The following is a 143384-nucleotide window of genomic DNA, read 5'->3' on the forward strand; positions in this document are numbered from 1 at the left end:
AATTATTATATATTATCAAAATAAATTGAAGATGCGTGGCCCACATATCATAAGCTCCTTCATAATTAACAACTACATAAACATGTGCCTGTGATAGTTTAATACGACAATACATATTTCATCAAGGTTCTTATACGTCATGACATGGAGGACCCATATGTGTGTATATGCATATATTGTTTAGAAAGCCCGCTAGTTAAGAAGCCAACTATATACATAGTAGTCGTGCATGCATGCATGGAGCCTTGATACACGTTTAGTACGTTGTAGACCTGATTAAATTAATTCAACTAGCTTGTAAAGTATACGTATTCTTCATCACCTTTATGCATGATATAGTAGGAACCTCTTGCGTATAAACATGGATATAGAGAATATCCACATAGTTATTTTTGGACCAATAATTATTCATGACTAACTTCTACTCCATGGATCGATCCGGAGATTATTGAACGCACGAACTTAATTAGCACCATATAATTTTCAATAAGTCATAGCATATGCTTATTCGTTATATGGCTCCAAATATTAGGGCCATACATAAAAAATATTGCACGGGTCACTCCCTGCTGGCAGCCCGTGTTACTTGGCACAGGGAATATTATATACCAAAAATTTATCATACAAATGCCACCCGCCGAGTTGAGTCTATGCGCGAAGCAGCGGAGATTCGACTCGGGGAAATATAATTTCGACATATATACGTGACTTCGTGATCATAGCCTGGCTTCATTTTTGTCTCTGACGGCTTACGGTCTCAAAGGTATCTTGACACCACAAGTCGACAAATATTTAGAAAATATGGCGAAAAATCATGCCACATTTGACGATATAGCGAAGATCATACCATATCATGGATAAGTATTCTGATCCCATTGCAACTGAAAATGCTGGTGATAGTCAATGGAGTATCGAAAACTTGGCGAAATTTATCAAGGTGGATGCAACCGTTTAGCTATAACGGTGCTAGCCATCCCTCCTGAAGGGTTTCACAATTCCACAATCGTCGCACTGACTTGCTTCACTGCTCCCAAATAAATAGCATATATATCCGAAGCTCCATAGGTGTACTGCCAAAATATAATTTAGCCAAATAGCGTATAGGCCAATTTGTGGGTGAAGGGCCATCTTGGCACATAAGCCATGATGGGCGTCAATATAGACATGCCTTGAGTTCTTCTTGTATTCCAAAGAATGAGAACAATATATATTTTTTTTTAAAAAAAAAATGTCGGCTTTCCCATGAGTCACCAAGCTATGGAGCACCTTCCGGCGACGTCATCCAAGGGTGTATTTTGACATAAAAGGTCAACGACACAACTTTCACTTGAGGTTTAGTTTCCTCGTGATATACGTGTTGAGAGATTAGCACTTCATTAGGACCTCTTTAGGTCAGGGAAATTACCTCCGAGCCTCCCTTCAGTCATGTGCCTCACACCTTCTACCATTGTCCAGTAGGGAACATAGGATACAACTATATTTTTGGAATTGGTTTGGAGGGAAACTGGTTATGGTATTTCTTTTTTTTTGCCTTTACTTTTGCCGAGGACGATGAATAGCTACCCTCCTCCTTCGTTCACTTGACACCTTGATTTTTTTTATTATTGAGAGCTTCGAGACACTTGACTATGTCTCCTTTTTCTTTCTCTCCTTTTATTTTGCTTCTTGGATTTTGTCTTCAATGAATTCAGAGGGTAGCTCTTCAACTTTATGTAACTAATAATCCTCGCAGGCTTATTTTTTTGGCCCTTGTTATCACCTCTTAGGGTGGCATGTGGCTTCACACTTGATTCAGACTTTTGTCGAGTCAGGTAGCCCTTTCATGCTCTTTTCCCTATAGTCTCCCTAGAGGCTTGGTACTCCCTTTTAACTGGACGTAGGTGAAGGGTGTGGTGAACCCACGACTCTCAGAGTCAGCACGGATCGAAATTCATCTGCCCACTTTTATCCCCTATTGGTGCCAACCATGTGCTTGTGTTGAGGTCCCTTTACCTCGAATTAAGTTGATCGGGGCATTCCCTGCCCAGGGACACGCCTTGAATGACAGCCACCAGAGGACTGAGCTTGACGACATATATGGGAGAAAGCCTTTTGTTGTTGGACATGATGTCCATTCATTTTAAGACACATTTTCTATAACGAGAGAAAACATGTTTATATATATATATATATATTTTTTTTAAAAAAAAGAGAGGAAGGATCGCCCGACAATTAGTCACGCGAAATATTTTTTTAAATATCTGCCATTGATAGGCGGCATAGGACGGAGTCCCTGGTCATCTATCAGCTGATATGCACCACCATCATAAACCTGCTCAATGACAAATGGCCCTTCCCACTTCGGCTCGAATTTCCCTTTCGTCCTGTGTGTAACGACAATAGGGCGTCGAAGAACAAGAACAAGTTCACCTTTGCGGAAAACTCGCTGCTTCACCAATTTATCATAGGCCCTCACCATGTTCTGGCGATATAGCTCTAAATTCTGGAGTGCGTTGAGACGACCCTCCTCCAAAGCATCCAGCTCCTGATAGCGAAGCCGAATTTGCTCATCATTTGTAAGTTCATCTTGGACAGCCACCCGTAATGATGGGAGCTGCACTTCAAGTGGTAAGACTGCCTCACTTCCATAAACGAGGGAGTACGGCGTTGCTTGTGTTGGAGTACGAATAGTAACTCGGTATGCCCATAAGGCTTCAAAGAGACGATCATGCCAATCTCTTTTATACTTCGTCACAGTCTTTTTAAGTATTTTCCCAAGGGTCTTATTGAACGCCTCAGCAAGCCCATTAGCTTGAGGATAATATCCCGTGGAATAATTTCATGTAATATTATACTTCGCAATGAATCTTTGCATCTTAGTGGATGTGAATGCCTTAGCATTGTCGGATGTAATACTTTGTGGAACCCCAAAACGATATATGATATGTCGTTCTAGGAAGTTGATGACGTTGTCCGTCCTTACTTCTCGTAAAGGTATGGCCTCAGCCCACTTGGAAAAGTAGTCAGTTGCAGCAAGAATGTAGTGATGCCCTTTGGATGAGGGAGGCTCAATGGAGCCAATAACATCAATTCCCCACGCGTTGAACGGCCATGAGGGAACGGTAGGGTGAAGCGGAACCGGTGGTTGATGCTTGAAGTCGCCATGAATTTGACAGTTATGACAAGCCTTTGCAGTTCTAAGGCAATCAGCCATGATTTTTGGCCAGTAGTACCCAGCCAACCTGATCCTATGATACATCTTGGCACCCCCTTGATGGCCACCGCATACTCCATGATGCATCTCTTGTAATATTTGATCAGCTTCTTTTCTTGAGACACACCGCAGGAGTATTTCTTGACCAAATGATCGTCGGTACAAGATCCCGGCCTTATAGATATATGATGGTAGGCGTTGTTGTAGGCGGCGCCTTTCCACCGAATCATCTGGCCACGTGCCATGATTAAAATAATCAATGAATGGCTTACGCCAATCATCTTGCTCAACAATCATCGTCGTCACTTGATTGACTTCATATTCTTCAGGAACAAGTTCTAGGACAGCGGGGAGTAGCCATCTCTCTTCTATTTTTATTTCAGCGGGCTCGCCACCTGGGAGCACTAGCGCTGCTGCAAGTTTAGCCAATGCGTCAGCTGAGGCATTTTTGCCTCGTGGAATATGTGAAACTTGAATATTCTGAAATTTCTCCATGAGCTTACGTGCCGCCACATAGTATGGCACCAGCTCAGGTTTGCGTACCTCATAAATATCATTGATTTGGCGAACGACGAGCTGAGAGTCACCGTATGCTTGCAAATTCCGAATATCCATAGAAAGTGCAAGTAAAAGGCCGAAGATCAGGGCCTCATATTCAGCTTCATTATTTGAGCACTCTTCCTTAAGGAGGGAGAATGAGTGGTAGATGGTCTCGCCTTGCGGCGTCTTGAATACGAGTCCGGCCCCGGCTCTTTTGCTAAGCGTGCCGTCAGGATTTGTTTCGGTACGGGATGCACCATCAATATATAATTCCCACGGTGATTCAATACCGATGGAAAATACCTCTTCATCAGGTAAATCAATCACTAGTGGCGAATCGTCCGGCACAGGGTGGGTTGCAAGAAAATCAGCCAAAGCTTGCCCTTTAACTGCTTTTTGTGGGACATAAGTAATGTCAAATTCCATCATAAATACAGCCCATTTACCAAGACGTCCCATCAGGGCCGGTTGGCTTAGCACGTACCTTATGGGGTCTGCTCTTGCTATGAGCTGAATTTGGTGCGCCAACATGTAGTGTCGCAACTTCTTTAGTGCGAAGACGAGGGCCAAGCACAACTTCTCAATAGGTGAGTAGTTATGTTCGGCACCTACCATGGTGCGGCTCAAATAGTAACATGCTACCTCCTTTCCTTCATCATTATGCTGTTCGAGCAGCGCGCCCACCGAAGAGGGCTGCGTAGCAATATAAAGAATTAGTGGGCGTCCTCTCACAGGCGCCGCCAGGACAGGAGGGTTAAGGAAATACCTTTTAAGGCTGTCGAGCGCATTTTGGCATTGCTCGTCCCAATGGAATGGCACACCCTTTCTCATTAGTCTCGAGAACGGCTGAGTGCGTCCTGAGAGATTAGATATGAAGCGTCGAATATATGCTAGGTGACCCTGTAAAGATTTAAGGTCACTCAAATTTTGGGGAGGCGGCAAATCAAAAATAGCTTTAATTTTCTTTGGCTCAATTTCAATGCCTCGATGACGAACAATAAAGCCCAAGAACACACCTGATTGTACCGCAAAGGCACATTTAAGCGGGTTCATCTTTAGTTGATACTTCCGTAGCCTATTAAAGACAATACGTAGATCATCCTGATGCTTTTGGCGATCCTTTGTTTTCACGACCAGATCATCAATGTAACATTCAACCGTCTCATGGATGAGGCCATCAAGGACCACAGTCATAGCACGTTGATAAGTCGCGCCCGCATTTTTGAAGCCAAATTTCATGACAGTGTAGTAAAAATTCCCTTTGGGCGTTCGAAAAGCTGTATCGAATGCATCTTGTGGGTCCATCTTAATTTGGTTATAACCTGAAAAACCATCCATGAAGGACAAGGCGCCATAGCCGGTGGTAGCATGTACTACCATCTCTGTGATGGGAATTGGAAAATCATCCTTAGGACAAGCACGGTTCAGATCGCGATAATCGACGCAAATCCGAAGCTGACCATCCTTTTTCTTAACAGGAACAATGCTTGATAACCAACGAGGATATTGCGCCTCCTTTATAAAGCCCGCAGCAATTAATTTATCAACTTCAGCAACTATGTCATTTTGTAGCTTAGGACAAACTCGACGAGGTTGCTGCTTGACCGGCCGAAACCGAGGATCGATGGCCAGCTTATGAGTGGCGACGTGAGGGTCAAGCCCAGGCATCTCCTTATAGCTCCATGCAAAACAGTCACGGAACTCTGTTAAGAAAATTCGATAACTTTCGCGTTCCTCCATTGTGAGTGTCACGCTCACAAAAGTGGGACGTGGGTCATCCTCAGTTCCGAGGTTGATCTCGACTAGCTCATCAATAGTCAATTGGACACCGTCTTCGAGTTGTTGAGGAGCAGAAGCAGCATCAAGAACTTCATCTTGTTCCACGTTCATGTTTTTACGGATTCGATTTAGAAGGTATTGTTCGTCTCTCAACCCTTGATAAGCATTAGCAGCAGCTTGCAAGGATCGTGACTGGTGAAGTATAGGACACGGGTTACAATCCTCATTGTCAGAAGCTGCACCCTCCCTATCATTTGTATTTGCAACGACGGACGTCATATGACACATCGCTCGCCATGGATCATTATTGTTTTCACCCTCGCTTTCTCAGATGAGTCTGAATGAACATAACCCAAACCATATTTTGGTTGAGTCTGGTTCGTCTTCTTTTCAGCCATCTTAGAAATCTTCTCTATTTCGTCCCACCACTCTTCACATATGGCGGGTGGTGGTGGTAACCTACAATTTTGCCGAAGATGAATCCCAGACCTCTCGAGTAAGCGAACCATCCTTGGTTCAGCTCTGGTAGTAGTGGTGGGCTCTCCTGTCTCTAAACAGACTTTTGGAAATTTAATTACAAAATCACAAGGCAACGCTTGTGGTGCCTTGTAGAAGAGCATCAGAGATTTACAGCCTGCTTGTCTAGGAACTAGCCACACATCTAACGGTGTCGTCATCGACGTATACATTGAAGGAGGTTGTTTTATCCCAGCCTTCCTTTGATCCTCAATTTCTGCCACCCTTTTACGCACCATCCCTTCTTGAGGAACTGCAGTTCCTGCCTTTGTAATATCAGTACGTAGCATCAGGGGAGGTGGCATGTTGCTTTTTGACGTGAGAAGCTTAGGAACTCCTCGAGCGCCTATAGAATTAAGATGAGTCAAGTCATTGGATTTTAATGACTTTATCATTGAAGAATCTTTTGCTTCAGCCCCCAAAGTCACTTGGGGACGCACAGACCTTAAGAGTATAGGCGTAGCTGGCGCACCTGAGCTTGGCGTCGACGGAGTATTTTTAGTATTGAAGGACGGTGTAACCATGAGAGATTTTCCATGCCTTTTAACTTGTTCTCTCTTTTGAATTCTTCTTCCAGAATGTGGGGTGCTCAAGGCATCTACTTCAGAAGATGTATTCGAGCCAGGCGTAATAATGATGTCAGCAGCTGGCGCAACACGTCCTTGATGCTTACTCAGCTCCCCGCCTGAGAAATAATATTTTGCGTCGGCGTGATACGACTCATGAACGGTATATGGGGACTCATTGGCAGCAATGCGATGTTGCATTCCTTTATTATCTAGAAATTTTAAGCATTGGTGGAGTGTCGAGGGGACTACTTGGTACTTGTGTATCCATGGTCTACCCAAGAGCGCCGAGTATGATGTATTTGCTTCAATTACAAAGAACCGCACTTTGAAGCTAAAAGTGGACATTTGAATCTTCACAGTGATGGAACCTAGGGCTGAAGTGCCCTGATTATTAAACCCGCAGATCACCACCTCAGTCGGTTCAAGGTCATCCATTGTAAATCCAGCACGAGTGAGGCTTCGAATCGGCAAAATATTCACCGCGGAACCAGGATCAATGAGCACACGACGCAAATGAGCGGTGCCAATATTTCCTTCGATGTAAAGTGGTCGATTGTGATTATCATCCTCCACCAACTTATCTTCCTCTGAAAAGGTGATTTCGTTGACTTCACTTGCATTGCAAAGAAGTCGATGTTTAGCCATAGTAACTTCGTAAACTTCTGGAGCTTCAAGCGCTTTGATGAGGGCCTGGCGTAGCTCTGGAATTAGTAGCAATGCGTCATAGACGCTCAACAATGCTGGGATGCGCTTTAGGTGTGCGACAACATTGTAATCAATTTTGTGAGACTCTACCCCACTATTGGGTGGAATATCTTGTGCGTTTTCTTGAGTAGCTGCATCCTTTGTACGCGGAGCGTCTTCCTTGGCACCCTTTTTTGGCTGAGGCCTTTGGAGCTCTGGCAAGGCCTTTCCGCTTTGTAAATTCATGTTAACTTCTACTTCAGAACACTGGTGATACTTCGTCCATAAGCATTTGGCGCTCACGAGGTGTAAGCCCATCATCCGCTTCGGAACTAGTCGTATCATTATATTTAAGGACCACACTACATGTAGCCGTATCAGGCCGACGATGTAATATAGTATACTCCTTTTTACCTTGTGGCTCGCCATTTGGAGCTTCAGCTTGTTGCTCCCAATTATGAGGCATGAAATGTCCAAGCGTAGGCAACATTCGGCTTCGTCGGGGAAATGATTCATTTCCTTGCGCCTTAGGTACAAATCTAGGCGGCATACGACGACGACTTGGATCGTGCCACCTGTATGAGGGTACATCCATAGAATGCGAAATTATACGTCCCGAATCACATTGATGTATGCGTCTTGGCGTCAACTTGTGATGAGTAACAGTCTGCCAAGCATTGGGATCCCGCTCATCTATTTTTTGAGAGAGTTCCAAACTTTTTAATCGGTGCTCAACCTGAGCGAGTGGTACCCAGCTATCATCATTTGCCTCAGCAGCATTCGTCCTTGTGGTTATTATATTTACTGCATGAAAGTCAGGATTGACGGCATCTGGTAGGATTGCCAACCTCTTTTTATCGATGGCCCTTTGTAGCCACTCTTTGAAGGCGACACAATCTTCAATAACATGCCCGACATACCGATGGTATGGGCAATACAAAGGATTGTCGACCATTTTAACTTGATCCGGTCGCTTAGGATCAGGCAGAGTGAGGTACTCGTGCTCCATGACTTGTTGGAAGAAAACCTTCACCACGTCTCGACGAAAGATGTATTGCTTCCGAAGGAGCTCTTGAATAGATGGTCATGTCTTGGCGCCAGTATTATTTCGCATGCCCAATACAGGCACATTCCTTTGATGCTGTGAGGTTTCAACCCTTGCGGTGTTAGCTTTGGCTGGAGCCTTCTGTTTGCCGCCATTATTATTATTATTATTGCCCTTGAAGGTCGAGTTAAACCTCCTGACATTATCGGGAGTGCTAGCATTCTTGTAGAGTTCCATAATCTGAGGTGACTTTTCGAACTCCAATTTTGTCGCAGCCACCGCTGAGCTAAGAGCACTGAATGTTTTGGGCTCACGCCGTGAAACTTCCAGTGACCAGTGTTGTTGCATGCCATAGACACACATTTCAATTGCATCCTCGGGATCCATCTCACGTGCGAGGCGTACATAGCTGTTACGAAAACGGACTATGTAGTCATCAATTTTTTCGTCACGCCTCTGGCGAACTTGTGCTAACTCGATTATTGAAAAATCCTTCTTCATTGATACAAAGTGTGCCTTGAATAGCTCTTTCATGGTTTTCCAGTCAGGTATGGTGCCAACTGGCAAGCGACTATACCAATGAAAGGCTGCACCCGTTAATGAGCTAGAAAATTGTCGTAACAAGAGAGAAGGGATACGAGCAGTATCGCCACACATTGCCTCAAAATACGACAAATGTTCTCGTGCGTCTCCCGTTCCGTCAAATTGTCGAAACTTCGGTGGATTCCAGCCAGCTGGGAATTGCACCAAATCATGCCAAGCCTCGTAAGGCTTATCAAGCTCATAATCGGACGATTGCGGTGACTGATCAACATTCACTTGTCTCATCTTTTTATTTATTAGGTCCTCTATGATAGTATGAAAATTCTTCAATGTGTTCGGGGGAGGCGCAGCATTAGCTGTTGCACCCAGTGAGGTGAACTGTAATTGCGGCGGAGGCTTGGGTACCTCATTAGTCTTGGGCACATGACCCGCATCTTCCAGCTCTTCTATTTGTGGGTCAGCTGCGGCCTTCTGTGGAGTTCGAGGTACACCTTGCCCAGAACCTGTTAGGATCTCAACAAGTTGATCGAGTTTTAAGGACAAATTATTTATTTGTTGTTGCTGGTTACGCAGCTTCTCGTCAATCGACCCGTCATGAGCTCCCTGTGCACTTGTTCCCGGCCAAAGGTGTGGGGGCATTCCATATTGTGGATTTTCAGGAAGGGTTTTCTCTTTGTTCTTGGGGTCTGGCTGTTTAGCCTGACTTGTATCGTCCTTCCCATTGGGATCAACTAGATCATCTTGCTTTTGATTTTCGTCCGAGACCATATGAACCGGGACAGTGTTTTGACCTTCGTTTTCACTCTCCTCGTCTGATACTACAGAATGAGCAAGTTCAGAATAGCGAGGGGAGTTAGTGTGTTGTTCTAGAGAAATGCTGGAATCATCATCCAACTCTCCATCTTTGAAGGCTCCATCAACTGGACTCATAGTGCCTTCAATTTCTTGCATAGCGATTCCTTTCAATCGGGTTGAAGCACCCGGGCGCCGTGCTATCCGCTCTAAGGAGGCAGGATTTTGAGGGAGTTGTGATTGTAGGTCATTATAAGCACGTGGAGATAACCCACCCTCAGACTTAGAGCCACCAGAAGTAATCGGGCAGCATGGAGCCGATGACACACCCTCTTGTTCTTGATTACCAGGTCCCTTGGACCGGCGGCGTAATTTCGAAAGCGAACCATTAGAAAAGGTTGCTTTGGGGTTAGGTACGATCTCCTCATCCGAAGGATATGAGAAATCATGGGTAACTTGTGGAGGTACCCATATCAAATCATCTTCATGTTCAGCATGTGTGAACGTAGTGCCACACAAGGTCATCTGAATAGGAGAGGTAGAACCATGCTCCCTATCTTCAACTTGCATTCTTTTAGACTGCCCTCTTGATTGGTGAGCAGTCAACACCGCTTGCTCAATCTCCTTTATCAGAGACGATGGGTGCATATTTTCTTGTTGAATATCTTTATGGGAGTCTTCCATAGTGACATCATTTTGCGTTTTCTCCAAAGACCCTTTAGCGGAGGTTTGGAGCGAAGGGTTCTCTTCTTTGGCCACACTTGGCCTTTCATCCCCTTGTACTAGACGTGGTCTCGGCACGAGATTATCCACGAGATACTTGTATCTCTCATTTTGGAGTAGAGTAGGCGAAAGGCGAAGTGTGATCTTGTCGTAGAAGGGGTGAACTTGCCCTTCGGGGCGGACCCGAACATGCACGCTGCCAAGTACCAGATCTTGTAGCTCTTGGTACATGGCGCGTCGATTCCTCCTGCGGTTTTCGCGTTTGCGTTGATTAGCGGTAGGAGGCCGCGGAGCTTTAGGTGGAATTGCCGGAGTCGGCAAGAGTGACGAGTTCACTTGAGGGCCTGATGAAGACGCCACCTGAGTAGGTGCGACCTTCAAGTGCGGCTCATCCTGCGGCACTTGCCTTGGTCGTGTGGGTGGTGCGCTCGCAACATGTTCATGTTGTTGCTCTTTCGCATGATATTGGTCCCTTCTGAAATCTCTTGGTTGCCATTCTTGGCGTGCCCACGAATTCCAGCGAGGAAGCAATGGAGCCTGTCTTGAATGATGAAACGGGCGTGGAGGGAGATCCCTCCGTGGTGCTAGCGTCTTCCGCTCATCTTGGGGGCGATGGCTAGCGACATAGTACCTGCCACCCGCTTGTTGAGAAGACTCCGGAGTGTGACCATAACGACCAGGGCCTTGGTACTTAGACCTGCCACCAGTTCGCGTGAATGGCCTCGATTCTTGAGAGTTACGAACAGGAGAGATAGGCCTCCGATTACCCCCTGCATATGCACTTGGCTGGCGACCCTGGAGCTGCCTTTCCAACTCCTTCATCTGAGCTTGCAGCTGCTGAAATTGCTGCTGGAGCTGATCGGTTGGTGGTGCGTTTGCATAAGGCGCCGGTACTTCATTTGATAGTGCAGCAAATTTATTTTTTTCGGGGCTGGCATCAGCCGTGGTATGGTATGATGCAACCATCATAGGCGGGCGTAGAAGAATATTTTTAGTGCGAGCTGCAATTTCGCACTCAGGAAATTTGGCTACACGTTTTAATGTACGTGTCCAAAATTCATTCATAATAGCTTGCCTGACAAGCTTCTTTAATTCAGTTGGCCTATTGGCCTTTACAGATAGCACATAAGGCTCTCCCACAACGTCGAGGAACTCAGGGACTTGTTGCACTTGCTTAGGCGTCGTGCTTCTTACAACGTGTGCACTCAATTCGGCATGAAGCTTCTTGACGTGGCTCCGCTTCCTTCGATAGTTGCGGAGAGTATTCTTCTTGTTCCTAGAGCGCGCATTGCACATTGACCAGGACAAGGAATAAGAGGCGTCATTAAGTGCCTCGAGGACTTTGGCCTCTGAGATTGGACAACTCGGCTCCCGTGCATTCGAGAGTGCTTCGGGCTTCCCTAGCAGTTCACGAGCGTCGGCAACGGCAGTTTGTCTTGCCTTCTTGGCTTTAGCAGCCGCATGCTCGCGTGCTTTCTTCAACTCCACGGCTTGAGTCTGCACGAACTCTTGCGTGGGGTGGTAGTACTTTTTGTCTCCATGAGTGAAGACCGCCATGGGGGCGTGAGTGCCGAAGTGAATCAGACACGGAGCAGGAGAGAACTTCATCGCTTCCTCGATGGTGATGGCAGGGAAGGACTCACCTGCGAGAGGGAATCCTTCAATTAGTACACCGTGTAATAAAACTTGTATGGATGAACATATATTTTTTTTAAAGCTTCACGCATATATATATAAACACGATGTGCTCCTCTTCTAGTTTTTTTCTTAAAACGGCGTGGCTGCTTGGACCAGCAAGCCATGCTCAATATCTTCTCTCTCTTTTTTAACCAGGCATAGAGAGTGAACCAAGCACACAAACTAGGCACTGGATGCCCTTTCGTGTATACAAATATATGAGTCTGCATAAGCATGCAAGACGTTCTTTCAATGATGCGACAAAATTGTTGTTCTTCCTTCGTGTATAAGCCGGGAGGCATGTCTTTGAAGTAAGCATCGTTCAACCACGTACAGCAACCGCGAACGGGCAATCTTTTTTTTACAACCATTGAAGCGCAGCGAAGATGGGAGGAGAATCCAGTCCCACCGGGCGTGCCATTTTGTTTGGTCGAAAACCGGGCGAAGACATAGAAAAATAATGTAATGCAAGGGAGACACATGCACACATATTCGAGAACCACATATTTCATTAATTCTTTTTTGAATATACAAAATACATGATCAACGAAAAAATTGTCTTCTTCCATCTTCAGCGTCATGCTTAAGGAGAGGTCTGACTTGTAGAGAAAATTGCGTAGTTCGCCGATTCCCGGGGCCTGTTGGGCGCGTCCGGTTAATTACATCCGCAAGACGAGCTTACGGAAAACCTCCGATTAAGCTGCGCTTCATGGTCGTCAACTATCTTGGTCGCCGTCATAGCCATATGCGATATACGGCATAATAATTATGGGTGGCTTTATGTCGCCGAAACTCGGTCACGACATTGTCATCGCCACGTCGGAGTAATAAACAGAATATGTTAATAAAGGGGGTGACTTTCGCCTCGTCGGTGCCCAGTCATGTACGCCGGCCTTCACTAACACGGACATATGTGAGTTGCCTTTGCCTCGTCGGTGCCCAGCAACGATGTTGTCCGATCCCGTCAATTGGAACGTGTAGATGGACTAGTGACCTCGCCTCGTCGGCACTTGGCCAGAGTTCCGTCTAGCCTTGTCGGTACTAGACGCAAATAGTAAAAATCCGCCAAAAAAATCAATTAGCGGCAAAGTATTGCTTGAACGATGCTTTCTCATCACGAGATCAAATCGACAGCCTCCCGGTGTTACTTGCGCTAATTCGAGCGTTACACCATATTTGGGCGCAACAACTTTTATATGTAGGAATAAGACCAGGCAAGCGCCTCGTCGATTATTAAATCTCGACCCGCAATTAGGCAATCTTCGTCGTTGTAAGAATAATAGGGAGTAGGCCAAAATGACCTCTCCACCGCTGTAGGAATAATAGAGCTAGAAAAGAAAAAAATAGCTCAGAGTAGATACAACTTATGAGCAATTGTTCTTGTTCATCTGAACTTTGTTAGCGCATCGGATTATATGCCAACCATGGAACGTGAGGAACGACATCATGTAAATATGATGTTGCTGCAGTAAACAACAAATTGTTTGCTCGTTGCCAGTGTTACTTCAACGCAAACTTGCAAGAGCTGGAGCTCCTCGTCGGTGTTGCTTCAACGAAGACTCGCAAGAACAGGGCGTTAGCGTGAGCAAGGAAGTTTTTTATGTGTGGATGCTTGGAACGGAGAGCAGAGGCTCGACGGCGTATATGCGTCCATACGAAGATGTGCCACCTTCTCGACACAGCAACTCGAACGTGCGGCGTTACCGTCTCGTGCGTGTTGCCTTTTATCAACACGACGAGCGGGCGTTTCCATCTCATGTGTCCTCTTTTTTATCATCATGACGAGTGAAAATTTCCATCTCGCGCGCTGCCAACGAGCGGGGCGTTACCATCTCATGCGTCTTATCTCTTTTTATATATATGTAGCTTAACTTTGTCATCAACAACTTGATAGACGACCTCGCGCGGCGAGGGTTCTAACGTCGCCAAGCTGCCGGCCTTCTCACGATAGTAGATCAAAATAACAAACGACTTTCGCCGTACACTTTCCGCCACCGCCATAGAAATAATAGAGCAGGCCAAAACGACCCCTCCGCCGCCGTCGTAATAACAGAGTAAGCCAAAACGACTCCTCCACCGCCGTCGTGACGAGCTGAAATTTCTGTCTCGCGCGTCCCTTTTTATTGCTTGGTTTCATCATCAACAACTTGACAAACGGCCTCGCGCGGCGAGGGTTCTGATGTCATCAAGTTGCTGGCCTTCTCACGATAGTAGATCAATACCAAATAACTTTTGGCATAATATAATAGTCATGTGAATCTATCATCACATCTAGGTTGATTGCTCACCCAGAAACGTGACAACCGGCGTGGACGACATGATCAGAGCTCGAACTCGACGAAGATGACCTCCAAGCGTATCCGGCGAATACGCAGTGGCGTATATGCGTGCAGCGACGGCTTGGGTAGAGCAACGAATATGCAGCGGCGTGCAGCGACGGCTTGGGTGGAGCAAGGGCGTGGAATTGATGTATGTGCTATGCCTGTGCGTGATGTCTGCAACCGAGAGCAAGGCTTGGCAGCGTGTATGCGTCCAAAGGGTCCCGGCCCTCCCTGTTGGCTGCGGCTGATTTATATAGGGGGCCTGTAGGAGGCGTTGGCCTCCTGGCCAAGTAATCGTGTTTGTTTGGATTAGATAGATTCTAACCAACCGGCAACGACCGAATCGTATCCACACCGATTAGCTATCATATACACGTATATACACGTACGGAATCCATGCATCTCTAACCAACCGGTCGTGAGTGCCGGCTTATCGTGACCAGGCATATCAACATACGTGCATCTACACGTACGCGATCTGGACTATTGCTCATAAATTATTATATATTATCAAAATAAATTGAAGATGCGTGGCCCACATATCATAAGCTCCTTCATAATTAACAACTACATAAACATGTGCATGTGATAGTTTAATACGACAATACATATTTCATCAAGGTTCTTATACGTCATGACATGGAGGACCCATATGTGTGTATATGCATATATTGTTTAGAAAGCCCGCTAGTTAAGAAGCCAACTATATACATAGTAGTCGTGCATGCATGCATGGAGCCTTGATACACGTTTAGTACGTTGTAGACCTGATTAAATTAATTCAACTAGCTTGTAAAGTATACGTATTCCTCATCACCTTTATGCATGATATAGTAGGAACCTCTTGCGTATAAACATGGATATTGAGAATATCTACATAGTTATTTTTGGACCAATAATTATTCATGACTAACTTCTACTCCATGGATCGATCCGGAGATTATTGAACGCACGAACTTAATTAGCACCATATAATTTTCAATAAGTCATAGCATATGCTTATTCGTTATATGGCTCCAAATATTAGGGCCATACATAAAAAATATTGCACGGGTCACTCCCTGCTGGCAGCCCGTGTTACTTGGCACAGGGAATATTATATACCAAAAATTTATCATACAGGTCGATTCCTTTCACGTTGAGCCACTCCCAACCTCCGATAGTCGTCTACCCGCATCAGCTGCGCCCGCGTCGTCTACGCCACCAACCACGACGTCTTCAATGTCTACTGGTAACATGAGGTGTGCTGCTGTCTCCACCGCCTCCTCGCGCCGGCGTGAAGGAGTACCGCTAGGGATGAGCTCCAGCGAGGGATGACCGACGCGGAGGAGCACCGGCGGGGGGAGGAGGAGGAGCACCGGTGGGAGGCCAAGCACCAACACTGAAGAACAAAGTGAAACTGGGTGGTTACAAAAAGTGAGCATCGAGACTGGCTCTGATCTGGCTCTAGAAGAAACACCAACTCAGCTAGCTTGGGAGCCCAACCAAACACACCTGTGAGGCTCCAAGGCAGCAACGCCCCTCGATCACACAGGCGGCCCAGCCCAAGTGCCGAATTGCCCCGCTCTGATCTCTGACCGATCTATCCCTCCGGCCTTGCACCCCTGCGGCCCGCCTGTCCCAGCCCCGACGAACAGCGGCAAGCCCCGGCCCGCAGCGCCCACCTTCTCGGGGCACCGCACCGCAAGAATCTTCGCGTTCACCACGACGAGCGAGACTTTTACTCTCATACTTCCAACGACGGCAAGGAGATCATCTGATGCCGTCCACTTCACACTCCACCGCACAGTGACGTGCGTGGGCACCAACCCTTCACGATCTGCACTTTAGCAGCTTGGACACAGTCCATGCCACGCCAGGATTCCACAAAACACCACTCCAGTTGCAAGCATATCAAAGTCAGCAGAAGACCACTTCACAGTGCATGCGCAGCAGAATCAGGCACCATGTGCTTGCTGGTGCTGGCCCCCCAAGGCTCCAGTGACCAACCCACAGCAGTCAGCAGGCACCGCAACCAACAGCAGCAGCCACTGACTGACGATCAACGAACATGCATGTGAAGTTGGAAGCTTTTCACTTCCATACTAGTCCACTCCACAGACACTAAATAATAATAATAATTACACTATTACGCAGGTACATTTGTGACACCCTAGCCCTCTTAGACAAAAGTACAGAAGAAGAAGAAGAAGAAACACCTCCAACTCCGAGAGAACACGTTCAGGGACGCTACCCAGACGCCTCAACACTAGGCAGGCAGGCATTCATGTATGGTACGACAGACTCCAGCTAAGGTGCGGTATCGGGCGAAAACAACTCAACTCAAGGGACCATGGCGGCTCTCGCCCTACTATTGCTGCTATCCTACAACCTGTCTGATATACGCAAAAGATTGGGGTTTTCTTTCCCCACCATCCTTCAATTGGCCATATGCTCAATTAGCTTCCTCGTCCTTCTCTCAGACCTGATCTATGCCGACTTCTGGGGCTGCTGCTGCTGCTGCTGCTGCTGTCGCTGGCCTTGCTGCTGCTGTGTCTGGGGCACCTGCTGCTGTATTTGCAGTTGCTGGAGCTGGAGCATCTGGGAGTTCATCTGCTGCTGTAGCCCCTTCGGCATCCGTCCATGTCCATCAGTTATCTCCCCAGTTGCGAGTTTCAGACGCTGGACCTCGGCAGTTAACGCTTCATTCAGGGCTGCACGGAGCATTCACATGAATCAGATCAGATTACAAGAAGAAACATAAATGGATGCAGGTAGCGCAACAGACTAGCAAAACTAAATAATACAGCAGGCACTAATGCATCATCACTTATCAGTTCTACAGAGACAGAAACCTCGAATATTGATTTCAAAAGTAAGCATGCACCCAGCATTTTTAAAGCAACATATTTTGTAACTGAGCAAACATTGCAGCTTGACTCACTGAATCTGAAAACTTGGAAGAAAGAAAGAAATACCAAATGAAGGGTGAGCAAATCCTAAAAATATCACCAATTCGCAACATGACCATTAACTAGAGACAGTGGCACCAAACATGGCTGTAACACAACATTATAAACATATAGGATTCCTATGCAAAGTCTTTCTGCAAACATGCATGCAATTTCTAATGGTAGGCCTAGCAGTCGCTATTCGCTAAAATAGTACCATCATGAAAGAAGAATCAACTTGCCGTACACAGCAACCAACGTTTTATCATGCCAAATTAGAGTCACCCCTATGATTGGGAGAACAGTAGTACCTATGCCTATGCTTTATCAGTGTTTAACATGAGTCGGTAATGGTTACACTGCAAACTTGTAATACACCTTAAGTAATGAACTAAAATCAACCAATAGCATGGCATCATGACAATTCATTCACAAGTGTTATTTACTGATCCTGAAATCCTAACCTCAAGGCAGCATTTGCTGAAACCAATTTCGGTACACCAGAAATAATAATAAATAAGCACAAAAGATAGGGCATGTATGGTGCAGGGAGAGGGAAGAAAACAATAAGCATCCTTCCTGTAAGATTTCAGAAACAATAAATAGAAAAAGATCATTTGGCATTCAAACTTTGTCTAGCTATCAAATTATGTTAAGATAATTGCTAAACTAAATTTTGTTGATTAATAAGAAAGGAAAAGCAAAGTCTCTTACTAACAACTTAGCAAATGTTAGGATACATTTATGCAGGACTTGTCAAGATAAGCTATGGACACCAAAGCAAAACATGGCAGTATGGCACACATCTGGGCCTGTTTGGATGCCGCCTTGGTCTAGGGGCTCTCGCCCAGGCATGCGCATCTGACCCCAAGTGCTTGAAATCGAAAGCCCAGACGCAGGCAAGTTTCCCATGCCATGATCCAAACATGCCCACAGTGCACTAGGCTAAACTGGATATGGCTGATATACATAGACTATGTGATCATGATGATAAGCAAATTATACTTTTACCCTTTATTAAAGACACATAACATGTTTGGTTCAACCAAATAAGCATGCATATTAAAAAAAACTTAGATAAATTCCTTGAAGATGTTAAGAGTCATGACTCATGATGTGTAATCTCCACTCAAGCCTTCTGTAGGATATGATTGTGCTGTTTCCGATCATCCATCAAATGATCAAATTTGAAGTTACTGACCAATCTGGAACTAATAGCCCATTTCATGGTTCATATCAAAAGCCTATGACCAAAAGAAATTTAAGTATCCACCTAGTAATTGAAAATTATATGTCAGGGGCATTTCACTCAAGGCCATTTTCACATACTAGCATTAAGAGAACCAGTTTCACAGGTGTCATCATGAGTTTAGCTCTAAAATTGATGATCAACAAAATGAATTAACAAATCAGGGTTTTTTTTCATGTTAGATTGGCTGTAGTGTCCGCAAAAAAGGCTGTAGAACTTAGCATATGCATCCAGTTGTGATGTATAAAGTACATTGTTAAGGATGCAGCTTAAGTAATAGCAAAACTCAACCCAGCAGGCGATTATATCCCACACAGAAAATCTCCAAATGACTATACTCTAGACTAACATTAAGCTGAAGAATGAGATGCATCAACCACAAAAAATACTGCCACAACATTTACAACAGCAAGCAACCCATGCATAAGTAACTTCTGTGAGCAACTTGACAACTGGATTTTGGAAATCCAACCCAATGAGCAATGCAAGGTACATTAGTCATTTGCTAGCTTTTGAAGCAAGAAATTCTTGATTTTGTCCATTGCCACTAGAAAACTTGGGGCCAATGCAGACAAGTATCAAAACAAGCTTACCGTCTCTCAGCTGTGCTTGTTGCTCCATTGCTTGCAGCCTGATTTTCAACTCGTTGTTCTGAGTAGCCAGTCCAGCTGAGTCCCTCTGCAAACAAGAAGAGCAAGGTTAACTTAAAAACATCACAATCAGAGGTTGAATCAAAATCCCCAGCAGCTAAACAGAACAAACCTGCAGCATTGTCAACTGTGCTGAGAGTGTGGTAGCCTCTGTCTGCAGCACTTGCACCTTATGCTCAAGCTCCTGAATGTACCTCATCTTGCGCTCCTTTGACCTTGCTGCTGACTGCCGATTCGCCAGAATCCTGAAAAAAAATCCACAAGTCAGAATGCCTAATTTCAGGAAAAGAGAAAAATTTACCCAGCATATGAAGAAATGCACACCTCTTGACCCTCTTAGGATCCGTCAAAGCTATCTCAGCAAGTCGCTCATTCGCCATGATCTTCTTCTTCTCAGAATCAGTAAACTCCCCATTGGCAAACTCCATATCAAACAGAGCGACAGCACCACCTTCCATTGAGCCACTCCCACTCCTAGTGAGGCTGCCACCAGGAGACGGCAGCGGCAGCTTAGGAGACTCATCCCCTGCGGCGAAGTTGAGCTTGCCCATGAAGCTATCCATAGACAGGCTACGACAATGCCGGGACTTGCCCCCATCCTTCCTGTCGACCGACGTGGACTGGCTCTCCGCCTCGTTCTCGCTGCTCTCGGCCGCGCTCCCGGCGCGCGTGCCGCTGGCGCGGCTGTCGCGGTCTTCGTGGCGGTCCTCGGAGGAGTTGAGCGGGTCCAGCCCGTCCAGGTCCATGTACGAGTTGACGAGATCATAGAGCGCGGCGTCATCGCCGCCGCCGCCGTCCGATCTGCAGCCGTCGGCCGCAGTGGTGACCTCGCGCTTGACGGGAGCCGGCGGGGGCAGCGGCGGGCTGAGCTGCGCGAAGCCGAAGGGGATGTCGCTCTGCGAGCGGCGGTGGCCTGCCCTCCTGGGCGGCAAGCCGAGCGGCGGCGGCGGCGGCGGGTGCGGGTCGGAGGAGGTCGACGGCGGCGGGGAGGGCGGTATCGCGGGGGGCGCGGCGCCCAGATCGGCGTAGGGCGGCAGCGGCGGCGGCAGCGGGAGCGAGTCGAGCGAGAAGAAGAGCGGCTGGGAGAGCGAGCGCGCGTGGTGGGCGCCGGCGCCGCCTGGCGAAGGGATCTGGCCGTAGGGCGACGGGAGGCGCGCCGCCTGCGGGTGCGCCGGCGGCCGGAGCGACGGCGAGAGGCGGCGGTACCCGGACGCCGCGGCGGCTGCGGAGGAGGAGGCCAGGTCGAGCGGCGTCGGGGAGCGCGGCACTGGCGGCTGCCCCCCGAGCTGCTGCTGCTGCTGCGGCGAGAGGTGGTGGCGCGCGGCACCGGCGGGGTCGGCGGAGGCGCCCGGGTCGTCCATCCCGCCGCTACCCCCTCTTGAAGGCACGGAGCAGGAACTGCCGGAATGCTGGCGGCGAGCGCGAGGCGCCGGCCTGCAGCTGGAGGAGATGGCGAAGTGGATGGAGGCGCACACGGAGTCTCGCTCTCGCCCAGGCGAGGAGAGCGAGCAAGAGCAAAGCTATCACTAGAAACAAAACACACACAAAATAAAGAAAAAAAGAGGAAATGTTTTTTTTCTCGCGGAAGCAATTGAAAATTTCTGATTTGATTTTCTTTTTTCTGTGGGGCTTTATTTAATCGGCGGTGGGTTCGCGTGTGCATGTGGCCCGACGCGGGGTTACGTGACGCGTGATCCTATTGGAGGAAATGTCTAATCAGTCCCTCCTTTCCAGCGCTTAATTATTCTATTCCCTTTTCCGCGTTCGTCGTTTCACACGCCGCGGGGAGGAGGAGGAGGGTGTTTCGGATAATTTCGCGGTGGGGTTTGGTCGTTAATGATTGTTGGCGCCGCAATTAGTGGGTGCGTGTGCGTGGGGTTGCTTGTTGGTTCGGACCATCCCCGGTATGGTTACGCTCACTGGTGTGCGTGGACCGTGGACTACGCTTCCTCCCACGCTCCACATGGGGGGTCTTGACTTCACCGTGATTGGAGAATTGCGATTTTACAATCAGGCCTTGTTTAGTTCACCCTGAAAACCAAAAAGTTTTCAAGATTTCCCGTCACATCGAATTTTGTGGCACATGCATGAAATATTAAATATAGACGAAAACAAAAACTAATTACACAGTTTAGCTGGAAATCACGAGACGAATCTTTTGATCTTAGTTAGTCCATGATTAGATAATATTTGTCACAAACAAACGAAAGTGCTACAGTACCGAAAACTTTTCACTTTTCGGAACTAAACAATGCCTCAACCTCGTGGCCTGGTTTTCTGGCAGCAAATGGGATTTGTTTTTTAGGTTATCTTAAAAAAAATTCTTTTTGTTTCGTCGCATCGAATCTTTGACACATGTATAAAGCATTAAATATAGATAAAAAATAATTAATTGTACAATTTGCCTGTAATTTACAAGCGCGAATCTTTTAGACTAATAGTTTATAATTAGACACTAACTATTAAATAAAACAAAAATACTACAGTAGCCAAATTAAAAAAAATGACAAACTAAACAAGGTCTAAGTGGATACACTTGTCTGCAACACGATTCAAAGGTTTTCTATTTGCATGGGGAAATGATCGATTTCGTCAATAGCTTCAGGTATATTATATAAGTGTTCTTAAAGAGCTTTAGGAGAGAGCTAGATATGGACGGCAAGTTCAACATGAGAATCTGTGTTGACTCGGTCGGATGCGGTGAATTTGAGTTCACTGACTCACCCTGCTTGCACATGTTTCTCCTTGTATTCAAGGTGAAATTTAATACATTCTTTTATTATATATCTCTTCACTCGGTCTCTACTTCTATCTCTACCTCTACACTTAAGTTACTAATTATCTTTGTTTCTATGTCTATCTCTATCTCTACACCTATAAATCACCCTTTATTTACAATTAGAGTTCTCTATGTCTATCCCAAATTAACACCTCACCTCCAGATGACCTTTATTTCGGTCACCCAAAAATATGCACCTTGACATGCAAAATCTTAAAACACATACACATCCGATCATCTCTTAGTCATTCCCTCCCACGATTAGAGTTCGAAGCATACCTTTCGTGGTCGTGCGCCCTCCCTCGACCACCAACTCCCACGCTCTCAACTCGCGCCCACAGTTCAATCCCTCTACAAGTTGTCTTTTCTTCTAAAAAAATAAAACACCATATGTTCATGTGTGTGCCTGCCCCGATGTGGATCTCCGCCTCCCATTCGTTGACATCATATGCACATCGCTGTCGCCCCTGCTTTTCCTCCTCCCTTAAAACCTTCTCCTCTCTCTTACTGCCAAGAGCCCAAGAGGCGTGGCTCAGCTCCTCCTCAATGCACGCAGAATCCAAGGCGCATGACAGCGCACGAACGAGTACGAGGAGCAGGGGTCCTGTAGCTAGGCTTCCCCACCTGCTAGTTCTCACATCAGTGTTGATGAGGACATCGCCACGCTGGACACGCCTACACCATCGTCTTTTCAAAGTTGCAACTTATCTCCAACTCAACTACCATGTCACCCTCAGATTCGCAGACACGTTGTCAATGTTTCGATCATAACTTGTTCATGCGATATCGAAACGGATAGATCTTGGACTTGTTGGAAAGGGGGCGACACCGTCGTTTTGGATCTGGTCCCAGCTCTAGATCACCCGTGGATTAATCTGTGTGACCATGGCAAGGTATCAATCGGGGTTATGAAAACAATGTGTAATTAATCTACTATATTTAAATAGAAGATCCTCACTAGTAAATTCTTTCTCTATGATTTCATAAAGCCATATCATTTAGAGTGCAACTTATCTCCTTTTTTTATATTTCTCTTTTTATTTTCCTTTCGACAAGAAGGGAAGAGAAGGCCACGTACGAAAAGAATAATAGAGTTTTTCGCACATAACTAGTAATTATTTAGATAAAATATTTTTTAAAACTTTGAGCAATTGTATATAAAAATATTAATATGTATAATACATAATTAGTATTATTGGACAAACCATAGGATATATTTTCATAATATTTTTCTATTAATATAAGTATTGCTAATATTTTTAGTTAAATTTAAGAAAGTTTGACGTACTGTATCTCATAATATTGTTCTTTTTGGACGGATGGAATAGTATATACAGGTAGCATATAATCAAGCATCGCAGTGGTGTGGATCATTCTGGAAAGTTCAAATCGTGCAGCAGAGAATTAACCCAAGTGCAAGGAGAAAGCAGCCAGGTCCGGGCCAAGACTAAATGACTAATAAACCCCAAAACACGGCGGGGGCTTGACGACCGAGCAGACTCCCTAATTCGCAGGTAAGCAATACAATAAAGTTTTCACGATGTGCGCCAAAAGATTGGATATAGTATTACTGCTAGTATATATGAATAGCAGTATATGTTTTTTTTTTTACAAAATATCTCGACGTACGGCAGGTATTTATTAGTTTCTTGCAGGTTCTTGACGAAATTAAATTCGAGTGTCGCCGCGGCGCCACTCGTCGCCGTTCCACCCGTGCACCGGTACGGTGAGAGAGAGGAGGAGACGAGACCGAGGGACCGACAGCGAAAGGGCCCGGGCCCCGGACCCTGGACGGATTCCGGCCGGCGTCGGTGTCCATGCAACGTGGTCTGCGCCCCCGCTGGACGTGCGCGAGAGCGACGGCGCGCTCATCACGCCACCCTAATAATCAATAATTACTCTAAAATAATTACTAATTAAAACCAATCGGTTCGTTGCCTTGTCGACGTGGCCTTGGCTAGTGCGGTCGGGAGGTCTCGCTCTCGGCTCTCGTCGTCGACGGGGGAGGCGGCACGTCCAGCGCCGCGACAAACCACGCTTTCCGCGTCGCTGTCCCGCCCGGAGCGAGGAGAGGAGAAGGGTCTCTCGCGCCTCGACTTCGCCGCCACCGGACCGGCCCGACGGCTCACCTGATGTTTCGAGTTCGCCTTGCCCTCTCGCCACGCACTGCCCATATGCCCAAATTAAAGCAGGCCCACAATGCAAGAGTGACGGAACTGAAACCGCGTTTCTACATTTTTTCAGAGCTTCAGACTGTCCAAATTGAAATTTTCAGCTAATTACTGCTAAGGTTCAAAACTGAAAGAGGTAAACAGATAGTAGCTAGAAGAACTCTGCACCCAAATAAGGTACAACCCTGTCCACTTGTAGCCTTCTTTGGCATCTCCGTTAATGCTATTGGGATCTCCACGTCCTCTGTTTGGCTGTTGTTTGATACCATGTCCATGTAAAACATGCAGTGTAGGGTGTTCATCCAAGATGGTAATGGGCCAATGAGTTCATTATTAGATAGCACTAAGGGCATGAGCAATGTATATGGACAAGTCATCCATATAAATGGGTCCTGCACAAGTTATATCTCTAGCTATAGATTTACATTCACAATGTAAAACCATAAAAGTAATCTATATGGTGGGTATCGCACGCCGAATCAAAACACCACTTGTTCCTCCTCTGAGTCCGGTCTCCCATCTCAATCATTCCCCTCCCTCTCGCCACACATGGACATGGCACACCTGACCACCTCTGTCGTATTCCCATTCTTGTGGCAGAAATCGAGCCCATATCCACCGATGTTGGTGATGGGTTTGGATTACCATATGAATCCGTGTTCGGAGCAGTTTCAGATTTTAGGTTCGGGTCCGTGGAGATTTTCACCCGACCTTAATCCACACTTTTGACATCTCTAAAGGGTGAAGCGACAGACCCACCCACTCATGGTAGAATCTTATACCCGTATCCACACCCGCGGGTGAAAATTTATATACATGCTATACGCATTATGTGCGATATCAGTGGATACTTTTTTTAGATTGCACAAAACAACGCTGACGCTCACAATACATGCACATTTATCCTATGAACACACACCTAAATTCTATCTCTATGACCATCTTAAAAAAATAGACCTCGAGACGAGATTGACGAAAGCTCTGAAAGCAAAATGCATACTGGGGCATAGTTACGTACCTGCACCCGAGGATAGAATTGCCATGAAGCCACGAAAAAAAAAAAGAAATAGAGCATATAATTGCCATCCTTGGGCCCTTCCACTATCCGCACCCAGGCCCATTAGAATGCTTAGCCTGGCCAAAAGTAGGCCACTGGGGCCCGTGGAAATAATGGCTCACTGCATGCATGCCCCACACGGTCCAACTAACTTATCCCCTACTAGTCCAAGGTTTTGGCTCGGCTCCACATGTCAGCCAGCCAGACGCCCAGACCACATCCCCAGGAGTCCAGGACCCCTTGCCCGAGCTCCCTCCAATTCCCGCCATCTCCTCGCCGGCCGAGAACCCCCCACCACCGCGGCGACCATCCACCAAGGCGGCGCCGGCGCCGGCGCCACCGAAGCCGACGCACCGAGATTCAATGTCCGCTGCCGCATCCATCGCGCTGCGCCCGGCGCCGAAGTGGGGCGGCGCGCCGTCGCAGCGCCGGCTCGTGGAGGAGCACCTGGCCTCGCTCCCGCACGGCCTCCCACGCCTCCGCCACGTGCAGGAGCTCCACGCGCAGGTCCTCAGGCAGGGGCTCCACCGGGACCCGCGCGCCGCGTCCAAGCTCATCGCCTCCTACGCGCTCCTCCGCCGGGTCCCCGCCTGCCGCTGCGTCTTCTCCGCCGCCGCCGCGCCCCCGTTCGCCCCCAGCACCGCCTTGCTCGCCAACACGCTACTCCGCGCCTACGCGCTCAACTCCCTTCCCCACGCCGCGCTCGCCGTGTTCGTCGACATGCCGTTGCGGCAGCGGGACACGTTCACCTACTCCTTCCTCATCAAGGCGCTCGCCACTGCGGGTGTCACGCCCGTCCGCGCGGCGCACACGCACGTCTTCAAGCTCGGGTCCGTCGAGGATACCTTCGTTGGAAATGCGCTGATCGACGCCTACTCCAAGAACGACGGTCTCTCGGACGCGAAGAAGGTGTTCGACGAAATGACGACACGGGACGTCGTGTCCTGGAACACGGCCATGGCCGCAATGGTGCGGAAAGGGGAGGTGGACGCAGCAAGGAGCATGTTTGACGAGATGCCCGAGAAGGACACGGTGAGCTGGAACACAATGCTGGATGGCTATGCCAAAGCTGGGGAGGCAGAGGAGGCCTTCGAGCTGTTCCAGCGCATGCCGGGGAGGAATGTGGTGTCCTGGTCGACTGTGGTGTCAGCCTATTGTAAGAAGGGTGACATGGAGATGGCGCGGGTTATATTCGATAAGATGCCCGCCAAGAACTTGGTGACATGGACCATAATGGTCTCAGCATGTGCTCAGAAGGGGCTTGTGGGTGAAGCAGGCAGGTTGTTTACTGAGATGAAGGAGGCTGCCATTGAGCTTGACGTAGTTGCAGTTGTGAGTATCCTGGCTGCATGTGCTGAGTCTGGCTGCCTTGCCCTTGGGAAGAGGATTCACCGACATGTGCGCCAGAGGAAGCTGGGAAGATCAACCCTTGTATGCAATGCCCTGATGGACATGTTCTGCAAGTGTGGATGTGTTAACCGAGCCGACTACATCTTTGACACTGAGATAGTTGAAAAGGATTCAGTTTCTTGGAACATTATAATTGGAGGGTTTGCAATGCACGGGCATGGTGAAAAGGCGCTGAACCTCTTCACACAAATGAAGCAGCAAGGCTTTCACCCTGATGCTGTGACGCTCATCAATGTTCTCAGCGCTTGCACGCACATGGGGCTTGTGGAAGAAGGACGGAGGTTCTTTGCCAACATGGAGACAGACTACGGCATCAAGCCTGAGATAGAGCATTATGGTTGTATGGTCGATCTTCTTGGCCGTGGAGGGCTCATTAAGGAGGCTGTCGACATGATCAAAAGCATGCCTTGGGAGCCTAATGAGGTCATATGGGGGTCCTTGCTCAGTGCATGCCGACTGCACAAGAATGTGGAGTACGCAGAACTGGCAGCGAATGAGCTGAGCAACTTGCAGCCCTCAAATGCAGGGAACTACGCTGTCTTGTCGAACATCTATGCAGAGGCCGGGAAGTGGAGCGATATGGCGAAGGCAAGGGTGCAGATGAAAGGAACAGGGTCTCAGAAAACAGCTGGCTCAAGCTGGATAGAACTTGATGAGGCGTTCCATGAGTTCACAGTTGGGGACAGAAAGCACCCAGAGTCCGACCAGATATCTGATATGATTGATAGGCTGAGTTCGCATGTTAAGTGTGTTGGCTGTGTTCCGGTTGGCCATGAACTGCTTGTTCCGTGAGTGATATGGACATGTGTGTGATTATACAACAAAAAGAAATGGTGGAAATGCCCACGACAGATCTCAGAGACTGTCCTTTTTATGGCCTCCTCCAGCTTCTGAATTCTGATGTGATGCAACCATAAACAAAGCAGCAATCCATCATGTGATCAGTGAAACCGGCTGTGCTTGCTTATGGTAAGCCCCAATCCTAGTGGGATTAGTACACCTTAATCTGCAGAATTTCAGTTATATACTTAAATAAAAATATAAAGTCTTAAAATGAAAGAAGTGTCTATTACTGCTGCTGGTTTGAGGCAATATGCAACTCAGCATGGGGTGGGTTCTCATTATTTGGCTATTTGTTGCAGCAAGATTTTTATTTGTTCCTCAATTCTCTCTATAAAATGTTATTGTAATACTATGTCTGCTCAGTAACCTGTTACTGTTTGCCAACTGCTATTATCAGATTGTCTAGGAAGAAGATTTGGTCCGAGCCTTCTTGGTAGGGGAAACGATTGTTCCATGGTACTTATATGTCCTTAATCTTTTTCTTTCATTTTTAGGTTTTGCTTTATTAATTTGAACTTTGTATTATAACATGCAGAAACTTGTTAGGGATTTGTACGTGATGCTCGATGAAATATAAATTCTGAGGAAGCTTCTGTAGATTCGAAGATTCCAGAATCTTTTTATGAATTATCTGGGATATGAAGAATGCTGATTATAGTTTAAGGTTGTTTGCTTTTAAACCAAATGCTATGGTAAGCTAACTTCTTTCTTTCCCTAATTCATATAAATGTTGAGAGTAAACTGTCCATGCCAGCACTTTTGCCAGTAAACTTTTAGTTTATGCCAGTTCTTATTTAATGTTGTTTGGTGATGTAATCCTTTTTTTTTAATATCCAGTGATGCTATCACCCATGCTTTGCTTTGAGACTATTTATCAATGTTTTCTTTGTACTATCAACACTAATGAAAAAGATATGTTTACACTTCTATAGTGTCCAAAGTGTAGTCTAAGAGCGTATTTTATATGAAAGGATGTATTTTCATATAACAATGCATACAGTTTCAATGTTTCACACCCTTTCAACTAAAGTGTATCAATTGAGCCAACTTGTAAGTGTTTTCAGATCTAAAGGTTAATAGCTTGATCGAGTGGCGTAATGAGGGTACCGCATTTTAGGACTCAAATTTAGAGTAAAGAATGATTACTTGCCTCCGTCTGGATGAGTAGCTTGATCTCAATCTCAAGTTATTGTACATCAGATCAGTATGGTGTAGAAATCTTTCAAGTTTTTGGTACTTACATAATGTCCCACAAAGCTAATGCACCTAGTCTGAGTGATCACCAACCCAAAGTTTGATATCAGCTAGAGTGTCATGATCATGATGTCATCTATACAACTTTTTATGGTTCTCTCTTATCAGCAAGTTGCAGTTCTTATACTCATTTTCTACATTATACCATGCAGATGGAAAGCATGGATAAGGAATTGAGACCAAGGTTAGCAGAGCAGGTAAACAAACACTGTGCTGCAATTGCTATTCCTCAAGGCCTTTATTGCCTTTTGTTGCGTTTAACTGATGAATACTCCTCAATGCCCTTGCAAGGGAACAACTACGACCCTGAGTTGGTGCCTTGTCTTATGGACAACTCCTATTGCTATTTGTTTTAGCATCAGATAACATCCTCGTGGCCTCAGTTGTGATCAGATCAACAGTTAGATCATCTCTGAACCTTAGAAGATAGTCTTGTTATTACTGACAAAAGTGGTATCTTGTCATGAACCTGTCCGCAGCGCATCCTGGGAAGCCAGCTTTCGGGCCTTTCTCTCGACCCTGTAGTTGGAGGAAATTTCTACCTTGTCTGCAATGCCTGAGGGGAGGTCTTTCCCATGGGGTCGAGTTTTTAGTACTGACAAAAGACTTATCTTGCCACACATTCATTATTTGCTTTGCGTCATATAGTCCTGTAAATAAGGCAAAGAACCAAGACCTCGTTTTTGTTGGACATAATGCATTTACTTTGTGCTATATTTCACTGGTTCTGTAAATAAGGCAATGATGTACTCCTATCTAATAAAATCCTAAATAACAATGGTTCCACTTTCTCCGGCCCAGGGCCCAGGTGTATGTCTGCAACTAGAATTATGTCCTGCTAATGAGTCTGAAGTGGTGCTGGGCTGCTGATTAGTCCTGGGTATTGTAGTCTATGTTAGGATACTGGACTCTCACACAAAACAGAATTGCGATGATATCTGTGCTGTTGAAATTGCATATTATTAGAAATCAAGTAGATGGTATAAATGTTACTCCGTATTTCGGAATTATCTGAAAAAGTATGCCGAATGGTTGACTTGTACTTTGCCGCCATATGTAGCTGCTTGGAATGCATCTTGGTCTTGCTATGTTTTTATTTGGTGCATGATCTGAATTCTGGAAGGAAAAAGAAAAACAAGTGAGCCGCCATACATCCTTTGGTTCGTGAACTCTACGAGTGAACCTTGTGTTGGACTAACAGTAAAGGCCATAGTTTCTGATTTTTATAATAATAAAATAATGTTTAGTTCTTCAGCTATCATCAAATATACACACAACATAAGTTGAATTCTTTGAAGGACTACTCAAATTCAGCTTCTAAATAGTATTGGCGATTAATGCTTACTACTTCCTCCATCTGTAACAAACAATAGTTCACTTTAGTTTTGTTCTAATTCAAATTTCTCTTAATTTTTGATCAAGTTCATATAAAAATCCATCAGCATATATCTAGTCTAGAATATGAAATTAATTTCATTAGTGGTCTTGATAATACATTTCTTTGAACTTGTATATCTCTTTTTTTTTAAAAAAAAATCGTTAAAGTTAGAGAAGATCAACTTAGAACAAAGTTACAGTTTAGAGGCTTTTGATGAAAGCGGGCTGGTGTTCATGCGATAAACGCTAATACGATATTGGTGTTGCACGCATCGAGTTGATATATATATATATATATATATATATATATATATATATATATATATATATATACTAGGTTAATGCCCGTACGTTGTTACGGGTTTTAAAATCCACATACTCTATGTTTCTTCATTGTTATTTTATTTTTTCTGTCTATATTCTTTCTTTTTCATTTATTTTTCAGTTTTTGTTTTTCGATTTTATTTTATTTTCTGTCTTTTCTTTATTCTTTTCTTGCTTTAATTTTACCTTTTATTTTCTTTTTCTTTTGGTTTTATTTTTATTGTTCTTCCTTGCTTCTATTTGTTTTTATTTTTTCTTTTCAGATTTTCTATGTTTCTTCATTCTTATTTTATATTTTATTTTCTTTTAATCTTATTTTATCCTTATTTAAATTATTCATCAATTTTATTTGCTCTATGCACTTTTTATCATTTGTTAATTATGTTTGTTTTTATATTTTTTCTTATTATTTTTTTTATTTTCTATATATATGTGATATTTATGTAGTATATATTTAGTGTTCTATGTTGTGTTATGTCATATTTATGTAGTATATATGTGATGTTCTATGATGTTTCTTACGGTGTTCACTTAGTATACATGCAATCTATAGTAGATATGATGTTCTATAATATATTTAATGATGTTCTATGATGTATTTAGTGATTTAAATGTTCTATAAATATATTTACGATATTTGAAAAGTAACCCTTTGACATTATTTTAAATTTTTCACCATTTTGTGTTTTTATTTTTTTCTTATGCTTTTTACTCTACATTTTTTTATTATTTTTATCTATGTCATGTATTTATGTATTTTTATGTATATTGTAATATCAGTTTCATAAACTTAAAACCAAAATACTATTCTTCTAAATCGATAACATTTTTTTACAAAGACAGAACATTGTCTATTGAACCTAGAAATTGTTTCTATTTAATAAAAGAAAATATTTTATCTTTAAAAAATAAATATTCATTAATAAAATTTTATCTAAATATATCTATGTGTGATCTTGTTTTGAAGGATTTGTTATAAGAAATTTAATGGTGCAATCAGAATTTGATTTATATCTATAGTTTAGGAGTTATGACTTTTTTAATCCGCTAAAACAATTTTGCATGCATAGGTGAGTGGGGCCTAGGTTGATGGGATAGCGTGTCATCGCGCAGTTAAAAAGACCACCAAAGAGATGGAAGTTGTGGATGAGTCCTCTCCATAATTTTTAGTTGTAGAGATAAATATTTATTAATAAAATTTTATCTATATATATCCATGTGTGATCTTGTTTTGAAGGATTTGTTATGAGAAATTTAATGGTGCAATCGGAATTTAATTTATATCTTCGGTTTAAAAGTTTTGAGTTTTTTAAATTCGCTAAAACAATTTTGCATGTATGGGTGAGTGGGGTCTAGGTTGATGGGATAGCCTATTATGGCTAAAAGGGATGAGAGTTGTGACTTCACCATGAGTGTGGTAGATGGGTCCTTTCCATAATTTTTAGTTGTAGAGACTAGGTTAATGCCCGTACGTTGTTACGGGTTTTAAAATCCACATACTCTTTGTTTCTTCATTGTTATTTTATTTTTTCTGTCTATATTCTTCCTTTTTCATTTCTTTTCAGTTTTTATTTTTTGATTTTATTTTATTTCCTGTCCTTTCTTTATTCTTTTATTGTTTTAATTTTACCTTTTATTTTTTTCTTTTGGTTTTAGTTTTATTGTTCTTCCTTGCTTCTATTTGTTTTTCTTTTTTCTTTTTAGATTTTCTATGTTTCTTCATTCTTATTTTATATTTTAATTCCTTTTAGTTTTCTTTTTATCTTTATTTAAATTATTTATTTATTTTATTTTCTCTATGCACTTTTTATCATTTGTTAATCATGTTTGTTTTTATATTTTTCTTCTTAGTATTTATTTTTATTTTTATTTTCTATATACGTGGGCAACGTATCTAGTGCAAACTCATCTCCCGTGCAAACTGTGCAAACTCTAATCTGGACCGTAGGATGTTGATCCAAGGGGGCGCATGAGAGAGGTGGAAGGAGGGATTTGTAAAAGTGTGATTAAGAGCGGGCGGTTAAGTGCAAAATTACCCAATCTTTCCGTGCCCCTTGGATCAACATCCTATGGTCCAGATTAGAGTTTGCACAGGAGATGAGTTTGCACTAGATCCGTTCCCATATATGTGAGATGTTTATGTAGTACATATTTAGTGTTCTATGTTGTGTTATGTCATGTTTACGTAGTATACATGTGATATACTATGATGTTTCTTATGGTGTTCACTTAGTATACATGTAATCTATAATAGATGTGATGTTCTATAATATATTTAATGATGTTCTGTGATGTATTTAGTGATGTTAATGTTCTATAAATATATTTAAGATATTTGAAAAGTAACCCTTTGACATTATTTGAAATTTTTCTCCATTCTGTGTTTTTATTTTTTTTCTTATGCTTTTTACTCTAGATTTTATTATTATTTTTATCTATATTATGTATTTATGTATTTTTATGTATATTGTAATATCAGTTTCGTAAACCTAAAACCAAAATACTATTCTTCAAAATCCATAACATTTTTTACAAAGACAGAACATTGTCTGTTGAACCTAGAATATTGTCTCTACTTACTAAAAGAAAATATTTTATCTTTATAAGATAAATATTCATTAATAAAATTTTATCTAAATATATCCATGTATGATCTTGTTTTGAAGGATTTTTTATAAGAAATTTAATGGTGCAATCGGAATTTAATTTATATCTTTGGTTTATGAGTTATGACTTTTTTTTAATTCGCTAAAACAATTTTGCACACATAGGTGAGTGGGGCCTAGGTTGATGGGATAGCGTGTCATCGCGCAGTAAAAAAGACCACCAAATGGATGAGAGTTGTAGACGGGTCCTCTCCATAATTTTTAGTTGTAGAGATAAATATTCATTAATAGAATTTTATATAAATATATCCATGTGTGATCTTGTTTTAAAGGATTTATTATAAAAAATTTAATGGTGCAATCATAATTTAATTTCTATCTTCGGTTTAAGAGTTATGACTTTTTTAATTCACTAAAATAATTTTGCATGCATGGTTGAGTGGGGCTTGTGTTGATGGGATAGTCTATCATGACACAGTAAAATGGGAGTTGTGGCTTCACCATGGATGTGGTAGATGGGTCCTCTTCGTATCTTTTAGTTGTAGATATATATATATATATGCAACGACCAACGAGAAGAGTCAAGCTAGGTCAGGGTCGTCACGTGCTGAGATGGCGCCCACACGGGGTCGCCTGAAGGGTATCTACCCGGAGAGGAAGAAAGGCAGCAGCAAGTCGACGCCCAAGCAGAAATCGAAGAAAGGCAAATCGCAGCAGCAATGCCAAGCAGGCGACGCATCAGGTATACGTACTCCTAGTCTCCTATACCATGCGGCGTGTACGTCGTGCGTACATACAGCAGTATATATGTATCGTCGCATTGACATGTATATATACATATATATATATGTTCAGATTCCGGCGGCGGTTACACCGCTGAGGAGGAGGAGCTCCGGCAGTTCGACATGGACATGTCCTACGGCCCGTGCATCGGCGTCACGCGGCTCCGGCGGTGGGAGCGCGCCGCCGCGATGGGCCTGCGCCCGCCGCCGCACCTCCGCGACCTCATCCTGCGGCGGCCGCAGCATCACGGCGTCGTCGTCGGAGCCTCCTCGGTTCCACCACCACCCAAGAGCAAGAGCGACGGCGGCCGCAATGGCGACGGCGACAGCGTCGTCGCCACCCAGCTCGAGTGCCTGTGGGCAGGCAAGGTGTAGCTGGAGATGGAGATGGATCTAATCGGTCGACGTCGACCCAGACGGCCAGACCTCTTGATGCAATGCAAAACCCTTTTGGCCTTTTGGGATAAGATCGCTGGCTGTACGTACACGTACGACCCCATGGAATGCGACCGATCTTGGTTCACCTGCCGCTTAATTATTTCCGTTACGTTGTGTGTCACAAACTCACAATCCGGTCGGGTCCGGACGTACTCTAGATTGTGTCACCACCATTACCTCTCGTTTCAGTTACAACTTGCTCCTAGAAGCTATACGTAGTACTTTTGTACGTTTGTTTGGGAATGCGATGTGTGCAAAACCTACTTTTCGTTTTAGAGAAGTTCATTCTGGGCCATTGAATTATCTCGGCAGTCTTATTAATTTAGCCACACCAAAAAAAAGAAATTTTTAACCATTCAGAGTAGTATAAAAGCATACTTAGCCACCACACCAGGCTTTTGATGTTGTGGTTAGTTTTGATGTCGTCATTTTGTATTCACTTGCCCAGTTGGCATGCTAACTAGCTTAGATCGGATCATAACCAGCCTCCCATGCATATATCCTCGTTTGACTCAGCGTCTCCCTCTTCCAGATCCATTCTCCAGTCTAGAATTCAAGTTTTCATGTGTAGATTTTGTTTTCTTCTCTAGTTTAGAACAAATTGAAATCTTGATTGATGAAATCTAGGGTAATCACTGCAATATAATTTCTTTTGCATTGTATTCTTGTTATGGTCATTATGTTATGCACTTATGGTCTAAGATATTGCATACTTGTATTAAAAGTTTTTGTATGTGGAATGATGTAAAATCCTAGATCCGTCAATGTCCTCTCTGCTCCTCTCCTCCCATGTATCATGTGAACACATCCCGCTCGATTTATATTCTAAAGGAGAGGCGTGTCTTTGGCAGTATAATAGGTGTGCAGCACTGAGGCGCTTCTCGACAGTACATTGTCCTTATCTTCCTGGTACTTCTGAGTACTTTCACATTGGTATATCCTATTTTTATACTGTTTGATTTTTCTCAATAGATGGTCTATTTTTTTTTCAACCATTCTAAAATTTCTCGATGGCCGTATTTGCTACTCAATCCATCCCAAATTATAAGTCGTTTGACTTTTTTAATATCAAGTTTGACCATTCGTCTTATTCAAAGTTTTGTATAAAATATAACTTTTTTTTGTTGTGTATTGGTTTATTAATAAAAGTTCTTCAAAAATGATTTAAATTTGACTATATTTGTACAAAGTTTTTGAATAAGACGAGTGGTCAAACTTGAGATAAAAAAAAGTCAAACGACTTATAATTTGGAATGGAGGGAGTACATTCTTGAGAAGCTACACAAATGAAGGGAAAATGTGATAATGATAATCTGATCTACGTACCAACCTTTTGCGTTTTAAATCTTAGCTTAAATGGATGGTTGTAGGAAGAAGCACGGCTACAAAACACTGAAGAAAAACGTGACGTTCGTCTTCTAGTTTCAGATTGTTTAAACCTTATAAGCAACTTATAATAATATATATTAAACGAGCACTATATTCCACGGCATTTGCAATTCACTGCATATAAAGTATAAACAGTTTGTTGCTCCACTTTTGCAATTCTTTGCATATATATATCTAAACAGTTGCCGCCCTCGCAAAAAATGAATCCAGGACCAGGACACAGTATAATAACGCACACATGTATTGAACTTTTAACAGTGTGTTGACCTAGAAATTAGTGTGCGCTTTACTGCACAAAGCACGACGTCGTCAGAGAGAGATGATGTACCCGATGGTTAATTAAGCCCGTACGCACGCGAGCATATATGGCTCATTTTATCCTTCTAGAACTAGATTAGTACATGTATTTTTTGCTATGCTTGATATATATTTACATCAATTGGTTAGCTGCTCAAATCGACATCACATCGATTAGTTAGCTATTTGAGGACCTTATTGTGCCAGCGACAATGGTACTACCTTGATATAACTAATCGATATGTATCAGTTCGTACTCAACGTGCTAATGTGAGTAGTTTTGCAGGTTGATTACTGCCTTTGCGGTAAGGTTTTCTTTATCAGTTGAGTACAGAGAGAAAAGGATAACGCTTTTACATTCAAGCCACCGCGGTAAGGTTTTCTTTATCAACGCGCGAACAGAATGATATCGGGGCATGTACATTTGTGCCTCATAGCCATGATAGAATTTACTATCCCATAAGGCGATTGCCCATTGCCATGGTGAAACAAACAACATCGCTTAACCCAATCCATATCAAATTAACTACCTTACCTAATAACCCATAATTTTATTCTTTCGACTCAACCCAATCTAATCTGTCAATTAGCAGAACCCACGAACTTGCTCAACAAAAACCAAAATTTTGCCTACTATTACCCACGTTTAAAACGAACTAGTCGTACCCATCAAAAGCCAAACTCTGGACTTAAATCGCTCATTTACACTTTATTTAATTTTTATAAAAAAATATTTAAATTTATTGTTGGAGATGGTTCAATACAATAGGGAGCGAGCATCTCCAACAACTCCTCAAATCCACTTGGTATTCTTATTATTTTGACAAAAACACAAAAACACTTCTCCAACAACTTTGTAAATCCACTTGATATTGTCAATTGCGTAAACACCGTCCCCGCGCGCGTATCTATCCGCGCGCGGAGGAACTTGCTATCGCACGCGAAAGGGGAACGCGGACGCCACGAGGGAGGCGGTGTGCTAGGAGTTCTTCGCGCTGCCGGCGGAGGACAAGGCCGGGCTCTACTCCGAGGACACCGGGAAGGCGACGCGGATCTACTCCAGCACCATGTTCGACACGAGCACTGAGAAGTCTGGCGCGACTGCCTCCGCCTCGCCTGCTCCTTCCCCGATGTCGGCGACAGCCCCTGCCGCTGGCCTGACAAGCCGGCGAGGCTCCGGGAGGTCGTGGAGTGGTTCACGGTGCAGACGCGCGGTCTCGAGATGCAGATCCTCCGCCTCCTCTGTGAGGGCCTCGGCCTTCGCCCGGACTACCTCAACTGGGACATCAGCAGCGGCGATGTCATGCTCTGCGACGTCTCCGCCACCGCCGTCAAGGCGCTGGTCTTCGACGTGCCGTCGGGCAGCTCCAAGTGCCTGACCGAGGAACTCCGCCGCCGCGCGGTCAGCCACGCGTCGTACCGCGTGGTGGCGGAGTCCACTTCAGCGGCCGATCGGAGGATCTTGGTGCGCGTGACGGGTCCGCGCGGTGAGGAGCTCTACGTGGCGGAGGGCGGGGAATGCGGGGAGTTCAGGTTCGAGGCGGCGGAGGACGGTGAGCACACCGCCTGCTTTTGGTCACCCCGCTACGAGCGCGGCGCCGTTGTCTCCATCGACGTGCTGAGGCAAGAGGCGGGCGCGGCAGCTGGGCGAGCTGAGCATGCCGGCGGCGGCGTTGGACTTCCGCACGGTGGTCGGATGACAGGCGGGTCTCATCTGTCATCTTCTATTTTTACCAAGTGAGAATAACAACTTGTTGGAGAGAAGTCTTTTTTTTGACTTGCCAAATGAAATAGCAACTTGCTAAAACTCAAGATTTAGCAAGTGATTTTTTTCAAATTGTTGGAGATGCTCTAACTAATGTCAATTAGCACTGCCAGATCAACATATGGATCCCACCTCAGCTCTCGTCCAAATTCTAACAAAATTGACTAAAATTTATTTGCTACGATTCGATGTGACATGAAACTATTTTATGACTTTTTTTTGAAACTAACTATTTTATGGCAATTACAATCGAGCAAAGCCGTCCCGGCCTAACCCAAGCTCGCCAAATTTTGCCTTGTCCGTGGATCTTATTGACAGGGCTGAATAGATGTGTCTTTGCATAGGGAAATTTTGCTCGAACCAACCCCAAACATTTTTTTGATATTTCTATTAAAAAATAGCAGGTCCGTCAGACACTATTGGGCACAAATTTTAGACAATTAGGTCTTGTTCAGTTCACGAAAATTTTTAGTTTTTTGCTATTGTAGCACTTTCGTTTGTATGTGACAAATATTATCCAGTTACATAGTAACTAGGCTCAAAAGATTCATGCAATTAGTTTTTATTTTCGTCTATATTTAATGCTCCATACATGTGTATAAAGATTTGATGTGATGAAGAATCTTGAAAAATTTTGAAAACTAAACAATGCCTTAATTGGCTATTTTGTCGGTACGGTTCGTCCCAGTCGATGCTCAGGGTGTAGTGCTAGTTAACATAGCAAGATCGATATGTGGACCCCACATCAAAAGCTAGATCCTCAAACTAAGAGGGTGTTTAATTCTCCTTTTATCCTAAAAAGCTCTAGGTTTTGGTTCATCATTTTGCATAATGAAACTAAACACCATTCAATTTTTTTAGTAAAATTGTTGTCATTCTTCATTTTGGATTTTGTCCTGAAGACGAAAAAAAAGCCCAAAAGAGCCTCAAGACTCAAGAGACCATAATGACGACAACAAATTTTATATTTTAGATGGAACTAAACATACCATAAAATTTTTAGTATTTTGTATTTTATCATTTTAAAGTAGTTGGCATTTTACATTCCATAGGAAACTAAACAGTCCCTAAAAGTTTGCATTCACATATCAAAATTTTAACAAAATTGACTGTTTTTTTTAAATGATTCAAAGTGACATGAAGAAGCTATTGTACACCAATTTAACATGTAGAATTGTAGACCCTATATCAAAACTCAAAAGGTAAACCATCTAACTAAAAGCCCGTGTTGACATCTTAAAATTTTAGCGAAGTTGATTGAAATTTGTTGAAAATGAAGTGATATGAAGCTACCAGAGGTACTTATTTGCAAATGTACTCCCTCCGTCCCTGAAAGAATAGATTTCTAGCAAGTTTCAGACAGATTAGCATAGCTGCCAAATGACTAAGTTACCCTTAATTAATATGAGTTTCACCATTAAGATGCACAGGAATCACTGCTTTGGGCTACGAGCTGCTCACGTCATTTACTCATCCAGCCAACTGTCCACCACTAAATGAAGGAGAGAGAGAGACGAGGCGTGTGCGTCTTGGATGCCACGATGAATACGAGGCGAGCAGTGAGGACCATATATCCTAGAAATTGATTTATTTGGGGACAAATTTTTAGGCCAGAAATCTATTCTTTCAGGGACGGAGGGAGTATTATTTATTGGCTATAAATAGGCTAGTCCTACACTCCTACTACGAGTGCTATGCTACCACCTCAAGGAACAAGGCAAAGGGAAGCTCCGAAGCTGTCATTTCTGCAAAGCTCGCTACACGAAAAATCAGAAATGCAGCAGCAAGGTGCCATGAATGAGCTCGTCCCCCAGTCATCCTTCTGCTCCCCAGCCTCCCCAACGTCCTTCTTCTCCGCGGCGGCAGGCCACCACTCTGTCCTCGAGTTCATGTCCTGCGGGGTACCCGAGCAATGGCTACTCGGCGAAGAAGAAGCACTCGATAATAAGCACATGCATGATGGCTCTGAGTGGGTGGCCGGAGGCTCGCACGACTCGGCGGGCTCCGACCTGTCCAGCAACCCGCCGGTGGCTGCGGTCGTCATGTCCGACCGCACGGCGAGGAGTAGGCGGGGCAGGAAGCCCGGGCCCCGGTCCGACAACCCCGGAGTCAGCCACGTCGAGGCCGAGCGGCAGCGGCGGGAGAAGCTCAACCGCCGGTTCTGCGACCTCCGGGCCACGGTGCCGACGGTGTCCCGGATGGACAAGGCGTCCCTGCTCGCCGACGCCACCGCCTACATCGCCGAGCTGCGCGGTCGCGTGGAGCAGCTGGAGGCCGATGCCAAGCAGCAGGTCGCGGCGAGGAAGCTGGGCGGCGGCAACCCCGCCATGTGCCCGGCCTCGGGGGGCCTCGAGGAGAAGCTGGAGGTGCGGATGGTCGGGCGTCATGCGGCGGCGGTGCGCCTGACGACGGCCTCGACACGCCACGCCCCCGCGCTCCTCATGGGCGCGCTGCGGTCGCTGGACCTGCCCGTGCAGAACGCGTGCGTGAGCCGCGTGGGCGGCGCGGCGACGGTGCAGGACGCCGTCGTGGACGTGCCCGCCGCGCTCCAGGACGAAGGCTGCCTCCGTGCCGCGCTGCTCCACGTCCTGCAGCAGGACGAGAGCGCGTAGCAATGCAAGCTAATAAGCTCTGGATCGGACCTCGCGTTGGATATATTCATCAGCTCAATCAGTGGATCAACAATTAATCAACGTCCGTTTGTTGATCTACATCTTAACAATATACTATCTAGCTAGGTAAAATCAGATGCTTTAATCTGCTCATGATGCTGCTATTCTTGCGCAAAAATAATCGAATAATAACCGGCCTCAAAGATCAGAAGGCCGGTGGTGTCTTGGTGTGATGTGTAAGTGTAACTGTAACGTATCAGCAGACCTCAGTCTTTCAGGTGATTAAGGCACAAAAGTACAGTCGATAAATGATAGGGTCTGTCCTCTCAACAATCACATTCTTTAGTAGATCTTTCGGCCATGACCCAACGCCATACATCTGCTCATTCTTTACAGCTCCCCTACCTTCAAAATGTAGCGTTTCGCGTTCTAGACTAGCTGGCCACCGGCGTTTCCTGTAAATTGCAATTTCTTTCTATACTTAATACAATGATACACAATTCTCTTGCATGGAAAAAATATTTCTCTGCCACCCTCGCCACTACATCCACTTCATCCCGAGAGACCAAGGTTGAGAAGTGTCTTGATCTCAACCCGAGAGACCATGAATGATTGATAGATGTTTTAGGCTTTCCCGGTTTAGTTCATAATTGATATGTGCTTGATTATGCTAATGACTAACCAGATGTGTCAGTGTTGTGTTGCGTTGAGTGCGTTGTGCAACATATCTTTTGTGGCTTGAGAGTGTGCAGTTGTGTTAGGTGTGCCAAGACGCTCAAGCGTGATGGAGAAGGTCAAGTGCGGAATTCGTGCGCGATGGTCTAAGAGCAGTGAAGAGCAAACGAGAAGGCTTGGACAGAGGGACCATAGGCTAACGTACCATGTGCTGGTCAAATTGGGCACATGAAAAGCAACATTCCATGGGTGATGAAGACGGCATGGACCAAGGAGGAGGACGCTGGTGTGTCATGGCACTTGGAGGAGCCCGGACACACATCTACATCACTAGAGTACATGGATGATGAAGTTGACGCTGATGAGAGAGATGGCATCATCGGTCAAGTTAAGAAGGAAGGCGAAGTCTTCAGAACTTGAAGGAGGTCGGACACACATCAACATTGGTTACTCACACCTAACAAGATGTGCATGAGGGTCTGCTAGTTTGGTTCTCAAAATCTAGGATGTGGTGTGCATCGGATCGAGAAGGGTTTTAAAAGCTAGAGATTTTTGGATAGTTAGAGGTGGATTGAATAGCCTAATTAAAATTTTGTAAAGAGCAAAACACAAGGAAAATACTTTAATGTAGGTCACCAATATATAAACTAACTATAAGAGATAACAATGCTAACAAATAAACAACCAAAAAGGAGAAAAATATAATATTCAAGCTTGGCACCACAATATAGAGAATGGATTAAATCTAAAACTGGTTTTAATATTTTTCTGAGCCGAAACAAATATTCTATAACTTTTCTAAGATTAAATAAGATTTTATTTAGGATTTTTATTTGCATAATTTTTTTTAAAAAAAGTTTGATGGTGTTTTTGAAAAAAAATTGTATAACCTTTTCTAATAAAGATTATTTTAACCTTGTGAGCTATCAATACAGCCTGATATACTTTCCTTGTTGCTAACGTGATGCCACATAAGATTGTTGATATGGTGTCATACCGGACAAAACCACTATCAAAACAGTGCTGGGAACCGATTCAAATGGTTTCATAAGTTTGAGTAGTTAAAAGCACTAAAAAACTATTTACAGAGGATGTTGTTTTCCATTTCAAGAGGCTGGTAGCTCGTCCGTCTCTACGAAATGATCAGTGTTGATGGTTTATTTTTGGAGGTAGGCTGTCTCCTGATTTTTTTTTTTTGTAAGTAGTGAAAGACGGTTTTTTTCCCTATGTAAAGAGGCAAATCGGATTTTCGCAAAAGCTGAGAGAGACAAATGAATATTTTCCAAGCGGGCATCCTCTACCATGAACGGCCCATGTCGTTCCATGATGCCGGCCCACCAACGGGTTTCTCCACACGTTGCTGGACTGGGCCTGGATGGGGCATAAACGAACGCAGCATGGCGGATGATGTGCACACAGCACCTTTTTTTTTTGTCTGGTGGCCGTGCTTTTCGTTGCCGCCCTCTGCTCTACACCCACAATGAGTGATCGGATAGATATTGATGTGTCTCACTCTCCTTTTGTGGTTGTACAGAAGCTACAAGAATCATGGATTTATTTAGAGCTTGTTTGGTATAGTTTAACTTAACTAGTAAAGTTGTTTTTTTAAAAACAATTTTATGAGCAACTTTCTGTATAAAGCTCAGGTCAAACACTGGCATCACTGTTCTTTTTTTTCGTTTGGCCGATAAAATATGACGGAAAATACTATTGACTGATTTGTTAGAGAAAAATACTACTGAATGACTGACATATATTCTGGTATATTCGGCTAATAAGCTCAAGCGACCCTAGTTCATTTTTGTGTCGCCGCTCGCCACAGCTGAGGCTGCGTGCGGTTACGGCGGGAGCCAAACGTGCCCTTAGAGTGCGCTGGTTTTCGGCCGCTGTCCACCACGCTACTACTACAACCATGGTACGCCACAGGCTGCGGCAATATACTGTAAAAATTGTTGCTATTGAAGCTATTTAACAAACCAAATTGTAGTATAAAATATATCTCATATTTCAGTAAGACAAACAATCTAAAGTTTAACCAAAGTTATATCAAAAATATCAATATTTATGATCCTAATATGAGTATTATTAGATTAATTATGTTATATATTTTCATAATAAACCTGTGTACTTTTCTAGAAATAGCATGGATCTCAAAACAACTTGTCGTGGGTTCGTAACAACGGCGAACATCATGGTTGTTCATCAAAAGTCGATATGTGGGTCTCCATTTTTTGGGCACTTAAAACACGAAAGGGACACAACGATTTATCCGGTCTCGAGCTTCTAAGCCCTATGTCCAACAGTATGATGATCTTCGTATTAGGAATGCCCAATTGAAATGTTACAATGGTAGAGATCGAGATAAATTAGTTGGGGATCGCTCATTGCTCTCCTCGGGTTCGTCCGTCATCCTCCTTTGAAAGTGAGAAAGACTCTAACTGAGTTAGGGTTTTATCCCCTTTATAGGGAGCCATGTCTCCTTATATTCTATGGGGGGCACAATGTACAAAGTTGGTTTAGCTTTAGTCTATGGTCTATGGACCGGGTGCATGAGTCCTCTACTTACGACCTTGTTAGAGGTCATCTTGTCACATAGGGAGGATATGACAATGCCGCGAACTACCTCCTCACGTCGCTGCCACCGTTCTAACACTTGACTGTCAGGGAATGCCTGCTATGGCATGTCCTCCCCTAGGTGAGCCTTCTTGAGGCTTTCTTGGCCTGCAAGGAGACCACCATATCTGCTGATGGCTGGGCCCTAGAGCCATTCAGCCCTTGAGTTGGTGCAACCTCTCTTCTCCTGTTGTGTCAAACTAGTTGTGTGACCCTGCCGCTAGAGTGGCCAACATGGCCTCACGCCTATTTGTGTATATGTGTTAGGGGTGTCACGTTATCTGTGTAATCAGAAAAAAAAATTACAGGCCGATGCTGGTGGTGTTCAGATTTTGTCAAATCTATTCTAAGACTTACTCTGCATGCGCTAATAAGTGGCGTATTCAAGCCTTGTTTAGTTTCAAAATCTTTTTGGATTTGAGTACTGTAGCACTTTTGTTTGTTTTTGACAACTATTGTCTAACCATGGACTAACTAGGCTCAAAAGATTCGTATCGCAAATTACAGGTAAATTGTGCAATTAGTTATTTTTTTATCTATATTTAACACTCTATGCATTTGCCGTTAGATTCAATGTGACAGAGAATCTTGAAAAGGTTTTGGATTGTGGAGTGAAGGCTCATTTAGTTGGAATTCTTTTTTGCAAAATTGACACTGCAGCTCTTTCGTTTGTATTTAACAAATATTGTCCAATCATGACCTAACTAGGTTCAAAAGATTCGTCTCACAAATTACAGAAAAACTGTTCAAATAGTTATTTTTAATCTATATTTAAATATTTAATGCTCCATATATGTACCGTAAGATTCGATGTGACGAGGAATCTGAATTTTTTTGCAAAATTTGTAAGAAACTAAGGCCTTGTTAAGATCCAAAAAGTTTTTGGATTTTGATATTGTAGCACTTTCGTTTTTATTTGACAAACATTGTCCAACCATAGAGTAACTACGCTTAAAAGATTCGTCTCGTGATTTACAGACAAATTGTGCAATTAGTTTTTGTTTATATCTATATTTAATGCTTCATGCATGTACCGCAAGATTCGACGTGAGAGAAAATCTTAAAAAAATTTGGTTTTTGGGTGAACTAAACAAGACCTCGTTAAAAAAAACCATGTACAATAATTTTGAAAAAGACCGGTCCCCGGGGGTCGCAGTACGGCAGTACTCCACTCTGCGGCCGCTGCACGACTGCACCACGGTCGCAGACGGCTCTTTCCTGATCTGGCCGCTGCGGCTGCAGCTGCACCTCAGCTTGCCGAACAGGCCAGTCCTATTGGCTGCACGACTACCGATATTAATTGGGAGGAACTGCGGTGCCGGAATATCGGCCCATCAACTGACGAGTTTATTCAAAAGAAAAAAAACTGACGATACTGATGACCCATCCACTCCCACTCTGATTTGGGCAAACTCTTGGGCGAACGTGAACCTGTCTAGATTGGGCAAACACAAACGTGTTCACCTTTTGGTTAAGAGAAAAAAAACTTCTAAAAGTTTGGTAAAACAATTCCTATCTTAATATTTTAGAAAAAGAGAAAAAAAAATTTCAGCAGTTTGATAAAATAGCTCCTTAAAAATAGAAAGTTGTCAAATATCCTTCCTAACTCATAAAAATTTTCAAAGTCGAGAGAACTTCTTATCTCTTCTCTTTGGATCTATTTTCACACCATTTCTCATACAGTCTTCTAGTCCGACCGCCGCTGTATGTATCGGCCTCCATTGTCACCGTCCTATAGGTCAACGCTATCGCTCCATGCTTGCCTCCGCGGGTGTTATTAATCTTTGGTTCGAAAGCACGACATGCTGTCTTCACATGTACATAGTCTGCTATCTTTATATATGCTCATCGCTTGCATTAGCCGGAAGGCATGGATGCTAGGCATGCCTTGCTGGCCGTATAGAGCTAGTGCTCGCGTCAGTGCGGTGCCGATAAAAAATGCGCAATTTTCTTTTCATTTTTTTATGAACAACATAATAAACCAAAAAATCATTAAATGTGGGCTCTATTATAACTTTTAGAAAGTTATTATAGAAGAGTGTTGGAGAAGAACAAAAATTAAGGTTGCTATTTCTTTTGTTAACTTGCTAAATTGATTAGTTTAGCAAGTAAATTAATTATACCAAACTTCTAGAGATGCTCTAACATATTCCCTCATGGCTTTGAAGATTCTTAGACTAAAGTGTTCACTTTTTGGTTCAGCATGTGTTTGGACACTAGAGGAAAGTTTAGTCCGAGTCACATCAAATGTTTGAGTCTTAGTGAGATTCATTGGTTGTTTCCAAGACAACAACCACATGAGCCGTTTTGAGCTATAGGCCTGTTTAGATGTGAAATTTTTTTGAATTTCGCTACTGTAGTACTTTCGTTTGTTTGTGGTAAATATTGTCCAATAATAGAGTAACTAGGGTCAAAAGATTCGTCTCGTAATTTACAGGCAAACTGTATAATTAGTTTTTGTTTTCGTCTATATTTAGTGCTTCATACATGTGTCGTGAAAACTTTTTGAATTTTAGTAGGAACTAAACAAGGCCATAATCGAGATAAAGGGAAGTGACTATGATGCCAAACTTATCTTTCAATAAGGTCAGTCTCAGTGAGATTCATTGGTTGTTTCCAAGACTTCCAGCAAGTCATATAAAATGAAATAAAATAAAAATAAAACACCTACTCTTAATGGAAAGTTTTATTATAAACATTTAATTTTATGATTCATAGAGAGTTGGTAATGGTGCCAAAAAAAGTTTGATCCCCACAAAATTCACTTATCTGTCTTCTTAAAAAGGTTGCCACACTATCAAAAGCGCTTATGTGATAACTTATTAAATGTAAATAAAATTTTAATAAAACTCCCACAAAGATTAGCGTATGTTTTAATACCGAAATGTACTTTACATTACTAGACAAAAATGAAGTCAAGCTAATATTCGGAAACTTTACTTTCAACAACATCAATGGAGTACTACACATGCTGCCTAGTCATTGTCACCGTAAATGGGATGCTTTATCAAATAATCGACAGTACAGTATATATGATGAAATTGGAAGCATAACATCAATATCCCGGTCCCCGCCGATCACATCACTGCCCAAATTGGAATGACGATTCTTTACCGGTGGCAGCCACACAGCCACGATCGACCGCGCATCACATTTTATGGCCGATAAAGGCAATTGACTACGATGGCAATCTCTTCCTCATTCATCAGCGGAATCATGGATGAGCTTGCCTGCCGCAGCTTTTTCTCATCCATCCCTCAGTCCCCAGCCTTCTTCTCCGGCGCCGGCGGCCAACACCCGGTGCTTGAGTTCTCGTACTGCGACGTCCCCGAGCAATGGCTGGAGGATGACGACGGCGGCGGCGCAGAGAAGCTCTGGGACGGCACCACAGCGACAGTGTTAGGCACCGGGGCGGCGACGCCCTCGGCACCGGCAGCAGGCAACCACGACGATGTGTCTGACAAACTGCCGGCGGCACCTGCGCCGCCCAAGAGGCGGCGGGGCCGCAAGCCCGGGCCCAGGACCGTCGGCCCCGTCCTCAGCCACGTGGAGGCGGAGCGGCAGCGGCGGGACAGGCTCAACCGCCGGTTCTGCGACCTCCGGGCAGCCGTCCCCACGGTGTCCAAGATGGACAGGGCGTCCCTCCTCGCCGACGCCACGGCCTACATCGCTGAGCTGCGCGGCCGCGCGGAACGGGTCGAGATCGAGGCCAAGCAGCAGCAGGCCGTCACTGCGGTGGTGCCGCCAGAGGCCTTCAAGGAGAAGCTGGAGGTGCGGATGCTGGGGCAGCGCGAGGCGGCGGCGCTGCGCCTGACGACGACGGCAGGGACGACACCCCACGACGCCGCCGCGCGCCTCATGGTCGCGCTCTGCTCCCTGGACCTGCCGGTGCAGCACGCGTACGTGTGCCGCGTGGGCGGCACGACGACCGTGCAGGACGCCGTCGTGGACGTGCCCGTCGCGCTGCGGGACGACGGCGTCCTCCGAGCGGTGTTGCTCCGGAGCCTGCAAGGGAGCGGATGATTTGTACGTAGCCGGTGGCCGGGAGGCTTGGTGCACCATTTGCTCCCATGGATCAAAGTTAGCTGTGCTCCAAGCAGCCTCCAGGTTGAAGAAAGCTAGCTGTGCTTTTATTTGGTGGCCGGCTCCCGGCTGACCGGATTAATTATATAATATACTCATTCTCCGTCGACAAAACCTTTGCAACAATGATGTGTATTCAGGTGAACAGTAGATTCTATTGCTATCTAGTGATAGCATTAAAATGGACTGGCTCTCTGCATGGCGCTTATACCATACTCCGTTTTTTCCAAACAGTAAGATCAATTCAGTTTTTAAATATATTATTTTTACATATATTTAGATACAGTGTATGTCTAGATAATATACAGTGAAAATAATGTATTTAGAAAAAGCAAATGTTTTACAGTGCAAGGAGGTATCTCGTTAAACAATTTGTTAATTAGCCCTTAGCTTGTTTGATGAGAATGGATGTATGGAAATAAAAAGTCAAACATTTATATCACCGACTCAGTAAACTCTTACCATGCATGCATGATTAGTGAAATAAATTATTAGACTAAGATTATTCATATCTCAAGAATACTTTACCCTTTGCTTTGCAGTTACAAATGATATATTTTGTGAGGAAAAATATACTGTTAAAAGTTCTGATAATCTCGAGTAAATTAAAAAACACTTTGTGTGTATATATAGTCTATAATATGGCGTACAACAAAGCACCTATTGTATGAGTCATGTGTGCATGCTACCTAGTTAGTTATCAGTCACTTATCACTGGTGACAAAAATGAAGACGTTCAAAAACCAATAATTATAATTATAATATAATGATCCAATATGAGGTAAATGTGTGGTCATAAATAAAACGATGCAGGAATATATTTTTTTCTTTATGAAAAAAGCACCAATAAATTTGCTGGATCCTCCGCCTACTTTCTCCGTCCCAAAATAAGTGTCGTTTTCGCTTTCCGAGAACTAACTTTAATTAAAGATATAGTAAAAAAATATTATTATTTATAGTACATAATTAGTATTATTGGAAAGATCTTTAAGTCTAGTTTTTTAACAAATTTGTTTAGAGATATAAATATTGCATATATTTTCTACAAATTAAGTCAAACTTGTGGCACAAAAACCAAAAACGATACTTTTTTTTTTAAGACAGAGCGAGTAGCTCCTTTCACCAGTCCATCGTCGTGTCAACGCTGACAAGATTCAACGCAAGAGTTGCAACTTGGCCTCAGAGAGAGCATGCATGCAATAGTGGTTTTCCTTGGAGGCTGTGCATGTCTGAAAGAATGGGTTTCTTTAAAGAACAATGGGAGCACGTTTTAGCCCTGCTTCTGCTTCTGCTGCAAGTTTTTTCCCCTGTTTTCTTACTACTACTTTATTGCACTTCCTACATCTAAAAAAAGTGCAATTATCTCTTTTTGAAAAAAATTAAACAAGTTAAATTTTGATTAAATTTATTTGAAAAACTACTATATCATTTAGTAGACCAAATTAATATATTTAGATTAGTTATGAAATATATTTTTATAGTAAACCTATTTGAAGACATAAATATGGTATATTTCTAAAAACTCGATCAAACTTAGAAAAGTTGACTTGAGCCAAATCTACAGTTTGATTTTTTTCGAAGAAGTGTATATATATTTACTATCGGCAAACCTAAAGTTTGAAAAAAATTACTATGAGCATTTTGGTTTCAATAGCTCCCCTTCTCTCTTTCTCTCTCTCTGCTAACACACTGGCTTGTCCTGACCATGAGTCATTGTTCAGTTTGCAAAAATTTTTGGCTTCGGATAGTGTAGCACTTTCGTTTGTTTGTGACAAATATTGTCTAATCATAAACTAACTAGGGTCAAAAGATGCTTCTCGCGATTTACAGGTAAACTGTGTAATTAGTTTTTATTTTTATCCATATTTAATGCTTCATGCATGTGTCGTAAAATTCGATGTGACGGGAAATCTTTAAAATTTTTGGTAGTTTTTGGAACTAAACAAGGTTGTAATTGACGAGCAACCATTCTCATGGGCAAAAAAGTGTAGTAGGGTTTCACGAATCACGAGCCATAAGATTTCTGCAGGATGCAGCAGCATGTGACGACAAAGGGCTTGTTTAGATACAACAACTTTTTGAATTTCGGCATTATAGTATTTTTATTTGTATTTGATAATTATTATCCAACCATGCATAGACTAAGTTCAAAAGATTTGTCTCGTAAATTATAGACAAACTGTATAATTAGTTATTTTTATCTATAATTAATATTTCATACATGTGCCGCAAAATTCGATGTGATAAGAAATTTTGAAAAGTTTTTAGATTTTGAGTGAAACTAAACAATGCCAAAGAGGGCCTGCACCACCGGATATGCACAAGGGAAAGCAAGCTGACAAACGTATAGTATGCTTTATGGTCCTGCTGTGCGTGACAAGGACACGAAGAAAACAACAGCAAAGCAACCACAAAGCCACGAAGCTAACGTATCCGGCATACATATTCTATGGTACGTTGTTATGGCACGAAGCCACAAACGGCATACCAGTGGTATAATATACCACCTGTCCACCTGTGTGCTGCTGTGCAACGAACGGTACGTGTAGTATGGGACACACGTGTCGTTCACAAGACTATTCTTGTGATGGTGATCGAGCGAGTCTTCTTCTACATGTATATATATAGTTCGTGCAAAAAGGACGCAAGAACGAATGGAAGGCGTCATGTATATATATGCAACACAAACTAACACATTAATTTGAGCTGAGTTTAGCTCGCTGCGTAAGAGTTTTGTAACCTCTTGGATTGTAATAACCTAACCATATATTCTAGCTGCCCTCGTTCATGACTTCATGCTGTTGTAGTAGTATACATATATATGAGGAAAAACTCATATTCCATGTTGGTATGTCCTTTGGTTGGACCCTACAAGCGAAACACGTCACATGAGTACGTGCAAATCAGTTTTTTACATGGATGCATGACATCAATGTTATATCTTTTCTTTTCTCATACAAAGGTTAGTTATGGATAAGATAAGACATCATTCCTAAGTTAATTACTTTTGTCATCTTATGAATGTGCAATAATGCAGTCAGTCATCATAAGCCCTGTCCATGTTAGCTAGGCTGGGAGGTTGGCTTTGCTGTTATGGACTTATGGTCCTTCGCTCTTATACTTCTGTCATCTTAATTATGAACATGAATTAGAATTATTTATGTGTTGGTTGTGTTGCTATATATATATATATATATATATATATATATATATATATATATATATATATATATATATATATATATATATATATATATATATATATATCAGGTCGGTTAGATCAGTATACGAATTGATGTCCCATATTGTCTTTCTACATCACGACTGTTACCGACACATGCATTTTGATGTTCAAATTGATCCATTTTCGTTTTTCGGTGGATAATGTTTTCATTCCCGTCTTTGGCCTTCATTCCTGATTTTGTTTTCATTTTTGTAATAAAATATAAAAGTGAAAACATGAGAGAATTTATCCCGAGCCGTTCATTTTCATCCCTAGTACCGAAGCTTGACTTGTTGGCATATATGTGCAGTTTTTCGACCTTCGTCTCTCCAAACAGCCCTTGAAAAATGGAAATGGGTGATGTGGTAGAAACAGCGGGGCCTGGTAACTTTAGGACATCTGCTAGTACATGTGTACCAAATAAAAAGTAGAGTTGCACGGTATTGAGTAATTACCGGTGTCTTCTTCGCTCATCAATATATACAAAAAATATATAAGTGTATTTGTTGTATTAAAAGTCAATTTGATATCTTGTAATAACCAATACTTAATCTGATTATATATATGTTTTGTGCATACATGTTATATCAATAGATTTGTAATTCAAATTATCTAAGGCAATGTCGATGAGTTGCAATTATTTGACAATATGATGCAAAAAGATATTAAAAACCCAACTAAGCATACTCCTTAAGTTATTGTTGTGGGTTTACCAATTCTAGTCTAACCTGTTTGGAGTATCTTCGATCCAATGATCTAGCAGCTTATAACACTATTGGATACTGGGTCTTTGTCGAGTGCTAAATGTCGGGCACTCGGCAAAGTTCCTCCTTGCCGAGTGTCGTACTCGGCAAAGGAAGCTTTGCCGAGCGCGGCCATCTGTGCCGATTGCTGGGCACTCGGCAAAGCCCGACCCTCGGCAAAGGCGATCATAGGTGACGGGTGTCAGTCTTTGCCGAATGTCTCCTCTCTGGCATTTAACAAAGAATTTTTTTAAAATAATTTCATTGCTGAGTGCCCGACTCTGACACTTAGCAAAGATTTTTTTTCTTTTTTAAAAAAAATAATTTTTTTTGTCGAGTGCCTCCTCTCTAGCACTCGGGATATTTTTTTTTTTTAAATAATTTCTTCGCCAAGTTCCCCTCTCTCTCGTAATCGGCAAAGTCGGCAAAGATTTTTTTAAAAGAATAATTTCTTTGCCGAGTGTCCTAGTGAAACACTAGCTTTAAGTTTATAATTAATATATATAAAAAAGAAGCAACAACGAATACATTTAAATATATTTAGCTAGTAGCTAAATATATTTGTAATCACTAAATAGTGAAAGCAAGAGGCTACTATAGACTTGTAAAAGGTCGGACGAAAACAAGACGCTAGCTACCAGCCTTCCAGCCCCATTAAAATCGTCATGACGGGAAAATGGACTAATGTCCACCTATTGTTCATGGACCACACCAAGGAAACACAAAAGGCTCTGTCCATGGTCCCAAGCCACATAATCAAGGTCGCCAAGAGTGCGGACTTTTCTAAGATTTGCAAACCGGCTCGATCTCATGCTCCGTAGTACGGGATCCTTATTTATTCAAAAAAAGAAGTACTCGATCTGTGCCTACTTACTCTGTCCCACATTTAAATTTTGTCCTCAAATATAATATATTTTTGGAAACAAAACCTAATTTTCTATTGAATAAGGCCAGACTCAATGCATAGTTTCATGACACAGTTATCAAGACTATAAACTAGGTAACCGAGCTATATGAGTTTAATGGGGATGAAATTCCTCTCTCATCTGATGAAACTCCTTCATTTAAGTCAGTAATTTTGCTTATGTGGCACCCTATTTAATGTGCATGACACTCTCATAAAACATGCATTGAGACTGGCCTAAGTACTTTCGATTTATCAATTAATCACCATTAATTACATTGATAATAGCATTTAATTAAAAAATAAAACAAAGATATATGTGTCTTTTATGTTCTCTTTTAATTTTGTCTTAAAACTTGTGGAATACACACTATACGCAGAAGGAGTATCAGGGCACTCACAATGCAAGACTCTATCACAGAGTCCAAGACAATTAATTACATGTTACTTATGATATTTTGCTGATGTGGCAGCATATTTATTAAAGAAAGAGGTAGAAAAAATAAGACTCCAAGTCTTATTTAGACTCTAAGTCCACATTATTCAAGATAATAAATAACTTTAGACTCTATGATAGAGTCTACATTGTGAGTGCCCTCATACAAGAAGAACAAAGGGCCTTACCACAAACAGATGCACCATTTTTAGCAAATAGCCATAAACGGGAAGCCTGACCACACGACCTGCACAAAACACAGTGCAATGGATGAGCTCGTCTACCCCGCCTCATCATGCAGCTCTCCCTCCCCCACCTCCTTCTCCGCGGCCGGCCACTTTGAGGAGCTGGAGTTCGTGTCCTGGGATGTCCCGGAGGAATGGATGGAGGGCAACGATTGGTTCGACGAGCCCTTGGCGGATGGAGACGAGGGCTGCCGCTCGGCGGGCAACGGCGACCTGTCCGGATCCGGCGAACCGCCGGCGCCGGCGCCTGCGCCGAAGCGGCGTGGCCGGAAGCCTGGGCCCCGGACCAACGGCCCCACTATCAGCCACGTGGAGGCCGAGCGGCAGCGGCGGGACAAGCTCAACCGCCGCTTCTGCGAGCTCAGGGCAGCCGTGCCCACGGTGTCCAGGATGGACAGGGCGTCCCTCCTCGCGGCCGCCGCCGCCTACATCGGCGAGCTGCGCGACCGCGTCGAGCAGCTCGAGGCCGAGGCCAAGCAGGCAGCCTCCGCCGCTGTCACCACCGCGGCGGCGGCGGCGGCCACCCACCACCACCACTCGTTCGGTCTCCTCCAGGGGAAGCTGGGGCTGGAGGTGCGGATGCTCGCCGGGCTGGACGCGGCGGCGCTGCGCCTGACGACGACCACGGCGCGCCACGCGCCGGCGCACCTCATGCTCGCGCTCCGGTCGCTGGACCTGCAGGTGCAGCACGCGTGCGTGTGCAGGGTGAACGGCGTGGCCGTGCAGGATGCCGTCGTCGACGTGCCCGCCGGGCTGCGCGACGAGCGCGGCCTGCGCGCTGCGTTGCTCCACAAGCTGCAGCAGAGCGGCTAGCTAGCTATAGCCCTCGTCGCCGGCCGGCCGGAATAAACGCTTGAGCTGGATCACTCTCCGTCTCCGTCGATCGCCGCCAAATCAGGCTATATATATATATATATATCACTCCTCGTACGTGTTTCGTGACCGGCTTTGCTTGACATTCTCAGGCGTCAAATCAAGTTGTGGCTGCATGTTAATTATCTTCTTATTATTACTGCGTCTCCACTGATGTTACCGTCCGTGTATCTGCTTGCACATCTATAGTGCCACTTTCTTGTTTGTTGGCGCTGTTCTTATCTTCTTTTTTGAGGACATATGCTATGCATCTGCAGATTTGCTGATCGATCTGTACTGCATTGTGCGCACTGTGAATTGTTGTTTCAATTTCTCAGCATATATCCAAATATGTCAATCTATAACATATTTTGGCTACTGAAGCAAAATATGAATTCCCAAACATAAAAAAATGAATTCCCAGTGACGGCGCGCATACTTACGGTGCATATGAATTTTACAAGCTTGTTCATACTGATAGTGGCTTCAAATTTCAACAAAAAGTGTCACAAAACACTATAAAGAAAAACATTTGTACTAGATTCAATGGTTTACTAATTAATGACATGCATGCAAATGTGAATCAACATATATACTCCCAGCATTCCGAAAATATAGACACCTTCCTAAGTTAAACCATTTTACATTCGATTAAGTTTATAAAACTACTTTTAAGAACTTGATAGCAGTATAATAATTTTTGTTCTTATAAGCATTTCTAGAAAACTTAGTTATCGAGTTATTACAAAAACATATTTTTTGTATGAAAATGCAATTCAACTTCTGAAATTTTATTTTGTACAAATTTTCTGAAGACATTGAATAGCAACAAAAAGAACTTATGTCTACAAGCTGTTAATGATGTTCCCGAAGTTAGAAAGTTCTATCCAAAACTATGTGAGTAGCGAGAAACTCATATACTCCCTCCATACTCATAAAAAAAGTTATTTAGAACAACAACTAGGTCTCCAAAGTCTAGTTTTGACTTCTTGTTTTTATAAAAATATTTTTTTTTTAAACGGCAAGTGTCCGGCGCCTGTCTAGTCCAGGAAGAATGATATACGTGGTCCCTTTGTAAAGCCCAAATATCACCAATCACGCGAGCCAAACGAAAAGTTATTGGTGGGCCGGTGGTGACGCGCGCACTGGATTGGCGGATGGTGTGTGTACGGCAGGAGCGGCGACGGTTCTCCCAAATCCACTTCTATGGTCGTTTAATGTATTCATTCTGAGCGAATGATTCAACAGACGATCAAGTTTAACTCCCTCCCATGCATTGACATCAATGCTGATGTCCGGTTAAAAAAAAGCAAAATATTTATTTTAAAATGTTATAACTTTTGAATAGTGTATCTATTTTTTATTTTCATCTGCATCACTGTGTTCTATGTGACGAGACAAACAAAACTAGACCATAAGTTTTAAAGAATTTTATTTTATTAGTAATTTATGTGTATAATAAAATAACATATAATTTATAGGCTATAACTTATAAAAATAATTTATAACATATAACTTAGCATATTCTACTAATACGTTGTGATATTAATTTATACATTTAAGTTTTGAATATAATTTATATGCCTTTACATCTAAACCATTCATCAAGTTGTATAACTTATAAGTTTTAAATATAACTTATACGTCTAACTTTACATAAGTTGTGTTTCATAATTTTTTGTGTTTCTAGAATTTGGTTCATTCATTTGTATGTTAATGACTATTGTGTTTGCAGTTTTGGCACAAGTTAGTTAATTTATTCCTTTGAGTTTAATAACTTTTTATACATAAACAATGTTTTAACTCTTAAGATTTTAGTTTTTCGCATAAGTTATATTTTATAACTTTCATGACATAAGTTATATGATGTAAGTTAATATACATAAATGGTAACAGAAAAAATCTTCGAAACATGTGCAAAGTGGGGTCTAGTTTTTTTCGTCTGGTCGCGTCGCACACATCAGTGCAGACGAAATTAAAAAAGATACACCATTCAGAAGTTATAGTATTTTGAATAAATATTTCTCTTTTTCTATGATGTCAACCGTCCTTAAAAAGCGTGCATGAATGTGGAGGCGCTATGCGGAAGAAGCGTTGTGCATGCGCGGTTGGCTGATTTTCTGAAATTTTGCTAACTGGTTGCCAAAAAGAGAAAGTGGTGGGATTTTTTTTTCCAAATAAGGTATGTCTGAAAATTGATCGTTTGATTTGTTATGGGTGAACGTTCGTAATTTAATGAGGCTGGATTGTTCTGCTGCTCCAAGTAGGACACACCAATGGAGCAGCAGAGGAGTTAAAATCTTTTTAGGAGATCATATAATTCTCATTTATATAACAAAAATATTACAAACATGTCTGAAATATAGTATGTTTTCAGGTAACCATCTTCACCGTTGGCTCATGACCATGTAAGGCTGAGATTTAGCTAGAAGGAGGGAAAACATAGACGGATCCAGAAAAAAAAAATTCACCTATGGCGAACTCTATCTATCTATCCCTAATACTTAATTGCGAAAATTTCACTCCACCCAAACTTTCTGTCCGCTCCCCTCTTTCCGCCCGCAATCCGAGTCCGTCTGGAATTGGTCATGTAAAAGAGGAAAAAAAAAGAATCTACTATTAAGAATAAGGAAAGCCTGGAGCCCTGGAGCACGACGGATCCGGTTGCCGACTTGCCGCATGTCTGGAAGCTGCAGCCACCCGCCGCTTGCTGGGAAGTTGCAGCAGGGAAGCCGCAGGAAGCTGCAGCAGAGAACAACAAGGAAGCTGCACCCGGCACCCGCACGCCGGATCCAGTTGCGCATGACGCAAGCAACGAGCTCGACTTGCCGCCCGCCGCTTCCCACAGCCGCCCGTCATTGGCGGACCCAAGGGGGGGGGGGCTGGGGTGGCTGCAGCCCCCCTCTTGGACTCAAAAATCTTTTAACAAGTTTTTCTTTTTTTTCAAAAGATTCTATATATTTGGTATTTTTTATGCTTATTCTATGAATCTTTGCCTTTAAACATTTTTAATCAATATTGAATTATCAATCTTAGCTATATCTATTAGTGTACTGCATTGAGCAAAAAAAATTTAGCCTATGTTATTTAGCCCTCCTCTTGGTTCGTTTCCGGGTCCGCCACTGCCGCCCGTCCCGCGCTGCGGGCGCCCGTTGCTTGCTGAAGCCGCCCGCTGCGGTTGCGCACGACGCCGCGAACCGCCTGCAGCTTGCCAAAGCCACCTGCCGCCTGCTGCTTGCCGGATGCAGCTTGTCGCCTGCCGGGCCCTGTTGCTGCGTGTGTGTGTGCGTGCGGCGCCGTGTGATGTGTGTGTGCCTGGTGGGCCGGCTGGCCCACTAGGGTTTTGTGGCTGTGTATTCTTTTTTTAATTTCTTTTATATTTTTAAATATATCTCTAATATATAATTATAAAAATTTTAGTCTGTAAAACTTTTCTTCAGCTCCGCGTCCTTCCACAATCGGAGTCGGTCCAGAATCAGCCTCGTGGAAGAGGAAAAAAAAGAATAGAAGCTTTTTTAGGGTCCCATTGTAAAATCTTCTGTACATTTCAGAGCATATTGAGAATAAAAAGTTAGAGGCCTAGATGCAAAGTGTTTGTCCTATTAGTTTACTTTTTTTTATTCTTTAAATTGACTGAAAATAGACTTTAAATTTTATAAAAAGATATATACAACATTATCTCATCTCTGTCTATGGTTATTTGATGTTATTCTCCCGTTGCAACGCACGGGCATATTTGCTAGTATTACTAATTTGTGTAACGAAGCATGGGACTATAATGTAGTGTTATAAATATATGTATAGCCATTCATTAACAAAGTACTATATATGACAAATGATGATCTTATGGTAGAGCAAAGAATTTTCAATCACCAACAAATAGCAGAACCACGATCAATTGGTGAGTGTGGCACCTAGGAAGCAAATTGGTAAGATGGCAAAAACAAAATCATTCACCATCTTGTTAGGGGGCTTTCTTTTTTCACAATGTTGGTTCCAATTGTTGCTTCTCATCCGATCCTCTTTTTTCGACTATTTTCATCCTATCCACTTGATACGTTGTCATTTACTCCCTCCATCCTAGAAAAAAATCATTACGGGATATGTGTAGGCTAAATTTGTTCAACTTCAGCTAGGTTTGTACTCCCTCCATCCCAAATTGTAAGTCATTCCAAAAATCTTGGAGAGTCAAAGAATTTTCATGTTTGACCAAAATTATAGAGTGAAATACTAAGATTTGTAACGTAAAGTGAGTATACTATGAAAATATAATTAAGGAAGAATCTAATGATATTTAGTTGGTATCATAATAATTATTATTTTATCATATAAATTTGGTCAAACTTTGAAAAGTTTGACTCTCCAAGATTCTTAGAATGACTTACAATTTGGGATGGAGAGAGTAGAAAATATGTACAATATTATATCTTCAAATAAGTTTATTATGAAAGTATATTCAACAATTCTATCTAAAGATACTAATTACATAGTATAAATATTAATATTTGTTTATATATAATTGAGTCAAAGTTAAAAAAAAAAAGTTGATTTCTCACGAAGCAAGAACGACTTCTATTTTAGAGCAGAGGGATTACCTCAAGTAGGACTCGTCAGGCACCACGGTGGTGTTTTCAATCGCAATGAGGTATGGTGGTCGCCAGAACACGGTAGATTGCTAGATCCGCTCCTGAGGAAAAATCAAGGCAACACTTGTGTGTATGGCACTACTCTAGCTCTCATTCCATTAAGTCCTATCAAACAGTAGGTGCTTAAACAGCTCTAAATAAAAAAACTGAATAAATCATGTAAAAACATGATTTTTCTCGACTCCTGCTCCTAAACTTGATATAAACTACATAAAACGCTACATCGTGTTTGCCGAAAATTTTCTAAAGCAACTTTAACTCCACCAAAAAATCTACTCTATAGAAAAGCGTGAGTGTTTTTAGGAGAAGCCAACGTGCTGCCAAAGTACCAAAGTAGACCGCTGGTTGCCCATTGGAATGGATTTTCCTTTTGACAAGGAATACTGTGTGGAGCCACCCTCTCCGGACACAAATATTAAGAAAACAACCATGAGAAGGAGTTACAAAGGGAGTTAACTAGGAGCTAACAATCACAAACCTTGCAAGAAGAAGAAAAAACCTATTACGGACTATTCAACCATTGGGTAATAACATGCTAGAAATTGGGTTTGAAGCGATGTAACACCCTAAAATTTATTCCTTTTGAAATATAGATAAAATTATTTAATTTTGTATTTTTGTGCTCATGAAAATATAGGAAAAATAATATTTTTTATTAAATTAAAATTTATTATAAGGCATAGCAATATTATTATGCATACATGCTGGTGCATATGTTTTGAAGTGATGCTTGTTGCTCCTTTATGTGTTGATAGTAAGAAAAATATTTAAAATACGTTTAGTAGATCGATCTTCCTTATTTGGCACGTATTTATCTTTTATCTACAACCAAATTCCTTGTTTCTAAGCTCAAATTTTGATTAGGACCTTCCTAAAATATTTTCTTTGTCACTCAAAGCACTTCTTTTAGTTCCTGGTCCATCAACCAATCTCTATAAACTTCTCGGGAATTTTTCTGGCCTTTTCCGTGGAGCATAATCTAAATTTTAGATGCTCCAAATTATCTTATCATGAGCCCCAGATACTTTATTTGGGTTCTTCATGTTTCATATTGTTTCTGAGAATTTTTCCCAAATTTTCGGAGCTTTTGAAGTATTTTTCGTGGCTTAACTACTAATTCTGGACTTTTCTAGAATTATTTTATCTATGAAAATAATTAATCTCGAAAATAATAAATCCTTCATTTTACCCTAGGCCAACGTCATCATGATTCAAAGGCCAAATGTTTTCTTTACTAATGGGCTTAATAATTAGTTAGGCCTATTAGTAAAAATAAAGGTTGCAAATCAATTAGTACCATATCGCTAGTTGACGCGGAGGTGGGGAGTTTCTCTCCCTATATATATGTACTAACCCCTTGGTCAAATTACACCAAAACTACATAAAGAGAGTCTAGTTTAAAAATCTCTTAAAGTAGTAAATAATATTTTGTCTCTCTGCTTCATACTTCGTTGCCGAGACGTGCAGTACATCTTCCCCGGCCGCCCCCGCTGTGGTGGTCATCCTCTCTAAGCTCCAACCAAGCCAATGCAGTCCACCTTATTTCCGGCTCCTGTACGTGCCCAACACTCCTACGACGTCGACGTGGTGCACCAGCCCCTGCGATGCCGATGCTGCTGCCTGTCACCTTGCCGTTGTTTCTGTTGGTTGATGCCCACCTGGAGAGAAGCTTCTACTAGGAACGAGCGAAGCTTCAAGACGTGCTAGGGCAGGTCCTATCTTCTATGCCATGTTGCTTTCGGTTAATCAACCCTGTTATGTTAATTCCATATAGTTATGTCCTGCTGATCTATTAAATAACTCTTGATTACAATAATAGATGTTACAGTCGTACTCCTAGCGTCTATGCGTTTCATCCTTTTGACTCTTTTCGGTTTGTTCTTTTGTGTTGTATTTATGACCACATGATCTATAAGTTAGTAGAGATGTTTGCCATGCCATATGTTTATATATTTATCATAATTAAATATTAATTTAATTAAAGTATAGGAACTTCTTTTGCAATTTAAAACAAACATGGGTTTACACCGTGGCTTTTTATTAATAAATGCTATTAACAATAAACTTAAATATATTTCTAAGTTTGCTTAGTTTAAATACGTTGCATATGTGATAACTCAATTAGTTGCTTTCATATATGTTTTTTTCTTTTGCAAAAATAACGTTTAATTTGATTAAATTATATGACACAGTTTATAAATAAAATATGAGTAGTTTTAGGTTAGTTTTTGGATTAAATTATTTTTTTAACCTAACCTAAATAACTTTTTACATAGTTTTGCTCAATTAAAATAATAAATCAAGTATATATAGTCTTTTTAATATAATATAAAAGTCTCGGTAGTCGTTTCTTATTCATCGTAACTCCGATTAGTGTGCTTTTCGTGTCTGCATGATTGGGGCTGCGTATATTTGTTTTCAGACCTTTTTATTGATTGGTGTACTGTTCTAATTGTAGCCTTGTTTGCTTCGTGTATGTTTTCTTCGATTGTTTGTGTGATCGATGATCGAGTTTAGTCGGAGAGCAGTTTTTGGTGATCAAGATAAGAGCTTTGGCAACAAGTAAGACCAGCTGAAGCAAAAGGATAAGCAAGAGCAATTGGATTAAGGCAAGTATAGTATTTGGATTTTATTTCTGTGACCATGATCCTGTGACTAGATTAATGTTAAGTAATAAACGATAAAAATGACTTTTTAGCAACTTGATGATTTGTCTGTACGTGATCACCCGGGACAACAGTGCAACCATGAGGGCTATAATGGCTCTGGCTTTAGCTCAGTATGAAGACCTTTTCTAGCTTGTTAGAGGTTACCCGAAAGGGCGGAGGGGCTGAACCGTTTTGGGTATAGTGTGGCCTCTGTCTGTATGTGTATAGGCTGCGAGTCATTGTGCCATCGGAAGGGGGGCTCTATATCTGCGCGCAAAGGAAACCTTGCGGCCCTAACATGTTAGACGAACTTTTGAAAGGCTTCATAGTGATCCCTGCCGACCTTCCTTGGAAGTGGGTTAAGAGGCTGATCACCTCGGGCGAAAGGGTAAATCATGACTCATGGGTAAAGATGTGCAACCTCTGCAGAGGGTTAAAAACTAGTATACTAGCCGAGCTCACGGTCAGGAGCGGCCTTGGGGACATCTACATTAAGGGTGATGATTCTTGTGTGTTAAATATACTCATTGTTTATTGTTTAATGCTTTACATTACTTATGTCACATTGATCATGAGATTGTGGGAGCTATACAATCTAGTTGCTATACTTGTGGAGTTCGACATGGACTCACTCTTGCTATTTCCCCCAAACTTCAGGAGGAGTTTAGGCTTGTGATCAACCAGTCAGTTGGATCCTGTAGAGAGAAGTTAATACCCGGAGTTTGGAGTTGTCTATCCGTTGTTTGCTATCAAAGGTTATCTCTTTTATATTATGTACGTTATATAATTTTTGCATTGTCTTTTGATATTACCCCTTATTTGTAGCTATATGTGAGATTTGGCTTCTAAGACTCACATATGGTGCATATCTGGTTTTGTTCTTAAAATCGGGTATTACAAGCGAAAATGTAGAGGAAACTTTGTTATCGAAATGTAACCAGGTAGCAATCATGCGCGAAGAGTCACAGTTGATGTATGTACATGCCCCGTCATGGCATCATGCTTGGTTGTGTGAGCGGATTTCCGTGAGCATGTGTCTTTGAAACAGAGGTAATTTGTTGATGCAGTTTTTTCTCTTACAACTTATTTGGATGTCTATATCTCCACTTCAATCATTGATTACAGTGGATTTTAGATGATCGTAGGAGGTAATAGATGACGATCCACAGTCAGTTGGGAGTACCGCAGCAAAGGCCTTAAATTTCACCATAACCTACTTCATCAATGTATAGTAGTTACATAGTCATCCAAATAAAATATCACAAAAAAGTTATGTTGACTTTTCCTTGTACGATCAGCCCTCGCCTGATGAGTGGTGACTGGTGAGCCTAGGTAGCTCGAACCGTTACAAAGACAAGTCAAGACAAGAATCTATGGACAAGATTTTCTGTGGAGACAAGACACTGTACGTAGAGTTCTAGGACAGCCATGACATTTGTGCCGGAAGTTTGTAATAAAATAATTAGAGAGAGTAAGTAGTGCTTGTCTATTTTCCAGAAGAAGACAGGCGTGAACGGAGATTGATGGTTATGTTTATGTGTGTGACACGAGCATGAAGCTGCAAATAACGGAGCCACAAGCTCCATATGCCACTAGTCTTTTTTTCACTGGGTCGATTATTAGAGATATGCATCACGTGCTTGAAAGATGCTCTGATTGCGAACCTATTAAAGTACTAAAAGTACCGTTGATTACTCCACGGATCCATGCATGCACACAGTTGCGCAGATTAATAGCCTACTACCTGATCCTATAAAAAAGAACAATTAATACCTCGTTACAAAAACAAAAATATCAGTAGTACGATCTTCGATCCAAATCTAAACCATCTAGATAAATGATTAAATAAAGATAGAGATGCAAATAGATCGATTTAGTATAAAATTGGATTCGGATATCATTTTTAGTGTATTTTAATTTGCATTCAAATACAGACATAAATATTTTTGAATATGAATATAAAACAATATATAGTCTCGGATTCAGATCTACTCTGATATTTCCTCAATTCAACTCAAAATGCATATTGTATTGTGGAAGATAAATAAAAAAAAATGACAGAACGACTTAAAATTTGGAATAGGCAGCAGTCGTAGTAGGTCACGAACCTTGGATTGACAATCTTCTAAAGGTTGTCGATGATCAAATTCACAAGTCTAGCCCCAATTTGTTGGGTCAGCCAATCATGATGAAATTATACAAAAAAGAATTTCAATTTAACCGTGACATCATTATATATATTTTTGGATAACCCTGGTCTTTTATATTAAACCTACTGTATCAATAATATAACCAGTCAGACGTACGAGATGTTGAATGTTTGCTTCTAGACAAGGCCGGCCGTACGTGAAAATGAAGCACATACAGCAGCCGTCCTGCCCAATCAAAATCAGAAGCACGATTGAAAATGAAACACTCAAAAAAAATATTCTCTGCTTTTTTTGTGTGATCCATGGATTGGACCACACGCCCACGTAACGGGTGCCCTGCTGACTTTTCTAATCTGGCGCTCTCATTGTCTTTAATTCCGTACTGTACTGTACCTCCGAGCGAGACACTCCTATTGGCTTGATTCATGACACATTTTCATAATTATACAAAAAGAATTTCAATTTAACCCTGAAATTCTTAATGCATAGTTTCATGACACAGTTATCAAGAGTATAAACTACGTAACCGGTTTCATGATGATAAAACTCCTCTCTCGTCTAATGAAACTCCTTCATTTAATGACCCTATACCAAATCATCAATTTTGCTTATATGACACTCGATTTAATGTGCATGACACTCTCATGAAACATGAGTCATGACTAATAAAAGTAATATTTACTGATTTATTATAAAAAACGCTACTGAATGTTTGATAGATTCAGAAGAAAAACTCAAGCTAACAAGTTTGTCCTATAATACAATTAGTTTTTCCAATTCCCTATTCAATTTCCTAGGGCGAATTCATTAGATCTTCCATCCTCCTCCTTAGCCTATATACGAGGAAGTCTAAAACTACTACGATCCATCCGTGCTGAAGTTTGACCAATTTGTAGCCTATATTCTCTTTGTTTTATTTTAGTTTCTTTTTCTAACTAAGTCAAAGCTTTCTCACTTTGATGAGATTTCTAGAAATATAACATCAAATTAATTATACTAAATTGTCTATAACATAGGTTTTTTTATAATATATTTATTTAAACTCTGAAATGTTATATTTTTTTCTAAAAGCTTGGGCCTTGTTTAGTTCCGAAAAAATTTCGGATTTCGCTACTGTAGCACTTTCATTTTTATTTGACAAATATTATCCAATCATGAGCTAACTAGGATCAAAAGATTCGTCTCGTGATTTACAGACAAACTGTGTAATTAGTTTTTGTTTTCGTCTATATTTAATGCTTCATGCATGTGCCACAAGATTCGATGTGACGGGGAATCTTGAAAACTTTTTGGATTTCGGGTTGAACTAAACAAGGCCTTGGCTAAAGTTAGGGATGTCTTACCTACAGTAGTATAGAACCAAAATAAACTTATAACTTAGAATAGAACACATAAAAAGAGGTAATAAAAATTCTGAAAATACATTTTTATAATATACTCCCTCGGTCCCAAAATAAATACACTTATAACATTCAAATTTTATCCCCATAATAAAAGCACTTTTTACTTATGGACCACCTAAATCTACTAATTTCCCTATTTTCAAAGAGCAATGATTACACGTCGATGTACTTTTGATAGGGATATAAATGTAATTCCATACTAACAATAGAAGTGCACTCGTTTTCCGACAGACAAACCCCCTCCCCCCGGGCCAAATGGCTAGGGAGCATGTCTTCGGACCAGCCCAACAGCCCCCCACGGCCCAACTCACAGTTCCTCTGAACCAGCCTCCTTGATCCCGTCACTGTCAGAATTTGACTCTCTCTCTGTGTGAAATTAAATTGGGGCGGCACCGTTGTCGTACCGACAGTAGCAGTATACATCACATGTCGCAAATTCATTAAATCCTACGTAACCTATGTACGAGAAAGTCTAAACTACTCTATCCGGTTCTGGAATACAAGAGTTTCCTAAATCTGTCTAATTTATAGTAGTAGAAAATAGTATTATCTCTATTTGAAATTATAGCTTGTTTTGATTTTATCCTAAGTGAAATATCACTCTAATTTTAATCAAAACTATAGAAATTTTACCAATCTCTATGTCATTAAATTAATTTTATTAATCGCCGTAAAATATTTGTGGGTAGTGTATTTATTTGAACTTTGTATGGATGCTAACGTATTACTTTTTAAGAAAACTTGGTTAAAGTTAAAATAGTTTTATAGTTAGAATAAAATCGAAGTAAACTCAACACACAAAAGAGTTAAATCGTGACAATACATGTCCTAATATTTCTATTGGTGCTCATTTTTATGTTGTAAATGTTACTTTTTTTTACATTTTAGTCAAGTGACTTAGTAGGATAACATAAAATCGGTTATATTTGACATGACCGTAAACTTGATATCGACATACAGTCGATATCGTAAATAAAAGTTTAGTTTTGCATTAATCGCTTGGAGTTGGTACTGAAAATTTGCAACCTTTTCTCTCTGGCTTTTAGTCTTTTATAGGACCGTCACAATATAGAAATTATGATACAGAGTAGTTTCTATAGATATTAATTACAGCGCCACGTAGTCAATTTGCTGACGTGTGGCAAGTGATTTAATTAGGAGAGAGAACATCGAAGAAACCAAATCTAACTAAGACACTGATATCGATACTCATAACCATGTTGGGAGAGCAAACATGGTTTCTAGCACTACTTATGTACTACGTATGTTATACAAAATCTTGCATTGAAAGAATAGTTTATTAGTACGATATATCTTATGCTATAGAAAATGCTAAAAGTTTTTAGTATTATGAGTGTCCTTATATTGCTATTTTGCACCACACAATGAATGACATTATTGTTTGGCCCGCCGCCTCCCACACCTCTCCCTCGTCGACCTCCTTCTGATTCAGAGTCGGCCACTAGGGCCTCTTTGAAATAAAGGAATGAAAAACGGAGGAAAGGAACAAAAGTATAAGAAAAAGGTAAGAGTGATATGGTAAAACAGAGAAATAGAAAAACACATGAAATGATTGAAATAGCTGTTCGAAATATAGGAATACAAACTACGAGAATTAGAGTAGAACAAATGGTTATGGCCCATGGTCCATAGATTTTTTTTTTCTTTTGAGGAAACCGGAGGGGCCTTGGCCCCTACAAAGATTATATTAAAAAACACAGACTGAGTTCATAGATTCAATAGCTTGAAATTGTTATGATCAAAGTTATGAACGCCATTTTATGTGTACCATGTGGATCAAATTTAATTAAGTTGTCGCTGTTGCCAAAAAAATATAAAATAAGGAGAAATAAAATTTAATTAAGTTGTGGCCAAAAATATATATAATAAGGAGCGCACAGGGGCTTGTTTATTAAAATTTGCTCAAGCCTCCGTGCGTCTAGCTCCCGTACTGCTGTTCATCTTCCAATGCAATCGCCATTCTTTCTGGTGGCTTGGTTGGACGGCCGTAGCACCGCGCTGCCCCCCACAGCGATGTCGTTCGCCCGCGCGCAGCTAGCTGCGTTGTACAACCGCTAGCTGCAGGTGATGCCCATTCGTTCTAAGAAGGTGGTTTGCAGTTCCGCGAAGAGGGAAATTGGAGGAGCAAAGATTGGTTTTAGTGCGCTAAGCGCGAGCGCAAGCACCATAGGAATTTTTCCCTTGGCTCGGACCTCGTTTTTCCTTTCCTCTGTCTGTTTGGTTTGGAGGAATTATAAAGAAATTTCAAAGGAATGCATTTATATGGAAATTTTTCCAAGATTGCTGTTTAGAATGGAGGAAAGATATATCTCATTCCAAAGGAAGGATTCCTATCATGTACAAAACATAGGTAAAAAAGCATCCACCTAAACTTAAGGAAAATCTTATGGCTTGCTTGGTCACTCACTCACTATGGGCCTGCAGTTGTGACTCAAGGGAAATCTTAGAAACATGTGACTAAATCTATTCCTGCAATCCAAACAGCTCAAAGTATTTATTCCTGTGTTTTGGAATACCATAGTTTTTCACCTTTCACTCTATCATATTCCTACATTTTTTTCCTATTCCTCTATTTTGGATTCCTTGGTTCCAAAAAGGCCCTAAAAATACAAGCTTCGTCGTTGTTCCTCTACCTATTCCTTTGTTCCAAGCGCGCTCAGACAATTCCTTTCCTCTGAAATTCAATCCTTCACTTTTTCTGTGTTTTTCCTCCATTCCGAATGGGGCCTAAGCCCAGAGCTGGACTTTGTGTCCAACAAATGTCTTGTTTGTTTGATTGATAAATTATAGTAAAAAATATTATTCGTTGATTTGTTGAATGACAAATAGATTAGTCTACACGAATAGACCGATGGTTGGAGAGCGACAATTGCCTGGATAACGACGCCGGTGGGGTGACGAGGACTCGCGCTTGGCGGGCCAGGAGGACGACTAGTCCGGTTCATTTCGGCCTAGGCATTCGCTGGCTCTACACCATCGAAGAGGCAGGACCAGAGATACGATGAGCTATTATAGGAGAAGCCGAAGCCCTGCAAGCTAGGTCGTTGGTTGCTGTCTTATACGATGAGCTAGAACATTCAACCACATAGCTATAAAAATGATTGCCCTGTTCTTCGGACAATCAGCTCTGTAATTATTAACTCTGTATTGGAACTTTGTGCTTTTAATATGAATTTGGTTACTTGTCAAAAAATTTATAAAATTTTTTAGATTTCACATCATATTAAATCTTACGGCATATGCATACAACATTAAATATAGATAAAAAATAACTAATTATACAGTTTGTCTGTAATTTAGAAAACGAATCTTTTAAACCTGGTTAATCCATAATTAGATAATATTTATCAAATACAAATAAAAATACTACAATATCTATTTCGCAAAAAATATTAAAACTAAACAAGGCCTCACTGAAATGGATTAATCCGGCCGGCTCCGCGACGACAGGGCTGTCAAGGCATCGAAGAGTCATGGCGTGACTGGAATATGCATGCACCGTCATGGCATCATGCTTTGGTTGTGGCTGGTTGTGTGAGTGGATTTCTTAACGTGGAGCAGTCTGCTGGTGCAGTTTTTTGTTATATCCTTTTTGAGGGGAAAGTTCTTTTTTTTTTAAGAGGAAAACTTCTTTTGACTTTTCCTGTACGATCAGCTCTCGCCTGTGAGTGATGACGTACAGCCATAACATTTATGCTAAAACTTTTATGTTATCTTATATTTTTATAAAACAAAACTTTACTATCTATTTCTCTTAACATGCAAGTTATCTAATTAGACAATCTATTATCACATCTTACTATTTATTTCTCTTTACATATAAGTTATCTAACTAGACAATTCACTATCACACATAATTAAAATCTACTAGCTCATATAATTATAACATTCACGTCAGCAAGTTATATGTTCTCTGAACATACAAGTTATCCAACTAGACAATATGTATTTTTACATATTTATATTCTTTCTTATACCCACGATAACACGCGAGGAATTTCTCTAGTTATTAGAGAAAGTAGTGCTTGCTAATTATGTAGAAGTCATGCGAGACATAACAGAGAGGTTGATGGTTATGTGTGCAGTGTGACACGATCGAGCATGAAAGGTGCAATAATGGAGAGACAAGTTCCACTAGTATTTTGTCACTTGGGTCGATTGTTCGAGACAAGCTGGTCACGTGCATGAAAGACGCTCTGATTGCGAAGCTATGTACAGTACTAGTATACTGTTTTTTTTTTTTTTTTGAGAATTACTCCATGGATCCGTGCATGCGCAATCGGGCATCGTACATTCAACATGAAACAAATTTTCTCACCGCCTATTCGGCCTTTCTGGAACTTTTGATTACCAATCTGGCCCTATAATCGTATTTTGCCTCTAACACCGCTAAATATAGTATGTGTGAAATGACCAATTTTTCCTAAGAAATTTTGAGAACCAAAGGACACCGTACCCAATCCAACCCTCTCCTGCGCTGGCAAAAGAAACATTTCAGAAAGAATTACTCCTGCTTAAGCATAGAAGCATAGAGTAAAAGCTAGTCTTAGCCTTCAGTTGGATCAATGGATTCAAACCTTTTTGTAATGCTCCTTGTTTTCTCTTTTTTTTTCTCTCTCTTTTAAGGTTCCTTAGTTTGCTCTTCCTTCTAGCCCTTCTGGCCCTTTGAACTTGTTTGTACTTTTTGTTGTTGTTTTAATAAATTTAATCGGTAGGGGCACAGCCTCTCCAGTTCCTAAAAAAACACCATATCTAACTCAATCTACATATAGGGCAAATAAGTGAAGTTTGTTTGGTAAATCCCCTATATATAGAGTTTGTTGGGCTAAACAAACTCTATATATGGATTTTTTTGAAGGCAAAAATTAAACTGCGAGAGAGGTCCCCCACAACACCTCATTTTAAACTTTAAAGAGAGTTTATAGGAGGGTATTTAGAGTAAATTAACTAAAAGCATCTGACACTATGGTCTGGTGAAGTCATGGGATGTTGAATTTTTGCTTCTACCAGAAGGCCCAGGTGGACGCGAAATGAAGCATGTACAGCAGCCGTCCAGATCAATCCAAAATGACGATGGAAAATGAAACACCACCGTCCATTCGCTGCTACTTGTGGTTCATGGTTCCACACGTCCGCTGGTCACGTACTCATTTGCCCACTGACTTTTCCAATCTAGGCATATACGCATGGAAACCAATTGGATACAGATGGTCCTTTCCTAGCGCTGTGCAGACGCCCAACCGGATGATGACGCGTGGATGATTGGCTCGCTCGTTTCTCCCGGCGTCCCTGTCCATCGGCTCGTCGTGATCGATCGAGTATGTGCACTCTTGGCTCTAAGGATGTTGTAACGGTGCTGACTACGTAGTTAGCTGACGTGTAAGTAAAAAATATTTTTATTTTTCTAAGTTTAGATCTATATGTTCATCTCACAAGTTTTTTTTTGTTTACTGTGTGAAATAGATCAGCATCATAATAGCTATTAGCCAAATAGTAATTAGCTGTTGAGGACGTCCTAAGCGCTCACATAAACCGGGTCTCATCTGAAGCCACCACCGCAGCTCTTGAGTTGTCCGACAACACTGGTCAGTCCCTCGGACACTGCCGGTCACCCGTGCTCCTAATGGCTTTGATTCTTTAGGTCTGCCGCCATTGTCTAGTGCCTTTCTCTTTGGTAACTTCTACCCCTTTGTCTTGTCCCTCCATCCTTCTCCCTCTTCATGTGTCTCCAATTCTGCAGCTTGGTGATTCATTGACATAACTAAGGGTGGTTTGGATCCCTTTATTTTGGAGGAATTGAAATCTACGTAATGGATTAGGCTATTTGGCTTAGAATTTGACATTTCATAACTTTCCTAGGCTCACAAATAAGCTTATCTCAAATTCATAAGGTGTGAGATGCAAATGGATTATATAGATCACTACGCTATAATTTTATTCTCTAACTTATAACACATTCTTCAACTCACTATAATAGAAATGCAACATATAAGTATGTCTCTTTATGTAATACCCGATTTTAAGGACAAAACCAGATATGCACCATATGTGAGTTTTAGAAGTCAAATCTCACATATAGCTACAAATAAAGGGTAATATCATAAGACAATGCGTAAATATATAACGTACTTAGTATAAAAGAGATAACCTTTAGTATCAAACAGCGGATAAACAACTCCAAACATCGGGTATTAACTCCTCCACAGGATCAAACTGACTGGTTGATCACAAGCCCAAAACTTCTCCTGAGATGTGGGGGGAAATTGCAAGAGTGAGCACATATCGTACTCAACAAGTATAACTAGGGGTTCATGAGGCTCAATAAGCTGACACTGGTTTGACTGCATTTAGCTTTTATATGTAGATAGCATATTTATCATTGGATAGCAAATGTCAAGGTAGCATAGTAAATCCCATAACCACATGATCAATGTATACAAGAATAAAGAATAACACATACAAACAACATAATAAACCATCATTTATTATCATTAATCATGTTCATCAGTGTCCATCTATTCCGTCAGTTTTCCGGGCCGCCCGTATCCGTGGGCACGGCTAGTATACCAGATTTAACACTCTGCAGAATTTCCCAACCTTTTCAAAAATGTAAGGATCATCTCTAGATGAGTTAAGGAGCTATAGATATAATTTCTGGAAGTTACTGCACCCTTGCTGAGACATTGTCAGGATGGATATTAAGTTTGGCTGTTTTACCTAATCTTAAAGACAGAACCTATGGAGGTCTTCTATATAAAAGTTGTAGGGAATTTCATAAGTTTTCTAACGGTATAATCTACAACTCTATTGGATTAACAGAATAAGAGTTATACATATTTTACTACGTTGGAGTTTCTATATCATAATAAATTTTCAGGATACATGTTTGTTCGCTTGCACATAAGTTCTTTGGGATGTTAGAAGTTCTCAATGTTAGTTGACTTGTCTGGAAAACATGCAAGCTACCTTTCTTGGTCCCCTAGTTGACTTATCTTAAGGGGGGTAGCCCAATTAAAGAACTACAATGAGAAGAAGTGGTTAATGACTGGAACATCGATAAGGACATCAAGTGCTGGGTTTGTTCAAAATATCATCCCATTTAGAGAATACTAATGGAGATATATGTCATTGCTGATACTCATGGATTGAGAGTTATGTTATGAGGATCAGATGACACCAAAGTTTACGAAGCTATAATTGGGATGCCAGAGTGAAACAACTTAACTGTGATAAAGGTACCAATAGATGGAACTTAGTGTTGAAACCAACCCTGGATTAAGAGACTTGGTACAAGGAATTTAAAAGACTATGATGTGTAGCGTCTAAAAAGGATAGGAGAATTAGTCCCTAATGTCCCCCAACCAACCTCGTCTTAAGAGGGGTAGTACTTTGGTACCACTGGAAGATGCATTTTAAACTATCATGAAGTGATAACTGTCTTCTGAGATATCTTATGGTTATGTGCAAACAAAGAAGTGATCCGTGCTACCCAGTGGAATTTTTTTTAAAACCGCACCATCAGGGAAAAGAATTGAGTATCAAGGTGGTCCGCTCCTACCTGAGGAGGCATATCCATGCTAAGTTATCACGTCTTTGAGATTGTGCAAGTGAAAAGTTGGTAGTCAAGATGGACCTTGATCAATTACGAATAATAGACGTTTTATGGAAATTTTGTTCACAAGTTGTGATCCCGAGACACAAGTGTTTGCATTTGGAATGCCAGTTGTGAAGTTGAAATAGTTATCAGTATCTTTTTCTGTTTCTCTGTTGGAATCCGTGTCTGTTCCGAATCTCGGGACGAGATTCATCTTAAGGGGGGTAGAATTGTAACACCCTAAATTTTGCTTTTTTGAAAATAGAGCTAAAATAATTTATTTTGTATTTTTGTGCTCATGAAAATATAGTAAAATGAAATTTTTTCTTAATTAAATTAAAATTCATCATAGGGTTTAGCAACGTTGTTGTGCATACATGCTGGTACATATATTTTATGTGATGTTTGTCTGTTGCTCCTTTGTGTGTAGAGACTAAGCAAAGTTTTTAAAATTGCGTTTAGTAGAACGATCTTCCTTGGTCAGTACATCTTTATCTTTATCTACAACAAAATTCCTTGTTTCTAAGCTCAAGTTTTTATTAGGAGATTCCTAAAATCTTTTCTTTGTCACTCAAAGCACTTCTTTTAGTTCCTCGTCCATCAAGCAATCTCTACAAACCTTTCGGACAATTTTCCAGCTTCTGTTCTCACTTTGCTGTGAGCATGATCTAATTTTTAGATGCTCCAAACAATCTTATGATGAGCTTAAAAAAAAAACCTTATTTGAGTTCCTCATATTCTAAAATATCTCTAAGAATTTTTTCCTAAATTTACGGAGCTTTCCAAATATTTTTCATGGCTTAAAAAAGTAAGTTTATTCTTTTTTATGAAATTACTTTATTTCTGAAATTAATTAATTTCAAAAATAATTAATCCTAAACCTAATCCAACTCGGCCACAATGCATATAAATATATGTTGGTGACCTATTCAACCGATGTTATAGCTACCCTGGCCTATCGCCGCCGCCGTTTTCTTTTTTGTCTGCCGTAGCTAGTAGCTATCGCCGCCAGTCGATCGATCTGCAACTTCTGATCTTGCTCGCTGTGCCTTGTTGCTGCTGCCGGCGACTTCTCAGCAACAAGCAAGGTCGCTTGGCATGTTTTCTGCCAATCACCAAAGTGGCTCCGTCCGATTGAGTCAATCTGTAACAATCGGATGAGACTCGGTCGAGGTTGTCTGCATTGCGGCGCGACCATCGTCTGGCATCGAGCAAGCAAAGGCATGCCTGCATGTATGTGTGCTTAACAGGGATATCATGTCTGGAACAACACGTACGTCCACCTGATGCCTGCATTCTTTGTCGTTTTTTTTTCTATAATCATCTACCTCTAGCCAATGGTGCTTTAACGATTTAATTATTCTACTTGTATTCTTTCAATTCGTTTGGGCTTCGACTCAATGCCTAGTAAATTCTGCCATCAGTTCCTTCAAAAATCACCGTAAGGTGCACGTGACGGATATATACTGCATGCAAGAAAGGCTTGGCTAGGAAGAAGCAGAATTGTCACCGTAGGTACCAGCTTTTTCATCATTTTAATTCGTTTTACTCCATTCTAGTTGTGTTAGATTCGTGTCGATGTGGTCTACGCAACAGTGTCAATGCTTTTCTATTTGTTGCTTGTATGTTTGCCTATGTGTGGTGCTTGGTACGAGAAGACGAGAACTGTTTGTGGGCGCTGAAGATCAGAAGGTGATGACTAAAAGCTGATGACGTGAGATTTGTGCAAGTGTTTAAGGCAAGTATAACTGGGGACTATCCTTGTTACCTATATACAATTAATACAATATTTATCATATGCATGTGTCCACCTTGATGACCTTAGCAAAATCATAGATGATTGTTATCCTGAATTCCTTGTTACCTATTTGGATATGCATTTGGTAGTTCTTGCTAGTGCTTGATTATTAATCCATGATCTTGTAACATGAATATTTGAATATACAATAAACAATAAAATAAGCTTTCTAGCAACTTGAATATAAAGGGTGGAAAGAACTCTAGCTTTTGCTGGATTGATCTTGACCCTCCATAAGGACTTATCCCTTGGCAAAAGCTGGGACAACTCGTACAACCATGAGGGCTATATGGCTCTGGCTTTAGTCAAGTATGAGTAAGCTTTTCTAGCTTGTTAGAGGTTACCCGAAAGGGCGGAGGGGCTGAACCGTTTTGGGTATAGTGCGAGCCCCTGTCCCTATGTGTATAGGCTGCGCGTCATTGTGCCATTCGGAAGGGGGGTATCTATATCTGCGCGCAAAGGAAACCTTGCGGCCCTAACTTGCTAGACGAACCTTTGAAAGACTTCATAGTGAACCCTGCCGGCTTTCCTTGGAAGTGAGCTAAGAGGTCGACGGGCCTCGGGCGAAAGGGTAAATCATGACTCATGGGTAAAGATGTACACCCTCTGCAGAGTGTTAAATCTGGTATACTAGCCGTGCCCACGGATACGGGCGGCCCGGAAAACTGACGGAATAGATGGACACTGATGAACATGATTAATGATAATAAATGATGGTTTATTATGTTGTTTGTATGTGTTATTCTTTATTCTTGTATACATTGATCATGTGGTTATGGGATTTACTATGCTACCTTGACATTTGCTATCCAATGATAAATATGCTATCTACATATAAAAGCTAAATGCAGTCAAACCAGTGTCAGCTTATTGAGCCTCATGAACCCCTAGTTATACTTGTTGAGTACGATATGTGCTCACTCTTGCAATTTCCCCCCACATCTCAGGAGAAGTTTTGGGCTTGTGATCAACCAGTCAGTTTGATCCTGTGGAGGAGTTAATACCCGATGTTTGGAGTTGTTTATCCGCTGTTTGATACTAAAGGTTATCTCTTTTATACTAAGTACGTTATATATTTACGCATTGTCTTATGATATTACCCTTTATTTGTAGCTATATGTGAGATTTGACTTCTAAAACTCACATATGGTGCATATCTGGTTTTGTCCTTAAAATCGGGTATTACACTTTATGCCTAACAATAAATATACAAATATATTCCATATACTATATTAGCTTGTAAATTATATTATTAGAACGAATTCAATTTCAAAAATCCAAATGGGCCCTGGAAGATGGTCTCGCACATTTCATGATACATTCCTGTCTCATATCATGATATTTAAGGCTACTTTTTGCGGTCTCTCTTCCTCCATATCTATTATCTTAGAGCTAGCATTAGCTCATACTACTAGAGACACCTTCATTGAAGGGTGAATTCATCAGATCTTCCATCCTCCACCATAACCAATACGAGAGAGAGTCCAAAACTATTATATGAGAAATATAAGAGAACTAAGTTTGTTCTAAGCTAAACTATCGCACATTTGACCAATTAACGGAAAAAGGCACTCACTCTATTTCAAAATATAATTTATTTCGGTTTTGTTCAAAATCAAATCTCTATGGCTTTATCTAGATTAGTTTTATTAAAATATCCACAAAATATTTTTGGATAGTGTAGGAGCTTCGCTCTGCCTCCCATCCTCACTACTCATGGGCTAGTCAGTGCGAAACAGGATAGAGACATAATTAATTAGGAAGTAAGTATCCATTAATTCATCATGCTTTATAGTAATACCACTTGGTATGAAAACCCTTAGGGCACTCCCAATACTAGAAACTATATGTAGTTTTTATACATATTAATTTTTATGGACACTATATATAGAACTATGGTCTCAATGGATAGTTTCTATAGAATATTTTTTTATCCAATCACATTCATTCTCTCTTCATTCGTAGCCAATCATATCACTTCATGTCTTGGATTTTGTATAGACATGATTTCTAACTTAGACCCAGTTTCTATGATTTTTGCTCTCTCTCTTCAATAACTCTCTTGCCACATCAGCAAAAATGCTTAGATGGCACTACAATTAATATCTACAGAAACCACGATGGTTTTTTGCATTGGGAGTGCTTTTAGGCTAGTCTCAGTGAGAGTTTTATCTAAGTTTCATTCGCATTAAATAGGCTGCCACATAGGTATTTTGGATGATATGACAGTGTATTTAAGAAGAGAGAGAAAAAATGAGTTTCATCTAGATGAAACTCTCTTGGCACGATTACTAACTCTCTATGAGTTTTGAAATTAAATGCATATGAAACCATGGAATGAAACTCTCCATTGAGAGTGGATGTTTCATCTAAGTTTTATTTCATTTCATATGACATGGCAATCTTGAAAACAACAAAACTCTCCACTGAGACTGACCTTAGACTCTTGCTTCGCTCGCCCCTTAGTTATTATTATGGCGCTTCATCCTACAAAGGTTGGCCCAAAGCCCTGAGGCGCTACTGTTGGGAAAAGCCCTACTTGGAGTAGTTAAGGGCAAGGGGCCAAATGTCCTCTGTGACACTACACCTAATAGTAAAGACTCAAGTTATTCGACCGGATTTTAAGGTTTTGCCGAGTGCCTGCTTCAAATACACTCCGCAAAAGCTTTGTTGAGTATAAAAAAAGCGTCAGCAAAGCTGTCTATGTCGAGTGTTTTTTATCGGACACTCAATAAAGCCTTTGAGCCTTTGCCAGGTGGTTGAAACAAAAAACGCCCAAACAATATGGATTTTTTAATTTGGGGGGGGGGCACCAGCCAGCGCCCACCCAGCTCCCTTGCGCAGCCCAAGTCTCGGTATTTTCATGCAAAATTTTATAACTTTTGAGATCTATGCTTTTCATTTAGGAAGTTTCTCCATCCAAGGTCATTTAGAAAATTTGATTTCAAATTTGAGAAATTCAAATGTAGTTTTGCATGACAAGATGATTTCAAATCAAAAAGTTGTCAACTATAAAGTTTCATAACTTTTCAAGATCTACAAAGTTTATTTTGGTTATTTTTCCATCCGAGGTCATTTGGGAAAAAAAATCAATTTTCAAATTTTCAAATTCAAACACAGTTTTGCATGACAAGACGAATTCAAATGAAAAATTTGCCTACTATAAAATTCTATAATTCTCAAGGTCTACAAAGTTTATTTTGGCTGTTTGATCATTTGTTCATCCGACATGGTGGTTCTAACATTGTTCACAAATCTTATATAACTCTCTTGTAGTTTCATAAACTACAAGAGAGGTATGTAAGATTTGTGAACAAATTTATTTTCACTTTATTATATGAAGAAATGATCAAAATAAATATTGTAGAACTTGAGAAGTGATCAACTTTGTAGTTGAACACTTTTTCATTCGAAGTCATTTTGTGCTTCAAAATGTGATTTTAAATAACTGTTTGCCTAGTGTAAAAAAAACACTCGGCAAAAATTTTCTTTGGCCGAGTATTTTTTTAGACACTCGGCAAAGAAGGTCTTTGCCGAGTATTTTTAGACATTTGGTAAAGTAACGGCTTTGTCGAGTGTTTTCTTTTGTTGAGTGTTTTTTTTTTGCACTTATCAAAGAGCTCCTTTGTTGAGTGCCAAAAAAATTGCACTCCGCCAACCACTTGTCACTCGTCAAAGAGCCGGGACAATTGTAGTTTTACAATGTTTTTAGCTATTTTCATTTTTTATCGTAAAAATATTAATCTTCTTATAATTTGGCCAATTGACTTTGGACAATTTAAAATTGCTTATGTTTAGAATAAATAGAATAGTTATTTTTTTATGATGTACCGACATAAGTCGCTATCGTAAATGAAAGTTCAGTTTTTGCGTTAATCGCTTGGAGTTGCTACTGAAAATTCGCAACCTTTTTTCTCTCCAGCTTTTTAGGCTTTTATATACCAGGCTATTCCTGCGACAGTCGACGAGTTATTAGCAGCACAACAAACACAAATACACAATGGATGAGGTTGTCTGCTGGCCCGCCGCCTCCTGCACCTCTCCGTCGTCGCCGGCCGCCTTCTCCACGACCGGACAGCACCCGGAGCTGGACTTCGTGTCCAGCGAGCTCTTGGAGCGATGGTTGGGGTTGGGGAGCGACGACTGCCTGGATGACGGCGCCGGGTGGGGCGACGAGGGCTCGCGCTCGGCCGGCCAAGACGACGTCGACGACCAGTCCGGTTCCGGCCCCGGCCAACCGCTGGCACCTGCGCCACCGAAGAGGCGTGGCCGGAAGCCCGGGCCCCGGTCCAACGGTCCCGTCATCAGCCACGTGGAGGCGGAGCGGCAGCGGCGCGACAAGCTCAACCGCCGCTTCTGCGAGCTCCGGGCCGCCGTGCCCACGGTGACCCGGATGGACAAGGCGTCCCTCCTCGCGGACGCCGCCGCCTACATCGCCGAGCTGCGCGACCGCGTCGAGCAGCTCGAGGCCGAGGCCAAGCAGGCCGCGACGACCTCCGTCGCCGCGGCCGCCGTCACCTGCAGCGCCACGCTGGTGGCCGGCGTCACCCGGTCTCCGACCTCGTTCGGTGGCTTCCATGAGAAGCTCGAGGTGCGGATGGTCGGGAAGGGGGCGGCGGCGCTGCGCCTGACGACGACGACGACCGCGGCGAGCCATGTCCACGCCCCCGCGCGCTTCATGCTCGCGCTCCGCTCGCTGGACCTGCCGGTGCAGCACGCGTCCGTGTGCAGGGTGGGCGACGTCACCGTGCAGGACGCCGTCGTCGACGTCCCTGCCGCCGCGCTGCGGAGCGAGCGCGGCCTCCGGGTCGCGTTGCTGCACAGCCTGCAGCGGTTCGCGGCTAGCTAGCATCGTGGTCGTGGCCCGGCCGCAGGTTTTGCCTGAGAGCTCAAACCAAGCACTCGCCGTGTGCCCGTGTTTCTTGTCGATGCATGCATACTTCTTCTGTCTTCTCTCATCTCTAATACAACTTGTTGGTTTGGCTGATAAGTCATGACAAAAAAATTATTGTAACCGTTTAATAGTTGACAGGTTCGGCTGATTGCTCTGCAGGCTGCAGCAGAGCGCAAGGTTACCCTCGCGTGCCAGGGCGGTCAGCTCGTGCAATCAAGCTGGTCGTTGCAAATGTTATGGTGTCCAACTGTCCACAGATCATCCGTGTTTGCACATGCTACATGTTGTGGCGCTTATATTTTAGGATGGAGTTTAGGAGGTGAATATGGGTGTGGATATGATGATGCATCTCTATTACTCCTTGGATGAGGACAATGTTTATTGCTCAACCTGACCTTAAAATGGGCCCGTATCAATGTACTATAGCTGTTGCAATTGTTGACATCTAGAATATGATAGGAAAAGCTAAAGATGAACAGGAAAATCACGAGCAAATAAAAAGATCAAAAGGAGTTCCAATTGGCCAAATTCGCAAAGGAGCATGACATAACCGGCCTAGGCTGGTCTGGAAGTCCCTCAGCTGAGAAGCACCCTGTTTTTTTCTAGGGTTAACATACATCGTTGAAACCGTCCCGAGCATGTTGGAACCGCCCTATGCTGGTTTTGGCGGTTCGAGCCCCAAAATCATGTTTTTTCCATTGAAAATTCATCTAATCTCATGGCAATCGTAAATTGCACGTGGAATAAGTTTTATGTCAGAATAAGATTTCACCCCTGAGAAAAAAAAATCATAGACAAATGAGAGGTTCATCTATCCAATCACCAATCTACAACACTTTTAACTTGCCCGTTACTTTTCCAACCTATTATTGCTGCTCGTTCTTCATTGCTGCTGCTGCTGCTCATGGCTGTTGGTTCAACGACGGCGAAGCTAGAGAGCGATCTAGCTGGCCAGGCCAGCCCATATATAGTGGCCGCATGCCATGACGAGGTCCCTACCGGATGTTTAGGGTTTTGGGTCCAAGAGACCTTGTCAACGTGTTTTGTGTACCACGCTTCCAATAAGGCACCTCTGGTGATGTGTCTTGCGTATCGTGCTTATTGATCGGGGCATAAGGTGAAGTATTAGCGTGCAAACATGCTATTAGACAATTAACGACTTAAAAGTAGTCTTGATTTAATTGGTCCACCTCTATTGAGCGTTTTGGCTCCTTTTGTGTGAGATCTAAGTGTCAACATGCTGAATCAACTGACATACTTCTTGTTTGTTCCCTCTCAAGGCATCTGTTTGCTTTGCGCCGCCACTTTCACTACCTGTGTCCCTCTTGCTCTAGTGTTGATAGGTGGTGAGCATATATGGTCTCTTGTAGAAATGTTTTAAAACTAAATTCTATTTGTAAATGAGTTTCAAGAATCTAATGAGCTAGCCAAACAGGGATTTTAATCCGATACATGTGGTCCCAGTTGCCTCCTAGTTTTTTTAGAAAAAAGTTCACATTACCTCCCTCAACTTTTGTGAAAGTCTGCTTTTTCTCTCTGAACTCTAAAACCAAGTAAGTCACCTCCCTAAACTTTTAAAACTGTTTGTTTTACCTCCATGATTGGTTATAAAAGTTTTTAAAGGTGGTTTTGTCCCTTTATTTTTTATTTATTTTGGCTAAATCTTTGAAAAACTATAGTAAATTAGTGAAAAATCATAAAATAGAAAATTTGTTGGACTCCATATGAGTTGATCTACACAGTGAACATATAATATGGTATGCCTGTTCAACACTATTTATAAATCTATAACTAAGTTATACATGACCCAATGAGTATAAAATTTTTGGTATGGTTAAAGCATACAATAATTATCCTACCATAAAAAAATTTACTATAATTAGACTATAGAAACTACAACTATGAATTAATTATATAAAAATATAGATCTAAAACTATAACAAAAAAATTATACTAAAACATACAATATTATATATTCACCGTGTAGATCTAGTCATGTGGAGTCTAAAAAACTTAGATTTTCCATTTATGATGTTTCTGTGATTTACTGTAGGTTTTCAATAATTCAACCAAAATAAATAAAAAAGATAAAGATAAAACCGTCTTTAAATTCCTTATGTGTCACTCACGACGAGCGCCTCCACGCTAGCTAGGCTCAGCCCAGGCCACCATCTATCTGTCTATATCACCTGAAAAAAAAATGTATATCTGTCTATAAAAAGGAAAAAGTCTATTTTTCCTTCCCCACCTTTTATGAAAGTCCGCTTTTCCTTCCTCAACTCCAAAACCGGACAAATCACCTTCCTTAACTTTTTAAACCGTACATTTTACCTCCCACGAACGGTTTCGAAGACGGTTGTGGTTTTGTCTTTTTCTTTTTTAATTATTTTGGCTGAATATTTAAAAAATCATAGTAAATCACAGAAAAATTATAAAATAGAAAAACCAATTTTGTTAGACTCCACATAAGTAGATCTACACAATGAACATATAATACGGTATGATTTAGTACAAAGTTTTTGCTATAAAGGTTTTATCTTTATCTTTTTTATTTATTTTGGCTAAATATTTGAAAATCATAGTAAAGTACAAAAAAATATAAAATATAAATATAATTTTGTTAGACTCGATATGAGCATATCTACATATTAAATATATAATATGCTATGCTTTAGTATAATTCTTTTGTTGTAGCTTTAGATCTATGTTTTTCTGTAATTAATTGAAATAATTCATAGTTGTAGCTTCTATAATTTTGTCGGATTAAAACATACACATACTATATGTTCATTATGTATATATACTCATGTGGAGTCTAAGAAAATTATATTTTTCTATTTTATGATTTTTCTATGTTTACTATGATTTTTCAAAGATTCAACCAAATAAATAAATAAAAGAAAAGGACAAAACCTTTATAGAAAAAACTTTATACTAAAGTATACCATAATATATGTTTACTACGTAGATCTACTTGTGTGGAGTCCAAAAAATTAGATTTTCCATTTTATGATTTACTATGATTTTTCAAAGATTCAGCCAAAATAATAATTAAAAAAAAAGACAAAACCAACGTCACTATAGCAAAACCGTCTTCAAAATCGTTTCTGGGAGGTAAAATGCACAATTTGAAAAGTTAAGGAAGGTGATTTATTTAATTTTAGAATTAAGGAAAAATGGATTTTTGTGGAAATTGGTGAGGAAAAGTAAACTTTTTCCTATAAAAACAAGCCTGATGGATCGGCTGCAATTTTCTGCAGCTGCAGGCCTGCTGCGAGCGCACCCCAAAAAGCCCGAATATGCATGCATCATGCACCGGGGGTGATGTGATGTTCTGGCCAGTGACAATTGGCCCGTGAACCTCGTGCATGTCTTCAAACATGGCCGGCCTTCTGATGCTGCCATGCTTGCACGCTGGTGGTGCAAAGACTAGTCTGCTACAACTCGTTGCCTTCTCCATCGCACGACCTGCAGCTGCAGGACAGTTTTTGTCAGTCCGGCCGGGTGCGTTGTATCATCTGTCCGTGTCACTCATCACATCCACAAACACGTGGTCGATCAGGTGCTGAACCTCCAATCCGTTTGGTGGGTCTTGGCCGGGGAGGTAGCTCGTAATACGCACGAAGGAAATGCGATGCTAGCTAGCTAGAATATGCATGAAGGCGTGCATGCATGGCGGCTGGCGCCATGTCTATTTGACATGCAGAAATAAACATATGTCCAAGATATTTTTGGGGAAGGCCGGCCCGTAGCATATCATCACGAGCGAAATGTTGGATTTGGTTTGGAGCAAGGCCCATCTTAATTAAATTAAGTTAAATTAAATCTTAGATTCATATTAAATCCTAAGGTGCAATGTACAGCCTGTTCTCTTAAACTTATCTACCGATTTTGTCAGAGGATGTTTTAGAAAAAGGGCAACATAGGGAGCCCATGAGCGATATCCTATGAGATTTAGAAAAGTCAGCTACACAAGTCTTTTTTTTATATGTGGAAGTGCATGAACAGTGCACAGTGGCATGATGTGGACAATATGTGGTCCACTGCACGGTTTTCATTTGCATCATTTCTAGGGCTGTTGGCAGGACTCCGTGAGGAGCTTTAGATCCGGCTTTAGTGGCTTCTTAGGTAAAATCTTGCCAAAGGTATAACATTAGGAAGCAGCTCCGCAAGAAAACTAAAAGGGGAAAGGTTATTTTTCTACAGTGATGTTGTCTAAACATAACTTCTTTAAAGATGTGTATCATCTTAAGATGGTAGAGACTCAAACTTCATTACGTTATCTAAAAAACTCTTTAGAAGAAGTCGGCTATAAAGCCCTTACAAATTCCCTCGTACATAAATCCACACATTCACTGGTTGTCTAGTCTCCATAATAACTGGTAGGGTAGTTTTGGACATTTAGAGATAGAAAGTGCAAACTCTTGAGCATTGGGTATTATTAGATGTATCCTTTTGCCGCAAAAATATCACAATTAGGGGTTATCTCATGTACTATTATTACTATGATGTAGTTAACCCTTGTGAAACTTAACCGTCCGATGACTTAGAGCAACTCCAATCAGCCTCTTAAAAGAAGACTTATCGTATTTTGAGAGGAAAAAACACAAAATTTGCTCCCCAACTGAACTCTTATTTGACCCCTAACGGATAAAGGGCTCTCATTTCTCTCTCTGAACCCCAAAAGTAGGAGGCTTTCATGCTCCCCTCTCTTCCTTTTTCTCTTTTCCCATAAAGCTTGACAAGTGGGGCCAATATATGAGTAGGGCCCATAATAATATGTCAACTATAAAAAATAGAGATCAGTTGGAGTGCGTTGAAAAATAGGTGTTGGAACATGGACGAGGGACTCTTAGAGAGAACAGGAGGAGCCAAATTTGATGGTTTGGTTGAAGTTGCTCTTACATCATATCCTACACACTCGCAAATCATTCACTTCATCAACGTTCATTTTCACTCGAAGCACCTCATATTCGCTTGGTTACTCATGACATCATAATCACCTATGTAGATTTTATATCCTTGGACTTTTTCTTTGCTATTGAACCATGTTTCAATCTTCAACTATGTTTTCAATACAACCATTTAATTTGAGTTGCAACTTTGTGTTTGATTTTATATATGGGCTAGTTTCCCTAAATTCATATACATAAATTATAATGAACATTACTACACAAAGGATTTATAGAGGTGACTGAAAACACAAGCCACCGCAAATCGGATTTCTAAAGGCGACTCAGAATCCACCAGCCCTTAGAATCAAGTCTTGCATGTACCTTCCCTAACCTCTGTTTTTTTACAGTAGTGTTCATGTTAGAACAAATATACCCAACGCTATATTTGTGTATTTTTCTACTGTTTATTTTAACAATAACAAAATACATTAATATATTTTTTCTTGACAGGTCATTCACCTATTTTTTATTAAGAGGAAAATAGTTATCGGTACATCCGTGTGTGATCACGCAAGTGAGGAGCCTTCATGACACAACACACACCTTACCACCTAGCTACTTGATTCACTTAGGAAAAATTGCATAGGAAAGATGTCTTACAACCAAATCGGCAAGACAAAAGCGAACGTCTAGGCCCACTGCTTCCTTCCCGGGAAGAGGACCTGCATAGCTTCCCGCGTCAACGTCAAGGGTGAAGGTGGTATGGAATTCCTCAAAAGGGCCTCGTCAGGTAGCTTAGGGCGTGTTTGGTTCCCGGCCATCACTCGCCACGCCTAAGTTGAGGCTCGCCATGGTTGCTTAGGCGAGCGTTTGGTTCGTGATCCAACTACGGCTCGCCATACTTCTGAGAAACACTCGCCACAGTTTTTCTGTGTCGAAGTGTGGCGGGCTTTTCCTTCGCCTCCGCCACACTTCTCTGCTGCCACTCCTCCTGCTATGCCCTGCATCTTCCACCATGAGCTCATCTGCGATGGTGGGGGTAGAACTAGACTCTTGCTTGAGCACTACTGGTGCGCCCATGGCTGATGGAGTAAAGGCATGCTGCATCTGCTGTCTAAAATAATGGGGAATGGATAAGATCGTATAGTGAGGGCCCACAAGTAAGTGGCTTTCAGCTCTCTCCGTGAAGATTCATGTAGCTTCCTAGGGTTGATCTATTTCTTTTATTCTATGGGATGATTTACCTCTATAATTTGAGGGCTAAGTGTATGCTTAGCACTATAATTAAATTTGTATACTTAGCACTGATTAAATTTTGTACGCTTAACACTACGATTAAATAAGTCAAAAAATATGAAAAAATAGAAGGATATTCTAGACCACTAATTATCTATATTAGTTTTAACTTTTCATATTTTATTCTTAATCCATTAGAAGCGTCATCCCAATTTATGACTTGATTTTAACGTAACATGGCAAATTTGTCAAATTTTTGTGGCAGTCATCCAAACACTAGCCATATAATTTTGCCATAGTTTAGTAACGAACCAAACAGATCCATTTTGTCACAAAATGTGGCAAGCCACAGTGTGGCAAATACTTAATCTTAGGCGTGGCAAGATGTGGCCGGCAACCAAACATGCCCTTAGTCTCTACCTCGAGTCTCGAACGCTTCATCATCACCTTCCACGCCTAAGCCTCAAGCTTCTATTCTATCTGCATGCTATTGGTGGCAAGCCTTGCGTTCCTCTTAGGGATGAGCTCTGAGTCGTCCAACTCTCTTGCCCATGCTCTAGCCGTGCTCGGGTTCGCTGTAGTCATAGAGACGGTGACAAGATAGGCATCGTGAGTGACTTCTTGAATGCAACGATGAAGTCACCCTCGGTTGACGTTATGGGTGTTGCGTCAGACGCTCTGCCATCGGCCAATGTGACTGGGCCACCTCCGTCTGCACCTGGTTTGCCGCGGAAGTCGACTTGAACTGGGGTGGGGATATAAAAAAAATGATATGCACGTGGTAAGTGATGCAAATTACCAATTTCTGTAAGCGGAAAACAGCGTGTACATTAAGACAAGAGGCATACAAGCTTTTATGTTGTACTTATTACTTTGTCCTAAAATAATTGTCGTTCTCGCTTCTCGAGAAACAACTTTAATTAAATATATATTAAAAAATATGAATACTTATGATACATAATTAGTATTATCAGAAAGATCTTTCAATCTAGTTTTTTTAACAAATTTATTTGGAGATATAAATGTTGCACGTATTTTCTATAAATCCAGTCAAATTTGCGATACGAAAACCCAAAACGACAATTATTTTGAGACGGAGAAAGCACGTGTTATAGGAGATGGTTTACTTATGGAGATGCCACTTTAAAAAACTAACGGCCGCGCTCCCATAATTTAAGTTCCTCTCGATGGGCACCGTACCACTACCAGATGTCCAGATCTAAACTTAAATCCATACAGGCATACACTGCAGCTGCAGCAACACAGTCCAATGGATGAGCTGGTCTTCCCTGCCTCATCCAGCAGCTGTCCTTCCCCAGCCTCGTTCTCCACCGCCGGACACCACCAGGAGCACGAGTTCGTGCCCTGTGATTTCCTGGAGGGATGGCTGGGGGGCGACGACGACTGGCCGGACCTGGACGAGCCCCCAAGTGGCGTCACGTGGGGTGGCGAGGGCTCGCGCTCGCTGCGCAACGACCACCACCTGTCCGGCGAACCGCCGGCAACTGCGCTGAAGAGGCGTGGCCGGAAACCAGCGTCCCGTAACAACACCAACAGCCCCGCCCTCTGCCACGTCGAGGCGGAGCGGCAGCGGCGGGACAAGCTGAACCGCCTCTTCTGCGAGCTCCGGGCCGCCGTGCCCACCGTGTCCCGCATGGACAAGGCGTCCGTCCTCGCCGACGCTACCAGCTACATCGCCCAGCTGCGGCAGCGCGTCCAGCAGCTCGAGGCCGAGGCCAAGAAGAAGGCCGCGGCCGCGGCCGCCGCTCTCACGACGGTGGTGGCGCCCTTCTCGCACTCGTTCATCATCAGCGGCAGCGGCCAGCAGCTCGGAGAGAAGCTGGAGGTGCGGATGGTCGGGACAGAGGCGGCGGCGCTCCGCCTGACGACGGCGACCGCGGCGGTGCGCCACGCCCCCGCGCGCCTCATGCTCGCGCTCCAGTCGCTGGACCTGCCCGTGCAGCACGCGTGCGTGTGCCTCGTCGGCGGCGTCACCGTGCAGGACGCCGTCGTGGAAGTGCCCGCTGCGCTGCGGGACGACCGCGCCCTCCGCGCCGCGTTGCTCCACAGGCTGCTGCGGACCGGCTAGCTGGCTAGCCTCTCGTGGTCGGCAGGTTTGCGCTGATCCACTCTGATCCGTGGCCAAATAAAGCACTTGCTTAGCTTGTGTGCTATAGCTCACGTTTCATGGCCGGCTTGACTCTTGAAACACTCTGCATCAATCCAAAGCTGGATGTGCATGTCATTGTCATGCTAGTCTCTTCTTTCTTCTGATGTTGCTGTCATGTTTTTATTAGTGCATAGTGTATGGTGCTTAATTATATTTTAGGCGGTGATGCACCGCCCAAAAATAATTGCTACCCCTACAATTTATGCTTGTTTCAAGGACAGGCGGTTAGATTGTGTGCTAATGCTATTGAACATTGGATTATTGGTAGCTAGAAAAATTAGCTCATTATTAAGGATTTGTTCAAAAAAACCAAGGGTTTGTTTAATTTGTCGTGTGTTAATAAATGTATTTGTTGGAAAGTTTTGGATTTAGTTTCCATCTAAACTGAACCTTCGATTGTGGCTTTAATCAGTTTATATGCTCCAAGTGAGGATGCTTTCAGCATTGTTCTTGTTTTCCTCTTCTGAATTTCGTGTTCCATGCATGCAGGTGTTGTTTTATATTCCTGATCCTGGCACATTGTACACAAGGTCATTTTATTTATAGTTTATACAGTGATCTAGACTAGTATTATCGACATGCATGCTCATTTGGTTGACAAATTTCTCTTCTTTTCAGGACATGCTGCTAGTTGCTATATTCCTTAATTGTTTTCCAAATACATCTCCTTTTAGTTTGGAGTACTATTTGTAGTATTGTGTAACCTTCTGCTGAGTAATAAGTTCAACAAAATTGAATACATATACATCTCATAAACAGACAACTAATAATTAAGGAGAATATGAATCATCATCAGTGACATTTACAGATATGTGCCATTCATCAGCATACATATAGTACTGTACCGTCACTAATGGTCGCAATATGCGATCGTTCTCGTTAAACTGGTATATTGCTTGGTATTCCCTTTTGAAGTGCAAATAGTACAGATTCATACCTTGAATGAATAGATTGTATTTGGATATTTTATATGAATAATTTACAAACGAGAAAATGAATCGTTGAAAACTACATATCATACTTAATATTAGTAAAATTAACCATATCAAACTTTTCCCACTTTAAATGGCTTCTACACACTTTCTGGTGAAACAAAAGGATCAGTTTGTTGCAATTTTATTTATCCATGGATACCCAAATGGCAGTGCTGCTGAATTTTCTATGTAAAGATTGGCTCGTCGAAATTGTACTTTGGTTCTGCAGTTAGTTGCACCAAGGACTGGAATATATTTCATGCTATTTGGATGGTGAAATTCTCAATATTGTATGAACGATGGAAATGCAAAAAGGGTAAAAAAAATTCCTTCAATGGGGCACAAGTACAATTTTAAGCTGATGTGCAGACATATAAATTACTATTTGGCACATCTAAATATATATTGAAATAAATAAATTTGAGCAGCCACTCCTTTATTTATTTCTTAATTTTCTACTGTAAGTGTTCTTTACTTTAATTTGTCTTTTTCATCATCAGTCATGAGTCATTTAATCAATCCTTCATTGGGCAGAGATATAGCACCTGCGCTCGCTGTAGGTAACTTGTGTCCTTGTTGGGGCATGTTCAGAACACTATGGGATACCTACTGTTGTACACACATGATAGCTGTTTTGCAAGCAACCTAGATCTTAACAATGGGGCTCAAACCATATTTTAGGAAGACAAGTGTCTAGGAACACAATATTCATTTTATATTTGCCCAACTTTTCTATAACATTTTTTTAGGAAAACGAGTTCATCGGTTGCTAGTGTTGTGAGTAGCACATATACAACTTAGCGTCTCATTTCTTAGAGCACTAGTAGGAAACAAGTTGGTTGGTTGGCATCACCTGATATAGCACATATAGGAAATGTATAGCTTAACATGAGTGGAGATGTTTTTCGATGGAGTTTATGTCCTAATTGATTTTTTTTCCAGTTTATTAATTCTATGTTTAAAGAACTTCTCAACACAGACGTGGTACTGTCAGGGTGGAGAGAATATGTATCATGTGGTATAGATAAACACAATATGAGCATCAATTTTATTTACGCTAAAAAGAACTAATTTTTTTAGGGTTGAGCTAAGAAATGCATAGGTATATATAGATAATACTAGCAAACAATAATATACAAAAATAAAATTGGAATAAATGGAAATAAACATGTTGCTTCTCAGTAATATGAAGCCATTCAACATCTATCTTTTTGTTATTTTGCTGAGTTCATTTGGAGGTGGTTCATATACCATGCAATCTAATAAATCCTCCAATTAGTGGCAACCACATGTTTGGGAGTAGGGCTTATGGAGTAGGAAATAAACTAAATAATGGGAGCATTTTCTCTTTGTTGGCAAATGTTGCTTATTAGTAGGAATAAAGTAGTGATTGATAGTTCACCTTCTAAACCATTTTTCTGATAAGATAACCCTTATTAGTTTCAAAACCATTACATCTAATTGATACAAAGATATTGAAACATTTCGGCATTCTACATATACACACAACATTACAATGATTTTAGAAAGCTTAGGCACACTAAGAACACTCAATTGATATGACTGGGTAAACAAAACTCCTTGGCCACCTGCACCAACCATTGATATATTGTTGCAGCCAAATCTCGTGACGTCAATGGCATCTGTAGGATAGCCCATGTAAAAGACAATGCATGACTTAGTACTTTAAATTTATTAATACTTTCATTGCGGGACCTATCCCTGAACAACCATTGCTTTTCTTCCGCGGTTTCTTTAGTTTCTTCTTGATATGATTGAAGTTTAAGGAATCAGATGGACTGGTGGCTTTGGATATTATCCGTCTTACTTATGATCTTCTAGTGATGAACACACTAGTATTTTATGGATTCTTTTCCCGATAGTGTAGTCATCTCCAAAAGGGATGATACATATTTCTCTATCCTAGGATGCGCCGTTCGTGATAAGCGTATCCGCTTCCTTTCGCCGGTAGCGTGAATATTCTCTAAAACACACAACATAGTCCATTAGTGTAGCCAAGGCATCATGAACGGATTCCTCAAGAGGAAGGTAGGGCCATATCTATCCAAATAGTTTGCAAAGAGGAAGAATTTTGTTTCTTTTAAAAAAACCTATCATTCCTTCTCCAATTCATACATCCAGTGGGATGTATTATTTCCATCCTTGGTCGTTGTTGTAATCAAATGAGGAGACCAAAGTACAAATCAAGAGGAAAGTTGGTCCCTGGAGGACCATGGTGGCGATTTAGCCATAGGATCATATGTGCTCACTGTAATTTATATCATGAAAACTATCATGGTGTTTGCAATTTGCTTTTTTTTTTGTTTATGTGTTGTTTTCAGATCTGCTACTGAATAGTTCAAGTTATGATGTTTCATAATAAGCAAAGACTAGAAACATTTGTCCCCATCAACAATAATGGACCTAACTAGTGCTGGAATGGAGCCAAAGCGAAGCTCTAGGCCCCATGAAATCGTACATTTTTAAGCTTCCTGTTGAACACAATGGCACACAAGACCTTAGAGGACACCGGCCGGTGTCGGACGGGGCGAGGGCTCTGGGTTGCCGGGGCCTGGATCCACCATTGCCCATTCGCATAATGCATATGGCCTTGTTTAGATGTGAATTTTTTTGAATTTCGCTACTGTACCACTTTCATTTTTATTTGACAAACATTATCCAATCATGAAGTAACTAGGCTTAAAAGATTCGTCTCGTAATTTACAGGTAACTGTGCAATTAGTTTTTGTTTTCATCTATATTTAATGTTGTATGCATATGCTGTAAAATTCGATGTGACGGCTCTAGAAGTGTATATGCCTGTAAGTCTAGGCCTTGTTTAGTTCGCAAAAATTTTCAAGATTCTCCGTCACATCGAATCTTTGGTCGCATGCATGGAGTATTAAATATAAATAAAAATAAAAACTAATTGCACAGTTTACTTGTAATTTGTGAGATGAATCTTTTGAGCCTAGTTACTCTATGATTGGACAATGTTTGTCAAATAAAAACGAAAGTGCTACAGTAGGCAAAAACCAAAGTTTTTGCCAACTAAACAAGGCCCTAGTAGATAAGCTGTTAGAGCATCCGCAGTGGTGAGTCGATTTATTTAGGAGAGAGAGTGCCACATACACGATCAATTGATGTATCCAAAAGTCGATTTATTATCGTGCAGTGGTGAGTCGACTTGAGCAGGGACATGGGGCCCTCCGATGGGACAGTAGCAAAGAGGATTCCAGCCAGCCTTGGCCCTTCGTCGGATGAAGAAATAATTTTTTTATTGTTGATGGCCGCAGATGAACCGATGCAAAAGTTTGCATCGACTCTTCCGTTTTTCCTTCCTGAGTTGATATACTCCAGTAGATAAACCGACTCATTCTGGTGACACGTAGGATGTTGAGTCGCTTTTTTCTTCCCACTGGAGAAGCCCTTAGCCACTCATTCATTATCGTGGCTACTAAGGAGAAGAGAGCTAGGCTAGGGTTGGGCTGCCCAATGGACAAGATAGCGAGAGGGGTGGTAGGCGGTCACATGCACATGGATCGTACCCCACTGCACGGCCCGCAGCACAGCACAGAGGGTCCCCATGAACAGCAAATGATGCCCAATATTTCGTCAATGGTCCACATAAGCATGCAATGTGGGGTCCGGCCGGTGGCCCCACGCCACGCGTGCACGAAAACCTCGTGCGACTTGAGTTGTCTGCTGACGTACGTTGAGTGGCCGTTGCTGACATCGGTAGGCTGTACGTACGTACAGGTTCATGCATCGGTGTGTGCATGTATTCGTGATTTTCCTGGTACAGAGGCTTAGCAACAGTGTGTTGCTCCAAATCGGTACCAAGGGCAGGAGCAGCACGAGGTAACAAGCTTTGTTTGTTTTTCGATCAGTCACAAAAAAAAAAGCACACACACTACACGTAGGCATGGACAGCTAGCCTAATAAGGACCCATTCATGAGGCCTTGTTGTTTCAAAAAATTTTGCAAAATTTTTCAGATTTCCCATCACATCGAATCTTTAGACGCATGCATGGAGTATTAAATATAGATAAAAATAAAAACTAATTACACAGTTTGGTTGAAATTGACGAGACGAATCTTTTAAACCAAGTTAGTCCATGATTGGATAATTTTTATCAAATACAAACGAAAGTGTTACAGTGTTGATTTCTCAAAAAATTTTGGAACTAAACAATCAATTAAGCTATTCCGGGTGAAAGAACTATTCCAGATTTAATTCCTTATACAAATTAAGCTTAGGTTCTAGCTGATTTTTTCCAGCCACTCATTCCATGAACCCCACTTTAGAGCTAGCCCCGTCTCTGTATATAGAGATGCCCTTACGTCTCCAACCTCCCAACATATGCAGACGTGTTCCTCCTTTGCCATAATTTCAAAACCTAGCCCATATTTTCTGGCACCATATATAGGTACGTAGGTGTTGAGTGCATCTAGTAGATCCTGGCGCGCTGCTATGGTCCTTGAATAAAATTAAGGCCTTGTTTAGATACACCCAAAAACCCAAAACTTTACAAGATTTCTCATCACATCGAATCTTGCGGCATATGCATGCAATATTAAATATAAATAAAAAAGATAACTAATTGCACAGTTTACATGTAAATCACGAGACGAATCTTTTAAGGCTAGTTACTCCATGATTGGACAATATTTGTCAAATAAAAACGAAAGTGCTACAGTGTCAAAATTCAAAAAAATTTTGGATCTAAACAAGGCCTAAGTGTGACAGGGCCTTACCTTGGCTCCGACGCTAGTCAGGCCCCGTTTGGTTGGCGCCGCTAAAATTTACCGGTCGTCACATCGAACGTTTGTACACATACATAAAGTACTAAATATAGATTATTTATGAAACTAAAAACACAGCTAGAGAGTAATTTGCGAGACGAATTTTTAAAGCCTAACTAGTCCATGACTGGACACTATTTGTCAAATAAGACAAAAATTCTACAATACCTGTTAAATTTTAACACTCTTAACCAAACACACACCCCCCTAGCGATGCTTCAGACTTTTGTTGGACAAAGTGTCCACTACCTCTAGCGCCTCTAAAATGTGGTGAGGACACTACCGGACGTGATAATCTTCTTAATAGGATTCACGCAACAAAAGAGGCCAAGGGAGCGTGGCCACGTCGTCCGCAATTCTCGGCCGTCCGATCGGCCAGCCGGACGGCCCAGATCGGGCCATTCTCTGTCATTTTACAAAAAAGCCTTCGCACTTTGTTGAAATATAACCCGCCGTCTAGCCCATGGATCGGGCCATTCTCTGCAATTTTTCGGAAAAGCCCTCGCACTTTGTTGAAATATAACCCGCCATCCAGCCTACTCTCTCAGATTTTTAATTCAAAATAGTCCTCAAACTTTACTGAAATTAAAGATCATTCCATATGCGCCTGCCTCCAACCTGGGCCGGCCTCAAGCTTGCTGGGCCTAAGCTTCCTATTAATTTTTAATTTTTTCTTTTCAAAATAGAGATCTCCAAAAAATCGTAAAAAAATATAGAAAAATCATAAAAATACCAAACTAATTTTGTTGAGTTTATTATGACTAGATCTATGCATTTAACTTAAAATATCATATGATTTAGTGTATTCTATTTGATAGATATATACATCTATAATTTTATGTCAGTGATTAATTTTTTGCTCATATCGCATATGAACTAAAAATATCTCCAAAAATTAATTCTAAATAAATTCATACCCTTGTTCACAATCTTCGCTTTCTAATTCTCCCCGCCTTAACTCTAACTCAATTCATATATTTTATTCTAACTCGTAATACAAAAAAATCCAAAACAAATAATCGCTGACATAGATATACAAAGCCAAATATCTCACCATATATATGACATTCCGTACACTCTCATATATGAGTACATCATATGACGCATGTAAACAAACAAAATGAATACATTTAAAATGTACACCGTACAAAGAAAAAAACAAAAACAAATAAACATACGTACGGCGCATAGCTAACCACTGGCCATAAGCGGCAACGCCGCACACATTTCTAGTGGATGATGAATGGATACGTGGAGCTCGGACTTTGTGCCACGATGGTATGTCGGGGAAGCCCTAAATAGCCACTTCTCTATCAGTGCTCAAACAATATTTTCTTACAAAAACTAGTGACCAAAGTTTTACCTCACATATTGTTTATAGAGTAAAATACACTGGCGCCCCTTTAACTTGTCAGTCTGTGCCACTTTAGTCCATGAACTTGCAAACCCGAAAAAGTGACCCCTGAACTTGTCCGTCTGTGCCACTTTGGTCCATGAACTTGCAAACGCGAAAAAGTGCCCCCTAAACTTGTCGACATGTGCCACCTTGGTCCATGAACATGCAAATACGAAAATAACACCAGCTGCATGGCACTGTTCTGCCACGTGGCCGCCTCTGGTAGGCCATGCATGGCACCCAGCTAATGTCAACACCATAAACAGTGCCATGCATGGCCTACCAGAGGCGGCCACGTGGCAGAACAGTGTAATGCAGCTGGTGTTATTTTCGTATTTGCATGTTCATGGACCAAGGTGGCACAGGTCGACAAGTTTATGGGGCACTTTTTCGCGTTTGCAAGTTCATGGACCAAAGTGGCACAGACGGACAAGTTCAGGGGTCACTTTTTCGGGTTTGCAAGTTCATGGACCAAAGTGGCACAGGCTGACAAGTTAAAGGACCGCCAGTGTATTTTACTCTTGTTTATATAATTGTCTAACTGCTTATATTTGTGACAAAGATATAGTACCATGCTAAGTGTTCGTAGTAAGAGCTAAGGAATTCTTTCAAAACACTTTGACTAAAAAACAAAAATATGAGTTGAAGAATTCTTTCAAAACTCTAACTAAATCTGTTTTTCTATTACAAAAAAAAGAATATAGTAGTGGTAGACTTCGGACAACCTAAAACTTCTCTTGTTGCAATAGTAGGACTACTAGTAACATGGAGTAATCAAAACTCATGGGTCTATGTTAATCTTATAAGCATGAGACCATGCCGAGTGCCGCTCTCACGTTAGAACTCAATAGGGCTAACCTTTTACTGCACCAATTAAGAGTGGGCCACCCAGTGCTGGTCCTGAGGATTTCAGGGCCTACAACCAAAAGTAAAACTCAAGATCGCTTTATAAACATGATTAAAAAAATACTCAATGTGTATATATAATATTTTACCACATCTAACATGTATCCAAAAGCAATATTCATATTAAATAATTACACATATTAAATTATCTTAAAATTTTCTTCTAATATTCTTTCATGCAAAATCATCGATGGTAGTATCAATACCGATATCATCAAATAATTTCTTCTCAATGCATAATTTGCCAACCCATTTAACCTCTATTGAGGCATTGTAGATCTCAAATGGTTCTTTAACAATTTCATTTTTTAGAAGGTTCTTTGAGCTGATGCCGCATTCACATGCATTGTGAATGATATATGCAATAAGCAATGGAAGTATTAGTATAGCAATCCACTTCCGTGACAAACTCAAAAATCTCCATAGTGGATGTCACTTCTATCCTTTGATTCATTTGATTCAAATATCATTGTCTTCTTTTAACTTAAGTTGAGTTGACCTTAGCTGAGGAGCTTTATGTCTACTTGTTGTGACACTTCTAATCTGACTCTCTCAATAGGTGTTGCACAAAAATTCCACAGATAAACCTTCAACATGACCAACCAAAATTTTTCATCTTTTGGCAGAAATAGCAAATAATACATATATTTGTTACGCAATTAAAAAAAGTGACAACTTTGCTATAAGGTTTAGCCATATATGAAAGAGTGAGGTTAAGACTATGGCAAGCACATGGCATATGCAAAACACTTAGATTTATATCAAGTAACCACCTTTGAAGCCCTCTTGTGTCTTCCTTTCATATTAGATCCAATATCATAACCTTGTCTCCTAACGTCGTCCATATCAAGACCAAAAGGCTTGATGGAATGAACCAATAAACTAAAAAGACTTGAACTAGATGTGTCATCTACCTTTAAGAAACCAAAAAAAGTACTCCTCTATTTTAATTTTACCATCATACATGTTAACAAATTGAACCATCACACTCATTTTTTCATGGTGACTAATATCTAGGGTATAATCAATGATAACAGAGAAATATTTGGCCGCTCTTTAACAACCTTGATGATAGAATTTGTCATTTAAGAAGCTATAAGATTTTCATCGTGTCCATCTCCGTTGATAAAAAACAACCACCTCCGAAAATGAAGTTCTGTGATAGTGATACCTCCCAATATCATGAGATTTCGATCCTTGTTGTTTTGGGCTGAAATATTAGGGATCGTGTTCCCCATCTCAAACTATCCGAAGAGGTGTATACACCTCCACGTACTAAGAACTAAGGAATTATCAATCAACATACCACATATCCGTTCCTAGTCCTTATCATACGGGTCGGGGAACCTTGTGACATCGATAGAGGCACGCAGTGAGCGGGTGACATGGCAGCCCGGGCCAAACTCTAATGCTCATAGGCGTGTGGTTGTGTACTGGTGCAGGTCCACCATAGCAATGCCAAGATGGTGCTCGATCATGAGCATGCAGCATGCAGGCGCATGGTGGTGTAATGTAATGGTGCAGGTCTTAGGCTGTACATGCACCATGAGGGCCAAGGGCACAAAGGGCCAACGTGTGTGGGCACGGACACCACTGGCTTGTGTGTGCTGCGGTAGCCGCAGCAACCTTTGCATGATCCTAATCGAGGTTGTCGGTATGGTCACTGCTACAGAATGAGGCATTGGTCGATGCTAAAATGGCCAAAAACCTCGGCCTTTTTGCGGCCCGGGGTTAAAGACCCCTTTAGCACCGGTTTGTAACACGAACCGGTGCTAAAGGGTCCTGCCCAACGGCTACTGACAGGTGCTGTCAGGGCAGGAACCCTTTGGCACCGGTTGGCAACACGAACCGGTGCTAAAGGGTCCCCTTCAGCACCGGCCAGGGCGACGGACCGAGGCAAACCCTTTAGCACCTCATATACGTGCAGTTCGAAGAATTGCACCAATTATATCATCTCGACGCTCTCGACAAATCTCTTGTCAGCTGCTTTTGTCTGTAAGTATTTTTTTCTTTTTATTATACTTCTAACTTCTTTAATTACATGTATATAATCCTTACACACTTAGGATTTGTATGTATATATGCAGGCACCAAATGAGAGAGCTCAGAATGAGAAATGACAATAGTATTGGGTTCGTTGACCCTTATATTGTTTTCAAGGCTCCGCAGGCAGTGTGGACAGCAGCTCATGAGACAGAAATCTGCACCAATCTTATGAGGTTCTTTGTGAACCAAAAAGAAAAACAAAAAATACTCTTCCCCTTCAACTTTAAGTGAGTTATATAGTTATTAAGTGCATGCATATTTTATTTTACATTATAGGACTGACTGTATATATATATATATAAACAACTTTCACTGGATACTCATGGTCATTGAAATTCCCAAGAACCGGTTGATAATCTTTGACTCCATGAGAAAACCACAAGAAAATTATCAACAAATGGTAAACATTATTCAAAGGTACGTAATGTCGATCTCAGCTAAAAGAATATCATAATATGACTCTGTAATTATTAGTTCACGATCCACAATGGCTGTGTGTAGGGTTTGAGAAAGATTCATTGACCGTGAACATCTCAGTGGATGTAAAGCGCCGCTTAACATAATACATCCACAAGTAAGTTCTACTAGCTAGCAAACTTTCGCTAACTTTTAGCCTTATTATTGTCGTGGTCGTGAATATTTTATATATATATATATATCGTACAGTGGTGTTTAATACAAGAAGGGGGGAACAATATATGTGCATATTACGTGTGCGAATTCATGATGGCACAAGTCAATCAAACACCCACAGAGACGCTCAAAGTACGTTACATGTCTCTTTTCATCATCTCCTGAATTATATTGAATAACTTAGATAACTAATACCTTTTTTATTTATTTCAAGTTAAAGACGGAATGGTTGAGGAAAAAGGTCCTACAACAAGACCGAATCAAAGCTATCCAAGAGACGATAGCAGGATTTCTCCGCGACCAAGAGATCAATCCAAACGGCGAGTTTCACTTCAACGGCAATAAAACTCTTATTCCAAATAACGATGATCATTTGTATCGTTTGTAGACATTGGGAGAAAAAACTCTATGTATATATGTGTTACGAATTTTGTACATATAAAACTATATATATAAAGCTTTTTACATATCTATTTAATTTTTGATGTGGTCTATTCATTTTATTATAGGCAAAGCTTAATTATTAAGCTAAGCCTATAATTTTCATTTATATATGCTTAATATGCGTGTAATATAAATATATTATTGTATCAGAAAAACATGTATTGAAAACCTATTATTATATATTATATATAAACAATAAACAGAACCGAAGAAGTGAACCAAAAAAAAGAAAAAGAAACCCTTTAACACCGGTTGGTATTACCAACCGATGTTAAAGGGTCCTGCAACGTGACAGCCCTGGCAGTACCCTTACCAACCGGTGTTAAAGGGGGACTTTAGCCCTGGTTACCCGAACCGGGACTAAAGGCCGAAAAGGCAGCACCGGCTCGGGAACCGGGGCAACAGAACTTTTTCCGACCGGTGCTAATGTCCAAACGTGTGGTAGTGGGTGCTACGGTGGCGGCCAGCGTGGTCCAGATGGGCGAGTGAGGCTTGGCGAGGTGCAGGCCAGCAGAAAGAGAGGCCATGGATCGGACCCCACAGAACTCGGAAGAAAATATCACTGCTTCACTCTGATGCTAATTTGCTTCTGTCTTGGATCGTTGAAACACAACGAGCCGAAATCATTTCTCCCTCGAGAGAGATGCTGATTTTCTCCTCTTCAACTCTTTTTCCTCGTTACCTCATTTGCTATATCAAATGGTACGGTTTCCCTGATTCCCTCTCGTCACCTGTTTGGACTTTGGACTATTATATTACAACTGAAAACGGAGTTGATCTCATCTGGAAACGCTCCAAGGATGATGGGAACCACTCATGCTCCCCTCTCCCTCTATCTTGCAAACCATCGGCTCCATGGAAGATCAATGAAAGATTACTGGTTCACTTGCCATTTATTGTGTTCCATTTGCATTCTAATTTCGCATAGGCGACCGTACCTTACATCATTGATGAACGTGAAGTGGCATGTCATGTCATGTCACATCAGCTGCAAAGTCTTTGTGTGTGTTCATGGATGTGGATGTTGGAGTGTTTTTTTTTTAAAAAAAAACTCCCTATAATGTCGCATCTGGATTGCACAAGAAGTTGTTTGGTAGTAGAAATTGTCCCCTACTACTCCTACCTAATCAGTAATAACAGATCGGGTGTGGTCTCATCAGAAATAGTGGCCTGTTTGCTTCCATTTCAGGAGTAGTCACAAGACGGCATCCGGAGTACGAGTATGGCATCAAAACTCAAAAGATTTGCAGGATATATAGCTCTAGGCCTAGAAGTTTTGGGACCAGCTGATGATGCAGAAGCAGCACAGGGATCACATGTGACTGACAGTCTAATAACACTCTACTCCTACGTAGGAGCTCCGAGCTCCGGCACATACAGATACAGTCGGGCGCGGCCGAGAAACATGTGCGTACCGGTTCTGATTAGTCTAAAAATTCGGCTTGCATCACCCTCAGTCCTCACTGTCTCTGGCTCCGATCCGACCACCGGGCCGCCGTGCCCAGCCCACCGTGACCCGGATGGACAAGGCGTCGCTCCTCGCTAAAGACGGAGATGTCCCCTCTAAATAGATACACGTTGTTCTTCTTCAATATAATTTAATAAACTAAATAGATAATTTTTTCTTCTTCATTTTTTTCATTTAGTTACACTAGAGACACCGTCCCCATTCTTACTCCACGCCGACGTCACACTCTTTGTTGATTGTTTTTTTTATACTCGGTAAAGGATCCTTTTTACTTAGTGTTTTTTTACATACGTGGAGCTGCGTGCCTGCGTGGACCAGCTCTAGATCGAGACCACGGTGCGGAGGGCGAGCCCCTTCGTGGTGGATGACCACGCTAACGCGGTGTTGTCGGAGCTCGAGGAGAAGGTGGAGGTCCCGATGGTTGGAGGGCAGGAGGCGGCAGGGCTGCGCCTGGCGAGCGCGGCACGCCACGCCCCCGCGTGCCTCATGGACGCGCTCCGCGAGCTGGACTTACCGGCGCAGCACGCCTGCGTGTGCCGCGTGGGCAGGGTCACCGTGCAGGACGCCGTCGTCGACGTCCCAGCCGAGCTGCCGTCAATTTTCCAGGATGGTCGACTTATGTGCTATTTGATTTTCTTCGGCATTAGCAGCTCAACTCGCCTCGCTGAGGTAGGTAGGTAGCATTGTGGAAACTCACTTTGCTCGGCAAGGTTTTGGTTACGCGTGGAGGGGAGAGCACCAGGCCAGCAAAGTCCTGCCCGCTCATCTCTTGATTGTCTTTGTCTCTATCGTGTCTTCTGCTCTGGACCTGACAAATGACGATTGGCTGAAGCACTATGCTATCCTAATACTCCGTAGCCCTCAAATTGAACCCTTTCCCATGCAGCCTTGTTTAGTTCGCAAAAATTTTCATTTTTGGCTACTGTAGTACTTTCGTTTTTATTTGACAAACATTGTTCAAACAAGGAGTAACTAGGCTCAAAAGATCCATCTCACAAATTACAGGTAAACTGTGCAACTAATTTTTATTTTTATCTATATTTAATGCTCCATGCATGTGATCAAAAATTCGATGTGACGGAGAATTTTGAAATTTTTTGCGAACTAAACAAGGCTTGAAATCCTTGTGGTTGGTGCCCAATCGAGTTCCTTAACGGCCGAACAACGAAGTTGGGCCTTGGATGATGATGGGCAATGTTTTTTTTTGGTGTGTTCATTTGCTTCAGCTTTCTGGCCCATGCTGAGCGGCGGGACATTCGCACTATGGGCTTTCGTGGGCTGTATAACGTAAACCAGCCCTGGGCACCATCGAACAGGCGCGTGGATTGTGGACCGGCGGACCGCAGATTTCCATTCCATTTCTTCCTTGTCACAGTGCTAAAAAAAATCTTCCTAGTTACGGGCACATTTTAGTCTGGTTCTACCAAGCCAAAAATTGTCTACGATCGGACCATAATTAAATTTTGGTCAAGTACAGGATATTTAGGTTGAGTCACACCATATGGCCAATTTTGCATTGCCTGTGACTATGACATATGAACCAACGTCCATTTTTCAACTGATTACAAACATCCTACTAAATAAGACATCATTGACCATAGACGAAACCAACTAGCACAAAAAATCCAAAATTCTACGCACCATCATATATGTGCACCTGCACCATACAAGCGATGGTTCGCAAATAGTAAGTTAGTGAAAACAAAAAAAGGAATCTATCTGGTGATCTATTAGTTTAGCCGTGTTATGTGTCCTTGTGCAAGTATAACAGTAAATCACGCTCTCATCTTCACCAGGGACGAAGCTAGAAAAAAAATTAGGAGAGACTGAACAAAAATGCTACAACGATTTAGCTCTATAATATTTCACAAATATAATAGACGAAAGTAGTCTTATATTAAAACATTGATTAATAATGAAATTCATAAAACATATCATGAAAAATAAAGGATGAAGTTCATTCATACTGGAAGGTCAAATTACAAAACTAATAGACGACACGTGTCGTTGGCACACATTATTCATCTGAAGTAGCAATCTAGAGAAATAGACATAAATTCTTCACCCCCTCTCCACATAACATCTCACCTCCCAAAACTTGTCTTACATCACCCTAATTTTTTTCTAAGCAACGAGACAGCCTCCTCCGCATATGCAGTGTTAACACAAGTGTCAACTTGATCCCATCGATGACCATATGTTAGTGTAGACTATATGAAGTGACACTTGCGTTCATACAAAATATGGTCATGTAAGATGTGGTTACATGACACGCCAAAATAACTTGATTTCTACATAATTTGGGTCATAAAAGCATAGACTAGTTATGCTCCCATCATCGAAAAATACAATTATAGCATAGTAGTAATCCAAAGTATATTGAGTTTGACTAATTATAAATTTAAGAACATTACTGTCACTATTTTTTCATTAGATATATTTTTATATTATACTTATTTGTTTCATAGACATTGATAGTTTTACCCAAATATTTGGTCAACCAATACATTAACTTGGGGATAGAGATAAATCTACCAGCGAGTAAAAAAGGTTTCATATTTTTTGAAGCTAAAACATATTTTCTATGATTTTTCTAGGGTCAAACTTTATTTTAGAGTTTCTAAATGCATGACTTTCTAAAACTATTAGATAATATTTTTAAAACAGCCGAGTCCTATTCACCCCTAAGGCTAGTATGAGTGGAGAGTTCTATTGCGATGTTTCCAAGACTGCCATGTCATAAAGAGTGAAATGAAACTTAGATAAAACACTCATTCTCAATGCAAGGTTTCATTCTAGAGTTTCATAGGCATTTAATTCTAAGACCCATAGAGAGTTAGTAATCATGCCAAGAGAGTTTTATCTCCATAAAACTTATTTCTCCTCTCTTTTTATTAAAACATTATCATGTCATAAAAAATACATATGTGGCAAATTATTAAATGCAAATAAAACTCTTATGAAACTCCCGAGACTCGCCTGACCATTAATTAATCTACTAATACAAGTGTACAGCTAAATCCCTCGTGTTTGGCGTAGCATCATGTAGGACGGAGGATGTGGCACCACACATGGTACAACCGCTATTTAAACCATTGGGGAGTGTGTACGACTTAGTGGAGTGATGAATTATAAAAAAACAACGGAAATTAAGAGCGAGCAAACATACTCCCCCGAAAGAAATAATTGTTTTTTGAGAAACTTTTGATATGATAAATAACAGTCGATGGTGAAAATATTTTTTCTGGCAAAATTTACGTTAACAGTTACTATTAGTTTGGGCTTTCTGGGCCGATTATGAAGATAGCACCTGCGCATGGGCCGCGAAACTCACCTGAGGCTGGCAACCCAAGAACAAGAAGGCCCCCGGCCCCGCCGCGGCGGCCGTCGCGCAGCGCATCGCCCTCCTCCTACAAAACGACACACGCGCACATCCACTGTCCCCGGTTCAGTATCGCTCGCCTCCGTCCTCCTCCTTCCCCCAATCGCACGCCACACTCCCGCAGAAATCCCCCTCACCCAAATTCCCGTCCTCCCCCCCGATCGCCGCTCGTAAACCCTAGACTAGCCGTACCTCCGCCCGTGCGCTGTCGTGCCCGCGCTCCTGCTCCCCCTCCCCCGTCGGCGGCACGCGGCGCCGCGAGCCAAAACCCTAGCCGCCGCCTCCTCCAGATCCCGATTCCGCAGGGAAAGCGGGAGAGGGAAGGGAGGGCCGACCCGACGTAGATGGAGCCTGCGGGGGCGCGCAAGGAGTGGCGCGCCGTCCCCGACTCCTCGCTCCGCTCCAATGGCGCCGAGGTAGGCCCGCGTCGCCGCTCCTCCCCCACCGGCAGCACAAAACCCTCACTCCTCCTCCCACCACCATCCCAAACTCACTCGCTCCCTGCTGTTGCTTCGTGTTCAGGATGCCGCGGAGCACGGGAAGCTGGGGCAGCAGGAGGACCGAGCTATCTACGAGGTGCGTGCCTCCTGCTTGCTCGCGCGATGCGCGAAATGCAGCCTTCTTTTTTTTCTCTCTGTTCAGCATCAGCATCTCCTGCTGCGGGTGGGTTTCCGCCCATGCCTGGCACGTTGGGAGGATGACCCGCCTTGGGTGTTGTGGGTGCAGGAAGGGGCGGGTGGAATGGAAGACTTCTGCGCCATCACCATTGATGGGAGCGGAGGGCTCAGCGAGGACATCCTGCAGCAGCGCCTGCAGAGCCTTGCGCGGCAGCGGGAGGAGCTACAGCAGGTCGAGATCGAGCTGCGTGCGCAGGCCATCGCGCACCCGCAGATCATCGAGGCGCAACAAAGCTTCCAGGCTGCTGCCAAGGAGCATGCCGCAGCTGTGGCAAAGATCAAGGTTGTTCCTTTTGCTTTGACCTCAGTGTTTCTCTTCTAGTACCTAGCTCAAATAAGAGTGTTCTTCACTTGCCAGTTGGAGATGAGCTGGCTAGTAGTACCGCTTGTTTTTTCCATGACTTTGACTTTTCTGATGGGGCCAGATGGCCAAGCCCTTTTCCTGGTTGAATTATGGTGTTGACATTGAAAGGGCTGAGCAATATCATGTCATACTGGTGGAGGGTGTAGCTCTGTTGGCATCCTTGTGCTTTGTAACATATACATATGCTGATGGACAAAATTTGATTAGCAGTTGATGCTCAACATACTTATATGATGCATTGTTTGCAGTTCTTTTTTGTCTGTATAATGATAAGACACAGGGTAGCTTCTATAAAGCCTCACTACTATTATTGTTTTGATTTCATGTTCTTGCTGCTTACATTGCTTAGTTCAGTTCATCCAATTACCCTGGGATTGTCTGGTCCTTGTTTGAAAATAATTTTGATGTTCGGATTGAACAGGAGCAACTGCATGAGCGGGAGCAGTACATTCTTGAACTAGAAATGAAACTCAATGACAAGGATAGAGAACTAAATGCTCTGAAGATCGATCATCAAACGGTTAGTGTTCTTCATTTTATGTTTTTTGCTATCTTCATGGTAAGAGGAAATGAAAAATGTCTGTCATCTTTTTTATTTCTTTTTTTTTGGTCAGGTGTGGGCAAATCAAGATCTTATTAGAGAACAGACCAAAGAGCTGGCAACTGTCAGGTACTATACATAACTTCTGCAATTAATTGGTATGGTACCAGATTTCACTACTTGGAATAGTTTTTCATGGAGTAAAATCTTTAAAACTTTATTTGACATTCAAGTTTCTGGGGACGTATGTGCTGTGGACTTGTTAAGTTGCTCTGATGGGCTCATGGAATTGTGTACAATGAGGAAACTATTGATTTACTTGTAGCTATTCACAATCAGCAGCTTGTTTGTCATGGCTGGGCCTATTGGACTCCGTTTGGCAGTGTGCCCATTAGGGTTAGGGTTAATTAGAGGTCTCTTGCTTAGGGGTTAAGTAAACCTCTCTATACAAGGAGAGAGGGGAGGAGATATATCCATCTATTCAAGCAAGAAGAAATAGATCTAATATCCCAGTCCACTTCCTCTTGTCCCTGCCCTTGTGGTCCGGCTCTGCTTGGGTTAGCGCCATCTAGGTCAACATCCATAACATTGTTGCAATCAAAATGTACGCTGAGTGTTTCTAATTTCCTGCAGAAGGGAACGCGACAACTCTGAAGCTGAAAGAGCCCAACATCTTAAACAAATTCATGATCTCCAAGAACTTCTGCGGGAAAAAGAAAGCCAGTTCATTGCATTAGATGAACAGGTATTCTTTGGTAGTCATTTCTGTTGCACTTTCTGTATAGTATATGTCATGTCTCTATATGCTTATACTGTCACTACATTAGCATCTTTCCTCAAACTGGACATTCTATCTCGGATAATTTTATTGTCCTGGTTTGCATGATCTCTCTGGCAGTAGTTTGTATACCTTTCAACTTCCAAATCACTGGCATGCTAGCTGCCTGAAATGGATGCACAGTTCACTCGCTCAGTAATTTCCTGATAATATGTACCGAGTTACATACAATATGCAGCATTTCCAGGCCCATTCTGGTTGCACATCTCTAAATTATGTTGTTAAATTTTTCTCTCTTGCCACAAGTGAAAATCAAGCTGTGGGTGAGTGTTAACCTGTGTTTTGTGTGTGTAACCTTGTGTTCTTAATGTAATGCTTTACAGCTCTCCTGCATATTCGAGAAAAAAGGATCTTAGGCTGTGGCCTATGGCACTGTTTGTTTTAGTTTTCTGTACTGATCCCTTGAGTATTGAAAATGTCATTTGCTCTGTTACAAAGGCATTGCCTGGATGAACCCAGCTTGCCTTGGGGATCTAGTTACTCCTTGTCGCCTAGGAGATAAGGCGTACCCAGCTTGCCTTGTCTGTTTGTTTTAGTTTTCTGTACTGATCCCTGAGTATTGAAAATGTCATTTGCTCTGTTACAAAGGCATTGCCTGGACGAACCCAGCTTGCCTTGGGGGTCTAGTTACTCCTTGTCGCATAGGAGATAAGGCGTACCCAGCTTGCCTTGTCACCTAGGAGATAGCCAGATAGGCATACCCACCTTGCCTTGTCGCATTTGAAACCATGGCCATTTGGTTATAGGAGAGTTTCTTCTTGAGTAATCAGCGTTGTTGGATGATTTCTTTCTTAAACTAATGACGATTGAAATGTTGTTAATGTTAGCATTCTAAATTCAGCTGCTTATGGATAGCCACATTATTTTTTCCAGCATAGGGCTGCTCAAGACAACATTCTTTACAAAGATGAGCAGTTGAGGGAAGCCCATGCTTGGGTTTCTCAAGTTCGAGAAATGGATGCTTTGCAGTCTCAATCCCTACAAGTTGAGTTACGTGAGCGCATGGAGCAATTTAATCAATATTGGATTAGCTTCCAGCAGCAGGTAAATTTAATCAATATTGGATTAGCTTCCTTTATTACACTAGTTTTTGTTATCCCCTTCTGTTAGACTAGAATTTCACTTCCTCGTGTTTTTCCACAGTATGCTGAAATGCAGCGGAGCCTTCTTCATACAATACAACAACTCCAGCAAGAATTAGCTGAGACAAGGGCGTCTGGAGCACAAAAAGATGGCCCACAAGTTTCTCGGGAGGGGTCAGCTGAATCATCACATGTTCAAAGCATAGCAAACAGCGTCGCTTCAAATGGTAGTGCAACTGCAGATGGGAACCAGCAATTGTTGAAAAATAATGGAAGTGTGGATGTCTCTGTTAAGGTATTAAGTTATTTCAGTAAGCAGTTTATTTATCTGTCTATGGGAGGGGAAAAATTGAATGTCACTGTTGTTTGAGTGACTTAATCGTTGTTTGCTTCAATCATGATGTCTTCTTTTTTTTGTTTTATTATTGTAGTTCCTCCATGGCTATTTCAGTACCTTCTGTCCTTACTTTTGCTTTACCTGCTTTCTAAACCTTCATGTTTCAATTACTAGTATTGCAGCAACTTATGCATTTTATGACAATAACATACTATTTGTTAGAACATACTTACGAGATGTGTAACTATTTTTTTTCCAGGGCAATAATGCGTCAGCTGTACCTGTTCCATCTCTACTGGGAATAGGTGGTCCGGCTGCACATATTGCTGCGATGCATTCTTTTATGATTCATCCTCAAGGCATTCCTCAACCTTTAGCATCACCCAACTCTGGTGTTCCTCAATTTGGCAGTTTTCAGTCACAGTCTATGATTCAACCAAACTCGCACTGGTCAAATCAGCAGGTAAATTACTTTCTTGTTGAAGTACTTTGCACATTGTAACATACAGTGACCATTCTAAGTTTGGAATTAATCTGTTCTTGTTTAGGAAGTACAAAATGTCTCTCAACCGCAAGCTGAAACAAACTATCAGACATCCCAATCAGACCAGACTGCATTACAACAAGGCTCTATTAATACTGATGATCTGTCCTCGAAGCCAAGTCAGGGTATCCATCCAGATCATCATAATGCTCATGCGAAACAACAGCAGAGCCCTGCAAGTGCACCTACTGAATCAACTCATGATCTAACGGTTAGTCCATTTTATATTTGTTTTTTCCTGTAACTTGGAATCAATTCATGAACTAATGGTTATTCCCTGTTACTTTTTTGTTTTAAAAAAACACAGGTTGTTGAAACAAATGTAGCTGAACTTGTAGCTTATGATGAGCAGCAAAAAGCCTTAAAAGAACAGGATTCGTCGTCAAATATGAACAGCCATATTGGAAGAGTTGAGCATCAAGAGCAGAATACTGAATCAAAGGTTTCTATGGTACTGTGTTTCTTGTACAGTTTTTCGTTCTATGTGAGTGCCTCACATTTAGTTCGCTCTTTTTAAAACCAGGATGAAAGAGCTGCATCTGACAAGCAGCCTGAGCCTGTATCTAGGCAGCATAAACCTTCAAACTTTCCTCTGTCAACTACCCAGATTCACTTGAAAAACAGTGCAACAGAGAATCCTAATGTTGTAAATCAGGTTGATACAACGAAATCAGTTGCCAGTGGTTTTGGTTCACAATTACCTCGTGTACCAAAGGAACCTGCTCTCCTAGATGAGAGATCTCTATTGGCTTGCATTGTTCGTGCTGTTCCTGCTGGACCTGAGGGTGGAATCAGGATTAGTTCAACTGTGAGTTATTTCTCATCCACATTAAGATGCTATATGGTAGAGAATAAGTTCTGATTCATGTGCAACTTTTCTCTCAGCTGCCAAATAGGCTTGGGAAAATGTTGGCTCCTCTTCACTGGCATGACTATAAGAAGCAATATGGGAAGCTTGATGATTTTGTGGCTAGTCATCCAGAGGTTTACTTGAACTTAGCAATTTAGTCAATCTGTAGATACTAGATCGTTTGTGTTACTGACAAGCTAATTGCTGTGCAGCTGTTTGTGATTGAGGGAGACTTCATTCACCTTCGTGAAGGAGCACAACAGATCATTTCTGCTACTACAGCTGCTGCAAAAATAGCTGCTGCTACAGCATCTTCTGCCCCTTACTCGTCCTTACTGCCTTCTGTTGCTGTTACTCCTGTGGCACAAAGTACTCGGCAAAAGAGGGGGCCTGCAGTTGATTCCAGATCATCAAATGCAATTCCCTCTGGAAATGGCCACACAGATCAATTTAACATCATTCAGGGGGTTAGTGACGTAACAATTTCAGGCAAAGTAAGAAACACCCAAGATAATGGCTTCTTAGATGAAGTTCGAACTGGGCAGCCATCTATGGTCACAGCTGCTGCCAATGGTGCAAGACACGACAAAGGTGCAAATAATATCAGACATGGTTATGGAGGAAAACAACAGGGGAGGTATGTTTCCATTCCTCATTTGATGTCAAAGCTGACACATGTTTTTAGGATGCTGACAGTGCAAATCTTTATATTCCAGGTCAACTGGGACGACATACCTTTCCAGAAGATGAAGTAGCTTTAACTGGGTACATGAACCATATTCTTTTGATGGCCTTCTATACCTGCATGATGTTTGCACTTCAACTTTCCATATTTACCTGCTTCCTTTTTTTTGACTGATTTGATGGCCTTAACTTGTCACAGACTTTGAATTAGCTTATGTTAGTATCACATTACAGTATTATGGGTAGTTGGTGTTTTGGAATACTCCCTCTCTCGGCCTGTCCTGAAATATATGGCATGCATTAGCACTATTTCATCAGACTTTGTTATGTTTGACCAACAATTAGTCTAATCATTTGACAAGTTTATACTACTAAAGTGATTACAGTGGATTTGTATACTTTCTAATGATCTAAATTTTATTGATATAAATTTCATAATACAAGAGATTAGTGGTCAAAGTGTGATCTTGAAGGTTGCCAAGTCAAATTGCGCCTTATCATTTGGGATGGAGTATTTGGTTCTACACCATTTTTTATAAAAAAATCTTTGCAGTTTTGCAAGGCCAATCTGTCTTACTTTCTTTGCTATATCATATTATAAAATGTCTTGCAGGAAGGCAAAAAATAGTTTGCAAATTTGCAACATCTGCAGGTCTTACTGGCTTTGCCTAATTGTATTATCATGTTTGTCATACTCCATTCCAAACTGTAAGGCGTTTTGGCTTTTCTATATACATAGTGCTATGTATCTAGACATAATGTATATCAAGGTGCATAGCAAAAGCTATGCATCTAGAAAAGCCAAAACAACTTGGAATGGAGGGATTAGCTGATAGATATTGTCTGCATTTTGCAATATCAACTGGTCTTGCATCTACATGAAAGATACTGCTGGTACAATAGATGTATACTACCACTCAAGTCTGCATCAAGCTGAATTACATCACTATTTTGCTTGTAGATGCAATTGGTTTTTGAGGGTGGTGACGCGGATGGACACCATACAAGTGGCAATGTTTTGGCTTCCTAATGGTCGATGCTGAAGATGACCTGGATTAAAATTATTCTAGATTTATTTTCTTTTGCACCATTGCTCTTAACAGCGTCTGTATGGGGGCCTGTTTTGGCAAAGCTGTACTGATATCCCTAGCCCAAGAATCAGAAGCTGTGCTGAAGTTTTGTGACTATGTAACTCGTCTGTGCTTGTATTGTGGTTCACTTGGGATGATGTGAATGTTATAGCGGATGTCCTTCAGCGTGATGTCTCTGGGAAATGTACTAACATGTTGAGCTCGCGAGATGTGGCATGGTCATTTAAAACTGGGTATCAGCATTGACGTTTTTCACACATGGCTGAGAACAACCAAAACAAGCTGTATGGTCGATCTGGACATATGCCCCTAAGCACCGGTTTTGGATCCTGTTATTATTTACACTTATAAGCCTTTGATCACATGAGCTCACTGCCCCCAACTGTCGTTACAGTAAGATTATGACAAGCAACAGGTACCAGTTTCGAGCAGGATCATACGGTAAGTGCAACAACAGGAGATGGGTGTTGAGACGAAAACACAATAATCTACACAGGCCCTAATAGTAGGAGCTATTTAAAAATTTCCCTCTAAATGTAGGAGTTATTTAAAATTTCCCTTCGGCCTTGATTCTTGGGTCTCTGCAGGCCTCTAGCCATCAGCAGTATTACTAATAGCATTATGTTTATGTTTGTGTTTATATAAAAAGGTCCAAACGTTTAGTTTCCTTTAGGTCCAATTTTTTTTTAGGACCGGTCTTGAATCCATGCCAATGGAGCCATCAGGCAGTTGGTCCTCAATTGGTGGAAGGCTTGGCCGACAATCTAGGTTGGAAATAAAAGGCGTGGAGCTGACTCCTTATTCACATTGGTAGCTTGGAAGCTATAGGAGAGGGAATGAGAGATGTTTCATTGACTAGAGGACATACCACATTTATGCGCTCGCTCGGATCAAGCATGAGGAAGACCAGTGGGTTCAATCTGGTGCTTCCAAGTTCCAATCTAGGTTGTCTGTTACACATGTGATAGACCTAAGATGCTAAGTACACTAGGGAGGGTTGGTCGTCATCCCAACCCCCTAGGGTGGTCCTCAATTGGTGGAAGGCTTGGCCAACGATCTAGGTTGGAAATAAAAGGCATGGAGCTTGACTCCCTGTTCACCATGGTAGCTTGGGAGCTATGGAATGAGAGGAATGAGAGATGTTCCATCGACCAGGGAACACAATCACATTTGTGCGGTCGCTCGGATCAAGCATGAGGCAGACTAGTGGGTTCAATCCAGTGCTTCCAATCTAGGTTGTTTGAAGTACACTAGGGAGGGTTGGTCGTCATCCCAACCCCCCTAGGGTACTCGACGAGCATGTCGTTGTAACTTCAAACCTCTTATGACTTAAATTAAATGAGGGGCATACCTTTTTGTGTATTCGAGAACAAAATAAATTAGTGAAATTTGAATAGAGCTTTCTATTTATTTAAGAAAAAGAAATAATCTGGTCTCTGCAAGAGGTTTGCACACAACCCATTCTTATTATAAAACACCCGTTATATTTTAAAAAGCTCACAAAAAGCGAAACTAAGCAAACGAGCACATACCTAAGCATTAATTCTTTTAAAAGACGACCACCCATATTTGGCGAAGACCTCCATAGCTGAAGTCTCCAATGTGCGGTAGACCCACTTCAAAGGTGATCTGTTGCTCTCCTTTTGCATGATTGTTAGCGAGGGAGGATGGGGGAGCTGAGACCGGATAATAAAACGCAGCCTCCCCCTCATCTATTTTCTATCCCGACTACTCACGCACTAGACAATCAAGCTTCATACCCCCACTTCGATCTATAGATGGTGGATGGTGTGCTTCGAACGCATCGTACATTTCTCTCTTTCTAGATCACCTAAGCCACCAGGGCAAATAAGGTGTCGCCCCCCTTTTCTCTTTTCCCCGTGCCACCTCTGGCGCCATTGCTCCCACCAGGTTAGCAAAGAGGCTTCGCCGACTTTGACTCTGAGTACAGCTAGAATGGTCCACCACATCTGTCGCGAGAACGAGAAAAATTACTCCTAGTAAGAGCTTTCTAGTATAATAAAATTTTTGAGTATTTTAAATCTTAGAGACTCTTTGGGTGACGTTATACGTAGTGGAGAAATTGGCTATTATAGGACTCCAAACAAGTAGTTTCTATATAATATGATTCCTAATGTTGGTTTCTTCAAAATAGGACTCCAAACATTTACACTAAGCTCTAATGACATTTTGTTTCTTTTTTAATCTCTTTTGTCATCTAAAAATACATGTATTTTTTGTATTGACCATATCACCCTTCTGATAATATATTGATTCTCATCTACTCCAATTCGGTCGTTTCATCTACGCTCGCAGTCGCGAGATGCAAGGTGACGCTCATCTTAGGCCAACCATGACCATGGCCAGCTAGCACGGTCCGCCGGCCAGCACGCACAGCAAGCAATGCACGGTCAGCCAGCCGCACGCACAGTCAGCCGGCCAGCACGCATGGCCAGCAAGCCGCACACACGGCCAGCCAGCTAGCCAAGGCCAACCAAGGAGACGGCAAGGCAGCGAACAGCGACAGGCCACGGTGAATTTTTTCCCCAACGGAGTCGACCTCACAATCTAATGTTTGAAGAGTAAAAGGTTATTTTGAGAACAAATATATGTATTTAGATAAGAGAAGAGATTAAAAAGACATAAAATATCATTATAGCTTAGTTCAAAGGTTTGGAGTCCTATTTCGAAGAAACCAATGTTAAAAATCCTATTATAAAGAAACCATTTGTTTAGGGCATCCCTAGTGGTTCGAATAGAACCAAAGTTCGAGTACTCCAGTGTTAGGCATCGTTTTTGGAGGGCCCACGTTTGATAAAAAAAATTCTCTCTCCCTTGCATTCTCCTCCTCCCGCGGCCACACGGAAATATCCGTGGCTCATCTTCCCGACGCCGCCTCTCTCGTCGCCCACAATATTATTTTAATGGCCTGAGTTCGGTTTTAAGACATGGTTCGCTTTTCTCTTCTGACATATATGGTTCGGTGTCCACAGTGTGTATGGTTCGCTTTTGGAGTCCACGGTTCACTTTTAGTCCAACACTGAAGGTGCCCTTAGAATACTATTATAGCCAATTTCTCCATGTAGTGAGTGTGAAGTCACGAAGCATTCTAAAAATAAAATACGCTCAAAAGTTCTCCAATTGAAAGGTGACGATATATACAAATCGAAGCATAATCAGTTGTCTTTTTTTTTAAGATCGTCCTGACCCAAAACACGAATTGACGCGCTCGTTGACGCAAACACGGTGGAGTACAGCTGCTGAGCAGGAGCAGCACACACCAATAATTCCGCCTCTTCACTGGTCCTCTTCCGTTCCCTCTCTTGATGAAACTCTCACGGCGAGAAAGAGATCAATCACCATCCCAAGGCCGCCCATGGCTGAGTCACTGCTTCTCCCCTGGGTGCAAGGCTTGGTCGGCAAGGCGGCCGACGCGCTGGTCCAGAACATCACCAGCATGTGGGGCGTCGATACCTATCGCCGGAAGCTGGAGCGACAGCTGGTGTACGTGCGGTCCTTACTAGCCGACGCCGAGGAGAAAGCCGAGGCGAAGACTGAGGCCGGCCGCGCCGTCAAGGCGTGGATGAAGAAGCTCAAGGCTGCCGGGTACGAGGCCGACGACGTCCTCGACGACTTCCGCTACGAGGCTCTGCGCCGGGAGGCCCAGGCCGGGGAGTCAACGGCACGCAAGGTACTGTATTTCTCGCGGGATCGACTTGTATTCCATCATAAGGCGAGCAGGGATCTCAAGGACATACTCGACAAGATTGACGAGCTGGTGGCGGAGATGAACCCTTTTGGTCTGCTGCAGCGCGCGGAGGCGCCACGAAATCTGTATCGGCAAACATACTCTGCAATGGATGAGTCTATGGAGATCTTTGGCAGAGACGATGACAAGGAGGTGCTGGTTAAGTTGTTGCTGGATCAGAAAGGTCTGCATCGTGTGCAGGTGCTGCCCATCATTGGAATGGGTGGTTTGGGCAAGACCACTCTAGCCAAGATGGTGTTCAACGACAGCAGGGTCCAGAAGCACTTTGACTTGAAGATGTGGCACTGTGTGTCTGAGAACTTTGAAGCTACAGCTGTCGTTAGATCTGTCATTGAGGTGGCTACAAATGAAAGATGTTACCTGGCTAACAACATTGAGCTGCTAAGAAAAAAACTGCAGGAAGTCATCGGGCAGAAAAGGTTCCTGCTGGTTCTTGATGATGTGTGGAATGAAGAGCAAAGCAAGTGGGAAGACGACCTGAAGCCTTTACTGTGTTCGTCTAATGGTGGATCAGGAAGCATGATAGTTGTCACAAGTCGAAGTCAACAGGTGGCCTCTATAATGGGTACCCTTGCACCCCATGAGCTAAAATGCCTGGGTGAAGATGATTCATGGACATTGTTCTCAAATAAAGCATTCAGTAATGGACTACAAGAGCAATCAGAGTTTTCCACAGTTGGCAGACGCATTGTCAACAAGTGCAAGGGACTGCCTCTTGCTCTCAAGGCAATGGGAGGCTTGATGAGCTCAAAACCAAGAGTCCAGCAATGGGAGGACATTGCCAAAAGCAATTTGGGTGGGGCCGAAGATGAAGTGTTGTCCATACTAAAATTGAGCTACAGGAACTTGTCATCTGAAATGAAGCAATGCTTTGCATTTTGTGCAGTTTTCCCTAAGGACTATGTGATTGAGAAGGATATGTTGACCCAACTATGGCTGGCAAATGTTTTTTTTCATGAAGTAGAAGGTGCAACGAAAAAATTGTTGGCACAGAAAGCCGAATTTGTTTTCAACGAATTAGTTTGGAGATCTTTTCTTGAAGATGTGAAAGAGAGACGATTTTTTTATGGTCGAAGGCACAATCCAATTGGATGTAAAATGCATGATTTAGTGCATGACCTAGCAAAAGATGTCACAGATGAATGTGCATTTGCAACAGAGCTGACTCAGAGCAAAGCATCGATAAAAGATGTATATCATATGCAAATTTCAAGAGATGAATCCAAAGAAATTAGTGGACTACTGAAAGGCACATCACCTCTCCGTACTTTATTAACTCAATCAAAGTACAGTGATCTTAAGGAGTTAAAACTGATGTCATTAAGAGCTTTGTGCTGTGAAGATCCTTATATTATCGACAACCAGCTTATAAATGCAGCACATTTACGATATCTTGATCTTTCTTTCTCAGACATTGTTGGATTACCAGATTCATTATGCATGTTATATAATTTACAGTCGTTGAGGCTTAATAATTGTCAAAGGCTACAATTTTTGCCTGAAGGTATGGCAGCTTTGAGGAACCTCGAGCATCTTTATCTTTTCAGATGTGAGAGTTTAAAACGGATGCCACCAAAACTTAGCCTACTGCATAACCTTCGCATACTGACAACATATATTGTGGACACTGAAGATGGTTGTGGAATCGAAGAGCTCAAAGACCTACATCAGCTTGGAAACAGATTGGAGCTGTACAATTTGTGTAAAGTAAAGACTGGGTCAGAGGCCAACATCCATGAGAAACAGAATCTAAGTGAATTGTTGTTGCACTGGGGGCGCAATCTATCTTACGACCGTGCAAGTGAGGAAGCCAGTAATGCGGAACAAGTACTAGAATCACTTGCACCTCCTGGTGAGCTCAAAGTTTTGGAGCTACATCGGTATGGTGGCTCAGCAATCTCACAATGGATGAGAGACCCTAGAATGTTCAGGTGCCTCAAGAAACTCCACATTTCCTGCTGTCAAAGATGTAAGGAGCTACCAATGGTATGGTTGTCATCCTCTCTTGAGGAGTTGTTTTTATCCAGCATGAACAGCATGACCACATTATGTAAGAACGTTGATGAAGAAGGTGCAGGGTACAATAACCATCTGCAAATTTTCCCAAAGTTGAACAAGATGGAGCTACAGGATTTGCCGGAGTTGGAGAGATGGGCAGAAAACAGTGCAGGAGAGCCTAGCAGGTCGGTAGTGTTTCCCCTGCTCAAAGTGTTAAGAGTCGAGGATTGTCCTAAACTCACTAGTCTTCCGGAGTGTCCATTTCTCACACATCTATATTGCCACACTTCCTGGTTGAGAAGTGCTGCCCCTTCCTCGCTGAGAACTGTTGCCACTTCGACTGTGAGCATGCCATTGGGCTTCTGGCCATCTTTAGTGCACCTGGAAGTGGGTGTGCTATCAGACATGGTCATTCCTCTACAGAACCAGCAAGGCCAAAGCCAAAGACCCCTAGACACCCTGCGAAGTTTGAAAGTACACCATGACGAGGGCTTTGTATCCATATTTAACCATTCCAAATTGCAGCTCGGGCTTAAGGATTGCATTCTCTTCTTGGAACGGATGGAATTCAACTCATGCTCCAATATTGTCTGCTGGCCTGTGGAGGAACTCCGATGCTTGCCCTGCCTTCGATCTCTGTATTTTTTGCATTGCAGCAAGCTGGAGGGGAAAGGCTCATCGTATGAAGAAATCCTTCCACTGCCCCAGCTTGAAACGTTGCAGATAGCTTCTTGTGACAGCTTGTTGGAGATTCCAATGTTGCCTCCCTCCCTTGAAGAATTGGGGATTGACATGTGTGGAAGTTTGCTGGCGCTTCCTTCAAACCTTGGAAGTCTGGTCAAGCTTAGGGATCTATATTTGTTTCGCTGCTATGGACTGAAAGCACTACCTAATGGAACTGAAGGCCTCACTTCTCTTGAGCAGTTGACGATCAATGAGTGTCCAGGGATAGAGAAATTTCCTCATGGTCTGCTCCAGCGGCTCCCAGCTCTCAAATACCTACACATAGAGGGCTGCCCCGACCTGCAGAGATGTTGCAGAGAAGGTGGTGAGTACTTTGACTCGGTGTCTCCAATTCCGAGGAAGACCATTCTATCAGTAGAATCCGAGCTACAGAAGCCCGCAGGTGTACAGTGCGCCGTCTGCTTTCTGAACCCTTACGTACACAAGAGGTATTTATGCTCCCACATGTACATCACCTCGATTCCGTTATCCTGTTCAATCGTTCTGACATCAATCTGGTGCACAACTTCGTTCTGCTTACGTATGTACAATAGAACTGAACTATGTTTATCCGAATGCATACTCACTGTCTTCTTGTCTGCTATACTTCAGTATGTAAGACTGGGATTTAACTGGCTTTGATGGGAAGCAGCACTCCACCTTACCGACCCCGGACAACATGCCTCTACATTTCAGCAAGACTGATATCCATTTTGGGCTAAAGAACCTGAATATCGACTCCCTAATCAACCAAAACAACATGCAGAGGAAAACTTCTGAGTTCTGATCCAATAATTTCTAGTACTTCTACGCAACTGTGTTGTTTGAATGCCAACCATGCAAATGTGTTCATAAAAGCTCTTATCATATGTAAATTGTTGTTGCGACAAGGTTATGTTCCTTTTGCGTCCTCATTCTCCAGTTTTAAGAGGCAGGGCAATTTTGTTTTCCTTGTGGTGTGCTTATGTCGGTTCTCTTAGCATTTAAATTTGTTAACTCCATGCCTTTTTCTGCAACTTGTGGTTTACATAATGAAATGTGCGTTGAATTCATTGCTTCTTGTCAATGTTGTGATTCATGATTGGAGGTCCTTAATTTTCTGTATGTCCTTACAAGCATTAAAAAAAAGGGAGTGAAGACTGAAAGAAACTTGTCTAGTGTAACATGCTGAACCTGGGGCTAACGAATGTAGCACTTCCCAATATATCAAAATGAAGAAAAAAAAATATGTTCTGATCATTCAGTGAAATTAACTAGCCTGCCATCTAACAATAACAAGCAAGTGAATGTGAATGAGAGAATTAATGTAATTCTGCATAATACCTGTATTATCGACAATATCAGCTGCAAGAGTAAGAAATATTTCTTCACGGCTACTCGCCTACTCCGTTAGAAGAAATGGATAACTGCTACTCCATTACTTGGAACTTATACCTTGGGCAGTCAAATCATAAATAGGTATTTAGAGCATCTCCAGTATTTTCCAAATACCTCTATCCTCATAAAACTATCATATTGGGGACAATTATGCTTTCTTCTTGCTTTAGCTGTTGCCCAATACCTCTCTTTTTTTGTGGCTACCAATATTTCTCTCATCTCCCTTGAAATAAAGGGAAAGATATAACTCCCTCAGTACCATAGGACCATTCCAACTACCACTTTTCATCTATATTTCCTCTCTATACTCTTGTGTGACACACCTTCCATATGGGTATTGGAGGACATATATTAAAGTACGGCACATATTGACAAAAAGATAACATTAGGCTACCTCAATACATGTATATTGGGAAAAGATTGTTGGGGAACTGCTGGAGATGCTCTTACACCCTCTTCTCCTTGACCATTACAACGAAAAGTGGGGTATTTGATGTTTGATATAGAGAGGATATGCACTTTGACAGAGTGTTCTATTCTCAATTATTTCCTGTGTATCTTCTTACAAAGTTTTGAATGTGTGTCTTAATAAGACGACACATTTTATGTTTTCTCATTTGCTTATACATATGACTAGTTGGCTATATTAGACTATCTCCAACAATGGTCACCTAAATTACAAGACCTATTTGTCCTTTGGGTAGCGCTACAGGTAAAAGGTTCCATATCTATTTTTAGTCTTCTCCAACAACAAGACTTAAAAGACAACACTCTCTGCAAATGGGTCTCGAGGAGAGAGGATACCCAAATTTGGGTTATGCCTCTCCTGATACCCAAAATAGGTCTTCTGTATGGGTACTCTGTTGGAGGCTATAGGTATTGTGTTGGAAATCTATTTTGGGTTTGGGTTTCAAATAGGTCTCCTATTGGAGACAGCCTTATACACCTATAATATGGTCCAGGAGGGTTTGGCGGTTTTAGCCTCAAAACTACGGTCAGAGTGGTTTCTAAGTTTGGACCTTAAAAACTGAGGAAGTGATGGCACGTGACATTATGTCGAGGCGAAATAACTTTACGACTGTGGCCGTTCGATGCTCCGAAGACCATATGGACCATTTTGCCGTATGTGGTTGTTTGGATCTAGAAAGTATAAATAGGTTTTAGCTAAACAAGTTTTGAGCACATTTTACAAAAACATCATTTTTCAGATAGATAGTTAATTACTGTGAGTTTTATTAAAACTATGTTTAGGTAGCGTGGATCTAGAAACACATGTAAACAATATCGGGTTTGTTTGGTTACGTGTCTTTCTTGTAGTATGGCTAGGAAATAAGTCAGGCTAGGCTAAAGTTGGTTTCAGCAAGCCAACGGTGTTATAAGCTGTACTTTTAAGTTGCATTGATCTTCGGACAGGCCAATAGGCCAAAGTTGGCCAAGTTGAGGATGCTTGGGAGTTGGGATGTGGGGCTGCGATGGGCTGAGAGAGCTGCCTGATGGGAGATGGATGGCCTCTCTTCAGTTGAGCGATTATCTTTTTTTCTCCCGAACAATCAATTTGGACCTATCTGAATATATATTCATTCCATACTCTATTTTTTTTTAGATTTAAGTTGGGTTTCACGGAAAGTGGTGCTCCTTGTAGGATTTGCTGTGTAAAACTGTAAACTTTGCTTTTGGGTGGATAACCTATGTCTTGTTAGCAGCATGACCGACAAGAGTATGTTCTAGGTTACAGAAAGGGACCTTGACTTGCTGATCAAACGTAAACAACCTGCAGAGGTAAGTTTGAACTCTGATTATTCTAATACTTGTACTGAACATCATTGCTAAACTGGCAGCCACGCAAATGTGTTTCGTGGACCACCTGTCACCTGTTAATTGCCAATGTGATAAGGTTTTCCAAGTAATAATGTGATTTGTGAGTGCCCAAACTTATTGTCTGCCTTCCTTTGTGCAGCAGTGTGTGATGATTGTCCTCGTAACAGTGAACAAGAAGCGTCACTTTGACCGGAGAGCAAGACCCTTTATACCATATGTCCTCTTTTGTTTACCATAGAGTGTTTGTCTGACAACCCAGTTATGAACTTATAAAAACTTTTTATATAGACATTCGACGATGGATTGTATAACTAATGTGACATGTAAAAAAGAACAAAGGGAGTATCTCCTAGATTTATTCATATGTTGCTTTCCCATGTAATTAGAGTCTTTAAGGGCACTCACATTGCAGACTCTATTATAGAGTCTAAAGTTATTTATTACCTCGAACAATATAGACTTAGAGTCTAAATAAGACTTGGAGTCTTATTTTTTCTACCTGTTTCTTCAATAAATATGTTGTCATATCAACAAAATATCATAAATAATATGTAATTAATTGTCTTGGACTCTGTGATAGAGTCTTGCATTGTGAGTGCCTTAACCTTTGTCTTTGGGTTGTATTTGAGGCATGCTTGGTTTAATGCAGTATTTAGCTAGGACTAGGAATTTTTAACCTTTTGTGTCTTTTTTTTGTGCCCCCACAGTTTTAACTTGCAATGCATGTTTTTCAACGAGTTTTTTCGGCTTTGCTTATATGGATTTATAATTGCCTACCTTTGTATATATCGCGTATAATTGCCTAGCAACCAATTTCTTTGTTTCCTAAAAAACAATAGTGACCGACTAGAGCAGAGGTGTGAATTTGCAGGCCAACAGCCAACTGGTGCCGCCACAATATTGACAAGCAGGTGGGCCCAAAAGAATCTACATTACGAGCCCAACAAATGACGAGGCCCAGTTTTGAATCTACAGGACAAATAAGGGCATGTTTGGTTCGACTTACTAAATTTTAGTTATACTAAAATTATTTTAGCTACTCTTAAATAATTAATGAAACTAAATTATTTTAACTCATTTTATCAATGTGTTTAAAACTTTAACTACTAAAATAACTAAAATTTAGCTAGTTAAAATTTAGCAACGGAAACCAAACAGCACCAAAATGTTCACCAGCAGTTAGCCGTTACCGGTACCGGTTGTGAGCTGCCCTGCTGCAGTGCCGCCGCCAGCCACCGTCTACCACCTGCGAGCTCGCTCATCCGCCGCCGGCAATCGGCATGCCGCCTAAACGTGCAGGTCGGCGTCGCCTGCCGCAAAGCGAGCGCCCCTCATCCACTTTACACGGTGAATGGGTCGTATCGCGCTCGCGCTCGCGCGTCCGTTCGTCAACTGATGCTAGCTTGCTTGATCCTTTGCATTGGGCAGGCCACGCCGTCGCCGCGCGCGCCCCTGCTGGTTTCCGACGCCCGCAGAGGCGCTCCCGGATGCGCCTGCTGCCCGCCTCAGGTCGCACACTTCTTCTCTGCCTACCCCTACCTTGCTATGCCATGCCATGCCATGCAATGCACGTGGGGTGCTTGTAGAAATGACCCAAACACGCGCCAAGTTCCATCGTTCCAGCAATGTGTAGCCATTTTCTACTGCTGCCGCCTGCCACAGCGGCTGTCATGCTCCTGCCACGCCGCTGCTGCCATCATCAGGCACAAGATCTGGCCGCTCCGCCGGCTCCAAGCTCATGACGCGGATGACTGCTGCTCCACCGGGTGCTGAGAAGATTATTAGTGTGCCGCTTTCCTCTGTTGGGCTTTTCTTGTCCCACATGGTGGATTAATCCTACTGGAATCATCCCTAACCAGCATCCTGGAAAATAGTTTACAGAGACATGTGTGGTGTATTGCGCATCGCTTTCATATTCTTTACTATTTCTCGCTAAATTAATCGCCACAGCCTGCACTTGCATTCCATGATAATACCGCCCTGCTTTGTTCTTTCCCAGCTATTTCTACATGCATGAATCCTGGTCCTTCACCACCCACCCGTACGCACTGCATTACTGCAAACAAGGCTAGAGAGCAAACTAACTAGCATGGCTGACTCGCTGCTTCTCCCTGTGGTGACCAGGGTGGCCGGCAAGGCCACCGACGAGCTCGTTCAGCGCGTTACCCGCATGTGGGGCGTCGACGCCGACCGTGGCAAGCTGGAGCGGTTGCTGCTGGCGGTGCAGTGCATGCTGCCTGACGCCGAGGTGAAGGGCGAGACCAGCCCTGTCATCAGGAGGTGGATGAAGGAACTTAAGGCTGTCGCCTATCAGGCAGACGACGTCCTTGACGACTTACAGTATGAGGCTCTGCGGCGTGAGGCCAATGAGGGTGAGCCCACGGCCCGCAAGGTATCGAGGTACTTGACCCTTCACAGCCCACTTCTGTTCCGTCTCACTGTGAGTAGGAATCTGAGCAAGGTTCTTAAGAAATTGGATCATATTGTCCTGGAGATGCACACTTTAGGTCTGCTGGAGCGCCCAGTGGCGCAACACATTCTATGTCAGCAAAAGCAGGTAGTACTGGATGGGTCTGCTGAAATCTTTGGCAGAGATGATGACAAGGAGGAGGTAGTAAAGTTGTTGCTTGACCAACAGCATCAAGATCAGAAGAATGTGCAGGTGCTGCCCATTATTGGGATGGGCGGTGTGGGCAAGACCACGCTAGCAAAGATGGTGTACGAAGACCATAGGATTCAAAAGCACTTTGACTTGAAGATATGGCATTGTGTGACTGAAAAGTTTGAAGCCACCTCTGTCGTGAGATCAGTCACTGAATTGGCTACAGGTGAAAGATGTGATCTGCCTGACGACAGCAAGTTCTGGAGAGCACGACTTCAAGGAGCCATTGGCCGGAAAAGGTTCCTACTTATCCTTGACAATGTGCGGAATGAAGAGCAGGGAAAGTGGGAGGACAAACTTAAACCATTACTGTGCACATCTATTGGAGGATCAGGAAGCATGATTGTTGTCACTAGTCAAAGCCAACAAGTGGCTGCTATAATGGGCACCCTTCCAACCAAGGAGCTAGCATGCTTGACTGAAGATTATGCATGGGAATTATTCTCAAAGAAAGCATTTAGTAAAGGAGTACAAGAGCAACCAAAATTGGTCACTATTGGCAGACGCATCGTCCACATGTGCAAGGGACTACCTCTTGCTCTGAATACAATGGGTGGCTTGATGAGTTCAAAACAAGAAGTCCAGGATTGGGAGGCCATTGCAGAAAGCTATAACAGTGATACCAGTAGAGGCACAGATGAAGTATCTTCCATACTAAAACTGAGCTACAGATACTTGCCAAAGGAAATGAAGCAATGTTTTGCGTTCTGTGCTGTTTTTCCAAAGGATTATGAGATGGAGAAGGATAAGTTGATCCAACTATGGATGGCAAATGGTTATATTCGTGAAGGGGGGATGATGGATTTGGCACAGAAAAGTGAATTTGTTTTCAGTGAGTTGGTTTGGAGGTCCTTTCTTCAAGATGTGAAAGCGAAGATATTTTGTAACTCACTTCATGAGACAATAATATGTAAAATGCATGATTTAATGCATGACCTGACAAAAGATGTTTCAGATGAATGTACATCTGCAGAAGAGTTGATTCAAGGAAAAGCATTGATAAAAGATATATATCACATGCAAGTGTCACGGCATGAATTGAATGAAATTAATGGATTACTGAAAGGCAGATCACCTCTCCATACTTTGTTGATTCAATCAGCGCACAATCATCTTAAGGAGTTAAAACTGAAGTCAGTAAGATCATTATGTTGTGAAGGTCTTTCTGTTATCCATGGCCAGCTTATAAATACAGCACACTTGCGGTATCTTGATCTCTCTGGGTCAAAGATTGTTAACTTGCCAAATTCACTATGTATGTTGTACAACTTACAGTCGTTGTGGCTCAATGGATGCTCCAGGCTACAGTATCTACCAGATGGTATGACAACTATGAGGAAGATCAGCTATATTCATCTTTTGGAATGTGATAGTTTGGAACGGATGCCACCAAAATTTGGTCTACTGCAGAACCTTCGCACACTGACAACTTATATTGTGGACACTGGAGATGACTTAGGAATCGAGGAGCTCAAAGACCTGCGACATCTTGGCAACAGATTGGAACTGTTCAATTTAAACAAAGTAAAGAGTGGGTCAAAGGTCAATTTCCATGAGAAGCAGAACCTTAGTGAATTATTGTTGTATTGGGGCCGTGACCGAGATTATGATCCATTAGATAATGAGGAATTTAATAAAGATGAAGAAGTACTGGAATCTCTTGTTCCTCATGGTGAACTCAAAGTTTTGAAGCTACATGGGTATGGTGGCTTGGCTCTGTCGCAATGGATGAGAGACCCTAAAATGTTCCATTGCCTTAGAGAACTCGTTATTACTGAGTGCCCAAGATGCAAGGATTTACCGATAGTATGGCTGTCATCTTCTCTTGAAGTTTTGAATTTGTCCGGAATGATCAGCCTAACAACACTGTGTAAGAACATCGATGTGGCAGAGGCAGGATGCAACACCTCTCAGCAAATTTTCCCAAAGTTGAGGAGGATGCAGTTACAATATTTGCCTGAGTTGGAGAGCTGGACAGAGAACAGTACAGGAGAGCCTAGTACCTCAGTGATGTTTCCCATGCTTGAAGAGCTAAGAATCTACCATTGCTATAAACTTGTAATTTTTCCGGAGAGCCCAGTTCTCACACTTCTATCTTGTCGAGGTGACTCTGCACGTGGTCTTGTTCCTGTGAGCATGCCCATGGGCTCTTGGCCATCTCTTGTCCACTTGGACATTGGATTGCTGGCCGAGGTGGTGATGCCTCAAGAGGACCCTCAAAGCCAAAACCAAAGACCTCTAGACACCATGCGGAGTTTGAAAATTCTTGGTGAGGATGGCTTCGTGTCAATATTTAACCTGTCCAAATCTCAACTTGGGTTTCGGGACTGTTTGGCCTTTGTGGAAAAACTGGAGATTGGATCATGCCCCAGTATTGTTCACTGGCCAGTGGAGGAGCTCCGATGCTTGCCTTGCCTTCGATCTCTGGATATTTGGTACTGTAAGAACCTGGAGGGGAAGGGCTCGTCATCTGAAGAAATCCTTCTGCTGCCCCAGCTGGAATGGTTATTGATACAGCATTGTGAGAGCTTGATGGAGATTCCCAAGTTGCCCACATCCCTTGAGGAAATGGGGATCCGCTGCTGCAACTGTTTGGTGGCTCTGCCTCCAAACCTTGGAAATCTGGCCAAGCTCAGGCATCTCTCCATTGAGGACTGTGGTGAGATGAAAGCACTACCTGATGGGATGGATGGTCTCACTTCGCTTGAGAGCTTGAGTATTGAAGAGTGTCCAGGGATAGAGAAATTTCCACAGGGTCTCCTCCAGCAGCTCCCAGCCCTCAAATTCCTGGAGATAAAGGCCTGCCCTGACCTGCAGAGACGTTGCAGACAAGGTGGGGAGTACTTTGACTTGATTTCTTCTATTTCAAATAAAGACATTCCAGCAGTAGAGTCCAACATAAAGAAGTTTGTGAAGAAGCTCGTCCCCTTCTGCTGACACTTGACTGAGGTGTGTGCGTTCCTGCATCACCACAATTCCATTATCTTGTAATTATCCATCCTTTCGTGTTTTAGATATATGTACAGTATAGTAGAACTCAATTTTTGTGTATCCGAATGCATATTCACTCTCTTATCTTTTTTATTGTATCAGTATGTTAGAGTGAGATTTAAGTTCGGTTTGATGAGAGTTGGTCGACACATTGCCCCCACTTCAAGTTCAAGGTTCTTTAATAGGATTGCTACCTAAGCTTTATTTTGCATGCAAGACTCTATCTTTTTATCAGGAAAATCAAAATGAGCAAATTGTTATCATTCTGTTATGGGCGGACAAAACTGGATTTTGACTTGCTGATAAACATAAACACAGTGCAAAGGTAGATTTCCATTATGGGCTACTTTTACCCAACTCTGTTGTTCAACTGTTAACCATGCAAATCCATTCGAGCTTATCGTTTGTATATGTCCTTGTGCAGCAATGTTGGATAGTTGATTGGTTGTGCTACTTGTGCATATAACAAGTCTCCTGTGGAAGGAGAAGACTGAGGAGAAGAAAATGCCTTATCTTTAGTATACACAATACATTGTCATAGCTGTGTCATTGCTCTGTTTGTCAAAAGCAAGAGGCATCAAGTATGCAATGCAACACACATCGGAATGGTGACATGACAGTACAAAACTTGGAGAGGAGCACGTCCTGATCATCAGTGAAAGCATATAGTATGCCAGCTAATAGTTGCTTAATCAAGGCACCAGAAAATGAGCACTATACAGCATGAGTGCATGACAGCCTCTATAATCATCCATGTAAGTACTGTGAGATATGAACTACTTCTGTGTTACTGCCTATATTGTTGCCCCCAAGACTGATTACTACTTCCTAGTTATATTTTTTATATTTGGTATCTGCAGGCTGGATCCATCCAGATGCCCTGGGGCTGGATTCTTTGGAAGCTAATGACAATGTGACACTTGGGAAGAGAGTTCAGAAAATAGTTATTGGGAATTTTGTCTTTAACACTGTATTTATGGAATGTGACAGAAGATGGGAAGAGTAGGTTCTACTTAACTCCTAATTCCATATATAATGTTGTTTTAGAAAAGTAATATGCTATGAAAGAAGAAAAGGGTCTAGGTAGGGCCACCAAGGCTAGACAAGCAGGAGAGACAAAAGAAAAAGACATTATGCTGCTTATAGGGCAAGAGGAAAGCAACACAATGCTTGTTAACCCATTGAATTGGTCAATCATTTTGAACTTGGTTGCATCGATCAATCCGTTTTCACCGATAATTTACTATACCCTTTCTTCAGTTAATGCCAGCAAGCCTTGGAATTGCCGGAAAATTTGGCATCTTTTGAGTAGTATTCATGTAGCCTTTGCCAGTCTCCAAACCTTTGATCCTCTCATTTGTTGTAGCAAGCATAGGTTCGGTTCTTGAAAATGGAGCGCATAAGAAGACTTGCTGGAATGGGCAAGGCTAAGGTTCCATCTGTGATTCAGGCCGAAGACAAAGATGAGAGCGTTGTTTTCTTCAGGGAGCTAAACAAGCGCGAGAAGTATAGGGATGTGAACCTCCTGGAACCAATGTACTCAGTCGAGTTTGATGCTATCCAAGGTAAGATGTTTGGCTATTGTGATCCTTTCTCTCATGCCTATTGGGATGAATGTTCATAAAAATTCTTTCCAACTGAGTAGCCATGGTTTGTGGGAATAGTCCATATTTCAATACTCAACTCTTTCCTCAAAGCTAGCGGATTTGGAGTTCCTTTTATTTAGGAGCACAAATATGGAGTTCTGGATTGGAAGTGAAAGAGTTGAGGTTTAAATACAGTGTTTTTCCCCCACTTTTGTAATTATTAAAATCTTGTGCAACTACTCCTAAAGTGTATCCACTCACCTGGTGACATATATTACTTTACTAGGTGGTCATGTGTGCAGAGTTCCCTCAGGAAAGAGAGATTTCCTTATACCAGTGGACGAGAAGCATGATTATGACTGGTAGGGTAGGATCAAACTCGAGTCTAGATTATTCTTGCATGATTGGAATCATTTCTCAGAACTGTCCGTTTGTTTCAGGCTGATGACACCTCCGACTGCACCTCTGTTTCCTTCCCTTGATTCTGAAGCCAACTCCTCTCGAATGGTATTCCAAAAGGAGGTGCCAATCCCTCCTCGTCCAGTTAAACCGTCAAGGGTATACTGAATGCTATTGCAAATGCTATATCTGCTACTCATTTCCAAAACAGTATCTGAAGACTTCTTTTAACAACCAGTTCAATATCATCCGATTGATATCTTTGTTTATCTATCTATGACAGCTCTGACCCTCAAAAAAATCTATGACAGCTCTCAGGCAAGCCAGATGGAGCGACAAAATTGGCACGACCAACATCACATACAGCTAGCTCTTCAGCGAAAACGACCTGCGTCAAAGGCGCGCCGGCGGTCTCCAAAGAGAAGAAACAACCGCGCACTGCAGACCAGAGACCAAGCCACAAGGCAACGCCAAATGGGAAGCAGAAGGCAGCAGCTGCAGCTATTCCAGGTACCCGAGCCAGCAGCGGTGCTGGTGCACCGAAGAAACACTCAGAGAGGTGCTACGCAAGCCAAGCCAGCGGCACTAGCACGGTCAAGGGAGTGGCAGACCAAGAAGTCCCTTACAAGGCACCCAAGAATCTGATCACAACAGCCCGGTCGATATTCCGGCGCCAAGCTCCACCGCCGGCGGTGAGTGCTCAGAGCAAAGGCGCTCCAGCGGCGGTGAGTGCTCAGAGCAAAGGTCCTGGGTCCAGCGTAGATGTCAAGAAGAAGAAGAAGAATGGTAAGGCGGCGAGGCAGCCATGTCCGCCGGCGGCCACAAGGGGCATGACGATGACGGAGCTGCAGTTGCAGGACAGGAGGAATGAGCTGCCGCCGAGAGGGACGCACGTAGCTGGGAGTGGCGCCGGCGGTGAGCCGGCTTCCAGCACGGGTGGGCGTGCAGGAAGGGCAGCACTGCTGAGGGCCATACCTAAAGCAGATGGGAGAGCATGGATATAAGCTTGGAAGCCAAGGGAAGTAAACATGGCCATGAATGCTGTGTTTTGCTTGCAGTTTTCTAAAGCCATTTCCAGAGCTCTGTAATATGAGAATTGGACGAACCTTTCTGCCTTTGCACACTGTTTATGGAATTTTGGCAGTCCTTCCATAGGCAGTCTTGCCAAAGCCCAAATGTTGTAGGCTAGTGGCCGGCCGCTTCTGGGCTTCTGGAACTGTGGCTCGCAACTTAGCACGCTTCGAAGATTTTTGGAGCATTAGAGACACTGAGATGATAAAACCTCCTCTGTCTTTTTGACTAAAAGTATATTTTTCTTTCTAATTTAAGAACTGTATCACAGCACATGTTCACATGTTTAAACTTCCTGTGTTAGTATACACGCATGTACCACGGTACAGCCATCTCTCTTTTTACTTGTTTTTAGATCTCACATGAAAATGAACCAACACGCCACAGTAATCAGTTTAGAACCTGAGCAAATAACCACTGCAATCGGTTTGCAAAAGACTGATGAGCAGGGCAACAGGATGACACCGACACTGATGCTGCAGCTAAGCAGCGTCAGTGGTAGGGTTAGCTGCTGCAGCATCAGTGGTAGGGTTGAGCGGCTTCCCTCGGCCCATGGTAAACCCTTTTGTGCCATCAGGCATACGGGGACCTGGGGGCGGCTTTGGCACAGCTGGGTGCTCTGATGGGGGAGTGCCAATCGGATGGTGAGCATCTCGGTTGTTGTAACCATAATACTGGCCACGGCCTCTGCCTCTGCCTCCACGGCCTCTCCCTCTCCCCTGCTGCCTCATTCCACCCTTGTCAAGGGTGCCATCTTCGGCCTATAAAATTCATCGTTAGAATATCAATCGTTCAAAAGATTGATCCAGTAATATTATAGCAACATGAATGAAACCAGAAGACCACGCAATACCTGATGATCAAAATGTGCTTCTGAGTTCTGGGCAGCAACATCTGTTCCATAGTCATGTTGATGGTCAGTTGTGTCAGGGCCATCTTCATCTGCAGCATACTCCTCATCTCCACCTTTTCTTCCTTGACCCAACCCATGCTTCTACAAAGAATGGAAATAACAAGGAACATCATGTAAACATTTTCTTCTCTGTTTTCATTAGCATCCATTACCATACCCAACTTTGTAAAGAACATATTATGGACAATGAAAAAAATACCAGGCAACCAAGCAGTGAACGGACTCTAATCCCATCTCTCCAGTTTCCCCCACCACCGAATTCAGCAACCTATACACAACACAGGTCACAGGGTGTTCCTTCTATTAGTGAACCAAAAGTGGGAAAGCACAACTGGATAGAAAAGTCAAGCTGACATACTGCCTTCTCAGCATCTTCAACAGTTGAATACTCCACAAAAGCATGAAGCTACAAATACAGCAAAACAAATTATAAAAACAGTACAACTGATTAATTGTTATATATCACAAAGCTATGGGCTCAATGATCAACTTTTAGCATTCACAGAGTACAAAACATCATGGTACAGACCTTATTAGCAAAAATCATCTCAATCCTTGATGTTTTATTAGCAGCTGCTGCAGCAACATCTTGTGGATAGCAGGTACGTATAGATTTCACACTGCAATGCAGATAACATCATGACTCATGGGATTACTATTGCATCTGGCTGGCAACTATTTGTGCTAACAGACATGCATATGGCGTACCTCCCAACAGCGGAGAAAATCTTCATCAGAGTCTGATGCTTTTGGTCCTCAGGTAAATTTTCAGCAACAACAATGCGAGACTGAACAAAGGACACATTTTAGCAGCCTATAAATAGTGGACAGTTTGTTCAACTAATTCAATCCTAACCTGAACTTCTTCGGCATTGAAAGGCTGTGAGCGTTTAACTTGTTTCCCATCCTCTGAAACAACCTAATGATACAGGCAAATATGTATTTTAGTGAACATAAAAACATCAAGGCATCCCTTATGTTTCAGTGTGGGGACAATAGAAGGACATGACAAGATACTCTCTGCCATAGGATGGTATAAGATTACAGACTGCTTTAACCTTAAACTGAGGCTTTGGGACAGCCAGATCCTAGCTCTTACTAATGGAACCTTATTACTTGAGTATGCAGAAACATAAATAGAATATAAATATACAAACAAACTAGTATAAAGAACAAAGTGAGATGGTATTTGTCAAGAACAATGATATCGGAAAGTAGTGGTTAGCACAATATTAGAATAAGATGTTTACCAGCTCAGATGACGCGCGCAACGCAGCAACCAACAAGGATCTATCATAGACTATCTCCCGGATCTTCCTAAAAGATGCAACTACAGATATTGGCACTGCAAAATACAATGACATGTCAATACCACTACCAAACATAAAAATATGTTAAACATCACATCAATATGTCAAGGTGAGCATTTGCTTAACTCATGTCCATTGCTTGCTGACTGGCGAAAATAAAGTGTTGTTTGCTTAACAAAATGTGGAAACGCATTGGATAATTCTCTATTAGAAGCAATACATCTTAACTTCCATGAAGGGTGTGCAACTCACAATGTATACAGCTAATAATGCAAGCATATTAGAAACACTTGAGCATAACATTTTCCCATTTCGAAAAATGTATTGATACCAGAAAATTTCCCCAGGATCATAAATTGTAGAAACACATGAAAACAATAGTATAAAAGAACAAAGGTGAGATGGTGGGAACCTATACCAGAAGCATAGCATCAAAAAGCTTCTTTGTTTAGCAACATCATATAGATATTTCCATTGCATCAAAATCCAAATGATCTCAACTATAAACCATCTAATAAAAAATGCATATAGTAGCAGACAGGGTGATCAGGTAGTTTATTGAAATTAACCATTCAACTCACCAAATCCATCTGGATCCTTAGTGATGAACTTCATCAGATGTTCAGTTGTTGCCAAATTGATATCACTGAAGTAAAATTCAACCTGTCACATTGACAAATACATTTAATCCGATGAGTAGATAGTGATACAGATGGAAATCAAGCATCCAATGAATGAGAAACTATAAGGGAAATAGTAAATGCTGAAAGGGGTGAACAGTGTACATGTTTCCAGTAATTTGACTTGAGGGACGGAAAAGAAAAAAGGATATCAAGAAAAAAAAATAAGCGAAGCTACAAAAGATGCAACGTGGGAGACTAATAATTGTGGAGATTTAACTTTCCATTTTCTGGAGTATTGTCCTAAAACGGAAAAAAACAAGTAAACCGACACTTCCGCTTACCACGTGTGCACCAGTTGCAATCTAAATTAATTTCTAAAGACGACAAATTTGTAATTTGTCGTTTACGCTATACCCTAGTGGCGACTGATAAATCCAACTCATGCCCACGTGTTCGCCAAACATTGGTATAGCTTATAACTGCTCTATAATTTCCAGCCTTGCCTCCCCCTCCTGTCACTCAACCCTAATAAGACACTTAAATGTGAATGCAGGCCTGTTCCCTTCCCGCCATAGCATGTATTTGCATTTAGTACGAACCCTGCAGGCTATCATAGGCTAAGTAACTCAGCCAATAAAATATTTCCTAAGTATGAGTTTTCCAAAAATAGATTTTGCCATATTGCATTCTATTTTTCTCCCTCCAACATTCAGAGATCACTCATCAGTAATGAAATACCATGCTACAGTACAATTGATGATCTTAACTTACTAGCAGGAACTAAGAAATCAGACACGAATATAAGATGCTTCTAAGAGATACATCAAAACTGATGGATCATGGATGCAACACATCCGGTAGTGATCTAAGTACAGAATGCATCTGAAACTCAAAATAAAATTTTCCCTGGACATGGTAGATTGCAATGAAGTAATAGAGCTGCAACGAAGCAATATACAGGAACGCATCAGTCTACTCATCCATACCATTAGTTTACAGAACAAAAGGATCTAGGTTCGCGCGACACTCCAGATTCACACCAACCATTGCTCGGAATCAGCATAGAGATACAGCAACACGGCATATACCGGAGTAATCGATCGCGGGCAAACGAAAGGTACCTGCTTGACGAGCTTGCGGGCCTCGGGTTCCGGTAGCCGGTGCTGCTGCGCCTGCCCGGCACCAGCGGGGCCCTCCCTATCCTCCGCCGTCGCGGCGGCGCTCCCCTCATCCTCGGCCTGGTGGTGCTGGTGCCGCGGCTGGTAGTGCTGGTGCGGCTGGTGATGGTGGTAGTGGTGGTGATGATGCTGTTGATGGTGGTGGTGCGGGCCGCGGCGGTGCGGGTTGTTGCCGTGGTTGTGGTGCTGGGTGGCGGATCGGGGAGTGAACTCGGGCGCGGCGGCGTTGAGGCGAGCTACCGGGGCAGAGGAGGCGGAGGAGGAGGAGGATCCAGAGGCGGTGGACTCCGGGATGTCGTCCTGCGCCATGGGGGACGAGGGGAAGCCCAGAAGGGTTTCGTCTGGTTTGCTCTCAGGCGGCTTTGGGGTGGAGGGGAGACGAAGAGGAAGAGAGAAGACGCCACACAGGCGGTTTCTATCTAATTTCCAAAGGTTGGCTTCTTAACCCTTGGGTTTAACTTAAACCATGGACTAGAGTCACAACTTGAACACATACCATATATGGGCTGGTAGGGTTTGATCCAACAGCTAGCATTGTTTTTTTAACCTCTTTAGATTGATTAAAACTTTTTTTGTGAACATTAGATTGATTAAAACTAATTGTTAGTCGAAGCTAAAAAAATAGCTAGCTACATATGAGCTAGCACATGTTTATCCTTGGCTAATTTTTAATAAATAATAACAATTAGCCTCAACTACCAAACATTTACTCCCAACACAAGGCTTTAAAAAATGAGAGGACAAGATGAGCATGCTTTGATGATACTATATGGTGACAACAAATGATCATAGTAATAAAACATAGGGCACCGTTCGTAAAACTCAAAGCTCATGGCGTGAGAGGTTTTCATCTCTCCTGTATAGGCAAAGCTACCAGGGGAGTTTGCTAGAGTGCTTCTTTTGGTTAGATATATAATGAGAAAGGCAAAGATTGTATGGTGAGGAAGTGTCCGCTTTTTTTAGAATAAACCCGTTATAGTTGTTAAAACTATTTTCAAGAGCACTTCAGCCTTTTGCCAAACTAAGTCTTTGTTATAAGTTATTCTAGTCTATATATATATATATATATATATATATATATATATATATATATATATATATATATATATATATATATATATATATATATATATATATATATATATATTATAGAAACAAACTTCGCTAGCATATCTATTTCTTCATGAAAACTATCAACATCAACAAGCCACATCATCCGCTAACATGTATTTAGTTGTCTGCTTCAGCTAGTTACATCATCCAAAATAACATTCTTGCAAGTCAATAATTATGCGTTGTCCAATTTTTTTATTCTAAATTATCTAGGATCCGTGATTAACATGCGAGGTATACTTTTAGTGGTTTGTAAAACAACCTCCAATCGTACCTATATACATGAAGCAAACATCGAGTCAACTAGGTTGTGCCATCATGAGATGGAAGCAAAAGTAGTTTCATGATAGGCATTCATTAGTGGTGGATTCATCTTATTAATAGGGAAGGGGTCCTCGCATAGCTCTTTTTACGTCCTCTTCTTCCTCTAACATTTCTTTATTTTTTTAATGCCCCAAAAGTTTTAACATTATTGTTTGGGTTCATCTAGGAAAAGATGTGTTTTCATTTTATCCTGTTTAGTTATTCATTTCGTTCATTGGAATGAATTGCTAGCAAATATATTTTGTGTGTTGGGAAACGCTAAGGCATATGAAGTGTTGAGTGGTAAAAAAAGAGTTTTGTATCGGATGAACGATTAAATACCATAAATGAATAGAGCTTGTCAAAAAAAAGTTTATTTGACTGCACAAGTTTGGATTATGATAATTCAAAGAATCAAAGAATGAAGTGATAAGAAGAAAATAGAAGGCACGTAAAGAATCGTGGCTCTTCTTTCTTTCCCCTCTCCCTCAAGATCTGGCCTCTCTCATATCCTCCTTAGGACACCCCCACTCTCGTCCCTGCGCCTCCGACCATCCACAGGCCCTTCATGCTCGTTTCTTGTTGCTTCAGGAATCAAGAAAAACACATGCAAAAAAATGAGAACGATGATGTATATGTTGAAATATGAGATGTGTTTGGTATATCCTGGAGGCAAGGCACAACAAGGCTGTTAGCGTGACTTGAATTGGTTCTCAAGTAAACCCGGCTCCATGTATCTAGTCTAGGATTGTTGTAATATGTTGTAAAGTAGTTGTAGATTCAATCTCTTGTACCATCCAACCTGTATACGCTACCTAGGGGCTATTCCTAGGACTATATAACATGGAGCCGTGAGAGCCGAAAGGCATCACGTTAAACCAATCTTTACATGGTAATCAGAGCCTAGGTATCCTTAGATTCATCCATGGCTTCCTCTTCCACCGCCATGTCCTTCCAATTTTCGCTGATCGGCTGCCCTGTCACCGAGAAGCTTTCCAAAAATAACTTTCCTCTTTGGAGCATGCAAGTTCTTTCTGCTCTCCGTGGCTGCCAACTTGAGCACTACATCGAGCCTGAGGCGGAAGCACCGCCCAAGAAGATCGCCAAGGATGCTGCCAAGCCGACGGAGCTGACCGACAATCCCGAGTACAAGGAGTGGGTTGCCAAGGATCAGCAGATCGTCAACTACCTCCTATCGTCCATCAGCAAGGAGGTCATGGTGCAGGTTTCTTCCTGTACCACGTCGGCAGAGATGTGGCGAGTCATCGTCGACATGACAGCGTCGCAATCTCGTGGCCGGATCATCAACACCCGCATGGCCCTGGCTACTGCACACAAGGGGTCATCCACCATCGCGGAATACTTCAGCAAGATGAAATCTCTTGCCGATGACATGGCTTCGGCAGGAAAAAGGCTCGAAGACGAGGAGATTGCATCCTTCATCCTTGCCGGCCTTGATGCAGAGTACAATCCCATTGTCTCCTCTATCACGGGCCGTGTGGAGAAGATCTCGCTTGGCGAGCTCTATACTCAACTTGTTAGCTGGGAGCAGCGAATCGACCTTCAAACCAGTGGTGGATCTGGATCCTCCGTCAACACCGCCACACGTGGAGGACGTGGCGGTTTCAAACGCGGCGGCGGTGGTCGCGGCCGTGGTCGTGGCCGCAGCAACAACGGCAACAATGGTCGCCCTCAACGCAACAATAACGGAGACAACTTTATCTGTCAGTTGTGTGGCAAGGAGGGACATACTGCCATACGTTGCTTCAAACGTTTTGATGCTTCGTTCACTGGAGCCCCTGAACAGCGCTCGGCAGCTGCAGCAACCAACTCCTACGGCGTGGACACCAACTGGTACACCGACATTGGCGCTACGGACCACATCACGGGTGATCTCGAGAAGCTCACCATGAGGGACAAGTACCACGGAAACGACCAGGTCCATACAGCCAATGGCGCAGGTATGAGAATCAACCAAGTTGGTCAGAGTTTTGTTCGTACCCCTAAGCGTAATCTTATCCTCAATAATGTTCTATATATTCCTGAAGCTAGTAAGAGTCTAGCGTCTGTCCACCGTCTTACTTCTGATAATGATGCTTTCATTGAGTTTCACTCTGATTATTTTTTGATCAAGGATCAGGCCACGAAGAGAACGCTGCTTAGAGGGGGCTGTGAGGGAGGTCTTTATCCGCTGAAATCATCCTCTCCAACTAATAAAGCGGGTCGCTTGGTGCGGTCAAGTTGTCCACATCTACGTGGCATAGTCGTTTGGGTCATCCATCATCTACCATAGTTCATCAAGTCCTTAGTAAAAATAAGATTCAGTTTGTTTCCGAGTCCAATAAAGAGCAAGTTTGTGATGCTTGCCAAAAGGGTAAAAGTCATCAGTTGCCATACCCCGTGTCCACAAGCGTGTCGTCAAGTCCTCTTGAACTTATTTTTTCCGATGTATGGGGTCCTGCACCCACGTCTGTTGGTCGAAATAATTATTACGTGAGTTTTATTGATGACTTTAGCAAATTTACATGGATCTATCTTTTGAAACATAAGTCTTAAGTCTTCCAAAAATTTCATGATTTTCAGTCTATGGTAGAACGACAATTTAATAAAAAGATCCTTGCTATCCAAACGGATTGGGGAGGAGAATATCAAAAATTAAGCTCCTTTTTCCAGCGCATTGGAATCTCCCATCATGTGTCTTGCCCTCATGCTCACCAGCAAAACGGCTCTGCAGAGCGGAAACACCGTCACATAGTTGAGGTTGGCCTCTCCCTCCTTGCCCATGCCTCCATGCCTCTCAAATTTTGGGACGAGGCATTTATCACAGCCACCTATCTCATCAATAGGCTCCCAAGCAAGGTCATTCATGGTCAAACTCCTCTTGGTCGTCTTTTTCATCAAACACCTGATTATCACACGCTTCACACCTTTGGGTGTGCCTGTTGGCCTAACCTGAGACCATACAATGCTAGGAAGCTTCAATTCCGCTCAAAGCAATGTGTCTTTCTTGGATATAGCAATATGCACAAGGGGTTCAAGTGCTTAGATGTCTCAGAAGGTCGTGTGTACATCTCTCGTGACGTAGTGTTTGATGAATCTGTTTATCCTTTTGCACGTCTGCATCCTAATGCTGGAGCACGCCTTCGTTCCGAGATCTTATTACTCCCTCCGTCTTTGTTAAATTCTAGCTATGGGGACAACAATATCTCTGAGCCATCTGGTAATGATTCCCTGTGCACTAATCCAGTTGTTGAGCATGCAGATTTTGCAGGAAATTTGGACTCCAATGATCAAGATGCCAGTGCAAATGGTGGTGATTTTATGCAGCCTGTTGCCCTTCCGTTTTTGGCAAGTCCCGGCGCTGGTCCCGATTCTGATTCGCCTACCACGGCAGTGGATCTGTCGGGAGGATCGTCTTCGGCTTTGGCACCGACTGATTCCGTAACGCCAAGCTCCAACACCGATCTGCCACGTGTTCTGCCGTCTCCCCTCCTCCGGCACCGGGGGGACAGAGCGGGAGCGCTCTGACAGCTTCTGCTTCAGCTTCTGCAGCGCCATCTGCTTCAGCAGCGCCATCAGCGCCCACTGGATCTTCTGTGCCAGAGATTGGATCGCCTATGGATACTACTGTGCCTGTACCAGCTCCTCCTGTTCTTCGTCCAGTTACACGGTTACAGCAAGGTATACGCAAGCCAAAAATTTACACTGATGGCACAGTTCGTTACAGTCATATTGCTACTGCCTCTGAAGAACCTTACAGTCTACAACATGCACTAGCTGATAAGAATTGGAAAAATGCTATGGATGTTGAATTTAGTGCGTTACAGAAGAATAAAACTTGGCACCTTGTACCACCTCTAAAAGGGAAGAATGTAATTGATTGCAAATGGGTATATAAAATCAAGAGAAGATCTGATAGTCAAATAGATAGATACAAGGCTCGCCTCGTTGCAAAAGGATTCAAGCAGAGATATGGCATTGACTATGAAGATACTTTCAGTCCAGTAGTTAAGGCAGCTACCATTCGTCTTGTGCTCTCACTTGCTGTTTCGAGGAACTGGTGTTTGAGGCAGCTTGATGTGCAGAATGCATTTTTGCATGGATATTTAGAAGAAGAAGTATATATGAAGCAACCTCCTGGATATGAGGATAAGCACAAACCGCATTATTTGTGCAAGCTTGACAAGGCTTTGTATGGTTTAAAACAGGCGCCTAGAGCCTGGTATTCAAGGTTGTGTCATAAACTACAAAGTCTTGGATTTGTGTCCTCTAAAGCTGATACCTCACTGTTTTTCTATCGCAAGGGTGGACACATAATATTTATGCTTGTATATGTGGATGATATCATTGTTGCAAGTACATCTCAGGAGGCTGTGAAGACTCTTCTTCAAGATCTTCATCGTGATTTTGCAATCAAGGACCTTGGAGAACTCCACTACTTCCTCGGCATCCAGGTTAAAAGGAAGAAGGGTGAGTTGCTTATGACTCAAGAGAGGTATGCTGCTGATATTTTAAAACGAGTCAACATGCAGTTATGCAAGGCGGTGAACACTCCTTTGTCTACTGCTGAAAGATTGTCTATTACTAGTGGCACTCGCCTGGGCAGTGATGATTCCACTAGGTACCGCAGCATAGTAGGTGCTCTGCAATATTTGACTCTGACTAGACCAGATATATCATTCTCAGTTAACAAGGTCCGTCAGTTTTTGCACTCACCGACCACAACTCATTGGGAAGCTGTCAAGAGAATACTTAGGTATGTCAAGGGAACCATCGGTTTTGGTCTCAAGATCAGGAAGTCTGAATCTATGCTTGTCAGTGCATTTGCCGACGCAGATTGGGCTGGTTGCCCGGATGATAGGAGGTCCACCGGTGGTTTTGCCGTATTCATAGGATGCAATCTTGTGTCATGGTGTGCAAGAAAGCAGGCTACTGTCTCTAGGTCAAGTACAGAAGCTGAATACAAGGCCCTAGCCAATGCCACTGCAGAGATGATGTGGATACGGAAATTGCTTGATGAGTTAGGCATCACCTATCCCCGTACAGCTCGCTTATGGTGTGACAATATTGGTGCAAAATATCTTTCAGCAAATCCAGTGTTTCATGCTCGGACCAAGCACATTGAAATTGACTATCATTTTGTTAGAGAACAAGTTGCATCCAAGTGCCTTGATGTTCGGTTCATCAGTACATCTGATCAGGTCGCTGATGGATTTACCAAAGCGCTTCCGGTGAGACAAACAATGATGTTTCGTAACAATCTCAATCTTATAGATAAGTTGTGATTGTCGGGGGGTGTTGAAATATGAGATGTGTTTGGTATATCCTGGAGGCAAGGCACAACACGTCAAGGCTGTTAGCGTGACTTGAATTGGTTCTCAAGTAAACCCGGCTCCATGTATCTAGTCTAGGATTGTTGTAATCTGTTGTAAAGTAGTTGTAGATTCAATCTCTTGTACAATCCAACCTGTATACGCTACCTAGGGGCTATTCCTAGGACTATATAACATGGAGCCGTGAGAGCCGAAAGGCATCACGTTAAACCAATCTTTACAGTATAGAGGATCAACAAGTGATGCTAGATTGGTGTTTCTCCTTTGTTTTCTCGTTGTTCATCCAAGAGGAAACTTTATGTGACTATCCCTAATCACATATATTTTCCTAGATATTTTTTAAAACACATTTAGACTTTGTGGGAATTTTCTAGATTTTTTGGATATTTTTCTCATTTTCATAGAGCAAAAAACTAATTTTGAGAAGCTTTACTTGAATTCATCGTATTCCAACCTATCACTAAGATTTTTTGATTTGTAAAAACTTGAATTCATCGTATTCCAACCTATCACTAAGTGCTTATTGGATTTTTAAGTTAACAAGAAAAGATAAAACCACTTGAAAACAGAACAGGAGAGTTGGTAAAATGTTAGTCTTACAGTTTGAAGAGAAATATGATACTACGAAAATATTCATATATAGAGAGCTAAAATAGACTTTTTCGGCAACAAAGCAGCCCAAGCATGATACGGGGTGGGCCGCGCCGCGCGTGGTAGACTTTGCAAAATGACACTCAAATAAAAAAAACAAAACAAATGCTGAATGGTTTTGACGTGGTTACCGAAGCAGCCTCGGAGGTTCTCTTTCTTACCAGTTTTCACTCTTCTTCACTCAATGAAATGATTACTTCTTCACTTACACTGCCACGCAAAAATCTTTATTCGCAGATACACGATTCATTCCGGTGTACAAGAAGTTACACAAAAACTGTCATATAGTCGGTGCATAGCACAATGACCGTTTTCATGTAAGTCAACACGTAATCCCTCCGTCACAGATCACAAGCCCAAGGCCCCAAGCAAAAGACCTGCCCACAAGACTTCAGCAAATCGAGATCCTCGTGTACAAAATCATCATATCTAAAGCATGACACATTGCGTTTTGTACCAGACACTTCATTCTATTCTAAACTTCTACCTGAATTATCTCCATCATCATTGATAGTTTCAGGTGCAAGAACCACACAGTTCAGCAGACTCACCCTGTCACCCAGGAACAGGCACACCAGTACACCAGTCAATGTGACCTGAACATGATTCAGCAGGAAGGTTAGTGCCTTCAGTCCTTTTGGTTAAAAGACCGATGTGGTGCCGCAGCCTGTGCATCCCGACCTTCAGGTCGTCAATCCCACCGAATGCTACCCAGTAGCCTCTGGCGAAACAGCACAGTTATGTACAAAGAATTCGTCATGTTACAGTTGCTAATCCATCCTACAGCGCGTACATCTTCGTCTTGTATTCGCTGTTAAGTATCTCCTCATCTGAGTCGACTGAACGGGACCAGGAGCCCCGGGACTGGCTCGCGGAGGCCTTCTTCCTGATCTTCCTGGTGTTCTTCTCCTCCAGCCTGTGCGCGATGATGCAGTAGCACATGGAGCCGAGGGTGGTGAGCATGATCACGGTGCCAATCGCCATGGTGCACCAGGCCAGCCACCAGTCGTCACGCCCCACCACCACGTAGGTCAGCGCGATGAAGGCCACCGAGATGAAGAGGCACGCCAGCCACATGAGCTTGTTCATCACGAACACCATCCTCTTCTTGGCTCTCCGCTCCACGACGATCAGCGAGGTCTGCACGACCACCACCGCGAGCGAGATGAAGAGGGCCAGGGCGTCGAAGACCAGGAAGATTATGAAGGCCGGGTTGCTCGCCACGTACGCCTGCCCCAGGGACATGCCGGGAGGCGCCTGGGTCAGATCCTCCACGAAGTTTCCGGGGACCGTGAATATGGCGGCAAAGGCGACTGTGGCGATAAGCACAGCAACGACGGTGTTGGAGTTGATGGCGTTGTTCAGCCCGCCAATGTGGAGCTTTTCGAGCCTCTTCTTGATTTGATTGACTTGCATCTTGGTCTGACGTGTTTGCTTGATCTGGGACTGGACATCATGTCTAATATCACTGACTGTTTGCTTCAGTTGCTTCGCGGAATTCGGAGGATGTACTTGCTGTTTTGCAGTTTCTCCACCAGCCTCTTTTAGGATGTTAACAAGTTCTTCATTGTTCATTTTCTCAGCAATGGCAAACGCAGTCTCTCCAGATCTATTAACTGCATTGACATCAATCCCTTCAACTGATAATAGAGTCTGCACTATCTGTAAGGAATTACAGTCATAGATGAGCATTAAGAAAGCCAAAACTATATATAATCCTATGTAAGAGTTAGCAAACTCTTGCAAAAACTGCTAAGATACCCTACACATGCTTGATTCTACGTGTCGGTACATGAATTTTTCTTGTTGTTTGTTCTCTGAAACATCTTAACCAGAGTAATGCACTGTAAGGAAAACTGATGAGCTTTATGCTCAGAAGTATCCTAAGAAAATAGGTCCACTAGTGAAAGATAGGATGCAAATGATGGAGAAAATTATAAAACTAAAAGAAGGTAAAACAATAAAAGGACATTCCAATCTGTGATCACCTACAATGATATTCCCCTTCCGAGTAGCAACATGCAAAGGCCTGTTTCCCTTGTTGTCTTCAATATGGATGACCGAGACATCAGGCTTCAACAATTCAACCACGATTTCAGCATTCTGTCCTTTCGAAGCCATATGTAGTGCTGTTTGTCCCTTCTTGTCTGTTCTCAAACCAATCCCAGGATCCTTATTCAACAATGATCTTACAACCTCCACATGGCCCATTCTTGCTGCTGAATGTAAAACCGTTTTCCCATTGTTTCTTGCAATCCTGGCAAGGCTAGCATCAGTTTCCAGTAGGAGATTGACAATATCAACATGACCCAGAATTGCAGCAGTGTCCAGAGCTGTAGCATTTACAGAATTCGTTGTCATAGCAAGAGCAGGAAGAGCCTGCAGCATCTCCTTCAGAACCTCTGCGAAATAACCAAGAAATGGGAGAAGGCTATTATTAGCCTTAAAAGCGTTGGAACGATTGCAATTCACTCCTTATTCCCTAACATGGGTTTCATGACAAAGAACAGAGTGGGATAAGATCAGCTAACCAATATTCACATCATCAACATGCACAAAAGCAATAGTAGCAACTCAGTATAGATCACATTATAAATTCTTATTGGAGAACAGACACAGTGGAAAAATCAAAAAAGGATTGACAGTATTTCTCACCCAATATGGTAAACAAAGGTAGTGAAGGTAAGAATCCCTTCACTGCCTTATTAATGCTGTGTATCCAACTAAAACTGTTGAATAAATCATTCTTCAAATGAACACATGCATTTTTTTGAGTCAACCAGATCAGCATAATCACGTTCCTAATACTAGACAATCACATGTATAAAAAGGTCAACAGTCAACAAGGCAGTCTCAACAGACCAAATTCTAATCCCATTCCATAAACCCCTAGTCATCAATTCACTGACTATAAGGCAAAATTAAAATAAAAAAGGCTGAACAGATGACAAAGCAGACC

At 42.2% G+C, this 143384-nt stretch overlaps 13 protein-coding genes across 21 annotated transcripts in view; 9 read left to right on the forward strand and 4 right to left on the reverse strand.

The window, feature by feature from the left end:
• On the reverse strand, nucleotides 2819–5800 carry LOC110437319. Its single transcript, XM_021465726.1, has one exon. The coding sequence runs from the start codon at nucleotides 5798–5800 to the stop codon at nucleotides 2819–2821; it is 2982 nt and encodes a 993-aa protein (XP_021321401.1).
• LOC8060559 (transcription factor RF2a) lies at nucleotides 16438–20802 on the reverse strand. The gene is made up of 4 exons (XM_002445717.2): nucleotides 19536–20802; nucleotides 19324–19456; nucleotides 19155–19239; nucleotides 16438–17075 (listed from the first exon to the last, which is right to left on the reverse strand). Exons 1-4 carry the CDS (start codon nucleotides 20570–20572, stop codon nucleotides 16852–16854), a joined length of 1479 nt encoding a protein of 492 aa, XP_002445762.1. The 5' UTR covers nucleotides 20573–20802; the 3' UTR covers nucleotides 16438–16851.
• Nucleotides 24205–29561, forward strand: LOC8060560 (pentatricopeptide repeat-containing protein At3g29230). Of its 4 annotated transcripts, XM_021464487.1 has the most exons (5): nucleotides 24205–27597; nucleotides 27869–27927; nucleotides 28007–28163; nucleotides 28878–28922; nucleotides 29017–29561. In XM_021464487.1, exon 1 carries the CDS (start codon nucleotides 25348–25350, stop codon nucleotides 27418–27420), a length of 2073 nt encoding a protein of 690 aa, XP_021320162.1. In that variant the 5' UTR covers nucleotides 24205–25347; the 3' UTR covers nucleotides 27421–27597; nucleotides 27869–27927; nucleotides 28007–28163; nucleotides 28878–28922; nucleotides 29017–29561. The 4 variants fall into 4 exon arrangements, with proteins under 4 accessions (XP_021320162.1, XP_021320161.1, XP_021320163.1 ...); XM_021464486.1 differs by having other exon boundaries at nucleotides 28878–29561; XM_021464488.1 differs by having other exon boundaries at nucleotides 27869–27904; nucleotides 28878–29561.
• Nucleotides 39497–40315, forward strand: LOC8057868 (transcription factor bHLH14). The gene has a single exon (XM_002444598.1). It carries the CDS (start codon nucleotides 39497–39499, stop codon nucleotides 40313–40315), a length of 819 nt encoding a protein of 272 aa, XP_002444643.1.
• Nucleotides 46787–47786, forward strand: LOC8057869 (transcription factor MYC4). The gene has a single exon (XM_002444599.2). The coding sequence runs from the start codon at nucleotides 46787–46789 to the stop codon at nucleotides 47624–47626; it is 840 nt and encodes a 279-aa protein (XP_002444644.1). The 3' UTR covers nucleotides 47627–47786.
• Nucleotides 53148–54454, forward strand: LOC110437401 (transcription factor MYC2-like). Its single transcript, XM_021465879.1, has one exon. The coding sequence runs from the start codon at nucleotides 53259–53261 to the stop codon at nucleotides 54048–54050; it is 792 nt and encodes a 263-aa protein (XP_021321554.1). The 5' UTR covers nucleotides 53148–53258; the 3' UTR covers nucleotides 54051–54454.
• Nucleotides 78293–79424, forward strand: LOC8060372 (transcription factor bHLH14). Its single transcript, XM_002444600.2, has one exon. The coding sequence runs from the start codon at nucleotides 78350–78352 to the stop codon at nucleotides 79196–79198; it is 849 nt and encodes a 282-aa protein (XP_002444645.1). The 5' UTR covers nucleotides 78293–78349; the 3' UTR covers nucleotides 79199–79424.
• LOC8060898 (transcription factor bHLH14) lies at nucleotides 86478–88285 on the forward strand. Its single transcript, XM_002444601.2, has one exon. The coding sequence runs from the start codon at nucleotides 86645–86647 to the stop codon at nucleotides 87461–87463; it is 819 nt and encodes a 272-aa protein (XP_002444646.1). The 5' UTR covers nucleotides 86478–86644; the 3' UTR covers nucleotides 87464–88285.
• Nucleotides 103655–110810, forward strand: LOC8060899. Of its 2 annotated transcripts, none has more exons than XM_021464606.1 (16): nucleotides 103655–104015; nucleotides 104122–104175; nucleotides 104326–104559; nucleotides 105062–105160; nucleotides 105255–105310; nucleotides 105815–105926; nucleotides 106893–107063; nucleotides 107163–107396; nucleotides 107698–107901; nucleotides 107987–108193; nucleotides 108290–108433; nucleotides 108506–108790; nucleotides 108868–108966; nucleotides 109045–109469; nucleotides 109549–109597; nucleotides 110478–110810. In XM_021464606.1, the coding sequence occupies exons 1-15, from the start codon at nucleotides 103944–103946 to the stop codon at nucleotides 109580–109582; spliced, it is 2430 nt and encodes an 809-aa protein (XP_021320281.1). In that variant the 5' UTR covers nucleotides 103655–103943; the 3' UTR covers nucleotides 109583–109597; nucleotides 110478–110810. The 2 variants fall into 2 exon arrangements, with proteins under 2 accessions (XP_021320281.1, XP_002444647.1); XM_002444602.2 differs by having other exon boundaries at nucleotides 103656–104015; nucleotides 108290–108424.
• On the forward strand, nucleotides 113811–118149 carry LOC110437135 (putative disease resistance protein RGA3). The gene is made up of 2 exons (XM_021465427.1): nucleotides 113811–117546; nucleotides 117710–118149. The coding sequence occupies exons 1-2, from the start codon at nucleotides 113984–113986 to the stop codon at nucleotides 117714–117716; spliced, it is 3570 nt and encodes a 1189-aa protein (XP_021321102.1). The 5' UTR covers nucleotides 113811–113983; the 3' UTR covers nucleotides 117717–118149.
• Nucleotides 121505–129196, forward strand: LOC8060901 (disease resistance protein RGA2). Of its 4 annotated transcripts, XM_002444604.2 has the most exons (7): nucleotides 125935–126270; nucleotides 126370–126700; nucleotides 126806–126947; nucleotides 127312–127510; nucleotides 127818–127893; nucleotides 127972–128089; nucleotides 128242–129196. In XM_002444604.2, the coding sequence occupies exons 4-7, from the start codon at nucleotides 127336–127338 to the stop codon at nucleotides 128932–128934; spliced, it is 1062 nt and encodes a 353-aa protein (XP_002444649.1). In that variant the 5' UTR covers nucleotides 125935–126270; nucleotides 126370–126700; nucleotides 126806–126947; nucleotides 127312–127335; the 3' UTR covers nucleotides 128935–129196. The 4 variants fall into 4 exon arrangements, with proteins under 4 accessions (XP_002444648.1, XP_021321097.1, XP_002444649.1 ...); XM_021465423.1 differs by having other exon boundaries at nucleotides 126806–127510; XM_002444603.2 differs by lacking the exons at nucleotides 127818–127893; nucleotides 127972–128089; nucleotides 128242–129196 and adding an exon at nucleotides 121505–125903 and having other exon boundaries at nucleotides 126048–126270; nucleotides 126806–127322.
• On the reverse strand, nucleotides 129204–133442 carry LOC8060902 (la-related protein 6B). The gene is made up of 10 exons (XM_002445718.2): nucleotides 132969–133442; nucleotides 131806–131887; nucleotides 131165–131259; nucleotides 130771–130833; nucleotides 130623–130702; nucleotides 130444–130534; nucleotides 130273–130320; nucleotides 130114–130182; nucleotides 129855–129995; nucleotides 129204–129762 (listed from the first exon to the last, which is right to left on the reverse strand). Exons 1-10 carry the CDS (start codon nucleotides 133332–133334, stop codon nucleotides 129484–129486), a joined length of 1314 nt encoding a protein of 437 aa, XP_002445763.1. The 5' UTR covers nucleotides 133335–133442; the 3' UTR covers nucleotides 129204–129483.
• Nucleotides 140637–143384, reverse strand: part of LOC8060561 (ankyrin repeat-containing protein At5g02620) — a 3875-nt gene continuing 1127 nt past the window's right edge. For both annotated transcript variants that reach the window (XM_002445719.2, XM_021465881.1), the window contains 2 exons: nucleotides 142418–142827; nucleotides 140637–142087 (listed from right to left, as the gene is read on the reverse strand). In XM_002445719.2, the coding sequence (XP_002445764.1) occupies nucleotides 141206–142087; nucleotides 142418–142827 (1292 nt within the window). In that variant the 3' untranslated portion in view covers nucleotides 140637–141205. The remainder of the gene's footprint in view (nucleotides 142088–142417; nucleotides 142828–143384) is intronic.

The sequence above is a fragment of the Sorghum bicolor genome, chromosome 7 (assembly GCF_000003195.3).
Source record: "Sorghum bicolor cultivar BTx623 chromosome 7, Sorghum_bicolor_NCBIv3, whole genome shotgun sequence".
Taxonomy (NCBI): Eukaryota; Viridiplantae; Streptophyta; class Magnoliopsida; order Poales; family Poaceae; genus Sorghum; species Sorghum bicolor.

Excerpts from the sequence above, each read along its gene's own strand:
- LOC110437135 (XM_021465427.1), top strand. The coding sequence starts at position 113,984 with ATGGCTGAGTCACTGCTTCTCCCCTGGGTGCAAGGCTTGGTCGGCAAG.
- LOC8060902 (XM_002445718.2), bottom strand. The coding sequence starts at position 133,334 with ATGGCGCAGGACGACATCCCGGAGTCCACCGCCTCTGGATCCTCCTCC. Across the intron at positions 131,260-131,805 it reads TAAGGATCCAGATGGATTTG|TGCCAATATCTGTAGTTGCA; the intron begins GTGAGTTGAATG and ends TGTATTTTGCAG. Across the intron at positions 130,703-130,770 it reads TCAATGCCGAAGAAGTTCAG|TCTCGCATTGTTGTTGCTGA; the intron begins GTTAGGATTGAA and ends TCCTTTGTTCAG.
- LOC8060899 (XM_021464606.1), top strand. The coding sequence starts at position 103,944 with ATGGAGCCTGCGGGGGCGCGCAAGGAGTGGCGCGCCGTCCCCGACTCC. Across the intron at positions 104,560-105,061 it reads CAGCTGTGGCAAAGATCAAG|GAGCAACTGCATGAGCGGGA; the intron begins GTTGTTCCTTTT and ends CGGATTGAACAG. Across the intron at positions 108,791-108,867 it reads GAATCAGGATTAGTTCAACT|CTGCCAAATAGGCTTGGGAA; the intron begins GTGAGTTATTTC and ends CTTTTCTCTCAG.
- LOC8060560 (XM_021464486.1), top strand. The coding sequence starts at position 25,348 with ATGCCCCACACGGTCCAACTAACTTATCCCCTACTAGTCCAAGGTTTT.
- LOC110437401 (XM_021465879.1), top strand. The coding sequence starts at position 53,259 with ATGGATGAGCTCGTCTACCCCGCCTCATCATGCAGCTCTCCCTCCCCC.
- LOC8060559 (XM_002445717.2), bottom strand. The coding sequence starts at position 20,572 with ATGGACGACCCGGGCGCCTCCGCCGACCCCGCCGGTGCCGCGCGCCAC. Across the intron at positions 19,240-19,323 it reads CACAGTTGACAATGCTGCAG|AGGGACTCAGCTGGACTGGC; the intron begins GTTTGTTCTGTT and ends TCTTGTTTGCAG. Across the intron at positions 17,076-19,154 it reads ACAAGCACAGCTGAGAGACG|CCCTGAATGAAGCGTTAACT; the intron begins GTAAGCTTGTTT and ends TGCTCCGTGCAG.
- LOC8060372 (XM_002444600.2), top strand. The coding sequence starts at position 78,350 with ATGGATGAGGTTGTCTGCTGGCCCGCCGCCTCCTGCACCTCTCCGTCG.
- LOC8057868 (XM_002444598.1), top strand. The coding sequence starts at position 39,497 with ATGAATGAGCTCGTCCCCCAGTCATCCTTCTGCTCCCCAGCCTCCCCA.
- LOC8060901 (XM_021465422.1), top strand. The coding sequence starts at position 122,382 with ATGGCTGACTCGCTGCTTCTCCCTGTGGTGACCAGGGTGGCCGGCAAG.
- LOC8057869 (XM_002444599.2), top strand. The coding sequence starts at position 46,787 with ATGGCAATCTCTTCCTCATTCATCAGCGGAATCATGGATGAGCTTGCC.
- LOC110437319 (XM_021465726.1), bottom strand. The coding sequence starts at position 5,800 with ATGTGTCATATGACGTCCGTCGTTGCAAATACAAATGATAGGGAGGGT.
- LOC8060898 (XM_002444601.2), top strand. The coding sequence starts at position 86,645 with ATGGATGAGCTGGTCTTCCCTGCCTCATCCAGCAGCTGTCCTTCCCCA.